The 124,766-nt window shown below is 40.3% G+C and overlaps 5 protein-coding genes and 1 non-coding gene across 13 annotated transcripts in view; 1 reads left to right on the top strand and 5 right to left on the bottom strand.

The window, feature by feature from the left end:
- Window positions 1–25,921: 25,921 nt before the first annotated feature.
- Window positions 25,922–29,779, bottom strand: LOC146317662 (zona pellucida sperm-binding protein 4-like). The gene is made up of 8 exons (XM_084733122.1): window positions 29,419–29,779; window positions 29,115–29,302; window positions 28,102–28,199; window positions 27,848–28,005; window positions 26,908–27,100; window positions 26,689–26,836; window positions 26,532–26,607; window positions 25,922–26,098 (listed from the first exon to the last, which is right to left on the bottom strand). The coding sequence occupies exons 1-8, from the start codon at window positions 29,708–29,710 to the stop codon at window positions 25,983–25,985; spliced, it is 1,269 nt and encodes a 422-aa protein (XP_084589248.1). The 5' UTR covers window positions 29,711–29,779; the 3' UTR covers window positions 25,922–25,982.
- A 1,514-nt stretch (window positions 29,780–31,293) lies between these two features.
- On the top strand, window positions 31,294–69,640 carry clcn2a (chloride channel, voltage-sensitive 2a). Its single transcript, XM_084733123.1, is given in 25 exon segments — window positions 31,294–31,312; window positions 31,315–31,338; window positions 31,341–31,532; window positions 44,691–44,822; window positions 47,916–48,044; window positions 48,422–48,555; window positions 48,900–48,980; window positions 50,114–50,137; window positions 50,652–50,730; window positions 52,337–52,462; window positions 52,707–52,791; window positions 53,261–53,362; window positions 55,174–55,276; window positions 56,620–56,775; window positions 56,859–56,928; window positions 57,019–57,129; window positions 59,486–59,699; window positions 59,909–60,042; window positions 61,534–61,763; window positions 62,152–62,263; window positions 63,561–63,607; window positions 66,449–66,487; window positions 66,583–66,687; window positions 68,191–68,277; window positions 68,864–69,640. Coding segments are annotated over 25 exon segments (3,051 nt in total). The 5' UTR covers window positions 31,294–31,302; the 3' UTR covers window positions 69,389–69,640.
- A 6,222-nt stretch (window positions 69,641–75,862) lies between these two features.
- fam131aa (family with sequence similarity 131 member Aa) lies at window positions 75,863–86,253 on the bottom strand. Of its 2 annotated transcripts, none has more exons than XM_084733142.1 (5): window positions 86,008–86,253; window positions 79,103–79,214; window positions 78,091–78,270; window positions 77,044–77,181; window positions 75,863–76,889 (listed from the first exon to the last, which is right to left on the bottom strand). In XM_084733142.1, exons 2-5 carry the CDS (start codon window positions 79,191–79,193, stop codon window positions 76,300–76,302), a joined length of 999 nt encoding a protein of 332 aa, XP_084589268.1. In that variant the 5' UTR covers window positions 79,194–79,214; window positions 86,008–86,253; the 3' UTR covers window positions 75,863–76,299. The 2 variants fall into 2 exon arrangements, with proteins under 2 accessions (XP_084589268.1, XP_084589267.1); XM_084733141.1 differs by lacking the exon at window positions 86,008–86,253 and adding an exon at window positions 80,050–80,365.
- A 3,752-nt stretch (window positions 86,254–90,005) lies between these two features.
- Window positions 90,006–115,813, bottom strand: eif4g1a (eukaryotic translation initiation factor 4 gamma, 1a). 7 transcript variants are annotated; one of them, XM_084733185.1, is made up of 33 exons: window positions 115,378–115,813; window positions 113,051–113,178; window positions 112,875–112,961; window positions 112,607–112,639; window positions 111,124–111,144; window positions 110,551–110,730; window positions 109,361–109,460; window positions 107,528–107,638; window positions 105,798–105,949; window positions 105,463–105,555; window positions 103,826–103,901; window positions 102,828–103,730; window positions 102,647–102,735; window positions 101,840–102,029; window positions 101,179–101,312; window positions 100,924–101,043; window positions 99,338–99,727; window positions 98,945–99,091; window positions 98,578–98,814; window positions 97,794–97,898; window positions 97,280–97,561; window positions 96,672–96,789; window positions 96,468–96,570; window positions 95,995–96,332; window positions 95,741–95,865; window positions 95,451–95,623; window positions 95,164–95,289; window positions 94,554–94,635; window positions 94,256–94,354; window positions 92,955–93,095; window positions 92,759–92,840; window positions 92,330–92,470; window positions 90,006–91,483 (listed from the first exon to the last, which is right to left on the bottom strand). In XM_084733185.1, the coding sequence occupies exons 2-33, from the start codon at window positions 113,123–113,125 to the stop codon at window positions 91,302–91,304; spliced, it is 5,235 nt and encodes a 1,744-aa protein (XP_084589311.1). In that variant the 5' UTR covers window positions 113,126–113,178; window positions 115,378–115,813; the 3' UTR covers window positions 90,006–91,301. The 7 variants fall into 7 exon arrangements, with proteins under 7 accessions (XP_084589311.1, XP_084589312.1, XP_084589313.1 ...); XM_084733186.1 differs by having other exon boundaries at window positions 95,741–95,862; XM_084733187.1 differs by having other exon boundaries at window positions 101,840–102,023.
- On the bottom strand, window positions 99,216–99,292 carry LOC146317659 (small nucleolar RNA SNORD66). The gene has a single exon (XR_014771718.1). It is a non-coding gene; the product is annotated as a small nucleolar RNA SNORD66 (small nucleolar RNA).
- Window positions 115,814–118,229: 2,416 nt separating the features above from the next.
- The window catches only part of tfa (transferrin-a), an 11,079-nt gene continuing 4,542 nt past the window's right edge, over window positions 118,230–124,766 (bottom strand). The window contains exons 7-17 of the mRNA XM_084731958.1: window positions 124,370–124,533; window positions 124,069–124,222; window positions 123,462–123,625; window positions 123,270–123,366; window positions 123,154–123,174; window positions 121,703–121,867; window positions 121,305–121,455; window positions 120,203–120,270; window positions 119,924–120,105; window positions 118,719–118,908; window positions 118,230–118,593 (exon numbers count right to left, since the gene is read on the bottom strand). Coding sequence (XP_084588084.1) covers window positions 118,547–118,593; window positions 118,719–118,908; window positions 119,924–120,105; window positions 120,203–120,270; window positions 121,305–121,455; window positions 121,703–121,867; window positions 123,154–123,174; window positions 123,270–123,366; window positions 123,462–123,625; window positions 124,069–124,222; window positions 124,370–124,533 — 1,403 coding nt within the window. The 3' untranslated portion in view covers window positions 118,230–118,546. The remainder of the gene's footprint in view (window positions 118,594–118,718; window positions 118,909–119,923; window positions 120,106–120,202; window positions 120,271–121,304; window positions 121,456–121,702; window positions 121,868–123,153; window positions 123,175–123,269; window positions 123,367–123,461; window positions 123,626–124,068; window positions 124,223–124,369; window positions 124,534–124,766) is intronic.

Below are 124,766 nucleotides of genomic sequence, written 5' to 3'. Positions count from 1 at the left end.
AACTCTACAAAAGCTTATAGAAAAAGTCCAAACTGTTGTAATAATACACTTTGAAGGGGGGAAAGGTGAAACCCACGTGACAGTCGTTTATTAGCTTTACCCTATGTGTTTATCACCCAGGAGGAAAGGTGAACATGCGGTCTTCACCCGGATACGTTGCAATCATCCATCGGGTTGTACTGCCAGCGGGGCGCAGCTGGAAGACGCGCTGACGCTCCAATTCAATTGCCATGTGGGGGGTTGAGGAGGTGTAATAGCTGTCAGAGGCATGGATAAGAGAAAACATGGGGGAATGCACCATCCATCCTCACCCCCATCACCCCAGCCTGGACAGTGACGGAGCCCCTGCCCTCTTCTATTTGCGCCCAGGCTGCTTATGCGTGCCATGATCAAGGCGCATGACGTCTAATATTAGACCCCAAGAGTGTGTGTGTGTGCCTGTGCGTGTGTGTCACATACAGGAGAGAGAGGGGATGCAGAGAGACAGAGAGCATGAAGACTAAACACGTTTTCCTTTTCTCCCTGAAGCTCTATCTCTGCAGACAATCCCGCCGCCGCTAATTAAGACGAATGTGCGCCGCGGCTCCGCACATAATGACCGGAGCGCCTGGATTTCTGCACACAAGGAGAAAACTGCGGGCCATGGCACTGACGGTACCCGCATTGCATCACGGACACGACACCCGGTACCCCGCTGTCTCCCTCCCACCTCAACTGGAGCCGATGAGGAGACTGTAGCATCTCATCCCAGAGTTTCTTTGCCTCATGCAGCCGCGCTCTCACACCGCTGCCTGTCGCTCCTGGTGTCCAAATCCAGCCAGCAGCTGCCCGCTCCGCTGTGCGCAGCGCTGCGCTGCTCTGGAGGCGCAAAACCGCTAATTACGCGCCGTGCTGACAACTTTGGCGCGGTGCTGTATGGATTGCGCATCAGCAACAGGCCAGTCTCCGGGACCTACTGAGAACCGGAGGGGTGAACTCTGATTACCGGGAGTCAGACATCATCGATTAAAGCGTGCGCTGCAACCTGTAGCTGTGTGCCCCTTTATTTCTGTCATCGTTCCGCCGAGGCGCAATGGAGGGACACAGCTGACGGTTTTAAATCCGTAGCCCGAGGAGGAGAGAAGAAAAAAGAGGAGGAAAGCAGACTCAGGGGAAACCGTAAGTATGCTGCGTCCTGACAAGATGGATCACTGTCTCTCTTCTCTCTCCAAAGTGTCAAATCCATCTGTGTCTCCTGAACTTTGTCAATATCTTCCTCAAGGGCAAATGGTAATTGGAGGTCTGATTAGGGTTCTGGTGCATTTGCTGGCATTCTGGTGTTATTTTGTGGTTAATGTGGTTGATTTTCTGACTGCTGAATAACTGACAATTGAGAAACTTGCCAGCAAAACAAAAAGGGGGCACAGGTGGTTGTACATCCTAATGTTGTGCATCAAGGACTCAAGGTCTTTGTAATATTGTAGATGAACTGCACTAAAATATATATGTGGGAAAATGCACACATTTATGGCTGTATAGCAGATTAAATTATTTTTACAGTTTTACTTTGTGAGAATTTGTCTGAGATTATATTTATTCATGTCTTATGTTTATTTCATTTAAGAAGGGACAATGCACATTAATTAAGATAAGAACTTCACTCGATCACGTAAATGTGCCAGATTTAGCCATACAGCCTTATTTTCAACTGCGGTCCCTGGGAGGTTGATGACATAAAAAATACTGAGATATGGCAGACGAAATCAGATCAGTTTGTTCCTTTCCTTCCCCTAAATTAAAAGAAAAACCCTTTCATTACTATGGCACATATTAAGCTAAACCAAACCTTCACTTAATTCTAATCACAACCTTAAATGCTTAAAAGAGATTTTCAAAGTGAGAGGCGGGCCTCCCCATGGAGGCTCAAAACAGTTTCAAGGGAAGCTCAGTAAATGCTAATGAAAAAAATATTACTTTAGTTATTGCATTAGTTATCAAACAGAAATCATGTAGAATAACCTAAATGTGTGTGATTTAGTTAAAGAGATATTTTTATGATACAGTATTGGGTAATTTTACCATTTTCCCTCTCTCTTAAAATCAGAAACTATTAGATGTCTTTGGAAAGACAATTTTTATGCATTTGATGTTGTCTGAAATTATGTTAAACAGCAATATTAGGATGTCTTTGCTCAACTATTGAGTGCCTATGGGATCAAATAATATAGTCATGATCCTATAGACAACCAGGAATTGAGCAAAACTAAGCAAGTAAAATGAAGGGCAGATGCTTTTTTCCAAGATGGTCTGAAGGGAGGCTCACAGTCTCAGACTTTGAAAACCACTTCTTTAAACCATTTTAAAAATGAGGTCTGGAAGATGCATTGGACCATGTCCTCGTGTTTTCTCATCATGTGGCTGTTAAAACATTGATCCTTCTCTTCGCTGTCACACAGGACAGGACAGGAGACATGTTGTTTTTCCTTGTATTTTGGTAGCAGACTAGCCTCCTTGCCGAGGTGTGTGGTATATTTGTAAGGCGTCCTGTGGAGATGCAGAGATGTGGGTCAGTGTGCTGGAGCTCGGGGCTGCAGAGCACCCAGTTTCTCTGCTGCCAGGGCCTCTGTACCCCTGCCTGGCTGTGGCTGCCAGCTCCCTGATAAAATGAAGTCAGCGACGCCCTTTACCCCCCGTTATGACAGACGGGGATGATGTGAGGAAGGCAGGTTGTAAAGGCCTTGGGGTTCATATGAACCTGAAGTGCATGAATGATGAGATTTGTGAATAAAAATGTGTTGGTTTTGGGTGAAAGCCCTCCCATCACTCAGCGGTCTCAGAGGCCCAGGCTCATTCTGGTGCCTGTGGTCCAGTGCTTTGAACTGGTCGCCTTGCCAACAACCAATCAGCTGCAGTCTTGTGCAGAACTGTTTTATCTGACAGCCAGTCAGAGGCCTTGACTCCCAGAGGAATTAAGTCTTTTAACCTGTAAAGGATCAGAGCGTTTGATATTCAAATGCATGCAGTCTTGTGACTGGTTGTTTACAGTGACACCATCAATTTAAATCTTGAATTCATTAGTGACCTGCACTTTGGGTGGTACAGTTTTAAAACCATGCTGAGAACGTGGAAGATAAGCAGATTTACTTTGGCCTTAGAAAGTTCTGAACGTCCCGATTTTCCCATCCGACTGAGGGCATATTGGCAAACGTGAAGGATGTTTGACTCCTGATGAAGCAGCAGTGAATCCTTGGAACGGTGGTTATCGTTCAGGTGTGAGTCTCACTTGGCACCGCATCTTTCAGTGCAATAGATCTGACTGTCAGTGAGAAGCACCTCTGAAAAGCCCTTTATCGAAAGCCCAGATATGAGCTCACAGTATTATAATGCGTGTCATCTGAGAGAAAACTTCATGTGTGAACCTTAAGTGTTGCATAAAATCTCTCCAGAGTAGTGCCTCTGCCAGTACGCACACACACACATAAACACACAAGGCAGGTTTATGAGGCTCAACAGCGATTGTTGTGGTGCCCATGAGCACGGCACTTCACTGTGAAATGCTTCCTTATAGGGCTGTTTGGCAGCCAATAGTAGAAGACTGTGGTTCTCCTGTTTACTTACACACTGACTTACTACACATATGAGGCAATGTATAAATTATGCTTAAATCCGTTGTGGTCACAGGTATATACACATAAATGTGCGACAATTAAGAGAAAAATCAACATAATTGACATAAAGGAATGGTTCAGGTTTTTTTGAAGTGGGGTTGTATGAGGTATTTATCCATAATCAGTGTATTATCTTCAATAAATGGCGGTCAGCACGCCCCCAGTTGTGCACTGTACACTGTGCAGTGTACAGGGTCAGCAGCAAAACATACTTTAGCCACCCAAAAAAGGCCTAGTTTAAAAAAATCAATATAATTTTAAGTGAAGGCTATGTTTACAATATTGTCATTGCTTTTCTTTGCCATCAGACCGGAAACTACTGCTGTGTAAGCCAAAAATCACTCACTCCAATTTTGCCTCATAGAACACAGGAGTTTCTGCTCTACCGCTGCCTCATTCAGTTTGCTTGTGTCATTGTGTGACTTTGGTGTTTTAAAGATTAGTTTGGATTCACTGAAGTCACACAGTAACACAAAGGAATTATCTTCTGCAAGGTAAAATTACTGTTTATGCCAAAGGAGTCTGGTTGAGCGAGAGACAGCAATATTTGGCCACTAATGGAAAGGGCTGTCCGATGGTAAAATATTCTAAACATAGTGTACATTTAAACTGTTATAGGTTTTGAAGAGGACCTTTTTTTTTAAGCAGCTGAAATATGTTTTACTGCTGACTCTGTCCACAGCAGTACATTTATTAGTTTTCATGCTTTTACTCCTCTCTGCCTCTGCAAACTAGGGGCATCTACTGCAGGTAATACACTGACTATCAATAAGTGCCTCATACAGCCCCACTTCAAATAATCCAAATCATCCCTTTAAGGTGTTGAACCAGTAGAACAGCTTCAGTGCTTTGCTGCATACAGGTCCGTGAACTCCATTCTTCCAGCTGATATTTTCCCATTTGATGTTTTGATTATGGTGGTGGAGTGGAGAGCGCTGTCTAAGATATCTGCCCAAAATCTCCCATGGGTGTTCAGTTGCCCATCACAGTCGCATCATCTTCATACTCATTCATTGACCCTTTGTGCCTTGGAGTGTTGCTGGAGGGTAAGGTTCCCATCAGGTTTTTGCTTTAATTTGTCAGCCATCTGTACGCTTTCAGAAAACGTTTTGTCACTGGTGGAGGAAACATAAAAGCCTAGAGAGAATGACAAAGAAAACAAATGCAAGAAAGCGACTGAGGTGTTTGCTTACATTTTCTCCACTTTGATATTTTTGTTCCTCATTCAGTCACTAATCACTCATATTGTCCCCTGAAAGCACTGAGCGCTTATTACTCCACATTCTTCAAAAGGAACAAAAACCTGTGAAGAGAGTTGCTGTCTTTCACTTCAGATTGCATCATAATGACAATGTTAGAAATTTTAAAGGGGCATTCAACCAATTCGTCATTAGGAGGGCGCAGTGAAAACAGCTGTATGTAGTCTGTGGCTCTAGCAGGAGCTTTTACGAAGTCTGGGAAAATAACCCTCATGATGACATCAGGGTTGTCTTGCATCAGTTCTGAGACATTTTTAAGAAAACAGCCTGTGTCACAAAATGGGGAGAGGAGTTAGAAAGACGTGGACATAATCTAGGCAGAGTGGGTGTTATTTAGCACATTAAGTTGCATCATGAGACGTATAAGATTTCTTTTTTTTTTTTTACATTTTAGGATATACTGCATCTGCCATTTCTAAGTACGTATTGTTGCATGCAGTTTTCATAAATTGGGACATAATATTTCATCATATCATTGCACCTTTAACTTTGACCCTCTTGCTCATACAGTCTGTAGAGTGAAGTCAAAAGAAAAAGTATGCAATTTCAGCTGCAGCTAATGAGATGTCTTGTGTCTGTACTCTCTTGGTCTCTCAGATGATGTGACGTATCTTCCACTGCACAGAGGATTGTGGGTCAGAAATCATGCTGGCTTGCATACTGCAAAATGTGACTAGATGCAGTAGGACATCCTGGTATTTTTGGGACACTGCGTCCACATATACTGGGAAATACTAAATCTTTTTTCTTTCATACTAAATAGTATGGTAGTATGATCTGTATTGGTATCGCTGTATATGTAGTCTGAAATTTTTTTAACAGACCATAATGCAGATTTTCATTTTTAGTTGTAGAGGCATTACTTTATGTAGGCTATTTATTTATTTAATGTTTATTTGTATAGGGACAAGTATGTAGCATAAATCAATGCCACACACTATAGCATGCACAGCCTAAGCTAATTTGCGATGCCCATCCCCAGCTGGACCTTAAGATACAAAAGACTCAGCCACAAAAACACAAGTAACAGTATATGTGATCGTGTTTTGTATTTCAAGTTGATCTATTTGTGTTTTTTTAGAGCCCAACTGATATATCAGCCCAATATGGGCCATTCACAGATATATCAGTATGTTTTCCGATATGCACCAGTATGAGAACCTTTATTTTTCAGAACATATGCTTGGAGTTATTTACATTTAGCACATTGAGGACAAGAGGAGCTCCCTTGCAGGTGAAAATCGTCATTTTCAACCTGCCTGTACTTTTGTAGCAGTATCAAAATATTGAGCAATTGATTGAGTACCGTACAGTACAGATGTTTATTTAGCTATTTATTTTATAGTATTTTTTATTTATTCTTTATTTTCCAGAATTGGTGAACAGCTTTATAACATGTTAAAAAAAAGTAAGCATTCTTAAATATTTAACTTAAATATTCTTTAATAAAGTTATTAATTTAGAACACCAGCCTTCTGAGTACCTCTGCATAGTCATATTAGCACAAAATCAGTATAAATCCACATCGTCTTGGTAAATGATGATTTTTTTTTCCCCCTCTGACATTTTTAGCAATATCTGTCCGAAAATCCGATATCCGTCTGGCTCTAGTTTTTCTTTATTTGTAGCTGTTTATAATGAATAAAAATAATTGCTACTATAATGATACTGATATTATTTTATATTTAATATTTCATATGTGTATGTTTTTTATTTTATTTCATTTTATATATTTTTAAACTCTCTAATATCATAGTTTATATAGTTGTTTATATGATTAAAAACTAGCAATATTAAATTACTGTTATTTTATATATTTTATCATTGTGTTATTATTATTATTATTATTATTATTATTATTATTATTATTATTATTATTTTACTTCCTCAAATCGGTATCGGCATCATCCCCAAAAATCTGGTATCGGTCGGGCTTTGTAGCCTTATATAGGGCTATTGTAAAGATTTTTTTTGATGACATTTACAGAGCCATATCTGCCGAGCCTCACCCCTGTGAATTACTCATCACATTTGATCAGTGATGACTCAAATCAGGAGCAAAGGACAGCCGAATCTCTCAGAATAGCAAGAATAAAGAAAAAAAATCGCACATTATACATTATAATTTGTCCAAACTTCTATTAATTACACCTGCAACTGCACCTGCAGATACCTCTGCACAAAAACACAAAAGAAAAAAAAAATCTGAACATCCTGAAGTCCACAGTAACTCCTGAGAGAGACAGCAGCAGCAGCAGCACAGTGAGAGTGGAGGAGGGAGGCGGTGTTTTGCAGTCAAACCGCACCAGCGCTGCTGCGAGCGAGGCGACAGCCGGCTACACTCTCATCTGGCTCACACACGCACACGTTTACGCACATTCTCACACACACACACACACACACACACACCGCGGCGGCGACAGCGGCATGATGCGGGAGGGCTCATGATAGGAGACCTGTTACACACAGAGCACATGTGATGGCGGGCAGTCCTCTTCCTCCTCCTCCTCCTCCGCAGATTAATTAGCGGGCGACCTGCGCTCGTCAGAGTCTCGGATCGGGTGTCTTAATGAGGATATTGCGGCAATGGTGAAGGACAAGGCCGAAAACCGGACGCTCCAGTACCAGCAAACTTTGGTGAGTTTGGGATGAGGTCATGGCTGGTGTTTTCTGTCATGTGTCGGTGCATGGAGGGGTTCATGGATGCTTGTTCGGCCAGAGGATGGAGACACAGCTGGTGGTTGCTCAGCTGTGTCCTGGGCGAGGACGAGAGGAGACTGTGTGTGTGTGTGGCTTTTTATTCAGTCTACCTTTCTTTAAAAATCCAGATAAAATAGTCTTTTTTAGCTGATCTTAAGCCTCTTCTTGTCTGCTTTCCCTTTAGTTGCTGCTCCCTCTCTGCTCTCCATTCATTCACCTTGATCCACAGGTGTTGCATCACTCTCACTCTCAGCCTGTCCCACCTCCATAATTAATCCTTATCAATTTAGATTTCACCAACCCATGTCAGATTAATTTGTCCTGCTTGAAGAAACGCATGTATGGCTATCTCTGATCACTTTATGTATGCCCTAATAGGTCATTATTAAGATGTTAATATCCTTGAAATATGAGATTAGAGCCTCCTCTCTGCCTGCTGAGCTCTAATGTATTTTGCTCACGTTTTCTGTCTTCCTTATCTTCTTCCTTATTCTCCTGCAGATCTTGTACCTCCTCGTGCCCCCATATCCATTCCTCTGTCATCTTCCTCTCGGTCCTTCCTGTTTGCTAGAGCGGCCCCCTTCTACTCATAACCCAAAATTGGAGTGTTTCTGAATATTAATTGCCTCATGCACCAGTTTTCCCCATTCATGTCATTGCAGGACTGACTGATACCCTGGAGCACTTCACACAGGGATATCTATATTCAGATGAAGGGACAGAGAGACAGACAGATGGGCAGGCAGGCAGGCAAACCAGTGGATTAAAGTGTCCTTGCACCCTGATTTGTATGCCTCTGACTTCCTTTCCTCTCTTCTTCTCTTCGTGCACGCTTGTGTTTCCCCTCGTGCACGATCCGTCTGTCTGTTGGTCGGTCCGTCCTCTTGCAGCTGTGCAGGGCCCAAGTGATCCAGAGGTGTTTTTCTGCTCTTATTGGTGTGAAGATCGATGTTGTGCTGTGTGTGTGTGTCTCAGAGTAAAGATCAATAGTAATGTAAAATGGCAGTCGGAGTCTCAGAGGATTGGAACGTGCTGTCTGTCCCCCTCCATCTCCTCTGACCATAGCGCTCAGATCAATGGCTTTATCATTTACTCCCAGCACACCAGTCCATTATCCAAAAATAGATGCATGTGTGTGTCTGTGTGTATCTGCACATGTGAGCGATTGTGCAGCTCCTGTCCAGATACTTTCTAAGAACAAAGTGGCAGCACTCACTCTTAGAAATGAAGGTGCTAACTTGAATCATGAGGAGTTGTTTGGCCTGGTTCCAAAACACAACCTTTTGGATGCATTAAAGACAACAGGATATAGCATTGGAAATACAGTAGAGATTTCTTTCAGCCAAGTGGCTAACTTCCTGTTTAGCCCACCGCTAATTTTAATGGGGATAAAATGATTTAATCGTGCAACTCTCCTAGACTTTTCTTATGTTAATTGACCAAATAGATGAATTCCTGATATTCAAACGAGTCATTTTGCAGGAGTTGTGAAGCACACACACAAAAAGTATCCTAAGTTTTACAGCTGCATCTTTCAATGTTTAGATTATGGATAAAGTCTTTTTGGGCCTTTCAGGCATCATGTGATGTTGTAATTACACGGTTTGACCACCGTGTCATATTGGCTTCAAAGTCCGGCGCTCTTCCTGGGGGGCTTGGTTATACCCAGAACCATCTGTGAAATGTTCCACCAAGAACCTCCCATGAGAGGTTCTGCAGAGAGCCCCTTAATGGTGTAATGGTTCCATCTAGAATGCAAAGATTTCCCAAAGGTTTCAGCAAGAACCTACTCAGTGAATTCTACCCTTTTACATTTTTGTAGCTTCATGTAGAACACACCTGGGGGGGTTCTGTAGAGAAGAAATTGCTTCATGATGAACCCACCAAGAGGGATCTAAAAATAGCTTTTTAAAATACAGGTTTTACTTGTAACCCTCGTAAAGGGTCAACTACAACCATCTGTGTAGGAACCTCCTATGTTTTACAGAGAACCCTTATATTTTCTAGGTTTCATCTTGAGTCCATCCAAGGGATTCTATTGAGAACTCTTTTATATCCCAATTCTAACTCTTTCTTCTGAAAAGGGCTCTTAATGGACAAACACAGTCCACCCTCTCTTGACCTAAGGTTCTTCAGAAGCATTTGGTTATGGTTAGAACCTCAGTCTTTAAAAACCCTTTTGGAAGCCCTTATTTCTAAGAGCGTCTTCATCAAAAACCTTAGAAAGCTGAATGGCGTGTAGAGATAGATATTAACCACACATTTAGATCAGATAAGTGAAGGCTCAGAGTTTTGCGCCGCTGTAGCTGCAGTCTAAAATTGGATTCAAATGTTGACAAAAGGATCCTCTGTGTTTTATTGTTTGCCATCAGCAAGATTCAGAGAATTTTTAGTCATGTGGTTGCTTGAGTATTGGCAGCATGGAACAGAACCACTGGTGCGGGAGCAGGGCTGAGCAGATGACACAGGGCTGATAGAGGAAAAATAGAGATCTGTCTGATAACTTCTCCAGGAGGGAAGCGGCACAGAAATGTCATCCCCTTATTCACACTTTACTGTACTGAAAAATGTCATTTCCCTACAGTATTTATACACTCATGGCGACAATCTTTTAATAGAATCAGGATCTGATTGACTGGAGTGTTTATCAAAACGATGGAACAAAAATAACATTTTAATTTATGGCTCCTGTTGGTACTTCAGTTTTACAATCAGTGAGCATTTGCTGTGGCAATCCATTAAGATAAAATGTGGTGGTTATCATAAACCACCATCATATAATTGAGCTAACGACTGAATAATTGATATAATTGCATAGCAAGTGGCTATGATTACATTTTTCTCTGTGCAGAATCAACCATAAAGAAAACAATTATTTGATATGATAAATAATATCCATTCCTGTATGTACAGCAGCGGTGCCGATGCTGTGTTTTCAGCCACTGCACCAAACAGATTTCCTCGAAAGCACTAACCTCTGTGAACTCATTATCCAAAGGGAATAGCAAAACGGAGAATAAACAAGCTATTTATAGCCATCAAGATAAAGCAGAGTGCAGGAACTCTTTATTTTAGGCAGCAGCTGTTTTTTTCTGGGTCCTCCTGTGCAGAGATGCAGGAGAGATCCTTTGAGCAGCGACTGACAGTTGGAAAGCAACCAGGGTCTGGTGCATGGGTCACTGGTTTCTACAACTGCTGTCAGGTGCAGTGCATGCTGGGACAGCAGGCACAGTGGCTGTCTGTCTGCCTCTCATGGGATGGGATGGGATGGGATGGAGCAGGTAAAGAGCAAAAGACACAGGTCAGAGACCAAAAAGAAAAGAAACACAGACAGACGGTGTGCTGGTGACTTTGTGTCCAAGTGTTGCAGCCTTCCATCTGAAGCTTTTATCAGAGATGTGGGAGGTCTGGATGTGTCACGAGGTTTTTGCATGTGTGCATGTGTTTTCTCTTCTCAGAAGCGTGGGTAAGGTTGCTCCATAGGTCTTGCGTGTGCATTTGGTTTGTGTTTGTGCGTGTACAGTACTGCGCCTACGCATATGTACCTGCCCACACATACGTGCCTAAATGAGCGTGTGGTAGCTCTCTGTCGGAGCAGATGTTAGAGACGGCATGTTCATGTCCTTCCAGCAGCAGGAGGCTTGAGGAGCTTTGGCTGCTGCAGGGATCAAAGTCATCATCCACCTGAAGAGGAAAAGCCGCCACCCCGCACCTCCCTACAACCCAACCCCCACCCCTCGCCACGGGCCACTGCAGCACCGTGGAAACGACGTACACAGTACACAAGCTGCCGGTCCTTCTGAATGTACAGCATGCATGCGTGTGTGTGTTCTGAGCAACCTGGTGCAGTGACTATCAAGACACACCAGTGAGAACATCTAATTCTCACTCTTCCATATGTCTGTGGTTGATAAATATTTAAAGAAATGCTGCTTATGGAAAAATACGCAAACAGTTCTGCAGGAGAAGAGAACTAGGTCTCATATTCCTACACTGAGACAGAGAATTGGCAGCCACAAAAAATTTAAAGAATAAATACAGATTATCTTATTTCTGCATACTGAATACTGTTGCTTAGATTTTTTGTTGTAGAATAGAACAGATCTTTATTATCATTGTGGTCAGAGAACAATGAAAATATGTTTAGTAACTCTTTAGTAGTGTGTGGCATAAAAAAACTCATAACACAAAAGCAAAAAAGATAAACAAAAGATGTACAAAGATAAGCAATATATTTATAAAGATATGCATTAAAAATGACTGATGGAACGGTAGCAGCATAAGGGATGTTGCAAAAACAGCAATATGTGCAATATCTGAAGTGTGTAGTGTGAGGTTGGAGGATAAACAGGTTACAGCTTTTGAAAAGAAGCTGTTTTTAAGTCTAGTTCTGCTTTTGATTGTCCTGTACCTTCTTTCCTGAGGAGAGGCAGACAAACAAGAACGCAGGGCTGCTGCGTGTAATCCCACCACAATCTTGTTAAATCAACACAATATAGGATAGATGCAATTGCACATACAGTACTAAGACTGCGCAGTGGCCAGGTAGCTCAGCTGGTAGAGCGTATGTCCTATGTGCTCAGGCTGAGTCCTCTGCAGATTCGCCTTCTCCTGCAGTCCCTTATACTGTTCTGGGTTATTCCAATATTGATACCAGAATCAAAAATCCTCTGATACAGCCTAAAATGCTGAATTGGACGTCAGCGAGTATGCAATTCTATGCACGATTCGATATCATGAAATTCATTAACCCTGAAATGGGACCTTACTGACTGCCAGCAGCGTCCTGTATGACAAACCTTTTATGCTTCGGTGCCGGCGGCAGCCATGGCTGGAGGCACTGTGTCTCCAGGTTGTCTGTGTGTATGTTCCATTCTTGTGAACCCAATATCTTTACAACACCTTGAGGGAATAACTTCAAACGTTGATTGTGACCTTATGTTCATCCCATTCTCATGAAGATGATATCTCAAGAACACCTGCAGGGAATTTCTTGAAATTTGGTAGAAATGTCCACTTGGACTAGAGGATGAGCTGATTTGAATTTGGTGGTCACAGGTCAAAGTTCAAGGTTACTGTGACCTCATGTTCCATTCTTATGAACACAATATGTAAAGAAATATCTAATTGGTACTTTAACATGGAGTTGTGATGAACTGATTACAGTTTAGAGGTCAAAGGTCACTGTGAACTCAAACACAGTTTTGGCCATTACTTAAGAATTCAGTCAAATTTTTACACAGTTGTCTGATGGGATAAAATGATAAAGTGGTGATTATATCTGAAGGGTCAAAGGTCAACTTCACTGTGACATCATAATGTTCAGCTGTCTATCAGTCCTGTGCTGTCCTCTGTAAAAATAATCTCTAAGTGAAGACAGCATGTTTCTCACTTAAAATGATTCACTGGAATCATACATGTTAATATAGTTAGAACTTCCATTTTGGCAAAAAAAAAAAAAAAAAAAAATATATATATATATACTTAGTACCTTTTATGAAATTCCTTCAAAGTCTTCACTACATACATTATGTGGAGGCATACAAACACAAGGTGGTAGTTCTAGTTTTTAACTTGAGCCAGGTCATACAACATCAATATCACAATCATATCACATCCATACAGGGATACAGATGTTCAGAAGAGCATTTTTTTTTTCTATACGCACTGTATTGAATTGATCCTCAGTATTGGGTGACACGCAAAGTTCAGGTATCAGGAAGGAAATGATATTGGAGGATTTCTAATACTGTTAGTTTGCACAATACAGCCTTTGGACACAGATTGCCTCAGCGAGAAAGCGCTCTGTCTGTACACAGAAAACTGGACAGTGAGATCTCTCTTGTCATTTCTATTGTTTGGTGCAAAGTGTCACAGACCAGTTGGATTGGTAAATATGGGCATGCTGTTTGCAGTTTACTTCCATCACTTTAAAGGAATTTGAAATCACACAGTGTTACTGTACCATCTCATTTCCATTTGGCACCGCTGCCATGAGAAGTTTCTTTGTGCTTTATGAAGAAAACTAAGAATTTGACTATCATATATATATCTGTGTATCTCAGCATCTTTTCTCTCCCTCTGTCACTGTTTCTCTCTCACACACACATAAAAGCGCTGTCTCCTCAAGGGGGTCTAGTTCCTCATAGTCAGCATTCTGTCCGTTCTCTCACACAGAGGCTGGCACAGGTCCATTTCAGGTCCTGTCACTTCCCAATAGTGCTGTTACCTGCACACCATTGAACGGTCCACTGCAGAGGCTGCAGACAGAAAAAATCTATCTCAATTCATTTGACTGTTAAAATAGCCCACGCTCACTGCACTGTATAGAGTGTGTTCTCCAACCCAAGAGCGACACTAAAGACGGCTGTAGCTGCCATTTAGAAAACACAGTATGCGATATTTATTATATATGGTCTGTCATAAATACTCTCAGAGGATGCAGGACCTAATAAATTGTAGTATTAATATTACATCACAACCCAAAATGAATAACTAGTAATGTGAAATAAACAGCATTGGAAAAAGTGAAAGTATGAAAATAACATCAACAGCATACACAGTAAAAGCACTTCTTATGCAGAATGACCCTTTTTAGAGCATGCTATGGTAATTCTATGCTGCAGTGTGGAGTAGCTGAGAGGATCATTTGTAGTACTTCATGTACTGTTGGGTAGTTTCTATTTCTATGATAATAATAATGGGTAGCTTCTATTATTTTATCATTTGTTATTTGTGATTAAATGATATTTAGTTTATTATCATATAAGACAACGAAAAGCAGAAAATGACCGAGAGCAGGAACCAGAAAATGATTAAAAAGATGAATCAGATATCAATGCAGTTCCCAATTAATTTGCTTTGGATCAGCTAACAGATTGATCATCTTCTTGGTTCAGTTCTTATGTCAAATAAATGTAACAGAGTAAAATAGCTCAATATTTTCTTCTGAAATGAGGCCCGCTCTGGTTCAGGAGGCAGAACGGGTCGTCCACTGATTGCAGAGCGGTGGCTTGACGTCGTGGTGCTTGTGTGAGTGTGTGTGTGTGTGAATCAGTGAATGAGAAACACTGTCGGTCACAGTTCTAAGCAGCATGAAATGGAAATACTGAAGTACCTCAAAATGATACTTTAGTCGTTAAATTACGGTGCTTAAAGAACCATTCCATTGGCACTTTTGACCTGCCGAATCAAACCGTGCCTCACGGGTTTGCACTTCCATTACCTCTTTTAATGTACTGAACTGTGCCAAGTCTTGCCCTAGATGGATCCTCTCCGGAACAGGGCCAAAGTGAGCCTGACCCGCCTCCAAGCAGGTTGTGCTGCCATCTCGCAGCCAACCCGGGACAATCCTATTGCTTCCCCTCAAAAAGCCGTGTGGCAAGACTGAACTCGTGTGTCAGCTCGTCTGTCTGGAGAGCAGAGAGAAAGCTCTCAGTGCTTTTGTATCTTCTAACTGAATCTCTGTCGTTTGAAGTTTAGTTTTTCCTCCTGCATCCGTGTTTGTACTTCCAGGTTTCTGCTTTATTATACTGTTTCATGTTCACTTTCAGCACTGTGGTGCAGTGCAGCACCTCACAGCAAGAAGGTTCTGAGTTCAAATCCCCCAGCCTCCTGTCTGTGTGGGTTCACTTTGGGTTCTCCGGCTTCATCTCACAGTCCAAAGACATGCAGCCGAAGAGGTTAATTGATAACTCTAAATTGCCCATAGGTGTGAATGTGAGGTGTGAATGGTTGTTTGATTCAGTGCGTCAGCCCTGAGATGAACTGGTGACTTGTTCAGGGTGTACCCCACCTCTCACCTGATGCCAGCGGGGAGAGGCTAAAGTCACCCTGCTCCCCGTCAAGGATACGCGTTTACAGAACATGTATGGATGTTCACTTTCAGTTATATAGAAGTCAAGTTAAGCTACTGCTGATGAAAACCCAACATCTCCTGATTTCGCTGCTCATAATAAAAACTTTCAGATAACAAAATAACTACAGTGAGGTGTTTATAGGAAATTATGTGTTTTATAGCCGCTCAGCTTGAACTAAGCTCATCTTCAGTTAAAGACATACCTTTAAGTGTGTAGCCCTGCTGTTGTAATGGAGATGTAAATCTCTGCTGCGCTGCGCTGATGTGAAGAGTCAAACCAAACTGAGCCATGCTAGCAAGTTCATGGAAAAGAGGTATTAATGGCATCTAGCGGTGAGTTTGCAGACAAAATTTCAAACTTTAGCTGGTTCCAGCTGCTTAAAAGCAAAGATTTGCTGCCTTTCTTTGTCATTCATGAGACTAAATGAGTCTTTGGGTTTTGGACTGTTGGTTGGACAAAAGAAGCTTTTTGAAGATGTCACTTTGGGCTCTGGGAAATTGTAATGAGAAAAACACAAAAGGCGCTATCTAGAGCCAGTGTTTGTTTTTTCCATTCTGGGCTACTGTAGAAAAATGGCTCATTGTAAGGTAACACAAACAATAATTCTTATTTTAACGTGATTGTACACTAATGAAAACATACTCGTGAGTATGATATTCAATCTCTGCCATTTTCTCCAGTAAATCCCTGTAAATCCTACACACTGGGCCTTTAAAATGTAGATACCATGACAGGAACACAATAAAACACTGCCGTTTCTTTACATGCATCATTTATGTTCAGAGCCCGCAGACAGACCTTTCAGTGTGTCCTCTATCTGCCCGTTCTGACTCGCGGTAATACTCGCTCTTAAACCTGTTGCAAACATAATCTCTGTGGATGAGTGTCATGACAAACAACCAGCGCCCCCCCTCAAGCATTTTTCTGACAAGAAGCCTGATCCTTCGGTCTCTCTGACAGCAACCCCTTCCCCCATCCTTTCTACTAACATGATCAGAGTGTGTGTTGGTGTATTTTCACTTGTCTGGGTTTCACACGTGTGCACAGGTCTGCTTCGACTGCATCAAGGTTTTTCGTGTTTATTTCACTTTGTGTGTGTGTATGTGTGTGTGTGTGTGTGAGGTCTGACTCATAGGTAACTATTCTAAAAGCAGCCTCCACTACTTATATTAATGCAAATGTCGACAGCCGTGGATGAGTCAAATTTGTCACTTCCCCCTCTAATTCAATTTTCAATCTTGTCTCTGGAGGGTTCAGGGCTCAGATTAGCCCGAGTGCTTTATTCCTCCTGGTCTCATCAATACACACTCAGCACGTGTTTAAGTAATCATGCCGTCCCAATAGTATGCAGGAGTTTAAGGGTCTAAGACATCCATCTTCCATTCTCTATGGTGATGGGCCCCTTCACTCTCACACACTGCAAAAAAAAGGAGAGATTAAAATCATCTTATGAATATGTATTAATAAAAAACAGCGAGGACGAAAGTTTTAGATGTTCAAGCCTTCATCATTAGAGTGTCAAATATTTGTCCTTGCTGTCGCCTCACAATGAATAAATTATCCTGCAGTCCGTGCCTTGGGAATTGCTGAATAATAGAGAACTTTTTATCTCATCTGTTGTGCTAGGCTTGCACATGGTCAGACTCAGAAAAGTGGCAGAGTGAGTGATGTAGCAGTGAAGTGGGGGGTCTGACGCAGTGGACAATGGTGGACATGTGGTGCTCTCTCCATGTTACTGGAAAGTTGTCAATCTGGCAGGTGAACCCGTGCAGCAAGTAGTGCTATAGAGTTTAATGTAAGGCTGCCTTTGCACAGTGAAACCTTCACACAGCTAGTTGAAGGTAGTGAATTGCCTGAAATGTCATTTCCATGCAACTTGACAGTTGTCAGTCTTATTGTTTTCTTGCTGGATTATATTAAGTGGGCAGAGTCATTTTAACTATATTTGCATCTTTGTATCCTTTTCTGTATTGTTTTCTCACTGGATAATATCAATTTGGACATATGGTGTGCTTGTTCTTTTGGCATTGTGTCATAATGACTTTCCCAGGAAATAGAAAGAGAGCTACAAGTGCATTGATGTTTCATAGTATGCTTATTGATAACAGCTCTGATTCTCATGAAAACTCTATATTAAAGCATAACTAGAACTAAACTAACGGTAATGACAGTCAGAATCCTCTAAAAGCAGAGCGAGTGCAGTGGAGGTGACCCTTTATCTTACTTTGGTTTGTGCAAGTTAAACTCTATGGCCCCGACCATGGCTCTGAAATATCAGCAGCCTAACTGTGCTGTGTTTTGATAAATCCACTGCCACTTCAGCACTGTCCGTGATGCTGAAGCAGCCAGATTTGTGATTGTGACTGTCTGTCTCCATCTCACCTTTCTGTCAGTTTTGTGAAATGTAAGGCCAACTTTACACAGTGAAACTTTCACGCAACTAGTTGCAGGTAGAAAATAGCATAAAACAGTCAAAGTCACAGCAGTCAGAGTCTCATGCAACATGATTTAATAGTTTATTTCACTAAAACTTAGCTGGCTGGATTGCATTTCAAAGTACTGTTACATGCCTAGTCGTAATGAATGGTGTCCCTTCTTAGTACTTAGAAGTGGTGGGCCATACAGCCTGCATGATATATGATTTTGTAGGTTGGTACTATATTTATAAACGCAAAAGACAAACACTCTCGTTACAAATGCATTAGAATTGTTTTTAGCAAGCAAACAAGCATTCTGAGCAAGATACAAACTGAACAGAAAGTTTCACAGTTGACAAATCAAGTTTTCAGTGCTTTCTGGTGACGCCAGTACTACCCCAAACCCAAGAGTATAGATTTGAATATGGACAAGTCTGTCCCCTCAAAATACTGGGAAGGACTTGTCCCTAACAATATCTGACCAAACTTAATCTCATTATTTTTGGAATAAAGTCATAAAAACAACTAAATTATTGGCCAAGAAGATGCATGTGACTGTTGTTTAGTTGTTTCAGAACCATGGACAGCGCTGAGAGAGAGAGAGAACTGTTTCTATGTGCTTCCCTCTGCTGATTTTAACTGGGAATCATTCATAAATTAACACAGATATGTTCTTAAGTGAGTGTTCTGATAAGTTAATCTATTTTTTGAAACAGTTTCCTCAGGGTTTATGTCCATACTGTGTTTTCTCTCTCACTGCAAAGGCACCTTATCCAAGCGCTTTTCTGGACACGTGCTTATGTTATTGTTATTCGTCTTCTCTGAGGCTGTTGCATGATTAAATCAATGAATTTTATTTTATGAAAAAATTGCCCCCTAGCAATTTTAGCAGCTCCCTCGGTCAGAGGGGATTTGGGGGTAGGGGGTGTGTTGTTTTGTTTCCACCAATGTTGAAACCAAACCTTTGTCCTTGCTCAAACCCATTGATCTGCACATCTGCACTGTAATTTCTTGTTATTTATCATTTGAAATATACACCAAGACAGATGTAGCTGCAATAAGCTCCAACCTATTGCAGAGATACAGCTTATATTTGGCCAATATGGTCCTCTATTATGGTATTTATTTATTTGTCTCAATGTCAACATGATATATTACATTTTCCGAAATCTCATTTGATAAATTGATGCAATTACTAGAAGAGCATGTCTGTTTTTGGATAACTTAATGAATTAGATTTCTGACAAATGAAAGTATTTCATCTCACTGATGGAACAATAGTGTGAATCGTTGTCCTGCTCATTTATTTGCTGACAGATACCCAGAGTTATTAAAGAGTAAAAACAGTATGTCAAATTTTGTCTTATATATATACAGCATCTGTATATTGCAGCTCTACAAATGGCAGTAATATTGAGTTTTCCATAACATGTTCCAGACAAGTACACTTTAACATGGAGGATTGTGTGTTCATTGTAGAGGTCTTCACTGGTTCAAACAGACAATTGAGTGTACTGCCCAGAACCAAAAGCGGACCTGTCTATTTTCTGAAAGCTAGGAAACCGACCCATGAAGAACTGAGAAATGTCAGACCCGCTCCCAGTCAGCACTGATTTCACAGCTAAATGCTAATAACTAGTTAACGTTAATTTACAAGTTGTCAAAACAAAACTTTGGTTCTTACATAATGTAATATTAGTGGCCTTCCCCCCTGTGCTGGGCTGTGACGCAGATAATCCATCCTCCTCGCCAAGAAAAGTTTGTAAACTACATCCAGGTTTTCTGTTATTCCTCTCTTGCTGATTGAAACCACAGGACCAATCCACTTGCTGTCACAGTGACGGATAACAAACGTGACTCGTTTACAATCAGCTTTGCAGTTGCATCTAGCATAATAAAGGCAACTGTTTGTCCTTTTGATTTATAATAATGACTGCTGATTCTTTACAACGGATACTAATGTTAGCTTTGCTGATTTTCAATCATCTGTGCCCTCCGACACAGATCCGGCCTCTGCTAGCCCTGCCTGATCACGGCTGATCTCCAATCCACACAGACGGGACCTTAATTTGAACCAGCTATTTAACAAGTGTTAACATATGTTCATTGATTTCTTTTGAATGTAGTCTAACTTTATCTATTTTTTACAAGGTTAATTCACTTTATGGATCATTATACAACACTGTTGTTGCATAATAAGATGCTGTAGTTCCCTTTTTGCTACTCATAAAACCAAAAACCATACACAAAAAACTATATACAGCACATGGGTAAATAAATAATAATAAATCATAGTCACACGTCCTGAGGACAGAGGTAAAGTGGAGGTACAATTTATTTTTTAGGTCTTAATGAATTAAGTATTGAAGCTTTATATTATTTTTGTGTTTTGACTGGTTGAACTATTTATCCTTTAAGTTGAAACTTTAAACATAGGAATGTAAGTAAGATGTTACTTACAGAAATGGTAAATTAATGCTATTAGTCTATTTCACACACATATTTGACATCACCCCTGCAGAAGTCGGCACATCACTTGGGCCACCCTAGTCAAAAAAAAGTCTGGACATGTCCCTGGACTCAGGGTCCATGGTAAGAAAATGGGACTGAACTGATCGTATAAAACATGGACCTGAAACCTGTATGGGTCCTAGACTTTGAGTGGATCTGTGAAGAACTTGTGAAAAAAAAAAAAATAGATAAATGCTGAAAATAATCATCTAAATGCAGATCTTTATATTAGTACGTCTAAACATATAAATTTAATGTAGGAGAAAAGTTATTCTGTGAGATAATTGAAGGCCAACTGTATGAACTGTAGGCACTACAGACTGAATTCACAGTATTAATGCATATTTTTCTGTCATCTCAGTCGAGATAGTTCATTGCCCCATATTCCCAGAATATCTGGACTGAGCAAAATGTAAAATAGTCTCAGGCTGCAGTTTCTCATCAGATGCAAAGTCACAGTTTTTTTCCACAGGAAGTTTGTAGTTTATACAGTTCATTTTCCTTCTTCTAATTTGTGTCCAGGTGGTGACTATGACAATTATTGGTGAAATAAGGAGATATTATAAAGGAGGAGAAACATGATGTGAGTCATGTTTGATTGATTGACAGGTGACTCAGCCTATCGCAGTCAGCCATGACAGCTGCTGCTTGCTCATCGCTTCTTAACTCCACTCAAGCTTCCTCTCCTCTTTGTCCAAATCTGGATTTTCTGGCTCCAGGATGTTGATCAGTCTGTGGTTGTCCAATCGATGACTGTGAGCTTGATTTCATTTTTTTGACACCAATTCATTTGTGGTAAGCAAATTTTCCCTTGTGAAACAATTTTGTGCTGAACTGGAACAAGACTCTGTGCATGCACCACTCTCTATGAAAAACCAGTCAATAACAACCAGTGGGAGGCAGGAGTTGAACTGGTGTAGAGGGTTGTGATGTGGGAGGTAAACTGACTAATGTAGGTACAGAAGTTGGTCATGTGGGAGGTAAACTGGTTACAGATAACAGCTCATTTAACCCACAGGGTCCCACCTGCTGCTATCCCAGGGGGCCGTGCTCCAGATGGCCAGTGATTGCTTTCATACTGGCCAAGGACTGAAACACTAACAGGACCCGTTTAAACTCGTGGTGGGTGTTCGTCTGGTGCTGGTGGTGGGTTTGTGTGCGTCTATACCGCATGTGTGGGTGGATGAAAATTTGCCAAGACACAAGATTCTGTAAGAAAGTTGAAATTCAGTGTAGCTGTGAATAGATTTTAATTTCCCGTTGTAGTGATGATAAAAACCAGCAGTGTCTGTCACTTTGCTCCATGTGTTACTTTACTGGCCAAGATTTTTAGAAGTTGTGGGACATTTAAATTAGGAAATACTTTCACGGCTATAATGATGAAGAAGTAATGGAGCTGCCCCTTAAACTGTCATTTTGGAGTTTTCAGATGCTGTGTGCGGATGCTTTTTTTCCCAGTTCTGTGCAGAATTGGATTTTTGTATTGAATTTGGCAGTTCTGTAGCCTGGCATCGCCAGAGTAATTCACATGCAAATTAGTCTGGACCCTTTCTCATTCATTTTTGATTTCCAGGGGCATTATAAACGTGTGCAGACCAAAATTCTTCTGGACGCAATTGGACAGACCTACAACCAATCAGAGCAACGAAATGTGTAGCGCTGACTGACTTGTGCAAGTTACGCTTCGATCTGTTTTCAAGTAGGAGAAAATAATGGCAGCCTGGGGACAAAAACTTTCTCAAATTACAGCTAAGCAGCGCACTAAAATGCATTTCTGAAAACATTTGAAGTGAGAAATATGCAACGCAGGAACAGAATCGGCATTCATATTTGATCAGCACTGCCTGGTTTGAGTTTGGTGTATTTTTTTCAAATCTGGGGTGTTGGCACTCCTCTGTCAGTCATTGTATCAAACCCACCCCATATTAAATACTCAGTTTTGATTGACAATGAGGTCTAGAACTGGCATAAATTTGTCTTAACAGGAAGGTGGCTACACACACAGCTTGCAGATTCGTCTGGTTCCCAGGCTACCAGTTCTGTTCTTAAAATGAAGAATTAGGGGTGTCTAAAGGTCCTTTTCTACCAAATTAGCTCTGGCTTTTGAACCAGTTCCTGTCAAGATTCTTGCAAACTATCTCATGAACCAGACCATGTTTCCACCAGTTTTGAACAAATGTACTGTATAGTGTTCAGTCAACTCATTAAATGGTTACGTTTCTAGAAACCTAATGGGCATATTAGCAGACATCACAGCATGCATTGAGGGTTAAAACTCTCCTGAGACCCTACATGAAATCATGAGTACTGAATTTAATCCCGAGGCTGCAAAAATCACAGAAACAACCGTGTGATGTTGCAAATAGTGAATCTGTGAACTGAACAAAATTAGTAAAATCAGCAAAATGATTCATAATTTTCCATCTGGCTGCCTAATGGTGAGTTCGCATATCATATAAACACAACATCTCAGCTTTGGTTCTGGCTGGGGACCTTTCCAATAAAGGCTAAACGCCAAAAATAATCTTCAAGAATATATAATTACTAGAAATTACAGAACGACATTGTTGCACATGTGAATGCCTTAGTGAGTTTCAGAAATTATGCTGACCAGCGTAGTGTGAAGGTTGTGTTGTCTTTGCATTATAAAAGCCCCACAAGGCTGGAATACTAAGTTTCATAAGTTCAGTTCCTTATTTTTTTTTCAGTGCAGCTTCAACACTCAACAGAATCCACTTTATAAATAGCTCCAGAGAGATGCAGACAGAGGCTTTGAAAGCAAAAATAACTAATATTAGAATTGCTGTGTTTTATTCCCTGATTATTTTTATTCAAGAATGAAAGAAGATCTGAATTAAGGACAAAGAGAGATAATTTAGTCAAATATTATGACTGAGAAGAGCTAAGTTTTTTCTGAATAGCACCTGTTTTCACTGTGTGACTCTTATTTTCACAGCATTTAGCATGCCACACACACGTGCAAACTGTCTGCTCTGCATCCACCAATTTGCTGTAATTGACAGCATTTTTTTAACCAGTGGCAAATTATGTTTACATTTCACTCCTCTGTCTTGTTTATGTGCATCCACACAGCAGCTGCTGTTAGTGTCTGTCAGTTGGTACCTATTGGCTGATTCCTCTGGGATTTTGCTGTGTGGCTTATAGACAAGGCTGCTGTCTGAATATGATGTATAGCTGGCGTTTTGCTTAAATGCTTCTCAGCAGGTTGGAGGTTAAGGTGGGGGGAGATGAGCATCCTGACAGCACGGTCCTCCCTTTTGCTCGTCAGTCAGACTGAACCTATACGGCTGCTCTGCTTTCCCTCTGCACCTCCTGTTCATGCGAGCAGAAAGCGCGAGTCTGGAGGAGTCGTGATGCCCATCTCAATGAGAGGAGGGGATGGAGGAGTTGGAGTGGGACAAAAAGGGAGGTGGTGCGCAGAGCAGTGGAGGAGAGATGTTGCAAGTTGTAGCACACAGAGAAAAAACCTTGAGGGACTGTTATCAAAAAATAAAGAGAGGGAGAAGAGCAGTGAGCCTGGAGGAGTCGTGATGCTCATCTTAATGTGGCATGTAGGAAAGAAAAAGGTTTGAATCATGTTCATGCCACCAGTGCTGTGAAACTGGTGTTACTAGTTAAGCACATTTCTCTAGTACTCTTTGTCAGCTACAGCTCCTTTCAGAATCAGCTTTACGGTTCAAATATGTGCACACATACAAGGAATTTGACTCGTTTTTTTCATTGCTCTCAGGATGCTTACATAACAGCTGAGAACAACAACTCATTCATAAAGTGGATCAATATCGATCTTAAGTTTGATTTATGCCACGTGTAGATAGTCATTTATAAAACCTTACTTTGACGTGGAAATTATCCAATCTTAAAGCAAAGTCTGGACTTAAATGATTTTTCTGCTGGTTATGTAAGGGTACTGCAGTTTGTGATGCACATGTGACCAAACCTGTGGTGAACTAACTGCATTAGCTCTATGAACGATGTGATAAGAATTATCACTTAAATGTTTGAAGAATTAATTCTGACACTCTCAACTTACATGTTTGGTTTGTTTGTCACCCCACTATTTAGTCCACAGAATAATATGGGTTGCCTGGCTTCAGTCCCCTTTACCACGGCAGTGATCTTGTTTGTTTCTCTTTTGGCCCATGGCTATTTCTGATGAAACCCTCATCTGTGCTGCATTTTATAAAGGGGAAATCACTGATTGTAATGCAGGGGCTGTTGATTTTAAGTTAATTTGAGATGTATAGAGCAGAGGTTCTTAAAACCTTTTTTCCCCAAAACCTTCTAAAGAATGTTTTTATGCCAGTATCTTATATAAATTCAACTTAAGCACATCATCAGAAATGACATGAAAACTAAGTTAAAGCACAAATCTAAGAACATGTTTATGTAGCCTAAGGGCAACAAAGTTAAACAAGTAAAGTAAAGAGACAGGTTTGCTATATGGAAATGGGACCAATCCAATATTGGTGCTGGGGGCCAATGTTGACATACCTCAAAGAAAATTAAACCAATGTCGCTGATCCAGTGTTGTTTTAATGGAAGGTACTGTGCTGCATATTGTGAAATGATAGTTTAACAGCAGTTTTCATGACAATGCAATATTAACATGTAAAAAAGATAATGCATCAGACCACTTTTGCAAAGTACAGCTGGAGTAAAGAGGAATGCACAAGCCAATCTACTCATGATTAAAGCTACTTAAGGAGTTTAAGTGGTTATGAAATATTCTTAATATCAAAGCCTCTATGATCTACAGAAGCAAACAACCATTCATGAGAATATCCACCATATCTGTAGAAATGTTCTTAATGCTTTTCAACAGATCAGATTCTCCTTGAAATCAGATGAAAATCACCTATTTACATTTTACCAAACAAAGTTACTGAGCAGTATGTCAGGTGGTTAAGCAGGAAGAGATTTTAATTTTTGACATCTTATTACCGTGGAAACACTGCTTTTGTCCACAGGGGCCTTGAACATATGAAAGTTCTTTGCAGTCGCTTTAAAACTAAATCACAAAAATGACAATAGCCAGCATTAACCTTGTTCTGAACATTAACCATCTGTAGTCCAAGGCTCTGAACATGAATTTAAACACCAACAAGCTTACCAGATGGTGAAAACTGACTGGATGTGACCAGTTTATCAACCGACAGAACTTTTATCCACTAAACTCAAGTTCAGCCTCGGCCTCAAAACAAGGAGGGGGAGGAGGTTGGTGCATCTCTTATGTACACGAAGATGTGAAAACTGTTACAGACAATTATGTTAAATTAATTTCAGCACTGAGAACTAGTATGTTCACTGTTCATTTACACACCTTGCAGTTAGACTTGCAAAGTACCCATTTGTAATTCAACCTTGTGATTTCTCAGCACAAAAATCAGAGAGGGGGTCGCATTACTTGCTCGACTACACTGCCTCTGCATAAATCCACCTCAGCAAAAAAGGAAAGTATAGCGAGTGACCTTCAAAATGGCAATTCAGACAAGACCGTTGTAAGCATGAGCTTTTAACAAGCTTTTATTAAAAAGGTCAAGGCCAGATATGGCTGCCAGTGGATGGTCATCTCTTCGAGTAAGTGTTGGGAGCACGTATCTTCCTATGTTCAGTCAGGATCACTTCTCCACTCGAGACTACAGCCCTCTGACTGGAGGAAGCTTTCGTCAGTGCAGCTCTCCCTGCAAGGGGATGATAGTGCAGTCACTTTAGATTTGACAAGTTTTAAATTGGACAGATGTGCAGCAGTTTAAGTCATTTGTTCAGCAAAAATGTAAAACAGTCTCCAGTTCAAGTGCCTCCAATGTGAGGAGCTGCTTTCCATTTTTCACCCTGGGCTCTGAAACAGACTGCAGATGCAGATTCCTGATCCAATAATCAATTTTTTTTCCACCCTCTAAATTTAAAATTCATAGAGTAATGAAGTCAGGGAATATGGCACCAGTAAGTTACTGGGCAGCCTACCATGGCTTAATGAAGACTATAGCAGGGATACTGAATTTTATGGCCGATACAGTAAACAACTCTGATTGTTGCTGGCATTTATAGAAAAATGTCTTAATGGACATCAAATTTGTTAGTTGCAACCATATTATAAATTTAAGAGCTACTCACGTTGCCGGTGGCATGGCTGTTCACAAGAGTTTGAGCTGCTTGGATAACACACTGCCGTGGCACAATGGATGAACACCTAAAAGGGTTTGCAAGTTACATCTGGTTAAGGAAACTACGATAAGATTTTCTATTAAGGGACTAACGTGAATGACTGTACCGTGTCCTGCTGAACAGAGAAGGTGTTTTGATCCACAAATGTGAACATTTTTACAATGAAACGTTTGTAATGCATCGGGTAATGAAGCCCAGAGGAGCCGTCGACAGGCAGCACTGTGGTCAAGTAACGGTCATCGTGGTACGGACACCTGAGACAAGAGCTCATGTTAAATATAGAGTTTTACAAAATTAATTAAATCCCTTTTTGTTTTAAACGTACCCATCAACCAGCAGATCCCACTGTGGCAGGCTGTTAGGGTTGGGGGTGGCAGTGGCCCAGCAGTGCTCCAGGTTCAGGACGATGTTTGGATCGGACCTTTCCATGATGTTCACTTGGACATAGACCGGTTCCCTCAGCACTTTAGTGATTGGGTAGTCCTCTGGGGCGTAGAAGGAGTGATAGGCTACCTCTTCTGCAAGCAAAATAGTACCGTTTTAGATATACACACCAAAAGATTCTGCAGCTGGCATCGACTACCTTTATGTGCACACCAATTTTCCACCATTATTCTGAACAGAATAATTTATGTAGCACCTTTCAAAACAAAAGTGCTTTACAAACAGGGCATGAGTTAATCACCCCAAAACAAATATATTTCCCCCTAGCCTGCAACACCGTTATCCATCTAGATTTTTGGTGCAAGTTGCACAGTTTTGGCGATATCAGATGTAGTGATGTCTGCCTTCTGTCCAATAAAATGGGACCATGTGGCACTCAGCTGAGCAGTTTCATGTACAAACTGCTTTCTTTCGATTAAAAAAAAGTAGATCTGGCAGATTTTAACCACAGAAGGATTGACTTTAGGGGTGAACTGTCCCTTTAATGAGGAACATTAGTGCTTTTATTTAGCAGTATGACTAGCTAAAGCAAAAACTTGTGGAATAATGCAATTTGATTAAAAAAATGAACACAAAATAAGTCTAGTGTTCACTATATAAAGGTATTTCTAATAAATGACAGAATTAATGCAGGAAAAGGCCTCAAGCTGTTCTACTTTTCTATAATCAAGTATGCATGGATGCATGTAAACAGTGCCATTAGTGGACTATTCATTAGCCATGTAAACAGCTTCGTAGGTAGACTATTTTTTTCAGAATAAGGGCAACGCGCCTAAATGTTTCTGCATGTAAACCGTCATTAAGGCTCCTGCATTGCTCACCCTCCACACAGCCCTTTGAGTGACACACTCCACTGCCCAGTTTCAGCTCCACTCTGAGGGGTCCTGCAGCAGCGACCGGCACAGGTGGAGGAACCGCGTTCACCTCCATAACCAGAGCCTCCACAGCTGTGCCAGAATAACGACACTGGAACAATAACCTGTCAGGAGAGAGCAGAAGGATTTTTTCCCCTCCCCCCCATCTCAGGAAACCTCAGTGGGTCACAATCAAGGAGATTGATTTTACACAAACTCACTCAAAATGGCTGTCCCTGGTGATTGATCCTCTGGGTCCAATTCCCACTTCATATGAAGACGACATGTGGTTCTCATACGCCACGTAACCGTCTTCCTCCTGCAGGTGGAAAAACATTTGAGTACTAAAATAATGAGTCATTCATGCAGCAAAACATGGCAGACCCACTCTACACATATTGAGGTAGTACAATTAAAAAGTAAACTTTTGGTCAAAGAAATGTTATACCAATTGTTAGTTTATTCCAAATTACCTTATATTTGGACTCAAGCTTCTCAAATGTGTTGGTGTCACTGGGCAAACATTGCCTAATAACCTTTACACATAATGTAATTCAGGTAGTCAGAAAACAAGACTTCTGCTCGTCAACTGGGCTCCATTTTCTCAGCTTTAGAAAAATGTAGCCTGTGACAGGAGACTTTGGTCAATCAAATTAGTATTCTAGATTACTGAGGAAGGCTGCAAATAGTGCTCGTTTTCATAGTTGATTACTTGATTATTTCTTTATGGATTGATTAGTTGTTTGATCTATTAAAATGGCAGAAAATGCTGAAAAATATTGGCATTTCCAAAGCCCAAGATGTCATTCTCATCTTGTTTTGTCCACAATCTAAATGACTAAAGAGACTAGAAAATATTCCTATTTAAGAGGCTGAAGTCAGAAATTACTCTTAAAATAGCCTGGATTGATTAGAGTAGGTAGAGATTAATTTTGTAATTGAAAACTAATCACTCATTCTAAACAGCATTTGACAATATGGGATTAAGACTATTCTACCCCAGCTTCAAATTGTTTAGGCTATAAAAAGTGAAAAAAGTGAAGATTCTCCTCACAATGTCCCAGAGAGAGAGATCATAAAGCAACAATGATTGCATGTAAGAAACTGGAACCAGTTAATGTTCAACATTTTGAGTTGATCAAAAAGGACTTGCAGTTAATTTTTTGATTGACTAATAATCAACTAAACATTGCAGCTCTCTCTTACACATTAGCCAAAGCAAAGGCTCAACCACCTTGAGTGTAGTCCCACATGCAGTCACAGGGAACTGAAAGATGGCAAAAGCAGAGGTGAAGTCCACAGGGGTGCAGGCAGGGTTGTTTGTCTCCAGCAGGCTGACCGAATCCACATCTATGGGAGGCACAGTGGCATCTCGAGCCACCACCACCACAAACTGGCCATCCCTGGTACACTGCACAGTCACTGGCAGAGAAGAAGAAAAGAGATGGACGACTGTCTTTGTTGCAGTAGATCTCTTACAATCACCATGTAGCGTTTCCATGAAAGGCACTAGAAACCACTCTGGAGCACACAGATACCTGCTTTGCCATAGTAGCACTGCTGCCCATCAAAGCAGCAGTTTATGTTTTCGCACCGCTCGGCCGTGATATCTCGAGTCCCACACTGGATCCTCTCATTCTCCTCCACCTGGCACTTATCAAAGGGAGCTGCAGGTTGAGGGACCCTCGACTGCTGCGTCTGAGGCAGCTGGGGAGGTGCAAGAGGAGGTTGGTGTTTCTGCAGAGGCAGCATCCAGTGAGGCTGGGCAGCAACGTCACAAGCCAAAACAACAATCACTACCACACCAAACAGACACTTGAAAAGCCCCATTATGGTATTAATAACTACACACTGGCCAAAACTGCAATAATAGCACCTCCACCTCAGACACAAGCTTTATACATGATTGATTGTGTGTAGTTCGCTAAGAACTCCGCCTCTTATCGTTAGGAGTCAATTGTGTGGCAGCCCTGCAGAGTTAATCAGCTGGGAGCTGACAGGTGGAGCTTATTGTCTGCTCATCTGTCTGAAAAGAAGTCATTACCTGACCGCTGAGTCAAAGCTGAGTGGATTCTTCTTTTTTTTCTAAAAAAGATTCAAGATGAGCTGTGAGATGTGTGAAGCTGTGAGCTACAGGCAGAGAATCTACTGATACCTGGCTCTGTTTACTGCGACCAGATATCGTATACATGATTTACAGGGAGTTGTGTGAGGTACTTATCTATAGGATGAGAGCAGCCCATTCAGGTTAATACAGATTCTGAGGTCTTAACACATAAAATAAGAAATCTATATTAATTTTTAGCTATTTAGGAGCCTAAATCCTACAGCCAGTCAGGTAAACAACTATAGCGTGTCTCTACCGATCGACAATTGGAGTCTTTTAATAAAACAATGAAAGAAATAAAGGTTGTTTCGGTGTACCTCTATTAAAGTGGACACACCTGACCTATACTACCTGATTAAATCTGTAGGTTATGTATTCCAGGCATCTGTCACTTTTTATATCATTAAAGCACTTCATTTTGGTGTTTTTGCTGTTGACTAAACTCCATTCTGAAAGTTTTATTATAGACCATATTTTTTTCCACAGTAACTAAGACTCTTTTCCAATTGACTTCAGTCTACAGGCACGATCAGCCCACATGTCATTTATTCAGCAACAATTGTTTGCCACACACATACTGACTTTTAAAGTGCTTAAACAGCCTATTAAGATAGATATTCACCGTTATTTACACCAAATATTAGTTTCTCCTAAGCCACCAGACTCGGACCACCAGACCGATGCCTTGATCTGTTAGTTTGTTGTGTTATTGTGTTACTTTGGGGGTCTTAAGGGTTAGTTTGGACTCACCAAAACTACACAATAATGCAGACAAAATAACGAATAGAAAAGAAACTTCTGTGCAAGGTAAAATAATTTTTTTTACAAACAGAGTTTGGTTAGTTTGGAAAGAGTGATATTGGCTGATATAACAGTGGCTTGGCTGTCTCATGGCAAGGTGAAGTGGTGAAAATATTCAAAATATAGATACAGTTAAATTGGTATAGATTTTTTCAGGTGTACCCTTTCTAAGGTATCAAGGTAATTTATTATCATCATACGGACAACACAGCATTACATAAAGAAATGAGAGTTGTAGTTTCTTTATGCACATGCAATACAGATAGTTTTATTAAATTCAGAAATAGAATAAAGTAAAAATATAAAACAAAATAAAACTAAGCTAAGATCCACAGTTGTACAGTGCATAGTTTCCTACAGAAACCGCTGCTTCTCTGTACTGGGGGCGTGTGGACTGCCATCTACTGTATGTAACACACTGACTATGTATAAGTACCTCATACAACCCGCCTTCAAATAATCCAAACTATCCCCTAAGTGAAAATCCTGCTGCATCACGCTGACATTTCTTTTAATGCCTCCCACTTGCACCACCTATATAAAAGCTGTCTTTGTTCTGTCTTTCATATATACAGATGTATGGGCGCTACACCCAGGAGCTGGGTGTGTATGCCAAGGAGGAAGCGGCCCGCCTACGGGATGGAGGCGTGCGGGATGGTGGAGCACTGCGGAGGAACACCAGCGTTCGTAGTCGTGCTGCAGATCTGCTGGAGTACGAGAAGGACCCCTGTGCAAAGTGCCAATGTAAGTGATGATGGTGCAACAAGCCCTAAATCTGTCGTCAGCGTGCAGCTAGTGCGCTGCTCCGACATGTTGTGAAGGTCAGACCGAAGAGGTGTTCAGTGCTCATAAACAAAGTGGATCTGATGTGTGTGTGCGCGCGCGGGGGTGTGTGCAGCAGAGTGTGGCGGTCCGGCGAGTGTGAAAGTTGCGTGAAAACATTGACTTCTTAAGCACAGCAGAGCGGCTACCTGACACAAGGGAGCAGGAGACGATGTGAACACGATTAAATGTGACTGATCTGAGCAACGACCTCCAGCCAACAAGACCTGTCTCAATGTCAGACAAAGACAGCCCCCTCTGCTGGCTGCCACAGACCCACCGCGCGCACGTCTGTGTGTGTCTGAGTGTGTGTCTGTGTTTGTGTGAGCGGATCTCTGATCTGACCTGTCAGATTATTTTATGTCTCGTTTTCCCAGATGACTGCAGATAAGGGAGTGGCTCCACTTCAGACTGATGTACTCAAAAACCACAGAGTGATAGATATGTGTGTGTTTACATCCTCCAAATGCACTTCATTTAAACCTTCATTTATACACATTTCTGCAATCAAAAGGATTTTTTGCAAGTCAGCAGAGCAGCAGTGTGTTTCTTAAAGGGTCATTTCACTCAAATTGAATAGTAGCGCTTTCTGCTGCAGAAATATTCTCTCAAAAAACGATTCACACTCCCGTCAGGGGATTATCCACAGTAACAAGGACACTGCAATGTGTCTCTTCAAAAGCAATGTCATTTTTAAATGCCGTGAGCTCCACAAATGTAATTCTCCTCACTTGTGATGATGTGAGGGATGAAGCTTAAAACCTAATGAAATAAATCCCAAATTATCTGCCTGGCTTAACAATACTTGAGAGGGGTGAGAAAATATGTTTTGTGTGTGTGATTTTTTGAGCTTAAATGTTTAGTCAATTAATCAATTACTCAATTAGTCCATAAACAGAAAATTATTAATGTGATCATTTGTCATGCCGAAATGCCAAAAGTTAACTGGTTCCAGCTTCTTGACAGTGAAAATGTGCTGGTTTTCTTTGTCTATGATATTAAAATAAATATCTTTGAGTTTTATGCACATTTCATGTGGATGTTCAGTCAGTGTTGATGGTAGATTTAGTCAAATTAAAATTCCTCACCATGTGCTATATTGACCGAGAAAGCGAGATGTAGTTGGTGTTAAGGAAAAACTACAGACTACCTCTGGATAGCCAGGCACCAGGCTAGGGTGATAATATGTGGCAACATTGGCGTGGGTGTCAGCAGCTTGCATGAAATGCATCCTGTTACATGTAGGCACGGTGCTGGCTTCACAGGCAGGGGAACTCAGCTTCCCAGGTCAAAATAGCACACACTAAGGAATTTATAGCTTCAATTGACAACATGTACCATCAAAAATGTCCACATAAAACATGACAAAATTTCCTTTTAAATTTGCTCAAAAATTATTTTTAAATAGTGTCTTCTGAATTGTCGAATTTTTAATTTTTCTCAGTATTGAAGTAATACAGTTTTAGTTGTCTCTACATGCATGGGTACATTACAATCAGTAACTGCTAACCACTAATTTAACACACTGTTAGTGGTGCCAAATAGCCTAACTGTAAATATAAATAGGCAAAAAATCTGTTTTAGTCCACAGTACAACTGTACTACTTCCTGTTTATGTCCCTCAAATTAAGGGACATGTTGTCTTAGGCCTGGACTAGAAGGAAAAAGGCTGAATTTAACCACTTTATTTATCAAGGCACACCAGTAGCTGACTTAAAAAAAATATTTAAAAAACCTGCTATAGCGGCAAGCTGACCTGTCCTTTTTACTAACAATATCCTCACCATCTGCACTCATTTTCCCACGCTGCGCTGTTTCTGTTGTTGTGTCGTTATTTCATTGTGGTTTGCTTTTAATGCATTTAAGTGATACTATTGGACATTTTATTGAACAGTTATCTTATTGCTGTTGATGTCTTAAGTGTTGATACATGTGATATCACTATTGCTTTATTGTCCAGGCCTGTGTGTGCATCTCAGTTCTGTCTCTGGGTTGGCCACTGTGTGAGACTTAAAAAAAAAAACCTCTTATGGACCAAATGATTGATTGGAGAAAACAACTGACAGTCCAGGTGATAATGAACATAATCGTTTAGCCAGATTTGGTTGAATGATCCTTTGGGTACAAAAATAAAAATGTAAAGTCTTAAAATACATCAGATAATCTCAGTGAAAGTGAGAAAAGGGAAGAAGGAGAGAGTGGCAGAGCATTTGTTTTCACATGTGCTTGCACAAGTGAGCCAACGTGGCAGTTTTCCAGGATCCGTCGCTGCCTCTCTGCCCTTGTGACTAGTGATCTGATTAAAGCTCGATAGATTGCACCATAGGTGAAAGCTACACTATATCAGGCCAGACGCGTTCGCTCGCGGTAATGGAAGCCATTTAAAACAATCACTCTCAGATCAGGAGCCAGCCACAGTGATTTGTGTCTGCGTGTGCCCGTACATCAAGACGTGTTTGTATTTTTAGACTTGTCTTTAGGCTGGACAGGCTCTGCTGTTGTCCTGTTAAGTAATGTGTAAGGAGAGGAGCTTCAGGTTTGGTGGGAGTGGGAGTTTTAGTGTTTTCCTCTTCATGTATCTGTGTGGGAACATCATCTCCGTGGGTGCTGGACTACGAGTGTGTGAGCCTCGGTTCAGATCAGTAACTGGAGCCGCAGCTTTTGAACAAGGCAGCCTACACATGCTGCCAAAGGCTCTGCAGCCGGTCGTGATAGAGAGCTAAAAACATACACTGCCTCACCGTGTTTATTTTGACTCATAGAGTGAATCTTTCTGCAGTTTTATAGCCAATTTCTGTCTACTAGTTACTCCAGGGATCAGCTTTAACGTATTATGTCACATGTTGTGCTTGAATTTGTACTCGGTAGCTTTGAATTGACTGTTTATAGGCAAAAAATATCTCCTGTATTTTGAGTTTTATTCCTGATTACAGCTCATTGGCTTCAGGTGATGCAATGTAGGACTAGCAGAGGTGCAGAAAATGTCTGGCGTTGGGTGCGATTTTTTTTTTTATTATGAGATCAGGAGAAGACATCTGTGAACGCCGCTGAGCCTGCGGATGTGATCGTGAGCCAAGAAGCACACGGAAGTATGTGGCTTTGCAGGTGCCAGACAAGATGTGTGTGTGTGTGTGTGTGTGTGTGTGTGTGTGTGTGTGATACAGAGAGAGAGAGAGAGAGAGAGAGAGAGAGAGAGAGAGAGAGAGACAGAGAGAGAGAGAGAGAGAAATGAAAGAGAAGCTGTGGGAATGGGAATTTCTGCAGCGTCTTCCTCAAGGGAATGTCAGATGAACAGGAATGAAAATTAAACATCCAGTGAAGAATATGGCAGTATAATCTGCACAGATATCTTTAAATATTTGTCTCTTTTTTTAAGTTGGCGTGTGTCCACTGTTTGACAGGTATGTTTGCACATGAGGGTCTTTTCCATGTAAATAAGATATCAAGGAATCAAAGTTATGTATATCATTATACACCCATTGTTGAAATGGGAGTTGTAGTTCCTTCATGCTACACACACAAAATATAGATAATTAAATTCAGAGTAGAATAGAATAAAATCTAAAACAAAATACATTAAAACAATAAAACAGTATACAGACAATTATTTTCAAGCTCAACACCTGGAAATTTTTGTCTGTCAACTGTGACTGTATATGAGCATGAAGTTCTGTTTTCCAGACATAAGCCAGGAACGGTCGGGGATAGTTTTAGTTTAAAAAAAAAACAAAAAAAACAGTCCAAGCTGGGCTATCATGGCCCTCATCCCTGCTCACCTCCACTCCCCCTGAGCTGGTCTGGTCTGGTCTGGTGTCATGTGCATTGTTGATTCTCTCAGCTTCTGCTGCTCTTTAATACAAACTCTATGCTTCCAATGCCTATGAGTATATTTCTGTCATAAGTGATGCATGTTTCAGCGATAAAGCTGAAAAAAATTAAAAGAGAGAAAGTAGCAAAGTTTGAAGGAGCTGCAGGGTGCAGCACCGACATGCATGGCTGTTGCCATATATACATCCTCTGCTGGCAACTTGCCATCCAGCAGGTGGTCTGGCTGCAGAGCAGCTTGTCCCGTCATGCGCGCACTTGTGCCCCACCCGCCTCCCTCGGGAGACTCAGCATCCCGTCCGTGACCTGAATCCCGCACCAGAGAGATTGCTGCAATTTATTATATTGCTTATTATGTCTTTACAGTAGCAGGTCATTTGAACAACAAGACCTATTTGCGAACATGTCATGGACTTTTTTTCCTGCAATTATGAACACGATGCCCAAACAGAAGAGTCAATGATTTGACAGGTTGTAATAAATGAAAAGTACCATAAAGAGAATTAAACACACGGTATGTAATTTCTGCTGCAATCAAAACAATAACCAAAGACAGTTTAATGATATCATGAAATAGCATGGGATGGGTCTTTATTATTAAAGGGATGATTTGGACTATTTAACGTGGGTTTATATTAGATACTAACCTTGCTGAACTCAGGACTTGCTGGTCTACTGCTGCTTCGATCTGTGAATGTGAATTGGTGAATCCAAATTATCCTTTATAACACCAAAATCACACAATAGTACAAACTAACTGATCGAAGCAGCAGCTTACCTGTATTCTGTGAGGTAAAATTACTGAGAAAACTTAGAGAGAGCGATATTTGGCTAAAATACCTTTTGTCGCTGAGCCTTTTCACAGCAGGTCATTGTTTAGCCTCTGTGCTGGTCATCCTCTCTGCTGCAAACTGGGCATCTACTGCAGCTAATACACTGCTAATCAGCCTCTGATTAAATCACGTTGTTGTAATATTGTTCTGTACTAATGAGCATTTATGGCAGGTTAGTGTCGGATTCACTCAACGTAAATCGATTAATCAGTTAGACAACTGACAGAACTAATGAGCGGATTAATTCAGTCATTTTCAAGGAGAAATGCCAAATATTTGACCTTTCCAGCCTCTCAACTGATCCTGCTGCTGTTTCCATGCTTTACATGATAGAAAAAGGATCACTATTGGGTTTTGAACTTTTGGTGGGACAAAACAGTTGATGGTAATTTTTCATTGTTTTCTGACACTTAATCATAAGAAAGAGATTTTAGATGGGTTGTTTTTGCTGGAAAAAGTTGATGTTGTGGCTGAAAACGATGCTGTGAGAGAGGTGAAACCGAACTGAAACTTGCTGTAAAGCTCAGTAAAGCTGGTGGGAGCTGCATATTCAGGTGATTATTCTCTGTAGGTTCGTCACTACCTGTTGCTTTGTTTTTACATTGTCATTTGATAGGTTGTCATTATAAATATATATTGATTATAGCCGATTTTAAGTGGGGAGTAAGGCAAACCCTCTTATAGATACAGTTTTTCTACCTTATAATGTTTAGTTTCGATGAAAATGTGTCATAGAATTGGTGTTTCGGTTGTATTACACTGCTCCCTATTTCCCAGCGGTTTGGAGAGAAAATAGGATGTGACAGTACTGGATTGGATGGATTTTTGCAGCCAGAAGCCACCAGACACCAAAAATATCCCCTAAAAAATTATGTTCAGTCCAAAAACCATGTCCATACACATAAACTTCACAACCAGTTTTTCCTGTGATGCACTGCCACAGGAGGATTATGAGACAATGCATAATGCCAAAGAAACAGCTGATGTGTGTGTGTGTGCGTGTGTGTGTGAGAGAGAGAGTGTGGTGGGGGCTCTGTTATTGACATAAATGACTAAGCCCTTTGACTATGCGACAAAAACTGCAAAGTTCATAACAGCGACTTCACACAGAGGCTCTGGCTCAGGGCCTGGTAGTCCTGTCCTCATGTTTAAGGACGGGTCTGTTTCAGAGCAACCATGTCTCCTACAAATGATGCACACAACCAGTTGGCATCAACAAATACATTTAAAATGTAATGAATGAGGAAATGTTGTTACTTATTAACATATCTGGCAAACTGCAAAAATGTTGATACTGGGCAGTAAAATCTTCACTGACAATATTTAATTGCTGCAAAACAAAGTGACAGACAACTGATAGTGAAAATAATTGTGACAAAGTGCAGCAGCGTGGTTCACTGATGTATTTTCAATAGTTTTTTGACAATGATGAACACTAATTTGGGTCTGTGGCAGAGGAATGAGCTCTACTTGGCTTTGACCACTTAGGAAATACTTGCAGTATTAGCAGGATTAACTCTTTACTGGTTTTACATTTCAAATATTTCTATTGAGCCAAAGAAGATTATACTTACGGTATACCATTGTGTCCATGCTCATTTTCATTTATATGAATTTGTCATATATTTATAATGTAAAAGTAGTATAAATAGTGGTCTCTGCCAGAGTTTGTGAAATTCAGGTTTGGACTCAAAAGCAAGACAACTGAGGCAGACGTCTGCAGTTCAGTGATATTTAATAAACTCAAAATTCAATACAAAAGGCTTAAGTACATGTTTGGCAGGAAGGATCCTAAAAAATAAACAAACAAACAAAAAAAAAAACGATAGCTCTAAAATGCGAGATAGGACTTAACGATCAGACGAGGACAAAGTGGCAACTAATGAAGGAACAGACACAAGGGGCAGGTGGGAACAATCAGAAATCAAAAGGACGGTACGACAGACAAAGGCAGAATTTGAAGACAACAAAAAGACATTAGACTTTACCAAAATAAAACAGGAAGTGACTAGATAAAACCTCAAAACTGTGGGTGTTTTTCATTTGGCATATTTGTTTCCTCGTCTCCTCCCCTCGTTTCCTCTCCTCATGTCTCCTCCCAGCGAGGACATGAGGGAGAGCGATGCGAGGACAGATGAGCCGAAACCGCCACGTGTGTGATGCCACAACTCCAATTAAATTATCATGTGTGTTATCACACACAAAGTGATGGCGTGCTTTATTGCATCTCACCATGTAACTGTATTCTATTATCTGGAGATCCCTACATGACAGTACAAAGTAAGTACGTCAGCGCCGGTGTTTCCTCTGATTAGTCCATTAAAACGTCCGTGACAGTGATCCCACAGTAATAAGCTCTGAATCATTACTACACCAGATGCCTCCTGTTCATTCTGTCTCTACCTGTTTGTGTCATTATTCAGAACATGCGGCAATTTGAATAATACTAATAATGTTTACAATTGTTTTTTTCATTGTGAGCTGATGACAATCACCAAAACTGTCCACGCAGCATTAAGCCACTTGATAAAAGACTTCCATGTAGGATACGCCCGTGTGTCCTCGCTCTGAGGTCCTCCAGGAGCCTCCTCTCTCATCACTCCTTGCCTCCTCCAGATGCATTTGAGGAAGTGGAAGATCTTTAATGATGGCAGACAGCAGATGACTTCCTGGTTGAAGGAAAAAATGAGGAGGCGTAATGCAAAACACCTCATGACAGTCTACACCTGCTCAGTGCCCTGAGATAACTTCTGTTATGATTTGGTGCTATATAAATTATAAATAAAATTATATGCATGTACATTCTCAGATGTACAACAGAGGATAAAAAATATTAACTATATTTTGAGATTGAAACAGTACCAAAACATAACCAAATTAAGAAAAGAGGGGGAAAAAAAGTCAAACCAAAGGAAAGAGAAAATTAATGTTTAACAAAAAAGTAAATGTGTAGAGACATAAAATCTAAATCTAAGAAGAGGAACACATCCCAGATAAGACAGTCTAAGAGCATTAAAGCTATAATATGTAACTTTTCCACATTAAAATGTCTAAAAACAGTAGATATATGTGCATGTTTCCAACAATGTTGACATGCAGAGAAATCCTTAACTAATTCAAGGTAAAGTGTGTTTCCTGCTAGCTAGTTGCTCGCTGCTCTAACTTGAATGTGGTTAAACGTAACATGAATAAAACTTTAATATTACCACGTCCCCTGGGGAAAAAAAAAGTCTGTCTGGATCGTGTCAGATAGTTTTTCATCAGCTGTGTTGGTTGTTTAACAGTGAAGAAAACAATTCCCATGATCCCACACCACTGCATGCCATCAACAAACTACGTCTTTTATTATTGTTTTAATGTGAGAGAGACCCCTAGTGGCAGAACTTATTATTGTAGACTTAATTCTCACTTGACCTTTATTTTAACTCAGAATATGTTGCGGTAGAAACCTCATTTACAGTGCAGCCAAGTAAAAAAATAAATGAAGGCTCACAGACACAAAGAAACACAAATCAGAGACTTAATGAGCAATAAGAAGTAAAAACAACATGAGCTAAAAGACTAAACCTTACCATTTTGATCTAATATAGTAAATAAAAACAATTAAAATTTAAAACAGATGAGTCAACTAAAATGAAAGCAGCTGGAAGTAAAATATAATAAAGATTAAAATAACTAATTCCTAAATATAAAAGTGAGCTAAGCTTTAGGCTGTTCTGCAGGAAATTGTTGGTTTTAGTCTTTTCATGAACAAAAAGACAAATAATCGTCCTTTCTTCCTGTCTCTGTCTCTCTATTTTTCTCTTCCTTGTCATCCAGACATCTGTTGCACTCTTGGTTTCTCCTAAACTGCGTCAGTTTTCTTGGCGATTGTCGCCACAGTATACGAGTGTATGTGACGACTGGCGTTTTTTTAATGAAATATGGATCTGGTAAATGTGTTAGTAGCACATTTTGAGCTCCTCGAGGGACGGGCACATCTATGAATGCTCTGGATGTTGAAGTGAATTCCAGGCTTTGGCAGTGTCCGCAGACAAGAGAGGAGAAATGAGTCCAGTGATGCTTCTTTTAGCTGACCCAGCTCAGAGTTATAGATTATAATGTAATGGTAGAATTTATAACCATGACCTAGCTTTGTTTTTGTCTCTGTATTCTTCTCATGTTTGAGCTGGATGAAGATAAAGTGATTCACCACATAATAACCTCCTTTAGCTTATTATTGTTCTGTCACAGCTCACTCGCGCCTGCTGAATGGATAATATCCCTCTGTCCACTCTGCCCATTGTGTTTGTAAGTCACATTTCTTCTTTGGTTTTTGTGAGCACTGGATCTTTTATTCTTTTATTCACACAGTGTGAGAGTCTTCATGTCCTGGCATGATGAGCCCTTGTCACACTTTTATTTCTAAATCAGCGTACCCTGGATTAAATTCTGTTCTGTAATTCAGAATGATGTTGCTAGACTCGAATAAAATACAGTAGATGTTAATTTTTTACCATTTTACCACATAAAACCTCTTGGCAATCTGGCAGTGGTCATCCAGAGGATATAAAACTACATTTAAATCCAGGGTGAAAAGTTTTATGCCCTGCTTTGAGTGAGTCGTAAGGATCCTCTCCAGACATGTTTTCAGAAATAAAAATACTCTTCTTTGAGTAATTATTTGTGTTTGGTGAGGTTTTCAAGTTGAAACAAACAGATGTGTGGACCCAGGAGCTCCAGTTACAAAGATTTATTATGCAAGTGATAATTTGAGCACACTGGCTCCCCCTCAGACTAATGATATATATAGATGCCATCTTAAATACCCATACCCATCCATCTGATGAACCCCACCTGTTGCAAATAGTCAATCACTAAATATTTAGAAAAATATCTAGAAAAAAAAAAAATACAAATTTCATACTAAGCATTACATAAAGCATCAACAAATATTAGGCACAATTTATTAGATAACCTCACATATTAGGCATAAGATTGTCATATTAGGCAAATATATGGAATACAAGGTACGTGCTTCAGCTGATTCACAAGGACTGCAGGCCTGTCCAGTGCTCTCAAGGGTGGGATACTCTTGTTAAAGAGAATACATTTTACCTATTATTACTTATTACTTACTTAAAATAAGTCCACTCTGATGAAAGCACAGCTGGCATTGAAATGCAAGTGTCTTAATAAAACTTTGTTGCCTTTGTGCTGCGTTTCCTTTGACAAGAATACAAGGGAACTGTAGTTTAATACAAGCTTCTGTGTCTGAAATCACATATTATGCACTACATGCCCAAAATGTGTTCTAACATACTTTTGTGTAAATAATATGTTTGTGTGTATATTTTCGGATGCACTGTTCAGAGTGAATCACGTCACTTCCCGAAAGCCTCCTTGTTGTTTGGAGACACGTAACCGTGGTAACCTGTGCCAGCAGATAACTGATTTATATATCCAGTCTAGCAAAGTGAAACTTTACTTACATAAATGTCATGGTCACTGTCCTCCTTTGTCTGTTGTGTTGTTGTCGTCGTCGTCACCACTCTGTTGCATTGTGGGATATTAATGCTGACGTAGCGTGCAGGGTTTAAATACGGTCATTTTATGTGTGCACCTGCATACTGGTGGTTTCATACTAAGGTCTCAGATATACTAAAAAATCTCACATTCTGTTTTAGCGTACTAAGTAGCATGGAAGTATGGAATTTCAGACGCAGCCAATATGGACTAGTATACCTTAAAGTACTCACAGATATCAAATACTCATACCTGTTAAGAGGCATTTCTGTCTGTAATTAAATATTTTAGGGATCAAGTAACACTGAAAAAACAGAGACAAATCCTCAGACATGATAAATATCATTGTGTTACTATTCGAAATGTGATTTTCCCACAAAAAAAAATCTATGTAATGGTTAAAATTTGTTTAAAAAAAAAATACATCTACCCCTCCTGCCACATTGCACAAGTTCAACTGTTTGACACAATCTCACTGAAAAGTCTGTTCTCAGTGTACAGTTTGAGCATCTATGTGCACGTGTTAAACTCAAATATTCGGTGAGTGAAACACAGTGAAACTTTCTCGTCTCATGTGAAAACAGCCTTGCAGTGTAAAACTCTACACATAAATCATTCTGCACAGCGAGCTCAGCCAACAGCCAAGTGAAGTAACAATAAAAACAACACTTTATTGAATGAAGGTGCACTTAAAAGCACTCATTATTTTCCACTTGGCACCAGAGATGAGTGACAGGGACAAAATCATCACAAAACATGCATTTTATATCATAAAAGTAATACGCCTCAGTTCATATATATAATAGATAAAGTAATAATTGTGGCAATAAAATTGATACATCATTTACAGATAACCACATACTTATGTTCCTTTTGGCTAATCCACTTAATTAAATATGTGACAGCTGTACATCGAAGAAAAAGATAGTTCAAATCCAGTATTCCCACACAGTCCTGTTTGTTGTAACGCTGCCTACACTGGTCTAATTTTACTGCCAATATTAAATGTAGAGCTATCACTGCGTGGTGAAATCTGTGTTTATTGTTAAATTATACTAACCCTTGCATGGTAACCTATTTTGGCCAGAATTCGTTGGTCCAATTAGATTCACGTCACTTTTTACAGATATGTATGTTAACCTCGAAGTCTGCACAGTATTTGATTCTTCTCTTATATTTGAGCCACACATTAAGTAAATGACACAAACAGTCTTCTTTGACCTAAATGCGACCCATTTTTATCAAAATCGAATGCTAAAAATCTCATGCATGCCTTCATAACCTCTAGAATAGACCACTGTAATGCACTTTTCTCTGGCCTACCAAAGACAGCACCAAAAAGTCCCCAACTGGTCCAGAAAGCAGCTGCCAAAGTCATCACAGGATTTATAAAGTTGGATCATATAACACTGGTACCGATGTTTCTGCATCGGCTCCTACCTATAAAGCTTTAAATGGTCTGGCTCCCTCATATATTTCCAGCCTTATTTCTCCATATACTCCGTCATTACCTTCATGCTCCCTTGATGCCGCTTACTTAACTGTTCCACGATTTCATACGAACTCAGCCACTGGGCTCCGCTTCTATTGGAGTAATTCACTTGGAATAATCTAGCACTGCACATTCAGGAGGCGAGCTCTGTTGATGCGTTCAAATCCAGGCTGAAAACACTTTTTTGTTTTGTTTTTACCATTTTTCCTCTATGACTAGTCACCACCTCAGCCATGTTATGGTTATAAAAGCTCTCAAACATGTCGTCATATTCACATTATTACCTGTGTATATATATACTTAAGATGCAATATTGTGTGTTTTCTTTGTTTTTTATTGACTTTTAAAATGTGCAGAGAATCTCTGGATGATGTGCACTTTAAAGGAACAGTTCACCCCAAATTCAAAAATGCATATTTTTCCTCTGGCCTGTGGTGGTATTTCTCCATCTTTACTGGCTTTGGAGATGTCGTCTGTAGAGATTTCTGCCTGTTATACATTTTATTGGCTTAAATATACTGGAGAGAAGGCGGACATCTGTACAGCTGATATCTCCAAAACACTGCAGCTAAAACAAACAAAAAAATCTAGACAGGTAAATAGTACTAGAGGCCTGGGATAAAATATGTTTTTGTGATTTTTGGATGAACTGTCTGTTTAAATAGACAGAGGTTGAAATTTTAGATTTGTGTTTCAGTATTATTTGTATTGTATGTATTTTCTTATTACATGTAATTTTCTGTTAAATATATTCAATGCATTGAAGTATATGAAGCACTTTGAATGACTTTTGTGTATGAAATATACACTCACTGAAAATATAAACACTTTTGTTTTTGCTCAATATTTGTATCAGAGAGCAGTTCTCCTTTATCAAGATATGATAGATTGATCCTCCTGACTGGTGTGACATATAAACAGCATGATTGTTGCACAGATGTCTCTTGGACTGGTCACAGTAAAATACCACTCTAAAATGTGCAGTTTGTTCTTGAAAAAAAAAGACATTTATTACGAACTGAACTGTGGCTATTTCACATAGGACTGCACGTACCATTTTCCCCAGGAGGGCAAAGTCATGGATGCAATATCTTGGCAAAGGAGAAGTGCTGACAAACATGGATTTTAATAAATTTGTGACTAAAAGCCTGTAGTCTGCATAGAAAAAGTCTTAGATGTTTTACTTTAACTAATGAAAAATGGGAGCAAAGACAAAAGTGCTGCGTTTATCCTTTTGAGAGCAGTTGACTTGGCTTCCCTGGTCTAAATCCTTCCTTCCTCGTCTCTGCTGTCACGTATTCACTTCTGTCTTTTCCTTCCTTTCTGTCACTGCTGCTTCTTTTCAGTCTCACACCAACAGTTATCCCTCTTCATGCCGTGAAGATTCATTTCAGAGATTTTCTTTTTCTGTCCCCGTGTCCTCAGTGTGTGCATCTCGCTGCCAGAAGTTCCTGATCTCACGGGTGGGGGAGGACTGGATCTTCCTCATTCTGCTGGGTCTGCTCATGGCGCTGGTCAGCTGGGTCATGGACTACGCCATCGCCTTCTGCCAAGAAGGTAGGAAAGAGACAGAGCGCCAGACAGAGACAGAGAGCCAGACGGGGAGAGGAAAGAGTCGCAAAGACAAATAGATAGATGGACAGTGAATAATGGTGTGTTCTGGCAGAGTTGTAAAAGCATTAATCCATAAGGAGACGTGCTTTATGATGAATTGTCAAGTATGGAATGAAAGTAGATGGTAAAATATTAATACAAATTGACCATCATTCTGCCACAGAGTTATATTGATTTCGAACAGAAGCTAACAAAGTGGCTTTCATTAATGTTTAATGGGTCAATAAATACGATTTGTACCCCACAAAGTGTCAAATTCGCCGGTCTTAACACTGGAATTTACTCACCAGTTGCTTATTTTTGTTTTTCAAAACTAATTTAACTATAAAGAAAATTTAATAACAGGTACATTCCCATATAGACACTTCTTTTACATTTTGTTTTAAAAAAATATTCTCTCTTTCTCACGTCTTTTCTCATATTTTGTTTGTTATCAACTTTTTAAAATTTATTTTAATATAGTTAATAAACATATGCAAACAAATACACAGTACTAACCCACACCTCCCACCCCTGGCAGTAACCCAGTCACCTTAATGAATTAACACCCATGAGTAAACACTCACCAGCCACTTTATTAGGTACACCTTGCTAGTAGAGGGTTGGACCCCCTTTTGCCTTCAGAACTGCCTTAATTCTTCATGTCATAGATTCAACAGGGTGCTGGAAACATTCCTCAGAGATTTTGGTCCATATTGACTTGAGAGCATCACACAGTTGCTGCAGATTTGTCGGATGCACATCCATGATGTGAATCCCGTTCCACCACATCCCAGAGGTGCTCTATTGGATTGAGATGTGGTGACTGTGGAGGCCACTGGACTACAGTGAACTCAATGTCATGTTCAAGAAACCAGTTTGAGATGATCTGAGCTTTGTTATCCTGCTGGACGTAGCCATCAGAGGATGTGTACACTGTGGTCATAAAGGGATGGACATGGTCAGCAACAATATTCAGGTAGGCTGTGGTGTTTAAATGGTGCTGTTTTGGTACTAAGGGGTCCAAAGTGTAGCAAGAAAATATCCCCCACACCATTACACCACCAGCAGCCTGAACCGTTGATACAAGGCAGGATGGATCCATGCTTTCATGTTGTTTATGCCAAATTCTGACCCCATCATCTGAATGTCGCAGCAGAAATCAAGACTCATCAGACCAGGCAACCTTTTTTTCCAGTCTTCTGTTGTCCAATTTTGTTGAGCCTGTGTGAACTGTAGCCTCAGTTTCTTGTTCTTAGTTGACAGGAGTGTCAGCCGGTGTGATCTTCTGCTGCTGTCGCCCTGGATTGAGTCAGCGGGTCTTCTTGAACAGCATTGAGTTGCTGCCATGTGATTGGTTGATTAGATATTTGCATGAACGAGCAGTTGAACAGGTGTTCCTAATAAAGTGGCTGTGTTATGGAGGTTTTTCTTTCTTCTTTTCTACCCCAATTATTATGTGTTGTCCCTTCAGATTTATCTTATGACCCTCTGGTGGGGCTCGTCCTCTAGGCTGAAACCACTAAATCTGTTTGTAGAATAGCTGTAATTCAGATCTTTTTATTGGCTTTTTAAATGCAAAAACATAGAACCAACGAGACCATAAATGACATCCATAAGATATAGAGAAATTAAAAACAACAATGATAAAAAGAGCAAATAAAGCAAAGTTATTTCAGAGATTATTAGTCAATTAAATCATAGTCCCGTGTTTTAGGATCTCTAGCCTGAAACTCAAAAATGGCTCCCAGACCCTATTAAATCCCTGTGTGGGTCCCGTAGTGGGTATTTCATTTTCTCAAGCTTTAAATGTACCATCACATCTCTAAACCAGCACCTGCAGCTGATTTCCAATTAAATAATTAAAAATAAGATAAGCGATGAAAAGGCTGTAGCGTCTGACTGACTAAATTTAAGAAAATCCAAAATAAAGACCAAAACTGTACCAACGTCAGGCATAACCCGGGCATTTCACAGAGGGTGGCGAGAGCCTGGCAGCATCAGGAACAGGATGTATCCTGGCAAGCTTGCTCCTGAAGAGAGGTCGGTTTGTAGAATAGTTAAAACTATCTCCAGCTCGACCAGCTGCAGTAGTAACATGGGTCGAGACTATTGTGAAACTCTCGTGAGATTTGTACGCCTTGTTTCTTCATTGTGTACAAACTAATCCTGCTTCATAACGTGATTCTGTCATTTAAAATATCACGGTACAGAAAAAATATATTTATATATTTATTATAATAGCTTCATAGTTCAAAAAATATTTTAATTTTACTTAACTAAAATAGTTAATAGATTCCTATCTAATTGAACCATCTATAACTCTTAATAAATATATATTTATAAGTCTTCCTCCTGCCAGTCAGGCACACGTCACTCATTAATGGTAAGAAATGTCTCTCTCTACATGTGTAGTCTGTGTTGCCATGGTACAAATATTTTTAACAAGTATCTAATATCTTTCCAATATATTTCTCTTGTGTTGTTGTCTCACATAACTGATTAGAAATATAAAAATCATCAAATTATTTCAAGGTACATGCATGAGGGTATATTTTCTATTTTGTAAGGGGTCCTTGGCTGAGAAAAAATGGAGAACCTCTGCACTATGGAAAGTGAAAAAAAAAAATGTATGCATAATGTGGACAGAGGGCACAAATTGAGAGGAAATAATACATTTATTCATTTCCCTTAGATCCAAGAAATGCTTCCTCTATTGTATTTTATGAAATGGTAAATTTGATAGTAAGAGAGCTAAATGATGAATGAGGAGGAGGAGGCCACCGAACGGCTGAAAGATAAAGAAAAATGCATGAATAAGGCCGAGGTGGGAAAAGAAACACGGACAGAAGGTCAAAGGGAGATAATGAAGAGGAAGAATCAGCTGAATCTGCTCACAGCTGAAAAATCCTGATAGATGGGAAACTTATCATTAAAGGCTTTAGTTTTCTACTGCATTATACTGAGATGAAGTTACGTGTGTGTCTGTGTGTGTGTGTGTATGTGTGTGTGTGTGTGTGTGTGTGTGCATTTGTGTGTGTGTGTGTGTGTGTGCAGCACAGAAGTGGATGTACGGCGGACTGGACAGTAACCTGCTTCTGCAGTACATCGCCTGGGTCACCTACCCTGTGGTGCTCATCACTTTCTCAGCAGGGTTCACACAGATACTGGCACCTCAGGCTGTGGGTAAGACACACACACACGCTCACACACACTTTTACACACTTTTATGCAATTTATGCACAAACATATGTATTTGTATCTATAATTCAGGGTCACATTTCTGTGTTTGAATAATGTAATTGCCCCCAAAATGTACCATAGGGCCTCCAAGGACATGTCTCTCAGTGGTCACGTCTGCAAGAAATCCATAAATACACCTCTGATGCGATGTGCATACAGAAACTATATGAATATCAATCAGCTCTTCCCCCTCACCCACCCCACCCCCCCGCTCGTCATTTATTCTCTTCATCCCTGTTTCTCTGTAATTGCTTTCTTTCAACTCACCTTTTCTCTCCACTCCATCATCCCTCCTGGCGTCTCTTTCTTCTCATTTCCAGGTTCAGGTATTCCTGAGATGAAGACCATCCTGAGGGGGGTGGTCCTGAAGGAGTACCTCACTTTTAAGACCTTCGTAGCCAAAGTCATTGGTCTGACTTGTGCTCTGGGCAGCGGGATGCCTCTGGGGAAGGAGGTAGAGGGTTTATTTTTGCCTTCATCTCCTCCCGTCATAGTCCTCGAAGTGCGCATGACGGATTGCTTGACAGTTTTGAAGTTTCCTGTTGGGAGGATATTATAATCTCGCTTCTTCGGATCTCATTAAAGTCATGGCTGGGAAAATAAAAAAAGTGATTTACTGCTAATAATGCTTGCATGTCCCATTTGGGGGGTTATAAAGTTGTTTGAATCTGAGGAGGGTTTAATCACACAAGGTTTTTGAATAATGCCCCTGAACCTGAGTGCATCATGCTCCGCTCAGTGATAAAAATGTGCTTTCAGTCGACTAACATCCTCGTCTTTCTCCATCCTCTCTCTCAGGGACCCTTCGTGCATGTTGCCAGTCTGTGTGCCGCCCTCCTGAGCAAACTCATGGCGGCTCTTTTCGGTGGGATATTCATGGTGAGACTCACAGACACACTGATGGACACATTCAAACTTGTTGTTTGAGTTATTAAAGCTTTAAGGACCTTGAGAGATTATGTCTCTAAATCTTTCTTAATTAAAGGTGGGGTATGCGATTCGGGAGGATTGTTCATATTTAAACTCAACAGCCAAACAAATATATCTCTCCCTTCAGTGCTCCTGCAGAAGATTTACCATCCATCTCTCCTCCCCCTCCCCTTCCCCATGTCTTGCGCACAAGCAGCAATGCAACCTGTTACTGATTGCCTGGAAAACTGTTGTGTGAGACACTTTTTGTTTCCCATTTGTGGAACCAAGGCTGTGTAGAAACATCAGATTTATTTTTATTGCACATGCAGAGCAGACAGCGAGCAGACTGTGAGGAGATATTCACTGAATTTATCAAAAGGTGTATTGGATTAGAAAGGCATACCACACCTTTAACTTATCTTTATTTTATCCTTCTTCTATGATGAAATGTTTTGATCAAGTTTTCCTTAAACCCTTAGACTTAACGTAAATCTGCCTAAATAGTTGCTGTAAAGAAGTGAGGATGGGCAGGATTTAGCCACATGGGAGGATTTTCTTGATCTTTGTGTCTCCTCTTAGGTTGTGAAGCTGCAAGAAAAACACACAATCACAATTAACTTCGCTTTAAAAAGTCTTTGATGTTTCTTTGACTTTTCTGCCGTTCCCCAGGACACACTCTCACCTCCACTCATGTGCAACCACAACCTGGGCTTCTGACTACCGTATGTCTGCACCGGACATTGTGCTGTTCTTCTCCTCCATGCACCAGCAGCACCAGCAGCACCATCAGTACAAAGGGAGATAGACTGCAGTGATGTGGAGGAATACAAACTCCTGTCAGCACAGTTAGAAAGACTGAAATAGTCCAGGGGTCGACCGTGCAGCCGTTACACATAATCAGTCTGGGAAAATGTTAATTCAGTCCCCTGTGGGATCAGGACTGTGTTTGCTGAAGCTCATTCTCTGCTTATTTGGTTTTGTGTGGTTTGGATAATAAGTTGGATGTCTTCCAGGCGCAGGAATAAAAAGGTAACCTCTACACTTACACAGACCGCGCTCACACTTATTTCTGTCTTTTTCTTTCACTTTCACTGCTAAAGGAAGAGCCCTTTGAGGGAAGCAAGGTATGAATGCACGAGCCAGATAGTTTCTTTATTGCCAATTCCATCAACATTAATAATCCATGCTGTCCATTTCAGAAGCTGAGATAGATTGATGCTTTTCCATTTGTCCGCGCCGTTTGATTCTGCTCAGTGAACCGTCGCAGCGCGGCATCGATCTGTGCTGCTGCCTTTTGCTTCTATACAAACATCTCATTCCATGATTTCTGCACTCAGTCCTGGGTTTTCAATTATGGCCTCCAACATCCCATCACTCATATATATAATCTGATCGAATGTGAAAAGATACAGCAACAGCTTTACTGTAAAACTGTTGCATTTGTAAACAGCTGGTGATTTTTCATGAGAAATGCTTCTGTTGTGTATTGTGTGTTTGTGGCATTTGCACGTACATGTACTGTGCACCTGTTGGGATTTGAGTGTGTGTGTGTGTTTGCTTGAATGCACGGCTCTGTGTGTGTGTGTGTGTGTGTGTGTGGGTGTCTATCTGTGTGTATATCTGATTCTTGTCGGACAGAACGAGCTGAGGAACACAGAGATGCTTTCGGCCGCCTGTGCGGTGGGTGTGGGCTGCTGCTTCGCTGCCCCTATTGGAGGTAAGACAACATGGCTGCAGCCTTTGATTGAACGGTATCTAATTATGGTTAGATAATTACAGGAGATAATTAGATGAGGAGAACATTTACCCCGCTGGTAGGAGAGCAAGTGCCAGTCTTGGTCAGTCCGTCCATCTAAGTCTTTGATTCAGAGCAACATGCTGCATCTCAGAGTAACAACATTAAATCTGGCCCAAGTATTCATGTGAAAGAATGTGTCACATTTTTTAAGGTGGTGAACATGTCACCTTTCCACTAGCACCACTGTCAGGGCAAAAAACTTTCACTTGACCAACACTTCAATAAAAGGCTTTAAAAACTGGCTATATGCAACCTACTCAGCAAACAGACACAGTTAGCAACCCGCTGGTGAACATAAATGGAGCTTTTAGCAGCTTAGGAGTCAGATATTTCCCTCAAGAGTTGGTGAAGTTGGCAAACAGAGCAAAGAGTGAATATTGGATTTACATTCATCATGTGGACACAAACACGACTCCAGCTGAATACTAACGTAGCTCCATAACTGATGGATGTTTTAATAATCAACTGTTTGCTAAGAAGTATCATATCAAACTTTGACTGCATACATGTGAACAGTCTGTGGAGAGCAAAAGAGGTGGAATGCAATGGATGGCAATTTAGCTTTTTATTATCTTATTTCAATTTATCTGCTTTCATATGCAGATTATCTGTAGAGACAACCTCCATTACACCATCCTTGTGTCTCAAATTGCTAATCAGATAAATGCTTTTCGGATGTCCTGGCTACACTACAAGCCCTGAAAAACACCCCCAGAGACTTAATCGTCATAAGATGATAGCTGGGATGATAGAGATGAGATGATAGATGGGTTCTGAGATCGATGTCAATATTGTGTTCACAGCTTGTTTCTGCTGCCGCCAAGTCGCCAAAAAAAACCAAAACTAACTGCTGTGCTTTAGATATTCGTGGTCTCCAAGGGATGAATCTTGATGTTCTTTTGTGACCTTTTGACCTTTCCTTTAGTGCCACTGTCAGGTCCAAACTTCGATCCAGATCAAAATATTTAGATAACAAACTAATTTGTGATCTTCTAATGATGACTCATAATTGACAAAAACCACAAGTTCCTCACTGCAGTCATTCTGTATTTTTCCAATCACATATTCTGCAGATGTTGCTCACAACATGTTAAAATTTACTCTTTTTGTCTGAGCACTTTAATAACTTCTTGTGATGGTTTAAAAGCCAAGACTGAAAACTTGACCTTGAAAACGGTGCTGTTAACATTAATGAATCCCATTGTAGATTTTAGTGACCTTTTCTGTAGAACTCTCCTCCCCGGGACAAACGTTCGTTATGTAAAAATGCCTAAATGGACTGGAACAATTGCCATGAAATTCAGTTGGTACGTTCATGCTTATTAACTAGAACCAATTCACAACTTTGTACTGTAAAAAATGATCATTCCCACCAATCACATATCACAACTGGAATTTCAGTCAAAATAATCGCAGTATGACTTTTTTTTTAAATCATATCGTGGAGTCCTAAAGTTTAAACCATTTCTTGGATAAATTCTCTAAGTAGGCATGTGTTATGATTGTGTGTGTTTGTGTGGTGCAGGGGTGCTGTTCAGTATTGAGGTCACTTCAACCTTTTTTGCGGTGAGAAACTACTGGAGGGGCTTCTTTGCCGCCACCTTCAGTGCCTTCATATTCAGAGTGTTGGCAGTGTGGAACCAGGAGGAAGGTAAGAGTCCTTATTCCACCTTTTTTTTTTTTTATAACAGTTTCCTGTGTTTGTTTATCTCTGTGTGACTTTTCCTGTGCTTTGATGTGTTTGTTTATGTTACACTAGGATCTCTCGTAAAATTAGATCTGGCAAAATGTGATTTTGTGTTTGTAAGCAGAAACACATTTATTTGGTTCTCAGAGTCCAGTCCCTTTCGAAAGTGAGTGTACAATTTGGTAACTGACTTTTCCTTTTTCCTCAGAGACCATCACTGCTCTCTTTAAAACCCGTTTCCGTCTGGACTTTCCGTTTGACCTTCAGGAGCTGCCAGCGTTTGCCATCCTCGGGTGAGTGGGTTTCTCTGGACGGACGCCACATTAAACTGATCCCAGCAGTTTGGCGCCTGATTTACTGAGGAGATCTAAGCTCTCATTCAGCCGCTCTCTGTCTGTAGTCTCCTCCTCGTGGTCACATTCCCGTTGAGCGTCTGAAGGTTGATTTGTATTCGTTGAACGGGGCATGAAATTAACTTTTTACTCTGCTGATTACAAATAGAAGCTGTGACCAGATCATCACGTGCCAGATTTGATTTGTTTGGTGCCAAAAGGTTTTCACAGAGAAAAATAATAAATTAACATTGGTTGGCTTCTCGTCAAAGAGCCTCAGAAAAGTTCAAAAGGCCTAATTACGCACAGTAAAGGTGTATTTCAGGGGCAGTGTAGTTCCTTTTCAGTGTAACTGGTTGTGTTTTGTCCCAGGATGCTCTTCTGTTTCACCTTGAACAGAACGAACAGGTGTTTGTTTGTGTGTTTGCAGGATCGCCTGTGGTTTTGGTGGTGCTCTGTTTGTCTACCTGAACCGGCTGATTGTGGAGTGTATGAGGAAACAGAAGACTATTAACAAGTTCCTGCTGAGGAAGTGAGTATCTGAGGCCTGATGTCACACTGAACCTTCACACTTTTGTAGATCGACATTTTTGGAAATGTATTTCTTGCTTCCTTGCAAGGAGTTAGACGAAAACACCAGACCACAGCTGCACAATTCATCAAAATATTATTGATATCACAATATGATCCTGTGAAATTTCAAAATCGTAGTAGCTGTGACTATTTGATAAAGGAAAAACCTGTGACAAAACAGCATTATAATGAAGTACTGTAGTACTGCAGAGATATCCTGTCCTTTAAATGTCACATCATCTTGATTTTTATCTTTTTTTTTCTGTGAAAATCAAAGTTGTGATGCAAAGATAATCACAATAATTGTCATCATATTGTAATTAAATTTCTGTCAAAGTAATCCAAAGCATTTCTATACCAGACTGTACAGTAAGTGTGAAGTTACTGCCAGGAGATGGTTATCTTAGCTTAGCATAAAGATTGGAAACAGGAAACTACTGCTAGCCTGAAAAAAAAACAAAAAAACAGCCTGCTAACATAAATTAACATGATATATCTTTTGAATTAAATTTAAAAAAGAACTTAAGTTTAACAACAAATCAACAACTACTACTCGCTGCTTTTGTTGGGTAACATTAGGATAAGAATATCAGAGTTAGCCAATCAGAGGCAGAATAGGGTGGGTCAAATCTTCATCAAAAATTTTTTAAATCAATAATAATATTGTCTGGCATTCAAGTGGCTTGTCTTGGATCTGCTTGGTCCAATCGCAACAACCACAACCATTTACAAAATATGGGGCAGGTTTGACCGTGGTTGTATAACAGACAACCTGGATACAGGGTTGCTGCTCAGTCCTGCTTCCAAATTTCCCCAGTGGTCGCTCACGGTATTACAGCAAGAACTCCCCTACAGCCCAAACAGCATTTCCCTGCATGAGCCACCGTTATAAAAGAGACATCAGTGCAACTGTTGACAAGATGCCTCGAACTGCAAACAAGGTCAGTTATGACATGATCATGATTTCTGACCAGATTTGGTAAGTTTAATTTACCAACTATCCTACATCAAATGTTTCGCTGCTCTCATTAGTCGTGGGTCTATCTGATTGCATCCAGAGACATTTTTGCCTGTGCTCATTGATAACACCTTTTGAAAATGAAATGAGAGGTTTGCATGTAAATTCACATGTAATTTGTGAATCATTTTGGCAATGCCAGGCTTCTTTAGCCTCATATAACCCCCTTAAAGCACAACTTGTCATTGTTGCACTCTGTTTTGTGTAAGAATAAACCAAACAAGATATAATGTGTTAATTAGTGACATTTAGAGGTGTTGGGAGATGGATTTTATCACCTTTGGACAGAGTCAGACTGGCTGTTTTCTCGTGTTTCCAGTCTTTATCCTAAGCCAAGCTAACTGGCTGCTGCTGGCTATAGCTTTACATTTAACAGACAAATATTGAAAGTGGTATCGATCTTTTCGTCTAACTCTAGGCAAGAAAATGAAAAAGAAGATTCCTCAAAATGTTGAATAATTTCTTTGAAATCCCAATAAATATTGAAGTTGCATATATTTTAAACATTCAAGCTGTAAATAAACCCAAGACAGATCAAAATGCTGCTCATGTGCCCCTAAACTTGTATTTAACATCATGGTGTCTTATGTCACAGTGTTAATGTAGTACTGGGAAATCTAGGTAAAGTCTTTGCATGAATTGGGTCAGTTTCACACATCACAGGGAGCTATTTATAGTTCTTCCCTCCTCACCACCCAGAAATGAAGTATGCACATACAGTATGACAGGCACACCCATTAATGACCCCACAGTCCCTCTCTTCCTGTCAGGCGTCTGGTGTATCCCGCTCTCGTCACCCTGCTGGTCTCCACGCTCACGTTCCCTCCGGGCTTCGGGCAGTTCATGGCTGGACAGGTGAGAAAATGCTTTCACACTCGTCTGACAAGTATGAAAGCATGCCTTGACTGCTGCTGGATGATTGATGGTGATTTTAAATGAAGTGAGAGTTGATGTCAGGTTGTGGGTCAGTTTGTGCTCCTCTTGTTTGACAAGATAAACCGTTCAATAGTGCACTTGTTTCTTGACATGGATTACTTTAAAGACGGTGTTCTCTGCAGAGTGACAGCCAAAGAGCATGTTTTTCTTCATTTTTCAAACATGCAACTAACAGACAACAGATCTTTATTGGGTTTTATATCCATGCCAATGTTAAGAGTTTCACAATAAAAACTTGCAAGATGCACTATTGCAATAACTGTACAAATATAAAACAAAGAAGTAAGCCTCTGGTTCGGATGAAGTGCATATTGCCTTTGGAAAAGTTTAACAACTGACACAACAAAGTGAAACGTAGTTTGAGGGCTTTTTTTTTAGACAGAGATGCAGAGCACACAGTTTTTGCCTGCATAACAAGCTGTTTGGTTTCATTTTGAGCCTCTCAGACTCTCAAAACTACAAAGAAACATCTCTGTTTTCTTTGTTTCCACACAATGATGCACATTCATGGAAAAATCCTGACACAAAACAGAAAAAGACAAGTTGCTAAACTGCCATCAAGATAGTTACACTTGTTTCTACAAAAACATTTGAAACAAGTGAAGCAAGTATTGCAAAGCAGTTTAAATGATCTCACCCTGATTGCAGATTTTTTTTTTCCATTTGCTTTAGGAAGTGAAGAATATAAATTATGACAGTATTGAATCATACTGTCATTAGTGAAGTGTAGCTCCTTTGGGGAATAGGACAGGTGAGGTGACGATGCTGCTCATAGCAAAGCAGAATCTTAAACTTAACGCTAAGTTGTCGAACTGGCAGTAAATATACAGTTCAGGTTGCAGTGTGTGGCTGCAGCTTCTCAAAACCAAGACAGTTCTCGTCTGTTGTTTCCCACCTGCTAAAAAGTACTGTAAATAGACGTTGAGCTAATGCTAACACTAGCATTGTACCTTTACAACTTGTGCAATCATTTCTCTTTCAGCCTTAAAGTGCTGTTTCTTCTTGGAGATGTGGTAAAATAAATCCATGACAAATCCAACACTGAATGTCTCCTGTAGTTATTTATTCATTTTTTCCATGTTGAAAAGCTACAACAATATAATAATAAAATATATCAGCTAGTAGTGTTAAATGCAGCATTTCCAGTAGATGGAGCCTTTGCTGCTGATCTTGATATGATCATTGTGTCTTCCTACTCTGCTGGTCTGTGTGTTCCGTAATAGGAAACAGAAATTCAAGTAACTTTTTTCTCGACTTGTCAGCTGACGCAGCACGAGTCTCTTGTTGCGCTGTTCGACAACCGCACCTGGTGCCGTCAGGGCGTGGCAGAGGAGTTTGACTACATCAGCCACCACCACGCCTGGAAACACCCCCAGGTCAACGTCTTCATCACACTCATCCTCTTCATCATCATGAAGGTAGGCCTTTGACAAACAGTATGTCTATAAAATGTGTGGGCTTTGATGCCTTTTAATGATTCGTTGTGATTTCTCTGTTTCAGTTCTGGATGTCTGCTGTGGCGACCACCATGCCGGTTCCCTGCGGGGCCTTCATGCCAGTTTTTCTCATAGGTGAATAAAATCTGCTGTGTTTCTAAGTTCCTCCTGCAGTGGTTGGAGCCCCTTAAGACAACTTCTTGCTCTATCTGTGTTGACCAACAGGTGCAGCGTTTGGCAGACTTGTTGGAGAGATCATGGCGGCAATGTTTCCTGATGGCATACATGCTGACGGCAGCGTGTATCCCATAGTTCCTGGCGGATATGCCGTAGTTGGTGAGTTGATCTAAATCTGTCTTTTTTTACTCACTGGACTTAAATTCACCATTTTGTATCGAACCTGCCTTGATAACCAATTTTCAGGCCACTTTTCACTTTTCCTCTTCTGTGTGATTGAAACTGACACTGCTGCAAAGCCGCAGCCATTTTTATCACCTCACACCAGCTTAAAGAACGTGACTGATGAAAATTGGAAGTAAAAAAGAAAATTGTTCAATACAAAATTGCCACGGTTATGACTCACTGGTTAGTGTGACAGGATGGCGTTAAATGTAATGAATTAGAATGACATCCTGCAGAAACGCTTGTTTGGATTTGCTGTCTTGCAGTAAACTCCCTCTTTCACTCCCTCCCTCCCTACCATAGACCCATTTTTGTCTTTTTTAGGAGAACGCAGGGGCTATCTAGGAGGAGATAGGAGGTAAACAATATATGCCACGCAGAAGTGGTATACATGATGTGAAAGCTGGGAATCTGAAGATAAATTTAAGATGCAGTTCAGCACTTGGTCAAGTTTTTCTAAGTCATCAATCTATAATACACACTGTGTTTTCTTTAGGTGCCTGTTTGAATTTTTAATGTTTTTAAGGTTTTAAAGAGTGTTTAGAGTTTAAGTATATGATGACCATTCCCATGCTCTATCACGTCTCATAAGTTGTCGCAGTAATTTTTGGATTGATACCATTTATCGTACAGATTTGGTGAAAAATTTATCAATTTTTAACCACTCAAGAATTAATAAAAATCCCTGCAAAATGCCACATTAAGACACCAAGACCTTTAGGAACACTACAGAAAAAAAAATCATGCTGTGATTTGGCATCAGAAACCTTCGAAGTTTGGAGATTTCTGTAAGAATTGTATTTCTTGGTGATTGGATGGCGAACATTTCTGTTCTGGTAATGTCTCACAATTGCTTATTGTCAGTACAGCAGGGAGACCCATACATCCTCTGAATGCTTCAGGTCTCAAAATAATGGTCTCACTACTAACGAAATGGCTATTATGAGCACTAACATCCTCACACATGAATATAATTCAGCACTCATTAAATTCACAAGAGTTTCAACTTTCTGGTCAGACCCAAATTATGCAAGTCCAATACTGTTTAGGGACCCCATTATGCAGAAATATTCAAATAGAAAAACAACAAATGGGAATCAGAGCTAAATATGGAAATTTTAGACAAAGAATGGCATAAAACCTGTAGTACTCTGAACTCACAAATATGAGAGTTTGGTTGGAAGACCCTCACTAGGTTTTTGATTACACCTCAGATCAAATGTGGGCAGCTGTAGACCCAGTAACTATGTTGGAGGCTCTACAGCAACCTGGATGCCAACCACACCCACGTTTTCTGGAGCTGCACTGAACTAAAGCCTCACTAGAATAATGTAAAGGCAACTCTAAATTATATTATGGGATATGCTTTTCCAAACAACTGTGCTGTGATGTACAAAAGGAACATTGAGGGTGGCGTACAAAGGAGGGAGAGATATCTGGCAAAAATCCTGCTTACATCCACCAACAAGCTAAAACAAAAAAACTGTTATAAAGCAGAGCCTCCAGGGAGAGAACGCTGTCCGGGATATCTGTTCAGTGGAAACACTGACATACTGACTAGAAATTAAAAAACTGGGAAAGTGGATCATTTACATAAAACAAGATGCCGACAAGTAACTAGATTGTTAAGTTATGGAATAACTGAGAAACATTATGTATATGTGTCTTTACTGCCCCTGACAGCTGTTTCTGTTGTACTCTGTTGTATTGTTTAATGATGGGTTTTATTGCTGCTCATAATGTTCTGTCTAATGCTGAAAACTCTAAAGACAGAATAGACGAAAAAAAAAATAAAAATCACATTAATGCTACATGCAAAAAGCTTCATTGTTTTTTGCCCCAAAGTTCAGGGGATTAATATTAAGTGGTGCTGTCTGTGAAGTGGAAACCCAGTTTCCTTCAGATATATTGAGGTTAGAGGTGAAGGGACCCCTTTGAAAATGTCCATGCCAGTTTTTTTCCTTGCCAAAATTTAAACATTTAGTCCCCCTTCCTGACAAACTAGGATGACATGGCTGGTACTAATGTATTCCTGCGGTCTTGCTTCATGTGGTACCACTTCCTGCCCGCTAAAGCCTTTGAAATAAAGTAATGTTGGCTGCAGACATGAGCGCAGAGTTGAGGAGGTTAATAACACACAGATAGTTTGCGCATATTGAAAAGTCTCATTTTTAATTCCCGTTAATGCCTGATCACACACTAAATCCTCCTCTATTAGCTGTAAGTGAACGGCTTTAAAGAGACCAGACAGAGAAATGATTTTTCTTTAATCCTCCTCCCTCCCACACAGGTGCTGCAGCGTTGTCTGGAGCAGTCACCCACACTGTATCCACGGCGGTCATAGTGTTTGAGCTGACTGGTCAGATCTCCCACATCCTGCCTGTGATGATCGCTGTGATCCTGGCCAACGCTGTGGCCCAGTCGCTACAACCATCACTGTATGACTCCATCATCCGAATCAAGAAACTTCCTTATCTGCCTGAACTGGGCATGGGCCATCACGAGTGAGTCTTTCTGTGCAGTGATCGCTTTCCCCATTTGTTTTTAATGAATGCTCAGGGTGGTGATGTTGTTTCTTCATTTTTTTGTGATTCAGCCCTCATTTGTTTTCAATTTTTGCCTCTTTTTAATCTCCCTTCTCCATCTTCTTGTTTCCTCATCTCCCTGCTCCCACTTAACCTCTATCTTCGTATCCCCCTTTGCTGTGGTTTAGGAAGTATAATATCCGTGTGGAGGACATCATGGTCAGGGATGTGCGCTTCATCACTCTGAACTCTTCCTATCGAGACCTGCAGGAGATGCTGCTGACCGGTCAGCTAAAAACACTCGCCCTGGTAGAATCTCGAGGTATGAAGAAGAAGAATCCATCTTAACAAGTCTTAAGGTTCAACTCGATGATAGTACAGCAATTCTGAAATATTCCTGGACTAGAGCTGGTGTTGTTTAAAATGTTTTGATGCTGGTGTTGATTTAATACCTGTGTTTCAATACGGAAACAAAAATGACACTTTGTTTTCTTTGTTTCTGTTTTTTTTCTACAAATCCCATTTTTAAAGGAAAACAAGCTAAACATTATCAAAAGTTACTTTTTGTCAAAACAGAGGCAGTTGAAATAAAATAGTCTAATTGGGAAAATTATTATTTAGGAACTGCACCTGATGTGGTGCTTGACAGTTTGGAAGGATTCAACTGTTTCATTGTGCTGCAATCAGATGAAATGACTTCACCACTTATTATTTAAAAGAACTATTAGAAGGAAAATTATGATTTTAAACCCACAGTGCACTCAGTTGCCAGTTCATTGGGTCCACCTACAGTAGCTAAAAATGTAGTCTAATACAACAATCCTGCAATGAATTCTACCTTAATGAAGACTGATCCTTTTTACACCACCACCGCATTTATTTTAAATACTAGAAACACCTTTATTTGCACCACATCCTTCAAAATGATCAAACAGTTGAATCAAAACATGGAGTGCAAAAGTGATTTCTGCTGCTGAACTTTGAGTGCTCACTCAGACTGCAGCAGAACTTAAATTTACTGACATGGTTACAGATCATTAGTCCAGAATTTATTTATAGTCCACCTCCAGTCATGTTTTAAACAATATAAAATGCTCTGCAAGAAGTAATAAATTGTGTCTAATATGTTTTTTTTGCATTATTGCAAAAAGAGTTCAAATACCTTGTTAAAATTGCTTACATATAGCTCTACACTTTGCCTTGATGTAGTATTCAAGGATTCATGAATATGCAAATAGTCCCTGCCCTCTCCATACAATCCACAGGAGTCAGGATTGTAGCGCATCCTACACACAGCAGCTGTTGCAAAAGTCATAGAACACAACTGGCAACACAGCGATGCCGTCTGTCTCGAACAAAATAGTGGTAACATATATTTAAGGATGAGGGTAACACGGACAACACTTTGGATGTGTTGTAAATGTAACGTTAAAATGAACTTCACTAAGTTTGAAGAGTTTCCTCCTTTTGTCTGAAAAGTTTGATGGCACTGTCTGTGTACTGTTTGTTGTGAATTTCTCATGAATCCACGTTGATCCACCTTGAACACAAAGTACTTCCATACACGCCTCTTTTCTCTTATCTTTTCAATAAACTGAGGCAGAGCTGTTGAGCTGATAGGCGTTCTTCTTCCTTTTGCATTAAACGACAGACTAGAGCACTTGTGTGTATATGCTGCCCCCGTCAGGTCTGGAAGAATTGCATCCCCAGTGTTTAAACATCTTTTGACATCGACTTGTTACCAGCATTTCCACCTTTATCTCACTCCCTCACACATTTCCTGTCCTGTATTTCCTTCTCTGTCCTCCTTCAGACTCCATGATCCTGCTGGGCTCCATCGAGCGTCTGCAGCTCCAGTCTCTGCTCTCTCTTCAGCTGGGCCGCCAGCGGAGGCTGGAGTACCTCCGCCAGCTGGCCCAGGACAACGGCACCCAGGACCACCTGCCCAGCCTGACCACTGACAGCACGCCCAGCTCCCCCTGCGCCCACACCCACGTCAACGCCTCGACCAACACCAACGCTCGCCAAGCGGTCCGCTTCCTGGTGAGCACCCAACAGGTGTGAGGCGTCCGGGGGCGCCAGGGCTGGGCAGGGGCGAAGTCTGGCTTGGGTTGGGTAGTTGTAGTAGTAGAGTAAGAGTGGATCAGACACAGCATGTGTGAAGCATGTAGCAGTAGGTAAAGGCACAGATGGAGGTTTTGAACATCTGTCGTGGTAAGTGTTTCAAACTGTATGAATGTGATTTATCTCTATATTTACATTAACACATGTTTTCTGTGTCTCTGTCGTCTGTGCCATTACCTGTGCTGTCCTGTTTGTTTATATGCATGTGCTCGTATTTGTCTTCTCTGTGTCTTCTGCTTTGTGTGTCTGTGTATGTGTGCATGTGCGCTTGTGTCTGGCTTCCTCTGTTAATATATTTTCCATGTAGATCTCCACAGAGGAGTCTTCCTCCTTCAGCCCGGTGGTTTCCAACGTTCAGCTTCCTCTGAAATCTGCCTTGAAAACTGTGTCCGCCATCAGTGACACAGAGACGCCAAATAGTATGTACTTTACACCCCAGCACACACACACAATCACACATACAGCAGGGTTTCTACACAGTAAGGAAGAGTCCGGAGTTTGATTTTTGTTATGTCCAGTTCTGGATAAGAATGGAAAAAAAGGAAAGATGGGTTGGAAAAGTGTTTGTGTTTCCAGACTACTGCCCTTATTCTGTTTTCTAAAATATATAACTCAGAATTTCTAAAGCAAGCAGAGTGTTTTTCTGTCTTTTTTATTTATATCGAGCTTTTCACAGCAGAACCATCTCTAAGATGCACTGCAAACACAAAAGTTCTGATCAGTCGGGGATAGGTGTGGTTTTAAATATTGATAGGTATTTAGAGACTGTGTGGGCAAGAAGGAGCTTAATTCTCCTTTACAATAATTCACTACATGTTTACAATTGGGAAGGAAAACTCATTCAAATATGCAATAATTAAGATCAGAGCATATGATGGAAGAGTGCCAGAGGTCACCAAATTTGGGCTTTTATGGCCAAACTTTTCCCTAGAAGAGGATGCATCTGCATTCCTCTACTGGCCACTTTTTCACCACTGGCTGGCTGCTCCAAATCCCTGAAGAAAGCCCTCCTTATTAGTTATGCAGAGATGTAGTTAGTAGATCAGAAAAGAAACACACAATGCATAAGGAAACCAAATGTTTTTCACTGCTTTCCTCGTTGTTTCCATGGACACTATGAATGAACAAGGCTGCACAGACGCTGTGAAGATTATTTACATTTTTTTCCAACTCATTTTTGGTTTGCATTTATTAAACAGGCAGTGAGCAGCATTTTCGCCTCACAGTGAAAAGGTCATGTGTTTGCATTCTGTTTCAGTCCCACCAAAACATGCATGCGAGGTCAGTCAGTACCCCTGACCAAGGTATCTGTTAGGATGTGTTTGTATCTTTACTTTTTATTCATTATGTCAAGGGGAAACAATATTTTTATAAGTAGCATCGGTTTGTTTAGTTCCTCTCGGGCAGAGATGTTTGACAGTGGAATATTGCACCAGATACAATGGGTAAAAGTTTTACAAGGACTGGCTTAACAATCCCAATTATAAAGCCTGGTTGGCTAAGGATTCCAAATGGGAAAAGAAAGTTAGATGTCAAATATGGCCTGAAACGCTACCATGATGTTTGGAAAAGTATGAAATTTTGAAACGGAAAATGTGAAGGAACCCTGACACAGACAGAGGAACACTGAGGTGGGACACTGAGAACAAACTGATTGAAAAAAAAGTCATTTCAAATCCAAATTGAATAGAAATTGACTTTTTCTTTCTCCCTGAGGCTCTCAGACCCTCTCCTGTGCAGACCAAGACAAGGAGCTGCTGGAGGTGAGAAACAGAGAAGGATATAATGTATGTGTGGGTGCAAGTGTACTGTACAGTATGAATGTGACGCGTATCGTATGCGTGGGTGTGTGTGCTCTCTCTGAGTCCACCTCCTCCTGCTCCTGCTGACAGGCAGGATCCACCCACAGGCAGGCAGGCAGCAGGGTTTTCCTGTGTGATCTCATGCTGTGGTCGTGGATTTTTGTTTCAAAACTTCTGTGAGTCATTGCCCCCTCACTACACATTCACTGCCAGTCAAACGCTTTTTGAACATCCTACATTTTAGCGTTCTTGGTTACATTTTACGTAACGCATGATGGTGTCATGCAGTGTGGTTGCGATGTTTTGTCTATCTTTAACCTCTTAAACTCTGCTGACGCACTGGTGGGTCAGTCAGAAGCTCACGCTGTGCAGACAGACATTGTTCAAACACACAGAACTTTATTCTAACTCCAATGGAGATTCCAATGTTTGAAAAGATACCAAACGTCAGAATCAATTTTGGGAAATTATGTAGAAACATATTTCAATTTGATGAATTGATGCAGTCATAAAAACATGGAGGCTTTGGTTTAAATATCTTACTCAGTATAAATATCATATAGCTTATTGTTCTCAAACTTCCTCTGCAAGCCAAAACTTTTTTAAAGAGCGAATCTATCTGTGTTTTAAATGGAAACTCCCAATCAGCCTTTAGCAAGAAGCAGTGATGTCATCATGCAGAAACCTACATCAGGTCACACGGGAATACGTTCTGAAAAGTGCTTGGGAAAATTTGCATTTTGACGTTAAAATATACATACTTCGACCAGAATTCAATTGTTTGGATTTAAATACATAAGGGACACTAATGGGAAGCTACAGAATGATGTAAAAACCTAAAAGAAAAAAAAATAAATAAATAATGGATCCGCCCTTTAAACCCTTCTTGTCCTGCAAATTTTATTGATCCTTAACAATACTGAGTCAATCATCAGTTCTAGCAAAAGGATACAGGGTGATTTATTTTTTCATTAACAACAAGGTTTTAAGATTAAATTTTGGTATTCTGCATTTGACAGTACTATATATCGGGCCATTCTAAATCTTTTTCTGGCATATTAAATATGACAGTAGTGTGGGTACTGGAACACACCCAGTAACAAAGATAACATGCTGATGTTTAGCAGGTATAATGTTCATCATTTTCACCATCTTAGTTTAGTGTGTTAGCATGTTAACATTTGCCAGGTATTTAAACATTGCCCAAAGTACTGGAAAAATTTTTTTGGCCTGGTGATCGTTGTCAAAAGTACCGACTTCAATACCTTTAAAACAATACAGCATCTTGTAATTTATAGTATTACAATCAGCAAAGCTAGGTGTTCATTCAAGACCTCAGTTCAAGTTCAAGTTAAAAGTTCAAGTTCAAGTTTGGCTTGCAGCAAAATCAGTGACTTTTTACTATGTGTGTAGGTTGTTAATTTTAAAAAAGGAAAAAAATATTGTGTTTAGTGTGGCTCTGCCTTTTATTTAACTTTTGCCATGATATCGAAAGAGGTGTGAGAGTTGTTTTTCATACTAATATTGTGTTGACATATTTGTATTGTGGCAACTCCAGGTATTAGATGAAAAGTCAAAAATCATCAAAGTCATTATGATTCATCCTGAGAAGGGACATGAATGTTTGAACAAAATTTTATGGAAATCCATCACTGGAGACCAAAAACAAGGCTCTAAGAGCCGCTGATACACAGCAGCTTCAATGAAGAGCTGGAATAAGCTGATTTAATAGTAAATGATGCTTTCAAACAGTATGGAATAAGATGATTTTTTTTTCAATCCCTAAAGCTAATTAAAGGGATGTTTAAGGGAAAACTTAGGAGCTCAAATTGCTTAACAAAGATGCTAAAATATAATGTGTTCAAAAACCTTTATTCTGGCCGTGTATCTACCATCCAATGTTGTATTAACATTGGGTTTCTCTTGTGCCCTCACCTTCATCTGTGGTGTAGTAATTATACCCTTTCAGCAACATTGTGCTCACATCACGGGGACTTCTCCCTGTAGAAGTCAGACTGGGATCCAATGTTGCCGTGACTCCATGTAAGGGGGTAAAACTGTCCAGTTTCGCTGATCCTGTGTTAATGTTGTGCTGTGTTGATGCCTTCTCTCCCCGACTGGAAGAGCCCGGCTGGGCCGGCTCCTCCTGAAAAAAGAAAGCCCAAGCCCAAACGAGTGAGGATCTCCATGGCGGTAAGATTGTCTGCCGCCTAGAGACTGTTGCTTAGTAACCGTTGCCTTGCGACACACACGTAGTGAGTGCTGGACCAAAATATTTGTGGTGCACCAACCAAAGCATTAGAGTGGCTTTGCAGAGAGAGCGAGAGAAAGTGTGTGTGAGAGAAAGTGATAAAGGTTTAATAAGTGGTTCAGGTTTAATTGTCTGTTCAACAACATCAGAGTTTTAATCCAAATGTTTCATCAGTTTTGACTCTAAACTGCTGGTAATGTTCTCTGTGTGTGTGTGTGTCAGTGTGGTTGTGTCTTTTTGAGAATTTGTTTTGTGTTTTATTTTAAAATGCTTGATTCTTAAAAGTGTAACTGGTTTTGTTGTTTCTGGGTACTGGGTGCACTGTTTGACCCATAAACCAATCCCTTTCCTCACCTGTACCTCAGAAACTATAGGTTTAAGTGATTCATTTGGTTACAGATCCCTTTGTAATGTGTATGTGCTGGTACACTATGTATATTTAATAGTGTACATTAAGGAGATCTGATGTACAGTCTTACTTTGTGTATATGAACCGTTGTGTGTGTGTGTATACAGGGACAGTCCGTGTCTTACTCCATTTTGTCTTTCAGGACTCGACTGAAGTGGAGGACTGCATGACCCCTTCAGAGGTGAGACCCACACATAACAGAAAATAACCGAAACTGAGTTATACAATTCAAACTTTGTTATTGATTTTAGTGTCTTGTTGTCCCTCTTGGTGCAGATAGCGGAGTGGGAGGAGCAGCAGCTCGACGAGCCGGTAGATTTCAAGAACTGCAAGATTGATCCTGCCCCCTTCCAGCTGGTGGAGCAAACATCTCTACATAAGGTTCAGTATTCACAAGAAACCCTGAACACACTATGTGCAATGAAATATACATTTTAGCTATGGTAGCATATTTTCCTTATCATACGATATTTATATTTAACAAAAAATGCTCTGAAAAATGCTGCTAATACCACTTTATAGCGTGATACTTATGTTGTTTCAATTCTTTGACTAATGCTGGGATCAGACCAATAATTTAATCTTATACATGTAATAAACTTTTGTTGCATTACATTACAAAGTTACATTAACAGTTGTGGTGCAGAAATTCCACATTTTGATAATCCTAATAAATCATACTTGGACGCTGACAGTCAGAAAGTAAACAGGATGGTGCTGTTTCTGTGTTTTCACTGGAGAAGATATGCTGCTTACTGTGATAAGACATTTCTGACAAGACATTTCTGTTTTATAGAGCTTATAGAGAGCCATAACAAATAAATACCCCCACACTTAAGATGATCTTGTGGAGGTTTGTTAGTAGCAGCTTGTTCTCTGTGTGAACCCATGACATTGATTGCATTGACGAATTAACCCTTTGCGAAGCACCACCTCCAAACAGCAACTGTCCAATCATAGCTTAGCAACCGTAACTAGAGCTGTCAAACTTTCCATCTGTCTGCATGTTGAAGCAGTGAGGCTCTGAGAAGGGCGATACTCGGCACTTTGTGAGTCTGGACGGTGACGTGTTTTTTGTAGTCTCTCAAAGACGTGAGACACGCGGTGAATGGATTAAATTCTGTCTTCATCTGCTCTTATATAAGCTACAAATGTTGATGTTTCATAATGTCCTGAAAAAAATACTAGCGTGTCTGAAATTATCTGCCTTCTCTCACTTTGACAAGTTCAACTATGTTTGCTGTGGTGTTTTGTTGACCCACAGTTCAGCTGCAGCTATCTGAAACCGCAGATCGATGTCTGCTGGGATCTCCCGTCGATGATGTAGTGAACGTGGCTACACCTCGTAACCATCATTGACCCCGAGTGCCTGAAATCAGCTGTTCTGATCATATTCGAGGAAGTGTGCTCCTCATACAGGGCATGCTTTAAGTGAATTGTTCTATTATAATATCATAAGGTCATGGAAATATTATGTTGAAGCTTTTTGTGGAACACTTGACACATTGTTGTTTTTATGCATTAGCCAACATAAAATATAGGTTGTTTTTTCGAGTTGAGTGAATGAGCAGGCGAGCACTCATCTGTGCAGCTCACTTTATTTGCTGTTAACAAGGCATATAATTTATCTTGACACGGAGTAGCCTACACACCGACACTCAGTCTCTTTTCTTCCATCTGGGAAGGAAAAGGATGGAGCCACCATCAATACAAAGAGAGTTTGTTCAAGGTGTAGTTTTCCTGATGTGACACACCACCAGAAAGGCAAAAATAACCTGTTGTCAGATCCTGGAATAATAATTTCCACAACTGTGATCCAAAATGCAAATGAACTCCCTCTCTGAGTGTGTATGCAGGCCGTGACCCATCTCTCCTCCTCCGCAGACCCACACCATCTTCTCTCTGCTGGGTTTGGATCACGCCTATGTGACCAGCATGGGACGTCTGGTGGGAGTGGTCTCTCTCAAAGAGGTGAGCGTGTGTGTCGTTCCCTCCATTATAATGCAGGGTTCCTAGAAAAAAGAAAAGAGAGTATGGAAAAATACCTGTTTCCAGACAAATGCCTCTATTCTGTCTTCTAAAATATGAAATTCTGAATTTCTAAAAATAAATTGACCATATCAGCAGTGTTTTTCATGGTGTTTGGAGCAGGCAGCCAGCACAGCCAAAATATTAACCACTGCAAGAGAAAAAAACAGGAATATCTTTGAATTGTGTATATACATAGCACCACAAATAACAAATTTTATTTATTCAATCTGTTGACGAAATTTGAGGAACGTCGTGCAACTTTCTGCTCAGGAGTGTTGGATTTTTTTTAAACCATTTACCATTTACATAATAAGCATTTAGATATTTGTACTCAGATGTTAAATATGATCTGAAAAGTCTGAAATTTTGAAATGAAAAATGTGTAGGAACCCTGGTAACAGCTTCTAATATGTGAGTGTGTTCTGAATAAGATCATTAATGCTTCCTTTTTCTCTTTGTTTACCTCTTTTCTTACTTCCACTGGCTCTTCTCTTGTTTCCTGCTGGCTGCGGCTCTGTGTCTGCAGCTGCGTAAGGCCATCGAGGGCTCGGTGACAGTGACTGGAGTAAAAGTGCGCCCCCCTTTGGCCAGTTTCCGTGACTGTGGGAACAGCACAAGCGTATCTGAGGTAACAGAACTACACAAGCTGTGCATCCGCCACAGGGGGCTCTCGTTGCCACGGGAACCCAACCGTCCCAACGTGGAGGACCAGCCAGATCTCGCGTACAAAGAGATCCCGGTCAACTTCTCGGAACAATCCAATTTGCAGTTTGAAACCAGCCCCGGCGATATCACAAACGCATCGTCGGAGTCGGTGCTCCAGGAAAGCCCATCGTTCACCGAGGACCAATCGGAGTTTACTTTTGACTGCAGCCCCTCCCACACTGAGGAGTCAGAGCTGGCCTGTGACTATGACCCCCCCAACCACACTCCAGAGCCGGACGAACCGGAGCCGCAAGAGGAGCAGGGTCAGAGTCCGTCTCTGAACAAGGACCTATCAGAACCTGAGGGAGAGGGTAGCCCCGCCCACACTGAGGACCAATCAGAATGATGAGAGGGGATCCATACTGTCGCCTCATGAATGTTGACGTTTCTTACATTTGTAGAGGTCACTCTCACCTCCGAGTCCAGCCTAGATACCCGTGTTTCTAACGTTGTTGTGGCGTGAGTGAGTGAGTGAAAGTGAGCACGAGTAGATGTGACATTTTAGTATTGTGTTACTGTGCAGATGCCTGGATACAACGTGTAGTAATGGATGAAGCTGGTTTTATTCTATGTTTTTATTTATTGTCAACAAATCCCATGAAAAGACCAAAAACTGTTAGAGGTTGTCTCATCACAGTTCCTCTCTTCACTCCCCTGTCTGTGTCTCATTCCGGTTGATAACAAATCTTTAAAGGAGAATTCACAGATAATCTGAGGTTGTGGAGATAAAAAGAAGTGAGGTCACTAGGGATGTTCCTAACAGCTAACATCCCTGTCTATTTAAAAGAAATTTAAACTATTGTATTAGTTGTTGTAGTTCAGACTGAGCAGGATCTCAGCATCTGCGGTAGTGATGTGCACATGGGCTCTCTGAATCTGCATGTATACATTATCTACCTGAACGTATTATTTTCTGCGATGTGGAGACCCGAACCTGCACCTCCACCCATTTCTGTAGGCTATATTACCTTTTAAATTGTGTTGAGTGGTGCAAGCTTTCCAGGTGATTTCTTTATTTTGTGTTTTATTGATGTCACAGTGTTTTCTTTAATGCTTGATTATAATGATTAGAGGCTGCTTTCAGTTTCTTCTCCCTGCGTGCAGTGATGTCACTGCAGAAAATATTGTGGGACATTAAACAGCTAAATTAAACACTGTAGTCACAACCTTGTCAGGACACAGAGGACACAGAGTTAAATAATCAAAGTTGTGCTGCTGTGCCTCATGCATAAATGTGCACACAGTCTCTCTCTCTCTCTCTCTCTCTCTCTCTTTGGGGAGGCGCACCCTATTTCCCACTTGTAGTGCATCCAATCATCTGATCTGCAGTTCTAATTGCGATCCATGCATCACAAGCCTACTGGTTGGCTAATAGTAGTAGTGCTAGCACCAGCAGCCTGCTCTCCTTGCAGTTTATCGTCCACATGTCTGTGCTGAATGCATATTGCTATGAGTGTCTGTGTTCTATCACAGGCTACATCCAAACCACGCTGGTTTAAGGAGATGTCATCTTTGTCCCACTTTCCGGCTCACTGGTTTACATCCAGACTTTAGCACAGTCGTAACGGAGGCAGGCAGCAGCCCCAGCTAGTGGCAGGTGGGCAGAGCACTTTAAAGACATGTTAGCTTAAAAGTTGAACTGAAACTGCTGAAACGGTATTTTTAAGAATGACCTTTGAAAGTCAATTTTATGACAACTAAGCAAGTTCTGGTAATGTGATTTAATCGAAAGCTTGAGAACATCTACTAAATGGAAAAAAAAAATTAATGACGTTTGCTAGAATAAAACAATGTTACAGGGTCGTTCATTCAATTTATCCACAAAATCTGGCTGTAAGGGCTTTACATATTTCATCCACTTGGTCCAGAACTTAATGAACACATTTCTGTGAAACAGCGAGAAAAAGTAATCTTTACCATAACATAAGTGTTTTTTTTTTTTTTAATATCTACCCACTTCTCTCTTGTGGGGCTTTCAGGAATTAACAAGGGCCTTTTTTTAACAAGCAAATATCAAAATACCAATGCATTTTCATCAGAACTCCTTTCCTGAAAATCAACATTTCCTGAAAATAATTTGGAAAAACCTGCAAAGGCAGATCAGTGTTAAGAATGTTTTTTAGAGCTTAGATGGGCGCTGAAGGTTGTCACTCAAACAATAATTTGTTTGTGACTGTTTTCATCTGTGGTTTAAGACTTTTATTTTTTTTTTACTTTTTTTAACTGGCATTTTTAGCAAAAGTTGCTCAAACAGGTGAAATATATGTCAACCACTGCAACTACATATGAGGCTCATTTATGCATTTTTAAGAATTTTATATCACAGTGGAATAAATTATAGCAAACGCAAATTTTGATTTTTTCATGGGATTTGTTGACAGTAAGAAAAATATAAAATATCGCCAGCTTCATCTTTTAAATGTGTGTGTGTGTGTGTGTGTGTGTGTGTGTGTGTGTGTGTGTGTGTGTGTGTGTGTGCGTGCGTGCGTGTGTGTGCGTGCGTGCGTGTGCGAGAGAGACACTTTTTGACATTTTTCCTTGCCATACTCAGATCTGGTCCAGACTCTTTAACATAATTTGAGTCTTCACGCCAAACTAACATCCTGTAAACATGACTTCAGACATCACAAGGAGGGAAATAAGTCACATACAAATAACAGAGGGCCAAAATAAAAGGAACAAACAATAGAGAAGAAAGCACAGAAGAACAAAGACATGGAAAATGATTCTCATGAGCACATGAAATTATGAATTCAAACTACTACCTATTTATTCACTAGCACTGGACCAATACATCAGAGGGTCAGAGTTAATGGCTAATAATATTAATATACAGCAGTGTTGGTTATATGTTGGCTGATATGCAATAAATTTACAGTAATAATGCAGTAAAAGGTGATTTAATAGCAACAGCGTCATCAACAGTTTGTCCATATTTCATTGTTTACAACACTCAGCAGTTACGTGTCATCATCTGTATCAGTCACACTTTATTTTATAGTAGATGAATAAGATATAACAGGCCGTATTTAATTAGACAAAAACTAGAAATAAAATGTTCTTTATTAGTCAGTAAACAAACACAGCTATTCCCAAATCAGACGCCTAAACGGTACACCAGTAAGACCTGACAAGCCGTACTTTGTATCAGATTAGATGAAGACTAGAAAAAATGGGTTCTTTATTAGAACCACATAACAATTGATCTGTACTGTAAAGGGTTTTAGGTGTTTTCCTTACTCTTTTGAGGGTTTACAGGACAGGGGGTGTTGCACACTGTACAGACTGTAAAGTCCCCTGAGGCAAATTGTGATTTTGGGTTGTACAAATAAAACTTGGCTTGACTTGCTGTAAACTAAAGTGTATTGTTTCTCACTGTTCGACCCACATTAGACTTTAGTAGAGGATTCATTAAATGTTATTATTTCTAATAAGGGATATGTTTCCACAGAACTTTACTCTGAGCTAACAAAGTGTATTATTCCCCACTTCTAGACCCTTATTAGACTTTGTTAGAAGGTAATCAGGCACACATTACAACAGAACTGCACTGCAAACTAAAGTGTCTTATTTTTAATTAGGGAGACATTACAATAGACTGTACTGTACACTAAAGTGAAATCTACTGGAGAGGTCTAACTGGATGTCTAACAGTGGAAAATAAAACACTTTGGTTTACAGTACAGTTCTTCGTGTCCCATTTTACGTTCTAATAAGGTCTAATAAGGGTCTGATAGCATATAATCTCTATTTTTCATCTAACACAAAGTGTGGCTTGTTATGTCTCATTAGTGTACTGTTGGGTGAATGGTGTTGAATTAGGGTATAGTTGTGTTTGTTTGCTGTCTAATAAAAAACATAATTTCTAGTTTTTGTCTAATTTAATACAAAATATGGCTTGTCGCATCATATTAGTGTACTGTAAAATAAAGTGCAACTTCACTCTTTCCTATTTTATTTTACCACCAAATGTTGTTGTCCACATCAGCCCCCGAAACCTCCCCAATCCAGCTGGGATCTACTGTAAAAAACGACGACAAAGGCAGCTTCCAAAGGTCCATCAAGCTTAGTATACAGGGCTCCAAATAATGATGAAGCACATTGTAATTACCATGAGTATAATTTACTGCACATGTAGCCTTGTTTGGCTTTATAGGGGCTGATTCAATAAGGGCAATGTAGACGATGTGTCAGTCTTGTCACTTGAACTGCCTCCACATGTTTCTGCTATGTGAATTTACTGTGTTTTAATGTGTTTCTAGCATGTTAGAGGAACAACACTTGAGCTGCGAGTGAAAGGAAGATACTGGCTGTTGTACAGAGCACACAAACACACACACACACAGACACACGCACACTCACAGTTATACGCACACATGTATGCGGCCTGTAGATATTAACACCGTGATATGTTACACGTATCTTAATCCAGCCTGGCCTCTAATGCAATGTCGAGAAATGTAACTACTGTATGAAGCACAGCGATAACTCACAAGTTCCAAAAACTGTCGTAGAGCAAAGTGTGTGTGTGAGAGTCCTTGTTACAAATGGATGTAAGTATTTTAGCTTCATGCGACAATTTTTGAGCCATATTTCAATCTTATGTGATATCACCGCAGCTCATTTTTTTTGTCTGTGTATTAACATTTGTGCAACGATTTATTAACGTCTTAACCTTCCGTTTGCATATAGAATGTGAAGTAGTGCTCGCCATATAAGATAACGTATAAGGAGTTAAATGTAGAGAGTGTATAAGCTAATTCGCAGCGTATCTAGTTAAGCAATAAGTCTGTAGTATCTCCCTTTATATGGCACTGGCCTGTATATGCTTTGTACATATGAACATACACGGATGAGATCTACTGTACGTACATGCTATTGTACATAGGAGAATTATGCATTTGAGATCAGAACAGCCATTGTTATTTTTCAGAGGACATGAAATTGTTTTTGTACATGAGTGAATGATTAAATTGAAAAAGAAAAACACCTTTAAAAGATAAGTTTGACAGTTGTGTTTTTTTACTCATAGGATTGGGAAATTTATCAAAATAGTCTTGATATCCTAACATTGTGATATTTGCATCACGGCAAAGGCATGTAACTGACCCGTCCAGTTTTTCTCTTTTCCTCTAAAGGCCACATTCACGCTGCATTCACATGCTCCTCGGATGGATCATTTGCTGAGTTAGGAAACAACATGGACGCTGTATCAGTACATTCAAATTTTGCTTTACCTGACTTTTTTTATTGTGGATAATGCTAATAAACAACTTTTCTAACTAATCCATAGGGGTGTCACATTTTAAATATTAATTCAAAAATCGACGGAACTGAGCTTTTAATTTCAGTAATTGAAATCAAAGGCAGAATTAGTGAGTCTCCCAGCTGACTGGTGAAATAGGTTAGTCTTTTGTTTTTATATTTTAAATAAATTACTTAAATTCAACCATACGGCCTTCTTGTGGCATAAAAAAACTATGGTAGTTATATCACACTTGTTACCACATGGACTTAGACAGTTGTCAGGTCTTAAAACCAGCGATCTGTCAATCATTACAAATCAAAACTCTATAGTCTAACAACGACATAACCATCAGTGCAAAGAAAACAAATGTTTCAACTGAAAATTGATTTGGTTAAAATAGGGCTGCAACTAACGATTATTTCAATAGTCAACTGATCAATTAGTTATTTTCTTGATTAACTGATTAATAATTTTGCCTATAAAATATCAGAAAATTGTAAAAAAAACCCAACATATATGTAAATATATATATATATATATACATATATGTTTTATATATATATATATATATATATATATATATATAGAGAGAGAGAGAGAGAGAGAGATCAGTGTTTCCTGAAGCGTCCTCAACGGTCTTGTTTTGCCCACAATCAAAAAATATTCAGTTTAATATCATAAAGGAGTAAAGAAACCAGAAAACATTTAAATTTAAGAAGCTGCACTGAGAGAATTTTGACTTTTTTTAAAAAATTACTGCAACAATTCATCAATTATCTAAATAGCTGGTGATTAATTTAATAATTTATTAATTATCAATTAATTATCAGATTTGAACAGTATTGTGACCTTAACATCCAAAGTCAAAACTGAATGGTGGATTTGGAGAATCATGACACTCCTACTTATCTTGTTCGAGCTATGTGGACAGAAACTAATAGTTACAACCAAATATCATGTTACAAACTACAACTGATGAAAACATTGATGTGCAGCAAATGCAACGTTTACTCTTGTTCACCATGTTTCTGCATATATGACATCAACAAAATTTACCACCTCTGAGTTGAACAGGTGTTCGTGTGAATTTTCCACATCAAGAGCAAATTTTTCTGGTTATTCCAGCACCACATGTATACAGGAAGTCACATCTATGAACAAGTTAGCGAATGTCAGCAAAACACTAGATAACAAGCTAGCTAACAATTGATGTAGATGAGATAATGATTGATGTTAGCTAGCTAGTTAGCATTTTGCTCACATTAGCTAACTTAACATGTGAGTGTCACTTTTACACGTCCCACATCAACATCTTTTAAACATCTGTCAAATTTTGTTTTCTTTTCAAAGACGGATCAACAGGGGTCCTTGTTTGGGATGTAGGGGGTCCCCAGCAAGGGGTAGAATAGAATATTTAAACTTTTTCACTTTTTTTTGTTTTTTGTTTTTTTTTTGTTTTTGAAATTGGCGGAACAAGTGAAGAAATAGGGTTGATCATTACATTATAGTGATTCCCGACATGTCATATGTAAAGTTTGTGTTGGTGTGCGGGAGAAAAAAAGACAAAATCTCTTTTCAAAAAAACTCATATTTATATATGTAGGACATTCAGACATTCAGTATCAAACATCGCCCAACCCACATGACACAGCATGACCCAGAAAAAACAACACTACAAAATATCCATAGAAAACCAATGCAATAGCAACACATGACTCTTCACAAAAATGTACAAAACTCAGTTTGAACAACAGCTTTACATTCTGGTTGAACTCTCCAGTAAATAAATAAATATATATACTGTTTACAGCAGCGATAAACGGTGAGATCAGTGCATGAAAGGCCTGTAGGATGAGAGACAGAAGGCAGCGAGTGGAGATGAGATGAACAGAGGGAGGACAGGAGGAAGAGGAGGAGGAGGCGGGAGGAGGTTAACAGTGAAAGCAGAATAGATTATGTCATATCCAGAATCAACACGGACTCAAAGAGACATAAAGATGGACAACACATCACATCAAAAACTCTTTCTCCTCCTTCTTCTCTTCTACTTCATCCCTCTCTTCCTCCTCATCAAAGGACGCCACTCCAGAGGAGTGCCGGTCAGAGAAGAAGCTCCGTGGGCTGCAGTGCCACACTCGGACCTCATGAAACACACTGCCTTCCTCCTCTTCGTCCTCCTCGTCCTCCTCTCCAGGAGACTCGGAGTGGGAGGTGGAGTAGCAGGAGTCGAACCTGCTGCTCCTGGCTCGAGGCCTCCACTCGGGCTTGTTGTGGACGCAGACCTCGCTGTGCTGCTCCTGCAAAGGAACCAGCTGCTCCTCGTTACCATCCAGCCTCTCCTCCTCTTCTTCCTCCTCCTCCTCCTCCTCCTCCTCCTCCTCCTCCTCCTCCTCCTCCTCCAGGAAGGGGCTCATGCAGTCGCTGGGTAAAGTAGGTGAATTGGTCTGGGATGAATGTGGGTCATTATGAGACGCAGGCCTGCCACAGAGCAGGCTGCCGCTGCTGGAGCCCAGGGGACTGTCAGAGGGCGGAGCCTCCTCGCCACCATCAACCTCAGGCTGGCTCGGCGCTCCTGTGCCAGGATTGGATGTGGCGGCGTCTGAGGGAGGAGCACAAAGTCAGAACACCTGAGGATGGATGGATAATTGGGGGAGGGGATGGGAAGATGAGGGGTTTTGTCAGTGATGATGCAAAAATTACAATGATGAGTGAAATGAGTTGAAGATGAACAAAATGGCGGTGATTGTGGATACCTGAGCTCTGGGAGGAGAAGGTGCGAGTCTGTCCGTTGGTGTTGGAGTCCTCATCATTGGAGTCTTCCTCCTCGTCATCATCCATGGACGCCCAAGCACGTAGCTTAGCCTCAGCAATGGCAAACTGCTCAGCCACTCCTACAATAGCAGGAGCACACACGTCCAATATATTAATGCAGCAACTTTTTGGGGTTTGTGACACCCTGAACGACCAGTGTGTATGATTTAGTGGCATTTTGCAGTGAGAGTGCAGATTGCTACCAACTGAATACCCCTTGCCTCACCCTCCCCTTCCAAGCATGTATATCTATCTATCTATCTATCTAGCTAGCTATCTAGCTGTTGTCGAAAAGTGTGCCTGTCAGTATTTTCATAATATAATTGGTTGGTTCATGTCTTCATAAGTATACGTTGTTTTACAGGAAGAAAACATGATTAGATTTTGATATAAGAACAGAAGAAATTGATGTTTTGTCTTTTTTTTTTTTTTGACATATATTGTTAAATAGGTGCAGAAAATGTGACCTGGACTTTCATTGATTATCAAAGTAGTTGCTGTCGACTGATTGTTCCAGCTCTCCTTGTCTTTTTTGAAATGCAAGAAAAAGTGTCTTTATCTCGGATGTGAAGAAAAAAGACACACAGCAGACTTTATACTGTTCATGATGCACACTCACTCCAGCATGTACCCTACTTCCCTCCCCCCTCGCTCTCATTCTCTTGATCAAACCACGCCGATGTCACCGGCGCCAGAGAGGATGAGTCACAGCAAAACAACAGGAGCTGATGTACCATTGGTGGGCAGTGAAGTGTTCTGGGAGAGTGTCTAATAGGACACCATCTGCTGCCAAGACAAGCCGTCACCCAAGAGACGGCGCAGTGGGCGGGGCCAACCGCTGACATACAGGAGTTTTAGGGGGATTAGGCGCATGACAGAAGGTGGGAGCCAGCCAGGAGGGGATGCTGGAGCTAAACCGAGCTAAGTAAGAGGACACCAGCTAGTTAGACAAAACATATCCTTGGCTGAAAGGTCACAGATATCAATACCTGCAGCAAACCGAGCCTCCTTCTCTCCTTCAGTCAGGTGGCAGTAGGAGCTGAAGGAGTGGGCGGCCGGCGGCGGGTCCGCAGGTTTGGGCCAGCCTTTCCACTCAATGAGGTGGGCGACCCGGCCCTGAGCCAGGGAGGTGGGCTTGGTCACATGGTCCCTCACCGCCTGAGAGATACCTGGACACAGAGGGAGAGGTGGACGTCAGCGTCTGAAGCTGTGATGAGAAAATTTAAGACATTTAAAGGGTACCTGAACCTGGACCTTGTTTTCCCATGTTTTTGTGTCTAAGGGACTTATGGGGACAACAATTTTTGAAACTGGTCCAGTATTGAGGGAGAGCTCTGCAGCTGCTGAAAGCAAAACTAAGCTAAAACGTAATCCCTCCAGGCAACTGAGCACCGTCCACTAAAAGTTGTTTTTGCCACTGACGGGCTCAGATTGTTGTTCTAAGTCTGTGACAACATTATGTGCGGGATCACTAAAGAGGTAGACCTTTTTTTAAGAGAACTTTTTATTTAACCACAAACAGCTGACATCGGAGAAGCAGCCGAGAGAAACGGCATGTAAAACCAGCACATTTTAACACGTAGCTTTGTTTATTTCAAAGAAACACCCAGAATTTATGATTGTTGGAGCAGTAAACAAATGAGTCAAGACATTTTTGATGAGTTTTATTTTGTTTCTGCCGAGTTTGACTGAAGATGACAGACAATTTTAAAATCACAGTTTTGTAAAGGGAGTTTGGTTAGTTTTGCAAGAGCAATAAAACTGTTATTTCTGGTTAATCAAAAAGAATCATACTGTTTAAAAAAAGTTAGTGATCCTTTCCACAATCTTTTCTGACACAAGAACTTTTAGGGGACTTAGTTTTACTACTGGACCAATTTCAAAAATTGTTGTCTCTATTTTTCACTCAGACACAAAAACATGGGAAAATAGGGTCCAGGTTAAAAATTAGTTACCCTTTAATTAGAGCACACTAAGCACAATAAGTAAAAATGTTTTTACCATTTAAGGAGGATCTGGCAAGTGCTGCAAACTCATGGATGCCGACACTTTTCCTCGAGTCTGCTGGAGATTTTCCTGATTTCGGGATCATTTCACTCTCCTCAAATTTCACCTGCAAGACACAGTTTACATTGAGTAGAGCTGAACAATGTGCAAAAAAAAAAAAGAAAAACAGATTGCAATCATTGTTGCAGATGCTGAAGTATGAGTCACAATTTTAGAGGGAATGATAATTTTTGCAGAAATTTAAAAAGAAAAGATGATTATGTGATTTTTGCTGGGGTCTGTAACAAACATCCATATTTCCTCATGTCTGGAGAAAATGATTTGCAGGTCGGGGGATCAATGCTTCATTTCACATGTTGTGACACATTTAACCTTCCTTAAAAAAACTGCAGGTCCTGTGATTTGGATATTGCACTGTTTTGATAATTTATTAATTGGTTTGAGTATTTTTTTTTAAAGAAAAACGTCAAAATTCTCTCGCTCTAGCTGATTTTCTTGTGTTTTTACTCCCTTATGACCTTTTTCTGATTTTATGGACAAACAACCAATCGATTAAATGATAAAATAATAATCGACAATGAAAATAAGTGTTATTTTCAGACCACAATATTTCAATTAATTATTCAGCCCTATATTCAGCAAAACTTCTTTTTTTTTTCTAACCAGTGCACTGAAATAAAAGCAGAAAATAAGCCTTGTTTTGTCAACATTTGTGTCACATCCAACACATCTCAGCTATTTAAATATTTCCAAACCTAGTTAATGTTTACTTTGCCAATATTTACACTGTTCCAATTTCTGTGAGAAACATCCTAATAGCATCTAAATGAAAAGCTCAAAATCAAACATGAATCACAGGACAAACATACTGACAAACACGCCGCTGTGTTCTTCACGCCAAAATAAATGCTTCACCCCCTGTTAAAAAACACTTTTCCTACCTCTTCCTCTCTTTGTCTGTCCCTCCTCTCCCTACTCCTGGACCTCAGCCTCATGGTGGACATGCAGAGATGTTGCCACGGCGCAGCAGACCAACACAACTAAAAGTCACAGCTTGGGCTCGCTGGTTTAAACCACCGGGCGGACAAACAGCAAACAGCTATGCCCTACATTTACCGCACAGATGCTAAAGCCACGGTAAGCCGGAGAAACCGGTTGGAATGGTTGGGGTTGAGGCAGTTGAGGGCAGTGGTGACAGCCTACATGCAAACATATGGCGCGTGACCAGCTTCCGGTAAGCAGCTCCTGCCAGGCCCGCTCACCCCAAAGCTGCTGATCCCTATTAAGAGTGATAGTGCTACCTAACTAACCCCCTATTCAAAATAAACACACATATGGCTACACACTGAGAAATAAAGGGTTCTTCAGCTTGTCCCCATGGGAGAACTCTTGATTCCTGTAGAACCTTTTATTAAGGTTCCATTTTTGGAGATTCTACCAAAAACTCAACAAAAAGGGTTATACGTAGAACCCACGAAACCCCTCTCTGGGGGTTCCACCAAGAGGATTTTTACCTTCTGAGTGCTAACAAGAACCCACCCAGAATGAGAATCCTTTTAAAGGTTTTATGCTCTACCGAAAAGCCTTTTGTATTCTAAATATTTTACCTTGAGCCAACACAGGGGTTCTACCGAGAACCTTTTTATATTCTAAAGATTTACCTAGTACCCACCACCTAGGGTTCTACAAGAACCCTTTTATATTCCAAAGTCTTTATGTTCTACCAAAACCCCTTTTCTATTCCCAACATTTTACCTAGAACCCACACAGAGGTTCTACTGAGAACCTTTTTACATTCCAAAGATTTACCTGGTACCCACCCATGGGGGATCTATGATCACCAAGTACCCTTTTATATTCCAACCCATGGAGTTCTACTGAGAACCCTTTTATATTCCAATTTATTTTATGTTCTACCAAAACCCCTTTTCTATATTCCTAACATTTTACCTAGAACTCACACTGTAGTTCTACCGAGAACCTTTTTATATTCTAAAGATTTTCCTGGTACCCACCCATGGGGAACCTATGAGAACCCTTTTATATTCCAATTTATTTTATGTTCTACCAGAACCTATGTGGCGGGGGTTCTACCGAGAACCTGTTTATAATCCAAAGGTTTTTTTGTCTTCCAAGGGTTTTATCTAGAAGCTATTCTGAGGGTTCTACTGAAAATCCTTTTATATTTTGGTACAAAGAACCCTTGATGAACGAGTTACAGGATTTCAACAATTCTTAAAGAACTCTTTCTTTCAAGAGGGATTTTTAGATGAAAATCAGTCTTAATGGGTCTGACAAAGAACCCCTTGACGAACTCTTTCTTCATAAAAGTGTTCTTCAGAAGCAAATGGTTCTAGATAGAACCTCAGCCCATCAGGAAAAACCCTTTTGGAACCGTTTTTTTCTAAGAGTGTAGACATATGCCTGCAGTACATGGCAGCAGCTTGTTTTCAGTCAGGTGAGTGTTTCAACAAGCAGGAAACATGTTGCCTAATCACCACTCCGAGCACGTGCATGACTTGACAGATATCCTTAAGCAGATTGACTCCCAAAGACGAGTTAAGAGCTTACGTCGAAGTCAGAAATGACAGTAAATGTATGTCAGGGACACACAGGCAGGTGGGGGACGCTGGCAGGCGGTGATATGAGGGTGCAAACAGCTCTCGCAGCCCCTCAGAAGTGAGCTCCAGCTGCAAAACACACCTGCGAGCACCACAGACGTCACTCATGTTCAACACTGATAAACCCCGCACATGTTCAGCATGAGGAGCTCTGCACGGCTCCCTCCTGAGACTCAGATTTCAGCACCATGGACAGCTCGCTTCTTAAATCATGTTTACAAAATAAGACTAACTTGACAGTTTGGGTTTTTTGAGGTGAGGTTGTATGAGGTCATAGTCAGTGTATTAACTACAGGAGATGGCGGTCGGTGGTAATTAATGTCCTGCTGTGGCCAGGGTCAGCAGCAAAACATCTTTTAGCAACCTAAGAAAATCAATATCAGTTTAAGTGTCTGCTATATTTAGAATATTTTCACTGTTTTACTTTGCTATCAGACAGACTTTTTAGACGGGGCTCCACTGTTGTACTATAAGTCAAATACCACTGTCTCCAAAGCCACCAAACTCCTTTAACAAAAGCAGTAATTTCACCTTGCAGTTGCTTGTCTACCACTGCCTCAATCAGCTAGTTTGTTTGCGTTATTGTGTGACTTTGGTGTTTTAAAAGTTAGTTCAGATTCACCAAAGTCACACAATAACACAAGCAACTAACTGATCAAGGCAGCGGTAGACCAGCGGCTCCCAGGTTCTGCAAGATAAAATTATTGATTTTGCCAGTGGAGTTTGGTTGGTTTGGAGAGAGCAATATTTGGCTTTTATAAAAACAGTTTCCTATAGGAACAGGCTGTCTGACACCGAAATAAAGCAGTAAAAATACTGTAAATATAGTGTACACTTAAAGTGATGTTGACTTTTTCAGGTAGGCCTTATTTTAGGTGTATAAAATACATTTTTGCTGCAGACTCACAGCAGTTCGGTGCTTAGGTTCCTTCACAGATACCCGCACTGCTTCTCCAAATTGGGAGCATGAAATAAACTAACTATGGATAATTACCTCATACAACCACACTTCAAATAATCCAAACTATCCCCTTAATGGCAATCAGCTTTTACTTTGAATTAAATAACAACAAGCACTGTAGGAAATGTGGGTTATTTAAGGTATTATTAGCAGCATTGGTCACCACCTACATACTGTATACTACTTTTCTCTTCCAAACCTCCTAACAAACAAAGCAGTATCCCTCATCACAGTTCTCACATATCTATAAGTTCTGCAAAATACTAGAGTTTTTCCTCTGCATGTTCATGATTGATTTTCTCATGAGGATCATTTCTCGCACCCGGAGAAGCAAAATCACAAAAAAATTAGCATAAATATATGCAGTAGAACATTTTTTTCCCCTCATTTCTATCCAATTAATCCTCCCATGACCTCTGAGATTTATCTTGTGACCCACTGGGGGTCACGACCACTAGGTTGAGAACCACCGCGGTAAACGGTATGTAGGTCACACATGGCAGTGATTTGATTTAAACTTGTGATCTCTGTTCATCTGTTGACGCTGTTCTCTGTTTCAGTGCTGAATAGATTCATCAATTGATGAGTCAACAGATGACAACAACAGTTCTGATAAATTATTAATTTATCAAAGCTCAAGCAAATTCAAGAAAAAATGTCAAATGTTCACTGCTTTCATTTTCATAAAAAGTCCTGTTTTTCTGTTGTAAACTTTTTGATTTTGACTGTTGACTGAACAAAATGAGTCATTTGCATCACAAAAAAATAGGCTAACACTTTGTTTGAAGGGGTGTGCATGAGAGTGACATGACACTGTCATAACCCGTCACGAACATGAAGGAGTCTTTATGAGTAATTATGAATTATATGTCTTTAACTGTCATTGGGTCGATGCAAAGTCAGGGTTAAGGCTCCCAATCAATGTCACATTTACATTAAAAATGACATAACTGACTGAATGACACTTTTATACAGAATCCTTCATGTTCATGACGGGTTTAATACCAGTTTTACACACACACCCTCAAATAAAGTGTTTCCAAATACTGTGATGAATATTTTTCCTATTTTCTAACCTTTATGGACAAAATAATTTAAGAACGATCAACAGATTAATTAATTGATTAGATGAATTTCTGAAACCTCTCTCTTTGATATTTGCCTTTTTCTTTCTTTTCTTTTCTTTTTTTAAACCAGTGCACCTGCACATGATTCGGCCTCTCCGGAGCTGTTAATTGTGTGATGTTGCTTTTAAAAACTCACACTTCAACATGCTGATTAGCAGCCCTCTTCTGCAGCTGACAAATGCCACTAATTGGCATCCGCCCTAAAAAAACAGCCGCATGTGTCGTGCAGCAGCTAGGAACGTGATAATATAATGAATATTGTACTGTGACGATATCTATCATGATATTACATGGTTAATTGTTTTATTTTACTTTATTTTATAAAGGACTTCTACTGAGTGATGCATTGTTTTTGTTTTGCAGTTGCACAAACATAATTCAAACCTTCCTTGTCAAAAACAATTCATGACAGTTGTTTGCACATGATTAGGTCATAGCTGGCTACTCTTATTTTATTTTATTACAGAACAGAATCAGGAGCACTTTAAACTAGGAGGAATTTTTTTAATGAACACAAAATGCTGTAGGGGAGACCTGGGGTGGTAGTAACACTTTTGGTTCAACACTGGTAACTCGGTTGTTTATGATAGATCTCTCAAACTTTGAAACACAGTACCTATATTTGTCTTCTACAAATAAAATTCAGTTGGACATCTACTACACAATCACAGATTATGTGAGTTAGTGTCAGATACAAATAGTTCCTTTGTTACAACCTACCCCACAGCTGGAGTGAACTGTAACACTAGCTGGGGATAGATGTAACAACTAGAGGTAATTTGCTGAATTAAGATCAACACTATCCAATAAATGAACAATTCAAAGAGACGAAAACACTATGTGTGTGTATGTGTGTGGAATGTCTTCCTGAATGTGTCACATAAAGGTTTAATCACTGCCACAGCGGTGACAAGTCTATTTTCCAGAGACAAATTAATTTTGGAATCTTCCATTTGAACTGTGCCACGAGTTACACACATGTTGTTTGTCGATTTAAAACATAATTTTACAAGTCAAGAAAGTCTCAGTTTGTGGTTAGTTTGTCGTAGTTTAGTTTTGTGTTTTGTGCTTTTTTGTGCTTCAGCAGCTAACGTTGGCTTTTGGAGGGAGAACATCGTGATGTCACAGACATGACTTCTGGGTGTGTGGTCTTTGTAATTACGTACCTTCACAGTCTGATATTTCAACAGTTTTACGACAAACTGCGACTGTCTTGACTTGGAAAAATATCTTTTTAATTGACAAACATCATGTGTGATTCGTGGCACAATTCAAACAGGGATAAAAAAAATGATTTCTCATCATAGACTGCAGATCATATTTTTTCCCAAATCAGGTTCCATGGTGGTCCACCGGAAGGGGTATGATGTTATGGTGTTGGCACTCTATGTATTAAAAAATATAAAGTTTATCAGTGCTTGAGCATCTCACTTTTTTGAAACCAGGAAGTGAGTGGTCTTTAGGGTACTAAACCTTTTTATTCTCAAGAAGGAGTGTTTTTAATATCATGACATATTGTATTGTGGGCTTTTTATCGAGATGTTATTGCACCTTGAGTTTTTGCTATCGTTACATCCCTAGTTGTACTGAAGTTGCTTTAAGTCCTTTTTCCTGAGCTGTTTGGATTATTTTGTCCGCTCCCTGCAGAGGCAGACTGCTGTGTGTCTCTTTGACATCAACATACTCATAATAACTAAACAAGATGATGGTCTGACAGCCACAGAGAAGCAGTGATGTGACTTCACAGGCCCAACAAGTGGGATCCAGTCTGACTGCAGCCAAACATGAGTGTGTGTGTATTCTGGTATGAGCGGATGGAGCTGCAGCGCTGATGTTTTTTTGTTTTTTTTTCTGGAAATGGTTTTAATTGAAGCAGCAGAAGCGACACGCTGACGGCTGAATACCACATCATCACCCCGCCATTGATGGGTGCAGGCCTGTAGCCTGCAATTACGGGGAAAATAAGGCACAGAGAGGCGCGGATGGATGCAGCAGCAGCATCAGCACCAGCAGCAGAATCGGGTCTCCTGGCAACCTCTGAAGTCTCCATCTGCATACCAATAGGTCCCCCATACCTGCAGCGGATAAACACCGCGGTGATGCCGAGAGCCCCCCCTGCCCTCTCCGTGCAGCTGCAAAGAAGCTCTCTGCGGCGGCTTGTTATTGTTTCTCCTCTCGGTAGGCACCTACCTGGAGGTCTGACCGCGGCGGCTCATGATGTTAATGCGCTTTAATTGTCTCCAATCCGATCAACAGATGACACCGCGCCGTCCGTCCTCCCGCTGCAGCGCCTGCAGAGGATCATTAACGCCGCGCAAACATGCTCCTAACTCCAGCATCAGGTCTCCAGCACCATTTGTTGCTCGGTATATGGGTTACACAGCCTGTCCAAATGTCTCCCGATGGCAAGCGTCATCAACGCAAGGCGGTGTCACATCCTATCCACCCTCCTCCACCTCCTCCTCCTCCTCCTCCTCATGCAGCCAAGATCAAGATACAGTAACCCGTAGCTCTGGCCCCTAAAGAGCACTGCAGCTGATTTCCACTTGTTTTTATTATATATATCAGCCCAAACATCCGCAGTCATTTGTACAGGTAAACAACAGGGTGGACGTGCGCCTCATGCTTCATGGAAATTCACTGCAGCAGTCTGATGTCAAAAAAACACTGCACAGATCCAAAAATCACGTTGTGATAAAAAAAAAAAAAAAAGACTTCCATCAGGCCAGTCTGACCCTATTTATCCAGACATGTAGTCCGCATTATAACACAGCAAGAGACTTATTTTGAAAATAAAAACAAACACACACAAGCCAAAGATTAAAATCAACAAATCTGCAGCACCAAAGCCCCTTTTTCTCTGCGTGTGACTGCTGGTTTGCTGAAGTGCAAATAAGTTTTAGGTAAAACTGTACTTCAACTTCCCCTATCAGCATGAAAAAGTAAACTATATTAACATGTAATAAATAGTTTCTAACATGCTATATTGTTGTTATAAAGATATGCCATTTCAAGTTTTTATTTTGAAGAACTTCTGTGTAGAAACACCTCATTTTATCTATATCTATATCTGTACCAATATATGTTGTTGCACCTATATGCAAACTTGTTTTAAAAAAAGATTATGATGCAGCATTTTTTTTATTTATATTCTGTGTATTTGATCATTCTTCTATATTTTGCCCATTTTTCTAGATTTCTGTTTTTCTATTTATAGTTATTTATAATTACTAAAAACACCAGTGAAAGTTGACTGTTTCAGTGCTGTGACATCATTTTGGAGAATAATGATTATTGTTAAACTGTAAAATATCCTGCCTTCATTATATATCTTTGTCACAAGTGTTAACCATTTTTGAGCAATCACTGCAAAAAAATGTGCGTTTATGTATATATTCTTTATTCTGTATAAAGAATACTGGCCAGTAAATCAATTTTTTTTTACTCCCTATTATTGGTATCAGTTATAGTTGTTAACAAATATGTTAATAAATACTTAAATCTGCTTACAACTACATTATAGTGTATAAACTAATTATTAAATGTGTATATACTGTTTATAAATGCTAACAATGGTGGGTTAAACTAAAGTGTACAGTGACAATTACATTACAGTGTAGTTTTGTGTCAAAGTCTAATTTCAAGGCCTCTATTTTTCACTTATTTTGTTTACATGGAACATGTTTTTAAATAATTTTGTGATAAAATCGAATACAACAAACTAAGAAGGCCAGAGTCCAGAATAAAAGAAATGATTGTATCTGGGACATTAATGCTTAAATGATTTCAATAGACTATATCAGGGTTTTTCACGGTGGAAGGCGGGCCTCCCCAGAGGGGCTCCCAACAGTTTCATGGGAGGCTCAGTAGAAGGACGTGAAAAAGTATTACATCAGTTATCAAAAAGAGATCAGCCAGAATAACCTAAATGTGTCTGATTTGGTTTAAAGGGACAATTCAGAGATACAGTATTGGGATTTTTTTAAATGTTTTTTCTCACTTTCCCAGAGTCAGAAACTAGTGAAGGCATTTGGACAGAACTTTTTAAATAACTTTGGTGCAGTCTGAAGTTGTGTCAAACAGCAATATCAGGCCGTCTTGGCCCAACTGTTGAGTGTCTGTGGGATCAAATAACACAATCATGATCCATCCAGGAATTGAGAGAAACCAAGCAAATAAAAGCGTGTGGGCGCCTTTTTCCGAGGTTCGTCTGTGGGATGGCCCACAGCGTCAGACTCAGAAAACCTCTGGACTATAGACACAACAAACTATTTTGATAATTGAGTCATTTATCAAACAAAAATGCCAGACATTTCTCTCAAATGGGAATCTTTGCTCATTTAGGTTTTGGACTAAATTTGAACTTGTGCTAGACACTTGTGTTGGACATTTTTCACTTTCTCCTGATATTTTACACACTGAAATAGGGGATGCACAATAATATGGGCACATCATCAGTATCTGCCAATGAAGACTGTAACATGAACATGAAATATGATCGGCCCAAAATGAACATTTCTGCTGATATAACAAGCCGATAAAACGACGCTTTAATTATGCATGTGACACATTTTAAGTGTCCAAAACAAAAATGCAAAGTTGTTTGCAATAATTGCTCTGAGTTGGTGATGCAAAGAGCCAAACCACATTCCTTCAGCATTTAATCACCTATCTTAAGAGCTGTCATCCTAATCATTATGACAACTTTGTGAAGAACAAAGAAGTTTATCTTCAGTCTTCAGGTGCCAGTAAAAAAAAAACCCACTGCCAGCAGTAATTTTCTTATTTTGCCCAGTGAATATGTACATGTTGATAAGCTTTGTCCTTTATGTCTGCATCAGTCAGTGGGCCATCATGATAAGAGTAGATATAATAATATGTTAATTGAGAGTTAGAAAATAGGCATCCTACGCTGAACAATATGAAACCATACTGATAATAGCGGCAGCCACAGAAGCTACCATGTATAGTCTGTTGTGTGCAGTACACTTTATGGGCACTTAAAGGTGACCGCTCATCTTTTACCTCCAGGGTGAAATAATGAGTTACTCCAGCCATGATAAGACCAATCCAACCAACTGCACTGATCCAAAACCAGCGCTCTGTTTTCTCCAGATTTAAAGCTCTCTATATTTCACTGCCTGTGATTCTTAATGGTAAGTCAACATGTCAGGGATTGTGTCGAGTCGACAGCCCGCTGTGAATTTTAAGAATTTTAGAATTTTTATGACCATGACAAACGTGTATTTAAAGGTCTCAAGACACATTTTTGTCTTTAACTGAAGATTTCACAGGCAAATTATGATATTTCAACCAATTCCAATAGGATACTGGCACTACTTACATGTGATTAAATAAAAAGTAAATCAGTATTCTTTTCAGATTGTCTGGAGAAGAGCTGCACTCTCAGTGACTTCTAGTTAAATGTGCATACATGGATAATAAATGTCAAATAAGGCGAGATAAACTAAAGTGTACAGTGACTATTACATTGCAGAAGTGTGTAAAATGCAAAACATGGTCAAAAATACATATTTTTGTTATTTATCCATCTAGATTATTTGGTAGTGTGAGTAGCAGAGTCTTGGAGCCATCAGTTGTAGAGATGTCTGCGTCTCTTAAAAAAGAAGCTAGACGGCACTCAGCTTGCCAAAAAAAAAAAAAGGTGAAAAACTCAACAGCAATGTCTCTTTTCAGTAATCATGATCCAATTGCTCAGCATAATCCACAGACCTTGTTGTGAGCAGTTTCATAGTTTTTTTTTTTTTTTTTCTAAGATGGTAGTTCCTACATGAAACTGCTCACAACTAAGTCTGTAGATTATCTTGAGTGACCAGCTCATGAGACACTGCTGTTGAATTTTTTAGACATATTTTTGGGCGGCTTTGAGCTCCAAAGGCTGAGTGGCTTGTAGTTCATCTCTACATCTGATATTTCCAAAAACTCAGCAACTCAAATCAATCTAAATGGATAAAAGCGCTACAGGTGGAGACAGGTATATGTGTTTTTGATTTTTGGGGTGAACTGTCCCTTTCATGTGGACTGGTGACATCATGGCTGATATTCACTCCCCTCAATCGGGTCAGTCTCACCCAGCTCTTATTAAACCATAACCACAGCATACAGAACCATAAAAAACACCGGAGCACCCGACACGTTTCAAACAGACTTGTGCAAAACTCTGCTCAGCAACTTAATAAGTCCTTTATTTGCAATGTTCCGTTACCTCATCTTTCCAGTTTCCGATGCAAAAGAAGCAATAATTTCTTAAATAAAGAAAGCAAAAAATATTTACAATATTCCAATACAACTAATAATCAATGGATTATCTAAAGCACCTCTCTGCATCTGGACAACTGTGGTTTCTGTTGGAAAAGGACACACTGCAAGTACATCAGCAATTTATCGTTTCTGAAAAATAAAACTGAGAAAAAAAAGTTTTTTGTAATTATCATCATTATTATTATTATATATTTACAGAACGCTCCTGAAATAAGTTTCCACTTAAAGTAGAAAAGGCTTTCGGATCATTTCTGTGTGTGTGTGTGTGTGTGTTTTTTTTTGTTTTTTTTTTACTTTATATATTTCATCAAGTCAATTTTCTGTAGATTTCAAGTTTTAATGGTGATTGGGTCATTAAGTGTCCTCTACGACAGCTCAGGTTTAAGTATAGAAGAGGTAAAGATGAAGAGTCAGTCAGTGTGGTTCACTACCGGGGGATGGGAGAGGATGGCTTAGAGGAAGCATTAAGACCACCCCCTAGTAGTCAAGGTCAACATCAGTCCTCCGTGTTTCTGTCCGCTGTGAGTTCATGATGGGGAAACAGGAAAATAGACGACCTTTGCTTTTAAAAACTCCATCCGTCAAATTAATATTAGTTCATGTACGTTTGTCTATCAACGTTTTTGTCCACTGTATCATTAATAGAAACACACTTCAGTCATGCTGCACACTCCAGTAAGGGACAAAGACATAAGAGCTGAGTTTGGATTGAACACACATGATGGTGTGACGATACCCACCGCACCACACGGCCCCCACTGTTTATTCTCTCTAGATTAGATCAGACCGGATGTTAGGCATTATTGTTATCTAGAACCATAAAAAAAAGCAGCCTGTTGGTTTTGTATTATTGTGACAAGAAAAAAGAAGAGTTTCGTAGTGATGTGGGATACTTCACACCTCGTTAACAAGCAATCCTGCTGGATCAGTTTTCAAGTTTATTTGATGAGGACACTTGCTGTCACAAGCAGGTGGGGAAATAATGAGGAAGCAAGAAGAGGGAGGGTAGAGAGAAATGATTGTTTTCTGAGTCCATCCCTCAAAGAAAAAGAAAACATAATAAAGATTTATCCTCATTGAGGATTGATTTTGAGTCTGCCTCTCTCTGGCAATATTGTCCATGACTCTCTGCAGCCGCCTGCAGAGCCCCCGCCTTGCCAAAAGGGGGCGGCAGCTTTTCGGTTCAGTCTTTTTTTTTTCTTTTACTCCTTGTCGGACTCCTCCTCGGCCTCGCGCAGCCAGGTGAAGAAGGCGGTGACCGATTTCAAGGCCACACCTTTGCCTGTTTGCTCAGCAGGGTCTTTGCTGGATTCCCACTTGTAGAAGGCCTCCTCCTTAATGACGTCCTCGTCGTACAAGGCGTCAAAGAACATCCGCAGCAGGTCTGCAAAGAAACAATACAGAGCGAGGTCAATACTGATTGATTTCAAACAAATTTTCTTGTGGATGTCCAATCAGTGCTGATGGCAAACACAGTGACTTTCTGCAAGGTCTCATTTTAAATGTCAATATAGCCAATCAGACAGTTGTTGTCATTAACTTGTATTATGCTAAATTTGTTTTTTTCTACTGTTCAGATATTTTCTTGTGGGCAAAAGTCTCAACCAAAACTTGGAAAAGTTTTCGCACAAAAACGACATATATTAAAATTTTAAATTAAGACTAACTGACTACTCTACAAGTAAGAAAACAATCAAAAATGAGCGCAGTCTGAAAAAATATCCCATGTACTTAAGAACCATTAGAAATAGTTAATCACATTCTCCAATAATCAACTGATTATCAATGCTGCATAACATCTAAGACAACAATTACTTTTTTGCCATTAATAAAATATGATTAATTAGTTTAACCAACTAGTATTTCTGGTGCAGACTAGAGCAGCAATGTTCAATCCACTAGACGACTAATTATGCACATCCCTAATGTTTACATCGACTTAGGATAGACAAAAGAAAGGAGATGAATCTAACAAGAAAGTGAGCAGAAAGTAGTTTTCATGCAATGGATGCTGCTTTTTGTTAACTTGTAAGAATTTTTTAATAGTGTACATAAACCACCAGATGGTCTAAATAATGGTCATATTTGCATATAGAATCAATAATGTAAAACCTGCGAGCTCTACCAACTTAAGCACTATTTTAAGCTATTAGGTCTTCCACCTCTGTACGTTGAGCCCCTACACATTACTGCTGGCACCATGCAGGTAGATAAGCAGCAGGACACTCACTTGCTGGCTGCTCCATGTGCACCATCAGAGCTTGGAGGGCGTAGAGGGCCTGCAGTTCCTTCTGCTCATCACACAGATACTTCTGCAGCAGACTGGCCCTCATGTTGATCTGCCGTGCATCCACCCTGTACGGGTTGTCACCTGAAATGACGAGGAAACACAAACACTCTTGTTTAGTCAAACCTATTCTTGCATGTTGTGAAAAATGTTTACTTTCCAGGGATCCACAATCAGTCACATATTTGGATTTCTATTCCTACAATTAATGATAATGGAACAGTAAATGAGCAGCACTGAAACATTTTCCACCAGGGAGAACTCTGTTGTCACTGCGAGAAAAGATGGTGGTGACAATCTGACAAAGATATAGGATTATTTTAGCCTAAACAGACAGCCTGGATGTCTGCATGCTGTATTAGTCACACTTACATATGATGGCAGACTGACACACTGATGTCATTAACGCTCGTACAAACTGGTTGGAAGCAGTTTGGGGCTCGTCCAAGTTAGCCTAAAAAGGAAAAAGAAACAGATGAAAGGTTATTTATATTGAAAAAATAACTCTACATGGAATATTCACGTCGGGGGCGGGGTTAGTAACACAATAACTAGGATGATGACTCACTTCAACCCAGTCTCTGATCCGCTGGTTGTTGGCCTTGTCCTGCAGCAGTCTGTCCAGCTGTTTAGTGAGTTCATCTCCACTGAGGGCCTTCTTCTTTCCTTCCTTTGACTCCGTCTCCTCTCCTGTGGTGAACTCCACTTTCTAAAGTATGGAACAAACAAAGAAAATTAAGGACACTCCTGCAAATGATCAACTTGTTAACAACTTTCTGTTCTTTATGTAAAACATAAAAAGAAATCAAAAAGGCGCCATAAACAAACAATAAAAAGTCCCATTTTTAATTTTTACTGAGGCATTTTGTTTTTTTCCCTAAGCAGAAATGTGATAGTTTTAATAGGCAATGTCATTGTCTGTTTTTATATATTTATTTTACTTAATCTTTCTGCAGCCATGAGATTACAGGTGTAGGACAAAAGGTACATACACAATATTCCATTCATTATGTGTAATATTACTCTTCATTTTCATTATCATCACGTGCAATGGTCATTTTTTTAATACTCTTCAGCATTACTGCCAATATTACTTTCAATGTTTCAAAACCAATACTTTTCTTTTAATTCAATTATATAAATGAATTAAGAAACATATACAACACAGAAATCTGACTGTGGAAAAAAGCAGACTACTCTGCTGCAGTTCTTGCAGCAGCAGGGCTAAAAAGAAAATGTGAAACAATATTTAAAAGAAAGGACTGTGATAGAAGGAGGAGGAGGAGAGACATGAAGGATCAAAGGAAGTAGGAGAATTAAACTGAAATCTGCTGAGGTTTATAGCACAGAGAGAGATGCCATGTGCACACTGTTTTCATTTTAAAGTGAAAACCTCCATCTAGATCAGCGTTTTTAGCACCTTTTTAGAAATACTACACTGCATGATGAGAAAATGACAGACAAAATGAACTGTAGGTCAAGCTGAACGAGAAAATGATTAATAAACAACAGTGTGGTAATGATAGAGAGAGAACTCGGCAGCAGAGAGTGAGTCGCACTCTTAAGGGCAAAACTGCGGAACCTCTAGATAAGAGTTGTTTGTAAGCTATATAAGCTATCGAATAACAAATTACAAATCATCCATTTAATCTCGCTCCAAAAGGCAGCGTGTATTTTGTAAGGTGTAAGTATGTAGATCTAATCTCTCAGATATAATGCGCAAAAAAAAAAATCTTTGAAAAAGTTGAACCTGATGAGTTATTTTAGAGGGAATAGATGAAAGTCATCTTTGGCCAATTTTGTCAGCCCTACACCCCAACACAGCCTGAGTGTCTGTTTTACTGTCTAATGCTGCTGTAGCCTACGGACCTGATCAGTGACAAACTTGTTGACGTCTACACCCTCGGGCAGGAAATCACTCCAGTTCAGTCCAGCCTCTGTCCACAAGGCCCCAACCTTCTTAGGGGTCTGATGGGAAAAAAAAAACAAAAAAAAAAAACATTAAACAAGTTCAATCCAGTGCGTGTAAAATGACAAACTGCACAGATATTAGGGTTTTGTTCTTTGTTCCTGATGTACATCAAGATGTAATAAAAAGGCTTTTTACGTTTGCACTCAATAAGGGCATGCTTCACTCAGGGATGGCGTGTTGAACATTTGGACTTACCATTCCTTTGCAGAGCAACTTAAGGATGTGTACCAGCAGTACGCCAGCTTTCCCCAGAGGCACAAGAGGCTTTGAGATCTCCCTGAAGACACAATTACACTGAATTAGGCTTTCCATTGTCTTTAAACCATATTATTATGCAGTTGCTTTGTTTATTACCATTGTTAATTAATCCATAGTTACAATCGAGGCAAAAAAGTTAATGACGTTAAAACATTTTTCTCGTACTATCGCAACAATATCGTATCGTATCTGAGCACAAAACATCTGGGCCACTCTCCTGTTCACACAGATTTCCACCATCTTGAATCTTTTCGAGCCAATAATAAGGAATATAATGAATTGGCCATAATGTGTATTAAATGTGTTCATCAATCCTACTTAAACATAGTGTGAAAGACAAAGACCTGCCAAACACCGTGAAAAATGATGCTTTATGTCTTACTGGATTAGAAAAATTAAAAGAAATCACGGATGTTTAAAGTATGCAAAAAGAGGATCAAATGCTATGTATGGATAGAGAGCTATGAGTCAAAGGTATCAGTTTCTGACGACCTTGCTTAAGACTTGTTTGATGAAATTATTTGCTGATTTCCGGCATGGATCTTACCTGAAGAGCTGTCCCATAGGGATGCCTCCCTCATGGAGCATGGGGGTAATGAGTTCAGCCAGGTAGAGCCAGATGTGAGGTATATCTATGGCCGTGTCCTCTGCAGCCTCCAGGGTCTCTTCTAGCCTAAAGTCCCAGAAAATACACAGCACTCAATCTCACTTGAAAAGACTGGCTTTCATTAGCTTAATTTTGTCTGTAAAGTCTGTCAGGAGTAAAGGAGGTCACTGAAGGTCCTTCCAGATGCTGGAAACAGTTTAATGATGTTGCTCCTGTTAAATGCTCACCCTTTGTAGTACTGCTGTGGGGGCAGCGTCCCTGTCTTTATGAGTTGGTGCAGCAGCAGGCCCACATGCTCTCTAGCAATGGTGCTGCGCTCAAGCGTCGACTCCACAGCATTCCGCACAAACACATAGAGCAGTGAGGCACTGTTGAGTTCTGACACGCACAGCAACGCCTCCTACAACGCCACAAGATGATGGTGGTCATCAAAGCGGAATCATATTCAAAGTACTTTCTGATCAGCCTGATAATATAATGTGTTGAAGTGTGAGTGTGCGTGGTGTCATGTTTGTACCTTCACGTCATTGATGTGGAGGTATTCTTCAAGGATGGCGTTTGACTTCTTCTCCACCTCCTCTTCAGTCAAGGCAGGTTTTGAAAGAGAAGGAGGAGGTGTGGGGGCGCTCTCACGCTTAACTGCTGAGAAGAAAAAGGAACAATACATGTTAAACATTATTCCTCATCTCTATGTGTACAACTTATACCATCAGCCTGTCCTCAAAGGGACAATATTTCAAAATCTTCACTGTTGCTCCACCAGTTTCTCACCTGTGAGATCTTTGCTTGGACCTCTGTCCCGGCTTCCTCGGTCTCGGCTGCCCCTGTCTCTGCTTCCTCTATCCCGACTTCGTCTGTCCCTGCTTCCCCTGTCCCTGTCGTCGGTCATGCTGGCCACGCGACGCACAGGCTCGGTGGCAGACCGACTGTCTCCGCCCCTCCCGCCGCGCTCTTGTGACTCTCTGCTGAAGCTTCTCTTGGAGATTTGGCTCTGGCTGCTCCTGTCGTCACGACCTTCCCGTCCCTCGCCACGATCGAAACGGTCAAACCGATCCCTGTCGCGATCGCCCCTGTCTCTGTCGCCACCACGTTCCCGGCTTGAGCTTGACCTGAAGATTATAAGTGGGACAAAATGTCCACATTTGAGAGGCGAAACATCTTCACGAACCCAACCAAGTCCAGTTGTCTATGATAAGCCCTCTATGAATGCCATGACCTGTATGACTGAGAATCTTAACAAATACCTCTGAGGAACTCTGCGATCAGAGTCTGATGAAGACAGCAATGAACCAGACTGCTGCAGGGCTGAGAAGCGGTTGAGTGTGCTAGTAGCTGGACGACCAGAGTCTTTAAAAAAAAGAAGAAGAAAAGAATAGATTAACACTACACATACTAAAAACAATTTAAACTCACACTTGTCTTTTGTTGTGTGTTGTCATGAGATTTACCCTGATCTCCAGTGGCTGGTTTAGCTCCGGTTCCTCCACTGCTGCCTTTGCCCCAGCTACCCCACATGCCTTTTCCCCCTGGAGCCAACAGCTGATTGTTGAAGTCCAGAGCGCCAGGCTAAAGGGAAACAAAAAAGTTACATTTTTGAACAAGTAAAAACACATTTACCCAAGTCCCAATCATCAGGTTAAACTTAAGATAGTTAAGTTCTAAAGCCTCTAACTTCTTTTGCTTGTATCACTGGTGCTACAGAGGTTAAGAGTTTTAAAGAACTGTCCACCACGACTGGCTTGTGACATTAATGTTACAAGGGCAAACAAATCCAACAAATTCTGTCTTTGTTTGCCAATAATGGTGAATTGCAGGGACATAACACCTCTTGCTATACAGACCATCCATATATTACACTACTCTTTACACTAATGAGCAGTACAAAAAATCTCATGTATGATGTATATCATCATGTAAAACATTAAATTCATATTGATCAAACACTATAAATATATTAAGAAACTACTTTAATCTAATCACACTGCTGTTCTCTTCAGTTCCACCCTCACTTTAGACAAGAAACAGTGAGAACGTCTCTGTTGGACTTGAATATTACCTTTGTGATCTTGCTAAGGCGGGTGGTGTCGATGGGTCTGTTCTTGGAGATGGGCACCGTGTTCCACCCCTCATCCTGCGGCTGGCTGCTCCTGCCTCCTCCTGGCGTGTGAGGACCTCGGCCACCCATGCTGCTCCCTCCCATCCTGCCTCCTCCGTCTTTCTTGGACATGAGCTGCTGCTGGACTTTGATCTGCTCCCTGTGCTCCTCCAACTCAGCCTCCTTGTGGATCTGATCGATTGTTTTAGGACCCTGGTCTCCTCTACGCGGCACCCAGTTATTCTGTGGATCACAGATGGAAGATGGTTATAAAACAAGTCTCAAACTGTTCCAACACCTGTCGTTCAATATCTGCCATCAGGATTCCTGTGAGACTCCTAATCCCTGTGGATTAATTCACACAGTATAAAAAAATCCTGCTCATTCAAGAGTACTTCTAAGCATTAGTCACTTCCATAAATGCTTGTTAGGCGTCTTTATTGTAATATCCTATTATAGATTGACTAATATTTACCTTTCTGAGGTCCAAGACGTCTTGCAGCATGAAACGGATTCTGGATGAAGTCTTTCTCTCTTTGATGATCTTGTCCATCTGGTTGAAGTACTGATCCATCCGAGGCTAATGGGGGACACAGAAAAGAGTGGCTTTTATGAGTCACAGCTTCAAAATAGAGCGTAAATGCATAAATGAGACAAATTTATACATAGAGAACTGTCTCCTCAGCTCCTCTGTCCCATCGCTGATAAACAGGCTTGCCTCGGTAGTCAGTGTTGCACAGTGCATAACATGATTACATTACTTGCCCACCAATCCCACTGTTGAAAGCTACTACAAAGTTTAACTGTTTATGAAAGAGTCAGTTTCATGCTGATGCCTCTACATGACCTACATAAGCTAATGAGACCATCTGCAAGGAGACTGGCTAATTCTATAGTTATTCTGAATGCCTGCCACCAGGGTGGATACCCTGTAAAATCAGATTAAACGAATCTGTGATCATTTTTGCTTTTTATTTAGATCATTTTTATTCTTTGTCATATTTTGTAGTTATTACAGCTTTTTGTGCACAGGGGCCTCCAAAAATCAACAAAATAAAGTTCCTTGGAGTAGCTTTAAGCATGTTATCAAGTCAGTCAACATACGCTACAATTACAAACTGAAAAGTGTCAGCTCAGTACAACAGAGTTGTACCGGTACAGTAGCAGTGGTCAAATGTAATGCTGTCAGTTAATTACAGCCTGTCATGAAATCAGCAGACAAGTGGAAATAATTTTTTTGACTGTAAGCCTTTACTTACCTTGGCCTTCTCAAAGTCCAGGTCTTTCCCGATTGTGGAGAGCAGCCTGCAGAGACACTCCAGAGACTCTTCATCGTGGTTCTTCAGTAGTTTCACTACACAGTCGTGCATGATGGCCTCTGTCAGCATCTTCAGCTTGAAGAGCTCACCTATGAACTTTATGTTGCCCAGTGAACGGCGGCGGGCCTTGTCTCTGGCCTCCTCCAGCTCCACCCTCAGGCGCTCACGCTCCTCTTCCTGTGGGCAGATACAAGCGGTTGTTTGTGCTCATTAGGAGGATAAAATGATTAGTTTTGTTGAAAACAAAAAACACAAAAACAGTGATGCCGGGAGTAAAATATTGAGAGTAAAACATCACATTTCTTACATCTTTGGCAGCCTCCAACTCTTTTTGCTTTTTCTCAAAGATTTCATCATCATCCTGGTCCTTTTCAAACTCTTTCTGGCAGCGGTTGAGCAGCAGTTTGCGGAAGTTCACAAAAAGTCCTGGTTTATCTGAGGTGGGGACTTTTAACTGAGGGTGGAAAACATTGAGTATAATCATTTTTTTTTTGTGAATATACATTTTCAGTTTCACAGATGGCATGAAAACGGGATTATGAAAACACAAAATGAAAATGAAATGCAATTACAGTGTGCTCCATCAGTTCCTCATTACCATCATGAACATTCAGTGGCCCAGACACGTGGCACAAAACATAAGTCATCACTGGAGCGAATGATAAAACAAATAAGTTTTGGACGCAGTCACATGACTTACCCCCATAAGGCAGCGGCACATGTTGGCGTAGGCCACAGAGAAGTTGGGCTCTGAGATGGCCTTCTCAAAGATGAGGTCGATGGCTCCCTTCAGCCTCTCCTCTGTGTCTATCGTCAGCTCTGTCACCTGCTTCATCAGCTCTTGAAACTTCTGTGGGGTCAGCTTGTTGAGGATACTGCGCAGACGCTTGAACAGCTCTTGAGTCTTGGCTTGTTCAGGATCGTCCTCTTCGGGTTCCTCTCCACCGCGGCTACGAGTACTTTTCTTCATGGTGGGCTTCCAGGCCTTCTCAGCCTTGTTGAGCTGCACGTCGTCGCTGAGGGACATGCTGCTGATGATCTTCCTGGGCTCTTTCCTCTGACCCTGCTGGGAGCGACGTGGCCCGGGCGGCTAAAAGGAGAAGAAGAAACATGTCACAAACTGGCTCAATGTACAAGACCAACAGAGGAGTCAAATCAGGTGAGTGAATTGTGTAGTTTATTGAACATAAACCAAGAAAGGCATCAGTAGTGAATGTAATGTATAGATGAGTAAGGACTGTGTGTGAGTGCTGAGGGCAGCAAAATGTCAAAACAACAAGTGGCAGCTACTTATAAGCCTTGGTGGAGGTCCACAAAAGTGCAATAATTTATATTAAAACTGATTAAACTGATTAATGGTCTAGCAACAAACAAAACAAGACCACAGACTGGCCCATTTTGGTTCAAGCACCAAATTTTAAACCACTCTGAACCTTTCCACCAAAAATAAGTTGTTTTGGAAACCTGAAACGCTGGTTCCCTGTTGGAACCAAAAAATAGCAGGTTTTCCTTGGGAACCAAACTAGGCATGTCATATTCTAGAGCAGTGGTGCCCAACCCTGGTCCTCAGGGACCCCTGTCCTGCATGTTTTAGATGTTTCCCTGCTCTATCACACCTGATTCAAATGATCAGCTCATCATCAAGCCTCTACAGAAGCCTGACGACAGCCTGATCATTTGAATCAGGTGTGTTGGAGGAGGGAAACATCTAAAACATGCAGGACAGGGGTCCCTGAGGACCAGAGTTGGGCACCACTGTTCTAGAGGCTGCTGTACATTGTGCAACATCCTCTGTTGATGATATCTTTGATTACAATGTTCCAGTCAAAACTGATCGAAACATTAGCTGGTTCACTAGAAGTCCCAAGGCTCTTGAACACAACTGGTTCACAAACCAGAACTAATTTGGTTGAAAAGACCCTTCAGCTCATCCACAACTCCACAGCTCGGCTATTAACCAGAACGAAGAGAACAGAACACATCAGTGCAGTTTTGGCTGCTTTGCATACGTTTCCTGTAGCATTTAAAATTGATTTTAAGGTCATTCTCTATACATACAAAGCCCTTAATGGGCTTGGATCAAGCTGCATTTATAACTCTCTTGTTCTCTGCATGCTTTCAAGAACACTGCCATCATCTGCTGCTGGTTTAATGGAGGTTCCCAGAAACTGCCAAAAGAAAGTAGGGGATGCAGCCTTTGTCAGTTACACCCCAAAGCTATGGAACACACCACCTAAAAATATCAAGGAAGCCAGCTCGCTAAATAAAAGAGACAAAATCACTCACTGGGCCTCGTGGTCCTCCCACTGATCTGCTCCCAAGGTTCCCCAAATATGAGGGAGTAAAATCGGGGCCAACATTCATCAGTCGAGCTGGGTCAGCAGGCCGCAGAGGAGTCTTGTTCGCCTGAAGGAAAAATAAAGCATAACATTAAAAAAAAAAAAAAAAAGTCCTCTCCATGCGGCTTTTGTTTTAATAATCACTTATTTGTCAAGACGACACGTGAAAGACATTATCACACTCCATGGCAAAATGACATACCTTATCCAGGACAACATCACTGATTAAAGGCAGGCCCTCGGGTTTGTGCATACTGGCGCTGACAAACTGGCAGCCCAGGAGGAACTCCCTGTCGTACCGTTTCTTCTCTTCTGGGTCAAGCGGCTTCCATTGATCTGGGAGACACACGAGAGACGTGTGAATACAGAGTTATGTAAACAAGAGCTCATAGTTAGGTGGACAGCTTTACAGCACGGAAAGTCCATAATAAGGAAAACGTGTCTCAAGTCTTGAATGGGAAAGTTTGAGAGGGTCGATGCTTGACAATCTTTATGCATGAACCTGCTGTATAAAATGAGTAGGTCTCCATAAATCTAGCCCAATATTCCACCCATACATAACTTTAAAATGTCAAGGCATGGACAGAATTTTCAATAACAAATTATCTAAAACTGTTAACATTTTTTTTTAAATATTTTGTGCCCATTTATATGACATTAACATTAAACAAAAATATGAGATGTGATTTGGCCCTTACAATTTTGATGTGGCTCTTGATTTTTTTTCTTTTAGGATGCATGTGTGCCTTAAAAAAATCATCATCTCAGCTACAAGAGTACATCAAAATGGCAGCAGTCACCATTCAGCGACACACAGAAACTTTGATCAGTGCTTTTTCTGGATGATATTAGTCACGACCTACCTTCTTTGTACTGGTATTTCTTCCCAGTTGGCTCAGGTGTGGCTTTAGATCTGTCAGGTTCTGCATTCTGCTTGTCCTCTTTCTCCTCCCAGGTCTCATCTGCAACCTCAGCGGGAGGTTCAGCTGGAGCAACAGGGACGGGGTCGGCCTGAGTGGACGAGGGTTCAGGAGCGGGCTTGGCACCCTGCTCCTGCAGCAAACAAAACAGGAAGAGATGAGTCACTATTATAATAACCCAGTTACTCTACAGAGAACTAAATATCCCCTAAAATACTATTGATACAGCTGAAACTGCTCAGATGGTTAAACACCATGTCCCTGTGTTAAAGGGATAGTTTGGATTTTTTTTTTATGTGGTGCTATACGAGGTACTTATGAGTAGTCAGTGTAATACCAGCAGAAAATGGCAGTCGACACGCCCCAGTCTGGGGAAGCTGAAACCAGCATGGAAGCTGCAGTGGACAGGGCCGGCACCAACACGTATTTTATGCATGGCCCATTTAAAAAATGAACTTCAGTTTTAGTTGTACACTATATTTCGATTTTCACCACCTTACCTGCTGTCAGACAGCCTTAAATATCGCTCTCTCCAAAGCATCCAGACTCCATTGGCAAAATCAGTAATTTTACCTCACAGAACATGGGAATCGCTGGTCTGCCACTGCCTCGATCTGTTACGTTGTTTGTGTTATTGTGTGATGCTGGTGAATGACACTGACAACTGATAAGTACGTCAAACAACCCCACTTCAAATAATCTGAACTATTCCTTAAATGTCAATCTTTCATCATCCTGGCTGATACACACCTCTGTGAAGGCATCCAGGAGGTCTCCAATGGCCTCCCTGTTTTTATACTCCTTCATGTTCTTCCTCTTCTTTGGCACAGACATAGCAGCTTCAACAAAGGGGACAACAACATTAAAATCTCACAAGACCAACATACCAAATGACAATCATAATTGCAAGTGAGACTCAACACCACACTACCTTGCATAGTAGTAGATTCCTCTGTAGGGCAGCTAACAGCGGTGGGAGGGGCATCCTCACTTTTCTCCTTCTTCTCTTCTTCCTTTTTCTCCTCCTCCTCTTCCTCCTTCTCCTCCTCCTGGGCTGGCATCACCGTTTTAGCCACAGGTGTGGATTCCTGAGATTGAGAAGCGTCAGGCTTGTCAAGGGGTGTAGTGTCTGAAAATGCCATGTCCTCAGAGAGTTCCTCAGCGTCCTGAGGAAGGCCGTTAGAGAGGAGAGGCTCAGCCGTTTCAGCCGGCGTGGGTTCAGGTTCGGGGGTGGAGCTCGGGGCAGCGCTCTGGGTCTGTGGAGCAGCAGGTTCCTGTGCAGAGGGTGTAGGCTGAGAGACTTCAGTTACAGTCTTCGTAGCAGTTTCTTCTTTTGCCACGTTAACAGGTGTAACTGGCACAGCAACCTCAACTGCAGGCTCCAATTTATCGCTGGTCACCTGCTCCTCTTCTTCCAATTTCTTCACCTCCTCTGTTTTCTTTTCTTCCTTTTCAGGTGCCTTCTCAGCTGCAACTGGGGCAGCCTGTGGTTCCTCCTTTTTGACAGGCGCCTCTTGTGCTGCTAATGATGCCGAGGGGACGACAGGAGCATCTACTGTGTCACTAACTTTAGCATCAACTTTATTTACAGCCTCAGCTGGAGGTGTAGTAGATGTTGCTGCTGCTGGAGGGAGGGAAGAGGAAGACTGCTGGTCCTTTATCAATGGGGGTGGCACCTCAGTAGCAGCTGCAGGGGCTACAGATTGTGTGGTTAACTCAGCAGGCAGTGTCATCTGGTTTTCCATCTCCTGTTTGGCCTCAACCACAGGGTCTGTATTCACCGTGGCAGGAGGTGGTGGGGTTTCAGCACTAGCAGGAGTCTCCATATTTTCATCTGAGCAGGGAAACGTGAAATGATCACAATAGGGAAAATGTGGAATACAGTCATCTTTTTTTTTAGGTAAAGCAAAACTGAGAAAATGTGCTTACCTCTTCTAGTCGCTGTAGTGACAGGTTGTGTAACTTCACCATTGGTCTGTGCAGGACTTCCATCTCCTGTCGAGGCCTACAGACACAAAACAGCCTTTAAGCACCGATTTCAATGTAAATATACATATAACCAGTTCAGTCTGCAACGTGGGTTTGTTTTGCGTCAACGAAAATCAACAACATCACAAAGTACAAAATGCCACTTCATCATTGAGAGGTTTTCAATATACAACTTGAAATGTGAACTGAAAACTGAAATTATTTCAGTCTGTGTATCAGTACTTTTTGAACTTTTTTCAGCAAGAGCTACACAATATGATTAAAAAAAAAATAAATCATATTGCGAATATTTTGTCATATATTTTGATATATGATTGCTATATGATTCACAATTAGTGGAAATTATCATTTTGCCTCACAACTAATATTTTCATTGCGAAATCAGTGTGATCAATCAATTGAGATCATGATGATGTGAGATTTGTTGGGGTCCGTACCAAACCAACATGTTTTATTACATCCAGAGAACAACATTTGTGGGCCGGGGCATCTCTACAGTTCTATAGTACATTTTTCTTTTATCAAAGTTGCATCTTCTGCGATTTGAATAATGCACTTGACCATATTGCAATTTTATTTTGATTAACTGTGCAGCCTTATTTTTAGTACATCTAAACAATACCACAATAATACTGATAACCATGTTCATTTTGGTCACTATATTAATGATATCAAATTTTTATAGCACTCCATGTTTAGGATTGTATCAAAGACACGTTGATTAAAGTTGGTATTTTAAAAGCTGCGGTTCGCCCTATAATTAAGTTGTGTTGTATTTTATTTAATAGTGTTTTGCCCCGTCCATCTGCCAAATCTATGTACTTGCAAGTTAAGGCAAACTAGCTTAAAATATACCCACAGCTCAAAACACCACTGCATGTTTGTGTGTGTATGTGCTTTGGTATTCTATTGTTTGTTCAGTGTGCTCGATTTGTGCTGTGCTGATAATAAGATGTTAGCACAGTGATGTGAAAACATGCAATCACCTCTATGAAAAATAAATAAGCTGGGAGCTGGTGGTAAAGTATTCCTAAGCTGTGCTTTGTTTCCTCCGACAATGTGTCCTTTGTTCATACAAACCGGCCAAATGTCATTGCTTTTCTTCTAAATTAAACGATCTGTTCAAGCTGTACCTTTTTTTAAAAATCAGTTATGTACTTATGTGTAATTAAATCGTAAGACATTAAACTCTAAATAATAGTTTTTTTGTGCCACTTTTGGAAAAAATTACTACATTCTCAGACAAGCCAACTACCAATGTAGACAAAATTAAAGTCAAAATTGCAGACTGAAAACATCAGTTAGAACCGTCCTTTACTGCATTTTTCCTTGCTTTATTTTCCACACACTAAACTAAAGTCAGTACAGAATACGTGACCTTTTAGACTTCTAAAAAAGATAACTGTACCTTTATCCCATAGTAACACAAACATTAGTCATTATTAGAACTCGGATTTACTAGGATTTACAATCAGCAATAAAACAATACCATCTTTAAATATTTACACAACTGCGATTGCTTTAGATTATAGTTAAAACCAGTTGGTAGAAACCAGTTTCTCCAAAGGCATTCTTACCTGTGGGGGAGTCGGTGTGGTGGTGGACCTTCCACCTGACATGATCTCCTCTGTGATATCACGCCCGCCCTGGTTGGGGTCTCGTATTCTTATCTATCAGGAGATAGGGGAAATATTGGTTTCCACAAAACACATAGCCAACATTAAAATAGCCAACAGTATGTAACTATGCTGTCACGACTGATCTGTAGCTGCCACCCAACATAATAAATACTATTGTTATTTTCATTTTAAAAGAGAAAGTTCCACATTGAACAGACAAAACGCCTGTCCATTCAAATTTTTTTTTTGACCTCAGACAAGGGGTGAGCTGCCCTTTTGTTGTGACACACTACCGGTTTGCGTTCCCTCTTTAGTGGGCCTTGTGACTGTGCCGGTGGTTGCTGAGGAGGCGGGGCTTGTGGCTGTTGCTGGGCGGGGTTGATCATGACTGGTGCTGGCTGGACAGATGTAGAGTACTGCGGCTGAGCTGGATAGTATGCTCCTGCTGTAAGGTCAGAATGAAACAAAAAAAAAAAAAAGAATGAAGATGAAGAAGGCAATAATCAAGTGCAAGACACAGCTTCACAACAAAATAAACACACATCCAGGATGGATTAGATTTTTTTCCACTGTTGTTATGAACCAAAATTCTTTTCTGTGTTTTGAATTCTGTGTTTTTCTGAAAACCCTCCAAGGTAGTATGGGGGATTTGTGGGTTTAGGTTTATTGATATTTTGACCATAACATGAAAAACTCATGTAGAGATTGCTGTAGGAACACAAAAACAAGAATAAACAGAGAGCCTGCATGAGCTGTGTGGATCAAAATATGAACTGAACATATTTCAAGGTTCAAGTTCAGCTTTATGGATTATACGTGGATTAACACATAGCCAACAGTACAATGATATGTGTGGGAGAGATAGACTGATTATTTGGCTGGGCTGATTATTGTAGGGTGCACTCTGGAGATGCTGCCATTACTGCGGTGGCTGAGTTGAACTGAACAAGTGACACCAAAGACGCTGCGGTTAGCAAACTGCTTATCTCACAGATGAAGGTAGGCTGTGTGAATTATTCAATCTCAAAAACACTTGAGTGAAACTGGTTATGACACAAGCTTTTGTAGTCATGACATTCACATCCAGACATTGAAGGTCGGACAGAAACGAAATGTTACAAGTCCTGTGTAGTAAATAAACACAGCTAATATTATATTACTTTATTTAACATCAGGTAACTGGCAATCCATGATGTCTTTCACTGTGGTCAGCTGAAATACATTATTTACTACAAAGAATATTAAAATTGTAAAAGTGGCATTTCAACTAGGAACCATGGGTATAGTACTGAGCTGCCCCCTAACAAGTGTTAGTCAACCAAGTTTTCATTAGTCTGTTAGTTGCAGGGAAAAAAGCCATCTCAGACTCCATTAGGAAGTGCTGCATTTTGTCGTTAGGGCCAGACTCATGTGATGTTACACTGTGAAACAAATTAACATTTGCTGGTTTTTCTGAGACATTAAGAATCAATCCTGCTTTTTCCCATTTGCATTTAACAGGCGGCTCGTTTCGTCCACCCTGTAAAATTTAGGCTCATTATCACAGTTCTGAATTTCTCTTTGATATAGCGCAGGCTTAACAATGTTAATAATTTCTCTCTCAGCCCTGGGACGCTAACTATTTTCTGATGCCCTAAAAGTATATATATTTAAATTATTAAATTAATATTATAAGCGTGCAATGACCAGCCAACTAATGGCTTGAACTAATGCTTATTAGTCAACTAAGAAACACTTAAACTGGGGGCAGGCTCATAGAGTACCCAGCTAGCAAAAAATATTGGTGCCAGCAGCACACACTGCACACATTATCAATTTTGGTAAGGATTCATTATTTTCTTGAATGATATTTATAACAGAATGCATGTTTTTATATATGTGACCTTTACTTTTGCACGTAGAAGTTTAAATGAGTGAGTTATCAAAAGAAAAAAACATTTAAAACACTACAGAGACAGAAGTGCCACAGAGATTGTTGCCACTAAAGCCTGCTGACCGACACACAAGCACACACACTACTCACCAGGATAGCGCTGGGAGGTGAGAGGAGCACCGTGGAGAGAGAGACGGCCGTTCTCTCGGCCGCCCCCTCTCCCCCCACCACCCCGCCTCTCCCTCGCAGCAAGAGAGGGCTCTGAACCAACGCAGCAAAACAAGAGGAAGGGAGTGAGGGACGGGAGAGGGAGGAAAGAAGGAGAGAGGGCAGGAAGAGACAGATGCAGAATGAGTTAATGAGAGGATCCAGAGGAAGCAGGGTGTTAAAAAGGTCCCATGAAATGAACAATTTCTTCATGGCATTCTTAGCTTGTGTTATTGGCCGCATCTTGTGTCAACTTTTTTGCAAATTAAAAACCAAAAAACACTTTTCTTCATGTGGGCTGGGCGATGTAAAGTTTTAAATATATTTGTTATATTAGAGAATGAATTAATTTGCTATATAGATGATGACCATATCATCGTATTTGAGTTCTTAGTGTTTGATCTAGTGACTGTTGAAGAGTATTTATGTTACTGTAAGCAGTCATAAAGTGTGTAGATAAGCTCAGGCTGCTGTAAGAGTTACTGCAGTGTGTTGCGCTCGGTGCCACGAGGAAGAAATAAAAAGTCTGTTTGTTAGGTCACTAAAGCGTTTTATAATCCTCACAGCAGAGTTGCTCCAGGAAAAGCTAGTGTTAGCTAGCAAGCAGCTTCAAGCGATTATGATTTTTTTTTTTTTAAGTATTTAAGTATTCAGGTCCTTATTTAAGCAACGTACTAATACCCAGCTTTGAAAATTCTCCACTCTAAACTAAACATCTGCATTCTAAAATTAACTCTAGTAAAGTGTATGTATGTACGTAATACACGTAATACAGCAAAAATTCTTTAAAGTAGTCTTTGTGGTTTGGTTTGATTTGTTTTCTTAGAGAAACTGTGTATATTGAGATATGAGAAATCCCAGTGAATACGGCCAGATCAGGACCAAAGGAGGCCAGTTTGACAACAGGGAATAGGTTAAGCACCGCAGTGGTTTTGTTTCTGTAGCTTAGTTAACTGAGCAGCAGTTAGCAGCTGAGTGAGCTTTGACTGTGTTTATTGAGATATGTCATTTAATGCAGAATAGCCTAAAAAAAGAGAGATTATTTTTAAGTCATATCACCCAGCCCTACTGGAAATTATAAAGTGCTGTTCACTGAACCACCTTGCACTCAGGGGTGTGCATAAGCCAATAAAATTAGATGCTTTAGTTTCACCCAATGCCTCACATATAAATAGAAATATGTCTTTAAGCAGGTAAGCATTTGCAGCAGTAACACATGTAAGTATGTCTGGGGTGGCATTTAAAAAAACCTTCTATTTCCCCCCCAAAACAGTAGTGGTTGCAACCAAACTAAAAGTTTGGCTTTTGTTTGAGTCTTTGTTTTGGATACATTTGAATTCTCATTAAATTTCAAATTGGATCCCCCTTATTATTAAATTCCACTCCAACATCATGTTTTACATGGACGTAGATCCAGTTAAAAAAAAAACAAAAAAAAAAACTACTTTCTTGTCTCAAAGTCATTTCATGGAACCTGTAAGGCAGTGTCAGGTGAGACTGCAGATAGAAAGAACACAGGCCAAAGCAGAATCAAGCCAGACCACATGCAACTGGCAGTTACATACAGCAGTGTTTTGACCCAAAAAGACATTAAAACACACCAATAAGCCAAGCAAAACCATGACACACCAAGAGGTGCGCAAATGGAAATGGACTAAAAATAGATGCTTCAATTTAAAGTCTGTGTTAAATTTTGGCTTCTGGTGTTAATAACTGATAATCCACTATGTTTATGGTTGTGCTTGGTTGTTGTTCAGTCTGGGAAACATCCCTTACCATAAGCAGGGTATTCAGCAGGGCTAGTTCCTGGATAGAAGCCTGCTGTGCCGCTGGTCACAGGATACTGCTGAGTAGGAGGCATATATGGGGCCCGGTACTGCAGAAACAAAGTAAAGAGTCATAAACAACAATAATAACTGGAACAATTAACTTGTTGAGAGCTTCAGGTCACTTTCACAGTAATGTGCTGTATTATACGTATTGATAGTATGTCCCCCTTTTCCAACACCTGTTTTTAGAAGACAGGAATCTCCTATATTTGTGTAGTCTGTACAAATTTATTTTAAAATGCTGGTGACACACCTGTCAGGTTCTTCAAAGCAGTCAGAATGATTTTCTCTGCCTTTTAGCGTCTCTTTGAGCTTCCCATCATGACATTCTGTGACACTGGTAATTGCTTGACACACCATTCAGTCTCATTTTCCTTGGTCAAAAATGGAATTTCTCTGTGCTGCACAAGCTGCACAACCTGTCAGAAACTCCAGTAGGTGACATTCCCAATTTTAGGGGTGCCTAAAGATCCACTTGACCCCACTTTCTTATGTTGATGACCCCTAAAATGTCTGACCTTGACAATACCAACGTGTATCTATGCAAAGTTTGTCACCAGACAGGTGTTTTCATATTCCTCTACTGAAGGGAGGTGTGTGCAGTAAGCCTACATTTCTGTATTGTCAAGCCTCAGATCTCCTTGCTTACTTTGCCTTTTTTTTTTTTTTTTTATTCTTCTTTAAAAAGCTCTATATGATATCAAGGTTGGTATGATGGCTGATAAGTTTTGCTGTGTCATCTCTGAAGTGCTTTTTACTTCTATGGATACACACCAGATGTCACAAGTAGGCAGAGGTGGAGAGAGAAACAAATTCTGGGAGAATTGCTGAATCCGCCTTTTGATTTGATTCTTCAAACTGAAAGCTTATTTTGATTGATTTTCAATTTAATACTTATATTACTAGCTTATTATGAGCTTATATTACTATTATACCTTTAAGAGATGGTACTCTCTCCATCTGCAGTTATTACAACAGAAAGGTCTTAGTCCTTTCAAATGTAATTTCTTCCAAAAAATACTGTATTCCATTCAGGCCAGTCCAATAATACAAGGAGCATGTACTTAGTATTATGTGTGCAGGTTGTTGGGTAAAACAGTAATATATGAACCATTCCTATTAATAATGTGAACCAACCTGTCCAGGGGGGATGAAGTAGCCCTGAGGGGAGCCAGCGAAAGACAGCTGCTGCTGGGAAATCATCATCATCTGAGAGTTGGGCGGGTAGACGTGAGCGGGTCCGACAGGTCGCGGGCCACTACTCGTCTGTACCCTCGGAGCACTGGTGGCCATGGCTGGTCGGTTCTGATAGTAACTCTGGAGAACAGATGAGGGAGAATCAAGGAAGAGGGATGAGGAGTGAAATCACAGCACAAACAAACCTGTTGCCGTTTGTGTACATTTAGTGTCTCAACTGTGGCAATCCTAACCCTTGTGTTAGAATGTTGCAGCATTTTTGCTTGTGTGTGTGTCCAGTCACACACACACACACACACACACACACACACACACACACACACACACACACACACACACACACACACACCTAACCTCAGCTAGAAGCAATGCACTCACAGCATCTGCCAAAGTGTACAGCAAGTTCAGTTCTTGAGTTACACTGAGTCTAACTTGCACTGAATGTCATGTCTCCCTGCTACACTGAGGTTAGCCCAGGTTAAAGGGGTTGGGGACGAAGAGAAAAGCTGTTACCTGTAATGCTCTGTATCCACCCTTCAGCCGCGCAACATATGAGCAGAGAGCAAGAGAGGGAGTGAGATTAAGGTGAAAATGAGGACAAGAGACAATGTGAAAGGTTGAGATTACAAGGTGTAGGAATGAAGAGTATGAGAGGCAGCAGCAAAATATCTCTCAGCTATGAGTAAGCTCAGACAACCATAGCTGCACATGCAACTCTGTACAGTTCTACACAGAAGTAGGATCCCCTGAAGTCCTCTGGTTCCTACATTTTGAGTGGTTAATGAATCATTTTATGGGCTACAGGCACATGCAGGGAGTGAAAAAATGTAAGAATGCTGCAGGTATCAAAAATAAGTTAAAAAAAATAAAATAAACGATAGCATTTTAAAATATGCAAAAAATCATATCCTTAACCTGACTATGAAATGTTTTATGTTTACACTGTATCAGTTATTCTGCCATTATGACAGTTAGTTTGGGATGTCTTCCAAAAGTATGCAGGGGAAAAACTGCAAGTATGTGTATGTGCCATATGAATAAAGAAGGCCTGGGTGAAGTTGTTTTTAAAGTTCCCATGATATGATTAGCAGAGCGCTTAGAGCTTATATTTTTCCTGTAATAACAAGCAGCTATGGAGGGACTTGTCACAGATATCAACTGGTGTTCACAGTAGCCAATAGCATTGAAGGTAAGTTATGCACCCTGCCATGCAGCCTTAGTGGTCCATGGATGTAGTAAGAAGAGTGGCCATATTTGCAGACTCTTCTTGGAATGAGAGATCCCAGTGAACACGGCCAGATCAGGACCAAAGGAGGCCAGTTTGACAATAAGGTATAGGCTAAAACACTGCAGTGGTTTTGTTTTTGTAGCTTAGTTAACTGAGCAGCAGTTAACAGCTAGCTAAACTACAGAAGAAAAACAAATTTTCAATCAGAAAACTCCATAAACAGCCTCTGTGCTGCATTTCCTGTTGGTTTCAGAGGCTGTGTTCACTGGGAGACTGCTGAGCCTGGTTATAGCTGCTTTTGAGTGAAGCATGACCCCAAGGAACACTCCAGTCGGCTGGCTGCAAATTTAGTGCGCACCCCCAAGTGCAGGATGAGTCATTAACAGTTTTGAATCCCTTTCCAGGAAAAGATCAACTCTGAAAGGCCATTTAAAATACCAGAGAATATCTATGAAACAACTTTGTTGTCATTGTTGGGCCAGATGGTGATGTGTAAGTGATTTATAATGCAATATTTTTGTGACAGAAAACACTTAAGCATGGGAACTTTAAAACAGTGTGACCTGGCAACAACGGCACACTTCCAATTCAGAAATATGCATTTCTAGAATGAGATATCGAGGTGAATGTTACTGGATATTAGGGAAGGTTAACTCGTCTAATGAACACTTCTGTGTTCTCATTTAATTCTCCAACATCTGGAACGGAAAGCATGCATTACACTAAGGAGACAGAGGGGATGTGAGGAACAGTGAGGGATGTTAGTACCTGTTGGTGTAAAGTACGGGGCCCTGCAGCAAACTGGGAGGACAGCAGAAGAGAGGAAAGAAGTCAAGATAGACATTTAAGGAGAAAGACTGCAAATAGCCTACACGTGTGTGTTACACGTACACACAGATTGAGCCAAAGCCTTATAGCACAAGAAGCCATGTCAGAAATCTTTATGAAAGAGTAGGAGAGGGAGGGCTCTTATACAAGGCCAAACATATCACATACCTAACACTGAATGCTGGAATAGACATGCTGTGAACAATACCTGTCTTGGCTGTGGTGCAGAATTCATTTGTGGAGGTGGAGGGGTTGCAAAAACAAGAGAAGTGGGCTGTCCAGGGCCGTAGGCCGCCTTGAGACAAGAGGAAGGAGGAAAAATAGATGTAAGCACAGTTTAATCTATCAAAACAACTTGTATTCTACAAAATGAGTTGCTCTCACCTGTGTCAATCCAGGGGATGGGGCAGGGTTTGGGACAGAAGTAGGTCCCGTTATAGGCTGTGGTGGTTTGTTCATTTCACGTTCTTTTGTGGTTCTGCATTAGGGTGGCGTTGTGTTGCCAGCCTTTTCTGAAGAAAAGGGAAACAAGAAACACAAAAAAAGAACAATTCGGTATATGCCAAGTCTTAATCAAAGGCTTTGAGATGAAATGCAAATTTGATCTCTATTAAACACGATAAGTGCAGTCAGTCAGGTTAAACTTCAGACAACCCTGTATGGAGACACGAATCTTTAGTGTGGCAACATCTGACCAAGCAGTGAGGGTGTGGCCTGTGGTTTCGCCTATGATAACACCACCACCTCCCACTATGTTGTTCACTTACATATTGCATGCTCATGCAAGCAGTCCTTATGAGCAATTATGTTCATATCATTTGTGGTTACCTTGCTTAAGTCAGATGGCAATTTCTTTCAACCTCCACCCAAAACTGTAAATTATTTGAGTAGAAAAGAGAAATTGTGGCAATTAAACCAGTAAGAAATGGGACTATAACTGTAAAAATAACCCCATTTTTAAATGATCAAGACTAAGGTAAACAGCAAAAAATTGACAGATACTAATTGGGATAACATAATATAGTTTAAAGATACACAACCAGCTCATACTTGACTGGCATCATATTACTTGTACTGGTCTGCTTTTGATAGAAATTAAGAAAATGGATACCTCAGGTCAAAGTTCATTTACTGTGTTAACAGTGGCTTCAATGCCCCCTGGTTGTGCTAGCTACATGTGCAACTTATCCATCCCATAGGTCGATATTCATTTCAAAGCAGACTGTGGTTTTCTAAACAAGATAAATCGTTGTGGTACAGGTGCTGAAACAACGAATACACGCTGAAATTTATTTAGAAAAAAAACAAAACAAAAAAAAAAACTGATGAATACCACTAGCAGACGTGTCACGCACCATCCACCTGCTGACACAGGAACTATCGTTAGCTGCTAGCTAGTGCCATGCTTGTTTTAGACAGGGCATCAATGTACAAAGCTAACATACATTTCTGCCAGTTGAGATGGCCAACAGTCTTTTGAGTTATTATTAAATATGACAGGTAATGTGGGAAAAAGGGTTCCCATTGTATCTTAGCTAAGTTATAGCATGAAACGTATTTTACTGGCCCGCTAGCGAGGCAGCATTCCCAGCCGAGGCAGGTTACATCGTTAGCCAACGGTCGTGTCTAGAAGGGAACCCCGAACCCACGAATGATCTCGCGAGAATGATCAGTTTCACCAAAACCATGATCTTCCCCTACCCGTAAGCAAGCAACCTGTCGCTTGACATAGCCAGGTTTTAAACACTGTGTGATCACATTATGGAACATGATTAGATTGAAGAAGGTCCACGAAGAGGACACAACACGTAGAAATCTCGCGAGAGTTTTGCAAACCAAGGGTTCCATTCTAGACACGACCCTCGCCACAGCCGGCTAACGTTACGTGTCCCACTATCATAGACATTCTGCTATGTTACGCTACGTGGCTGAACGTTGAGTCCACATTTAACCTTAACGTACACAGAGCTCAGGCTGATAGTTTTACTGCGCTGATGGAGGATATGTTTACTCATCACAACCCGAGAACAGCAGATATGCCGGTCGTAGCAATAATGTTGCAACACTTGACAGGGTTAGGTTAGATTACAGTTAAACTATTGTTGGTTAATGTTAGCGGTTAAGCCCAGCCCTGTTCTACGAGGTATATTTAATTACAGGCCCAGCAAGCTCCTCCGGCAAATGAAACCATCAACATGACATTTATTTAAACAATACGATGCTAACAAAGCAAATACGATCGGGTTATAAGTCCTACTCTAACCAACAAGACGTTGCCTCTAAAACACCGTGGAAATCGTTTCTACACCATGAAACAGTGAGCATTAGTGCTAACTAGCTTTACCTCAGGAAGCCTACGGTGATAATGGTAACCAAATGAAGATTAGCCACGAGAGCGCCTGAGCCAGGATTCTTGGCTGTCATTTCAGCTAACGCTAGGGTAACTTTAGCCAAGCAGCTGTAAATATGAACTGAGTAACACCCTCAGTAGTAACGTTAAACATTCCGAACAATTAGGTTTAATCCGTTTTCGTAGTCTGAGCAAAATTAGCTGGCTAGCTCTTCCAATGTGTAGACTGACAGCCGGCAGGGCCTGTTCAACCAGCTAGCTAACATTAGCCTAGCTAGCCTGTGTGCCTTTGACAAATATGAAGCCAAGCCTGGATGTACTTCTAGCTAGCATTACCACCGTCAGTTGGTTTTAGTCTTACCAGGAATCAATAGTGAATATGTTGTAAGGTGTGAACTCGGGGAATCAGCCTCTGTTCAGTCTTCTGTTAATGAAAGTAGTGGTGTTGCAGTTTCCTTGTCCTGTACTCCAAAAGAAAAGTGATGCCCTTCTTGGCTAGTAACTTAGCGAGCTAGTTAGCTGACCGGCAGATGGGGTGAGTGCTACTACTGTCACTACGGTTTAAATCCCCGGGCGTGCAAAAGTGACAGTGCTCAAAATCAAACAATATAGTACTTCGGGAGTACTATTGACAACTCCGATGGCCCCGAAAAAAGCCTCTGGACCGGAGGTCCATGATCAAGGCGTCGATGGTGACGGATTGCCGGTTAGGTATGTACACAGATACTGTCGCATCAGGAGGCTCAGAGCGAGGCCATAATGCGATGTTTCTGCTCTATGGAGCCGGTGCGCCTCCAAGTCGCATGGGTAACTTCCGGGAAAATTAAAATTTGATGCCGTTTCCTTGGTCATGTGATACAGGAGCTGGCTGAGATCAATTCATCTACACATGCCTCACAATAATCTAATATGCAAGGTAGGATCATTATATAAGACGGAAAACTGGGCAGACAATTCAATTGCAATTTATATGTTTTGAAGGTAACAAGATATATAAAGATAGTGTTTCTTTTGTGTCGTTAATTTTATTAAGAAGTAAATTCAATATTCACAAGAGGAGATGATGTAGCTCCTTTTTTTAAAATAAAGAACTGCATGAATGTGCCATCATGGTGAGAGGCCTGAAGACTAAGAAACTAATTATGCATTTGATACATTTCTTATGGACGAATAAAACATCATTTTGAAAAAGTAAAGTGCTAACGCACCAGACAATTACATTTTCTATGTCTGAAATGTAAAGTTAGGAATTTAAAGGTGTAAAACAATTCACACTGGAAAAGAAACGTGGAAAGTACAGAAAAAAACAGCATTGTTATTAGAGGTAGACAGCTGTTTTAATAAACACAATGTTGCATTTAACATTTTTTTCATTCAGTTTGAATCTTGAATGAGTCTCATACATATATACGTATATATATAAATATAGTTAAAATTACCTGCTGAAGTTAAAACCGAGCCTGTGGCATGGTTGTTGGTGTCAAACAGGCCAGTCTGAGTATTTCAGAAACTGCTGATCTACTGGGGTTTCTACACACAACCATCTTACCCAGTACAGCTCATTAATGTGTATAGTTAATGGATATGTAGAATATATAGTTGAATATTGAAATAATTAGGAATTCAGTTATTTTCAGTTTCAACTAATCTGTCAATTTTTTTTCATTTTTTGTCCATTTTTCTGTAAAATGTCAGAAAATAGCAAAAATTGAATTCCTCCTAGCCAAAGATTAAATGTTAACTAGGAAAGCAACAGAGTCCCACAACTGAGAATCTGGAACGATCAAATGTTTGCAAATGTAACTTAAAAAAAATCTGATGTGATTAGGTTTTTCAGAAAATGTGTTTGGAAATGTGCTACTACATAAAAAAGTCTAGCAAATGAAATGAGTGTAATCCAAGTCTCCACATTGCCAGGTTGACTTGAAAGATGTCACTTGGAGCCATGTTTATATACAAAACTAGTCACCATTCACGTAAATTGTTGGGGAGATTCTGCAACGCTGTATATCCAATGTCCAATATTTTATTTGTCACTTTACTTTAACTCACGCGATCTTCATTTTAACATATGTATACTGTGTGTTTTTTTGTTTATCTATATGCAAAAGTACTGATACTGAAGTGCAATGTACAATACTGTGTATACACTTGCCATTCTTACTCTTACATACAAATCCTCATTTTAATATAGTGTTTTTATGTGTTACTATTATTTATTTATGTTTTTAAATAATCAGTTTATTATTGTTGTTATTATTATGATGATTATAAGTGCTTTTACTGCTAAGATGACCTGTTCTTCTCATCCTACACATTTCATTGTACCGTTGACCCTGCATTAACCTACATATGATCAATAAAACCAAACTTTGACTCAAACTTGTAATAAGTTAATTTGTAAAGGGGCCCCATGTCATAAATTGCATGGTGTATTTCTGAATAAATTTGGTCTGAAAAAAATGCACACAAACAGGGGTTCAGTAAAGACCCAAAGTCAATTTTTGCCTGGTCTGTTTGGCAGTTTCGGTCAAAGAGGACGTGTTTGTTTATTGCCTAATTTTTGATTTTGCTAATACGTGATCCAGATTGGGTCCAGGTATTGTGAAAACTCCTGTTTTCAGTCCGCTGATGGTCCAGTGTGTGCCACAGGATTTTGTGCAGATATTGCATTTTTGGAGGCTTTTCAGAGTACTTAGTATCCCATGTTATTTGTGGCCGACTCCAACAGACCCCCTCCCTCCAAAAAGATATTCATTTAATTATATATTTATTCTGGCCTCTTTGAAATCTGTGGAAATTGTAATTCTCAGCTTGTAAAACTATGACTGTTTACTGATTGTTATGTTAGAGAAAACTTAGTTATAATAAATTTTGGAGTGCATCTCTAACCATGACAAATTCTCTTACAGTAACTGTTGTTGAACAACAAACTGCAACATGTCTGTTTGCCTAATAAATAATGTTTAGTCCATGCATTTTTTTGTATAAGCCCTTTCAGACTCCAGGAGAGTTTTACAACAAATTACATTACAGACAGTAACCTCAGGTATTTGTTTCAAACTGTTTTTGGCATTGGAAGGAAATTTGATAATATTATCCGTTTACTTTTTCAGATATAACACAACTATGTATCTTTTAGTTGTAATTAAGATGAATGCATAAACATTACACTATTACAAAGGCAAACCAAACTCTTACCATGAAAGAACATTATTTGAGAAAAAGCTTTATTTGAGAAAAGACAGTCATGTGTTAACATAACATTGATCCAATAACACAGATAATCTAACATTACATTTCAAAAGCATGAAAAAAAGCTACAATAGGACATGATTGGTCACGGAATAGTTGATTTGTAGGTGCTGGTTGTGATATTTCTCTTTGTTGGCTGCACTTGTAGAAACATGTCTACAATAAGATCAGTAGGAAAAAAGACAAGGCAATTTTTGGGTTGAGTGTGGTAAGTGTGGGTAAGGTGCTCGAATCACTGAGGGCTGAATGAGGCACCACATGGTCCATGCTCGCCACTAGTTTTTTTGCTGGCAAGAATGGAAAGTGCAAGATTTCTCCAGATCTGTTGGGAAGAGAAAAGGACAAAAAATGAGTAGAGGAACACAGTGCAGGCACATCTTTTATCAAGGTGTGCATTTGTTAAATGACTGTCTTGTTAATCTTCATTTAAGCCACACTTGTACAAACCTGGAGTGGAGTCAGTGCACTCCCTGAGTGAACTCATGGCATTCATGTACTCTGTTCCCAAAAAGCTGTCATAGGATGTTCCAGCTGGGATCTCCTGAAGACACTTGGTGGAGTCCTTGAAGAGGAGATTCTTTCCTTGAGGTGACTCGAACATCCTGAACGCCTCAGTGCCACTGATACCAAACTTGGTCTGAAAATTAAGAACAAAAGTAAACTTTAAAACAGACTTATTCATATATATATTGTCTTACAAATATATATAAGGTCAGAGGTTAACAGGGGTTTATGGTAAAAAAAAAAATGTTGAATACCCTTTTTGAATTTTACTCCGTATCTTAGTGTCTCAGTGAGACAGCTGTACGTAATACCCCATTGTAGTAGGTTACTACCACCCCTTTAGGAGCATCGTTCAACTTTCTTTTTAGCACTTAGATATGCTATGTGCTAGGCTTATCTATGTTTAAAAAGAACCACATTTTGACAGTGGTTAAAAGATGTTTTGGGGGGACCTGTAATATAAACATGTACTGTATATTATCACATCTTAAGTTAGCTACTGTTAGCAAAACGTTCACCAACTAGTTAGATATACATCAGTTGTTAGCAAGCTAGTTAGGTATCATTTGCTCTGTAGCAAAATGCTACCTAGCAACGTAATACACATCAGTTGTTAGCAAGCTAGTTACAGCTGATAGCTAATGTTATCAAAACTCAAGCTAGCTAATTAGCTTGCTAATCTACATTAAAGCCAGACTAATAATTTTTTACTAAAACTTTTTTTTACAGAACATAATGCAGATTGTTTTTTGTTTTGTTTTGTTTTGTTTTAGCTTTATAAGCAGCATTTCATGTATATTTGACCCCTTTTCTCAATCAGGTCCTGATATGATTTTGGAAGAAGTTTATTGTTAAACTATAAAAGATGCTGCCTCCATTACATTACAGTTATAATCATTTTTGAGGGATCATTGTAAAAAATGTGTTTATGTACATATTCTATATTCTGTATATCCTGTGGAAAAAGGCAGATATTAGATAGTAATACCACAGAACTGAAAAGGAGAAAAAGTTGCATGGGAGGGAAATTAACACAAATTTTAAGATCAACAAATTGAGTGCTAAATAGATAATCTGCAGTGCAAGGGTATTACTTGCACACCAACAACCAAAAACTAAAAATGACCTAAAATAAAATCGTCACTGACCTGCTGCTCCTGGAGAATGCGGACCACCTCACCACGCATCTCTGGACGAGTCACCACAGCGTGTGCGGGCACAAGAGCCAAGTGGCAAGAGAGATAATCGGAGACTGGCACTGGATCCTTACCAGGGCAGATCAGCTCAAAGTCGTCTGCAGTCACACCACTAGCCCATGCTGGGCGATTGTCTTTAACAAGAAGAGACAGCAGTGAAGAATGTCATGGTTTTGTTGGAAACAACACAGTCGTAGTTGCGATGAAAACAGGTCAATGTCAGTCTCTTACCACCAGTGTTTTCTGGAACGATTGTGTGCTTGATGAAGGCAACATCACCGGCACCCTCAACGAGACATCTGTAATGATATTCAGCACATTAACACGGGCAGTATGAAGATTAACTTTCAACCCTAAGCCGGAAGAGTAATTCAAGGAATATTTGGCATTTTTGGAAATACATTTATTGGCTTTGTTGCCAAAAGTTAACGCTTGTAATAAAATCATGCAATCATTTAGATGGCTGCCTGTCTACCACACACCCTCTGGCTGTGCACTCACAGCACATGAATCGAGTCTTGCACAAGGCTAAGCAGATATATTGCTTAAGCTATAATGAGCTTGTCGCGCAATAATAGTGGAGAAAATTCAGCTAAAATTTACAGTTGCGCCTACAAAATAAAAGAAGACAGACAGAAGTAGAAAAGTCTACGACCAGTAAGAGGTTGGCTTTTTAAAGATGATGAAAACTGAGGGAGATGAGCGATGAGATGGTTGGTGTATTTCAGTTGGACTGGTGATTATCTGGTCTGTTTTGGAGGGGAATTTGTAATTTTTGCTGAACTACTGGTACATTTCCATTTGACCCAGCAATCAGTGCTGATTGACATGACATCATACTGAAGTTGACCATGTTCCAGTACAACAAGCCGGAAAAAAAATGTTGTCCTTGCATGTACAATCTCCATATAACTTGAACAGTACTGCGTGTAGTACTGATTTAATGAGACAGAAGTAATAACCAGCTTTCACGATACTGTTGATGTACGGAGCAGTCAGCATGGAAAAAATGTTTTTCCGGTGTGTTAGGTTAGCAGTCAGCTGCAACCAGCAGAGAAACTGCAAAAAAGTGCCAAGTGGATGGATTAATTGTTTACCAAGCTATAGTTGCACATTTTTACACCTCCATCTATGTACAAATCAAATGAGGTGCAGTTTGTTAATTAGAAAGCTTTAGAGAACTTTCTTTCCCCCTGCTTATAGTCTACCCAAGAGTGGTATCAACTCTCGGGAAGAAGGCAAACGTGCCCATTTCTCCAAATGTCAAACTATTCTTTTAGCGTACAAGCGCATAAAGTTTTACGCAGAGAATAACTGCACTGTTGCGTCCTACCTAAAGGCTCCAGCATAGCCGTAGTACTGCTCATCAGCGCTGGCTTTGCACTTGGACTCATCTCCCACGGCTTTGCCACTGCCGGCACAGTTAGTACAAAATGGAGAGGAGGGGTCTGCTCCTGGGGCACAGCCACTAGTGAAGAATTTAGCTGATGAGAAGGAGGGGACACAGTCAGCACAGTGTGTTACAGTAAATGTTTTAGTTGCCACAAGTGGACTTAGAGTGTAGCTAAACAAATATGTGAACATTTTGCAACTTTGCAGACAAGTTCATAAAATGTTTCCACCCTGTGGTGTCATTGCATTTCTTTTTTTTTTTTTTTTTTTTTGACATGTCTGCAAGTTCAAATTCATAGTACATACAAGTTTTAGGAGAAGAAGCACACAGTCACTTACTGAAGTCACAGTCGTTTGTCTGTCTGTGGATGTGGCCCATGGGAATGTTCCAGCCAGCAGTTCTGCCGATGCCCGTGTGGCAAGACCTCTTGCCCTTCAGGGTGTTCCAGGTCACCCCTGAACCCTTCTTTACCACAGCAACAGCATAGTAAGAGGAGGCTGGGGCTGCAAGAGTGGAAACACAGAGGGAGATCTATCAGATAAGACCAATTATTATTAGTTATAGTTCATTTCATTTAATTAATTGAATTTAAAACTAATCCATGAAGCTTTCTGAAAAGATATGCGTCATTTGGAACTTATACAACAATAAACAGCATTCAGTTCCAATTAATTAATTATTTAAATGTCCACAGTGTGACTGCAACTCTACTGTAGATTGTATAATAGATGAATAATAAATTCATATTTAATTTAATTCAAGTATATCATGTTTTTCTTACAATTAGCACCAATAGCTCTTTCTCAGAAACTTCCCCAGAAATTATTAGGAAATAATAAGCATACAAAAAAACTGTAATACCATTATTTTAAAGGGATAGTTCTAATTATTTGATGTGGGATTGTATAACTTAAATACCTATATTCAGTGTGTTACTTACAGTGGATGGTCGGGACACTCTCAGTTTGGGGGAAAAGAGAGGGAGCAGGACCTCCAGCATGGAAGGATAGTAATGTACTGCTGGGGACAGGGTCAGCAACAAAAGGGGTTTTAGCCTTAAAAAACGCCCACCTAAAAAAAATCAATATCAGTTTAAGTGTGCGCTATATTTGAAGTATTTTCACTAATTTACTTTGCCATCAGACAGCCTTTCAATGGGAGATGGCTGTTATATAAGCCAAATATTGCTTTCTCCAATCCAACCAAACTCCACAAGCGAAATCACTCATTTCACCTCGCAGAACATGGGAGCTGCTCGTCTACCACTGCCTCGATTTGTTAGTTTGTTTGTGTTATTGTGTGAGTTTTAAAACACCAAAGTCACACAATAATCCAAACAAACTAACAGATCGAGGGAGCAGCAGACAAGCAACTCCTGTGTTTTGCAGGTTAAAATGACTGATTTCCTTCATGGAGTCTGGTTGGTTTGGAGGGGGCAAGAGATGGCTTATATAACGCGGGGGGTTCCCATTTGAAAAGCCTTTTTGGCGGCGAGGTAAAGCAGAGAAAATATTCCAAATATAGCATGCACTTAAGCCGATGTTGATTTTTTTAAAGTGTGCCTTTTAAGTGGCTAAAATATCTTTGGTTGCTGACCCTGTCCTCTGCAGTTCATTGCTTAGCTTCCATCCCCAAACTGGGAGCATGCTGACTGGCATCTACTGTAGGTAATACAAGACTATCAGTAAGTACTCCATGCAAACTCACATCTATTAATCCAAACCATTCTGTTAGCTTTATCTGCATCACTAGAACAAGGGATATAAATACTGTACTGTAGGTTTAGTACCTCCAGAGGTGCTGCACTGTGCTGTGGAGAGAGACAGAGATGCAAATGTTACTCTACCGCAGAAAGGGTAAAATGACATACAGGATTGTACGTGCGGTTTCTGTGCTATGTCATACATTCATCGTACTGCTCCACCATAGCAGGAACCAGACCACACTTCCCAGCTGTGTACACCTGTCCTCCATCCACTGCCATTGCGTCAGCCTCTTTACGCTGCAGGATAATTAGAGACAAACTGGAGTTAAAAAACCCCCCAAAAAACTCACATTTGAAACAAATTCCCATAGTTTCATTGAAGAGTGTTTTACCATAATCTTTTTCAGGCAGTCCTCAACTGTGTTGCCATTCTGGCATTCAATGTCAGTGCCGTCATCACCCACAGTGTTGATGCTCCATGTGTCGCATTTGCTGGTCTCAGTGTGGCCCACAGCGCACCATTTAATTGCAGAGGATGTAGTGGCTGGGGTCTGCTCTGTAAAGCAAAGCAAACAATAACCATAGGTCAGTGTCTGTCATCTAATAAATGTAATTAAGCACATGTACTCAAGCACTATACTTAAGTACAAATTTGAGAGACTTGTATTTCCATTTTATGCAACTTTATACATCTACTCCCCTACATCTCAGAGCAAATTATTGTACTTTTTACTGCTTTAGTTACCACTTATTTTCAGATGGTAAAATGCTGACAGGGAGTATTTTGCAGCACAATAAGTACTTTAACACTTTAAGTGTATTTTTTGGGTAATACTTACATTTTTTTTTACTTAAGTCAGGATTTAAAAGCAGGAGTTTTACTTGTAGTCGAGTATGTTTACAGCATGATATTGCAACTTTTACAAAAGTAACCGCTATGAGTACTTCTTCCACCATTTTATCTTTGTTAATCTGTGTGTTTTTATTGGTTTACAGTACCTTTCTTAAGGGAACGGATAATGCTCATGTATTCAGCACCCAGATACAGGAAGGAGTCTGTGTTTGCGGGCAGGGGCACCAGCCTCACTGTTGAGTCCTTGAACATCAGGTTTTTGGAGGGCGCATAGTTTTCAGAGGAGAAGAGGTTAAAGCCCTGAAAAGGTAAAAAGTAAGCAGGTGTTACTATGTAAACGTGTTTAAATGAATCCTTTTATATCATGAGTCACTGTATTGCTTTATCATCTCTATCAGGCAGTCAACTCAACTACTGGCCCTTCGTGCAGCATGTTTTGTATAATACCTGCACTGAATTGAGGCTGTTCTTGATTAATTCGGCCAGCTGAGGATCGTTGCGGGTGACGACAGCGTGAGCCGGTACTCTGGCCAGGTGGCAGGTTTTGTAGTTGTCGACAGGTTGTCTGGAGCCATCTTTACACAGCAGCTCGTAGTTGGCCTTTTCAGAGTCTGAAAGTGTGCCGCAACAATGATTAGAATCTTTTTCTCTTACAGTCTTCCAGTTGCATGTCTTACAGACATATTGGGCAATCCCACAAGCATTATATTAGTCTTGGTAATTATAACACAAAAAGTAATTAAACACAGCACACTGTGCATTCACATGAAAAAAAAATCAGAAAACTACTGCAGCAAAAAAGCAACTCATAAATAGTTATAGATTATCCACCTACAACAAATAA

This window comes from Lutjanus erythropterus, chromosome 12, assembly GCF_056507025.1.
Source record: "Lutjanus erythropterus isolate fLutEry1 chromosome 12, fLutEry1.hap2, whole genome shotgun sequence".
Lineage (NCBI taxonomy): Eukaryota > Metazoa > Chordata > Actinopteri > Lutjaniformes > Lutjanidae > Lutjanus > Lutjanus erythropterus.
This window is presented reverse-complemented; position numbering and strand designations above follow the sequence as displayed.

Bases quoted from the DNA above. Each gene is read 5' to 3' on its own strand.
- LOC146317662 (XM_084733122.1), bottom strand. From the start codon at position 29,710: ATGGGGCTTTTCAAGTGTCTGTTTGGTGTGGTAGTGATTGTTGTTTTG. The intron at 29,303-29,418 runs GTATCTGTGTGC...CTTCTCTGCCAG, and splicing joins GTGCTACTATGGCAAAGCAG to TGACTGTGCAGTGTACCAGG. The intron at 26,099-26,531 runs GTGAGTAGCTCT...ATCCCCTTGCAG, and splicing joins ACAGCCATGCCACCGGCAAC to GGAGAGCTGCACTGACGAAA.
- fam131aa (XM_084733141.1), bottom strand. From the start codon at position 80,112: ATGTCCACCATGAGGCTGAGGTCCAGGAGTAGGGAGAGGAGGGACAGA. The intron at 78,271-79,102 runs GTAAAAACATTT...CTCTGTGTCCAG, and splicing joins TGCCAGATCCTCCTTAAATG to GTATCTCTCAGGCGGTGAGG. The intron at 76,890-77,043 runs GTATCCACAATC...CTCCTCCCTCAG, and splicing joins CTTCTCCTCCCAGAGCTCAG to ACGCCGCCACATCCAATCCT.
- eif4g1a (XM_084733185.1), bottom strand. From the start codon at position 113,125: ATGAACAAACCACCACAGCCTATAACGGGACCTACTTCTGTCCCAAAC. The intron at 95,866-95,994 runs GTGAGAAACTGG...TTTTCTTCTCAG, and splicing joins TCCAAGCAAAGATCTCACAG to CAGTTAAGCGTGAGAGCGCC. The intron at 95,290-95,450 runs GTGAGCATTTAA...CTGGGACTTTAG, and splicing joins CCACAGCAGTACTACAAAGG to GCTAGAAGAGACCCTGGAGG.